This window comes from Salarias fasciatus, unplaced genomic scaffold, assembly GCF_902148845.1.
Source record: "Salarias fasciatus unplaced genomic scaffold, fSalaFa1.1, whole genome shotgun sequence".
Lineage (NCBI taxonomy): Eukaryota > Metazoa > Chordata > Actinopteri > Blenniiformes > Blenniidae > Salarias > Salarias fasciatus.
Genome location: NW_021941388.1, coordinates 116282 through 230629, shown reverse-complemented (window position 1 = coordinate 230629; position 114348 = coordinate 116282). Strand labels below are relative to the sequence as shown.

The following is a 114348-nucleotide window of genomic DNA, read 5'->3' as shown; positions in this document are numbered from 1 at the left end:
TTGATTATTCAGTTATACAGTAATGAAAACAAATGATATCAAAATATAAAGCATACAAAATGAGCCAATTTCTTTCAATAAACAACAAAGTTTCTTTTCTTTCAAATGTGTGACAATGTTGTGAAGCTTTCTGATTCTAATGACAGTCCAAAATTAAAACAACAGAGTGGACCTTCACTTAAAACAATATGCAAACAAATAATGTGATCGGCCAAAATCAGAGAAGCAAATATTTATTATTAATCTTGCTTTAATCAATCAATAAAAGGTAATGTCACCAGAGTAATCAAAATTAATGTTGAAACAGAATAGAAACAAGAAGCAACCACCAAATTAAAAAGGAGAAGTGAGACATCACAGAGAACAAAGCTCGAAGAAGCGTTAAATGACACGCAGATCCTGTGGTTTTTCGTAACATTGGGTGAGATAAAAACACAGCTGAAATGAGGATGACTGTTGTTCTCAAGTTGTATAGAAAAGCGATGATATCCCAAATTACATCAAATTTCATGTTAAAAAAAAAACTCGATCTATTAGTTCAAAATAAGTGTGAATTAGAGCATTTCTCAGCTGTGAAACTGATTAAATCATATTCAGGCTCCATTTCATCCACATGAACTCTATGCGGACTAAACAGTGGCCTTTCAATCATCGACAAAATACCTTGCCAGTGAAAGGTTTGACTTCTTTAAACTGTGGTGTCCCACCTGAAACCGAACAGACACCACTGAGCGTCACGGCGCTTGCTGGAAATTTCCTGCGGTGATGAAATATGGGGTGTGGTAATCAAATATGTGATATGACCTTTATCGCACCACTTCAAAAAATGAGGTGGTGTGTACACCGCAGACTGCATCCTCGCATCTCAATGATGCTCGTATCTGAAATGAATTAACGCTGACTGACAGGGGAGCATGCACGGCGGGCTCGAGTACACAGACGGGCCAACAAGAACAAACTGATGGATTCAACACACACACACACACACACACACACACACACACACTGGGAGGCAGGGCTGATGAGACACTCCAGAAAACAATCAAGGGCAATCCAGGGAGCAGAGGGAGAGGAGGACACCAGTGAGGAAACGAGAAAAAAGGGCAACACACAAAACTAAAAACACACATTCACTCCAGATTAGTGGTGTTTAACAAACAGACTCGATACACCCTGATAGGAGCAGGGCTCCTCTGTTACCATCAGACTCAACAAGGTGCTGAAAATCTTCCTCAGATATTTTAGTCCAAATTGACTTGTCAACTGAGTATGACGTGAATGTCATCTTCCACCGTGTTCCCAGGGTGCTCTTTTGACGACTATGGAGGCATTTTGAGTGAAATACTCTGACTCACCCTTCTTACACCAACAGTTATTGTATGCTGTGTTCAAAGTCACCCAGATCACCGTTCTCTCCCACTCTCATGCCTGCCTTGAGCTTCAGCAGGTTGAATTGACCATGTCCTCAAACCTAAAGAGAGCTGCTGCCATGTGACGGTCTAATCTGTGTATTTGAAAAGGGATTTATTTTTTTTCCTAACCTAAGTAATGTGTCATTTCTAATCTCCCATTGTGATCAGTAGTAGTAGAGACAGTGAGGTCATTCAGTACTCATGTGGTTAGTTGCAGTTGATGAGGCAGCTTTTATCTTTCTTCATGTGAAGATATTGCTGCATGTGGACGTATTATCATCCACACCACCGTTCCTCATGCTCATTATTTGTTGTAAGTTTGGTTTACACACTTCTGCCCATTACAGTCCCACCTGTACTGACTTGTTGAAATGACCCCAACACCTGCTGAATCTATGTCATGACGGAACTTTTAAATTGGTGTGTGTGGGGGGGGGGGTGTTACAAAGTTCATCATGACTTCATATCACCAACAGGCTCACAACATAAATCATTTATTTTACCTTAAATAAGACAAATTACCTGTGTGTCTTTCAATACTTAAAGATGAACAAACATGTTCTCTAATAAAATACCTGCAGTTCACCAGCTCCTGCTGTGTGTCACTGGAATCACCTCTGCACCGTATGTATGAGTTTCAGAGCTCTTAGAGCCAGTCAGAGCCACTGTGGCTGTGAACTTCCGCCTGTCCTCCTATCGTCTTTATCTGCAATAAGCACAATGTGTGAGTGTGTGTCTGTGTGTGTGTGTTTCCTCAATTCAGTCTCTCCATGGGGTCTGAAACCTGCGAGCCGCCTGCACTTGTGTAAATTCTAACTTGCTTGTTATGATGAATAAAGTCAGGATGAGGATAAGTGCAAATGTCAACTGTGTGTGTGTGTGTGTGTGTGCATGTGTGTGTCTGTGTGCATGTGTGTGGTTGGAATTTACAGTGTGTGGGCAGCAAGTAAGTCAGAGTGTATGTGTTCTCACCATATGGAGTCTGTCACGGAGATCTGTCCGTTCCCTCCTACACCGACGACTGTGAAACACAGAAACACACACACACACACACACACACACACACACACACACACACACACACACACACACACACACACACACACACACAAAAGGCAGGGTTCAAATTATTTAGGATCACAAAAAAGCAACAAAAAAAAGAATAATGACTTTAGTAAAGTCCCTATTTGTTCAGCCAGAATGAAACACAGTGTTGACTCACTATTTTTAAAAATGAATGAAACACGTGACACACACACACACACACACACACACACACACACACACACACACACACAAAGACAAACTGTCTTCACATGTCTTTATGTATTTGTTGCCTTCTGCTCAACGTAGACCAAATATGATAAAGTAGATTTCGCTTGAAAGTTACAATCACATGAGCTAAAATTACTCGTATCAAATACATGAATGGCAAAATGAAGAAGACAAGGAAACTGTGAATGAAGCAGCTCTGATATGGTGGTCAAAACATTAAAAAAGACAGATGATGCATCATCATTTGTGTCTCCAGCGTATTTTTTTCTGCTCATAAAACCAACATGGGTTCCTCAAAGTAAAAAGAAAAGGAAGAATAAAACCACCTGAGATTGATGATAACACATTAGTGGTCAATGAGAGAACTTTGCCGATGTCGAATTAGCATAATGTTGCAGAGATGACTTGCAACAGCTTGACCCAGAGTTCAGCTTCCACCTTCACTCCCCGGAGGATTTAAATATTGCACTGTGTTGTTTGAAAGGGACTGAAATTGTGCCAGATGCATTGCTCAGACAGGCAAAGAGATTGTGCAAGTTTCTCAGAAGCAGAGCAGGAGCCAAACTGCTACTGAGTCTGACATAACAACCCAGAAGTGCTCAGCTCCCCCATGAAAAAAAAAAAAAAAAGAAAAGTTGAAGTCAGAGAAAAGGAGAAAAGGAAGTGTCAGCTGCTCAACGATAACTACAGTCAGTAGTTGTAGGGAGTGTCCCACACTCACTCATGCACTCATGCTTTCTCTCTCTCTCTCTCTCTCTCTCTCTCTCTCTCTCTCTCTTTCCCCTCTCTCTCTCTCTCTGTCTCTATCATTTAGCCTCTTCCCCATGTCATCTTCGTTTCCTCCTTTCATGAGCTCGCTTGAAAGGCAATATTGGTGATAGCTGACAGCAGGCATGCGAGCGCAAGAGGTGAGGCAAGACTGAAATCTGTACAGACAAGATTTTCTGTCTCAGAAGAAGTGACAGACTGCAAGGACAAATAACCTCCAGTGGTACAGTCCAGAGAGAAAACTTTCTGTTTTTAATTTTTATTGTATTTTTTTTTTTACAGAACATATTTGCTGACTTATATTTTAAATGAGCTCCAGAGGACTGAGAGAACACTAGTCTGCTGCTGACAAGGATTTCAATTCAAGGTAATTTTCTTTTCGTGATTTATGAAGACAGTGGAGATGAAACAATAAGTAAGACCGAGTATCTTTTTGACTTATCAGATGTGCCACATCTGTGTCTTGTTGTGTGGTTTTGAAGGAGTCTTGGTATGGTGAAATGGTTTTCTTTCCCAGAAGCTGCTTGCACCCTCTGCACACAGCACTGAAGGCAGCCGAGGCCGGTGTCAGTCCCGCTTTCTCATGTTTCGTCACTGTTGTTCTCTGCAACTTTCATCTCTCGGTTTTCTCTCCCCGGTTTCTGTCTGAAACACAGACCATCTCTCTTTCAGTGAGAACACCGTCCTCATGTCGGCCCCTGCGACCTTTAACCTTTCCACCCTCGGCGAGGTGAAGCCCGGCGGGGCGCCGGAGGCCGGCGCGGCCGCCTGTCCTCAGGTGTTCATGGTGGACAGCCAGGCCAGCTACATCAGCATGCCCAAGCAGAGGAAGCCCAGGACGACCACGGCTCACAGGCTGCTGCTCCTGCTGGTGGGCCTGGCCTTGCTGGGACTGCTCTTAGAAGGATATTTTATCTACAAACTTTATCAAAGGATAGAGGTGAGGCTGACGTGTGATTGTGTGAATTTTTTATGCCGGGGTAGGGGGGAGAAAGGAAAATGCTTCTTGCTTGTTTGGTCCAAATGGAGAAATGGAAAGTCTTCTTTTTTTTTTGAGAATTCCCCTATTTCCCTTTACGTCATGCGAGTCGGGGTTGTAAGCTTTACACTGATCCATGTGGGTCATTTGCTCTTTAAGTGAAAAGGTCAACGATGAGAAATGTGTTAGATGGGCTCTCTTGGTTCTGCTTCTTTTTCCTTCTCATTTCCAGTCCAAACACGCAACATTTACGTCACTTTTTACAGTTTCCCAAAATCGCCTATTCCACACCTGCGTGTTTTCTTTTTTAATGTCGCGCACTCTGGTAATTGCATTATACACTTTGCAGCATTTTGAACACCGTTGCCTTAAATTCCCATAGAACCGTTCACATAATCTTCCTGTCACTTCTAGAGAGTGACGACGCCTCATAAATTATACATGCGCGACTTTTATTACTTCTCTTGGATGCATTAATACTACGCTTTAATGTTACCTGCCTTACAATTAGAGCTTTTCTTTAAAGTCAATTTTAAAACGGATGATGGGCTTTAATGTGTCTATAAACTGGCTGAATTCTTAGTGCTTGTTTAGTCCAATCTGTGTCTCAAAGGTTAGCATCTTTCACAGAAAACAATGTAACTGGATAAGACGATTTCACCAGCTGCTGGATTTAGTAAACACAAGTGATTTTGACTCAACTGAATGAGAAATATTTAAAGTTCTCTTCAATGGTGCCATAGGGATTGAATATGTTTCATGGACTTGGGGATTGGCTCCAGCACTAAACTGGATAAAACAGTTTGAAAGCTGGATGGATGGAAGGATGGACTGACTGAAATAAAGCGTACTGAGTTTTTCAGATTTGCATCATTTTTCACATTTTCACACCTCGATGTGAACATTTCTGTGCTTCTGTAAAAGGCCTGCACTGTTTTTTTTTTTTATGGATGCACTTGAACTTTTGGCATCTTGCTTTGCAAACACAACACATTTCGTTGTTTCCCAATTGCATGTTCGTTCTGAATTTCTCAATCCCTCTGCTCTTTTTCTCCGTACAGCCGTTTTCTCCTTCTATATGCCACCCCGCCTGTCAGAACCAGTCTAATCACGCCACATCTGGCCAGCAGGTACGTGTGGGTGAACAGTATGAACATCTGTATTCATGGAATTGCCAAATCCTGCATATTGTTGGATGTTTGCCATATAAATCTTTGATTTTTCTCTCATTGTTTTTTACAGACTGGCAGCACGATGAGTCAAGTGGGGCTCAAAGGTACTGTGTAATACTGCTAATATAAATTATGTGTCTCTACACTGATTGGACATTAAGCAAATTACTTTTTCTTAGAAGTGCTGAAAGGATGAACAACAATTCATCCTTTTTTAATCATAACCGTTTTTAGATGGATCAGTTGATTACAATTTGTGTGTTTGTTTTTTCTTTATCAGATCTAAATCAGATTAACATGCAAAAGAGGGCCTTTGCTCACCTGATTGGTTAGTACTGTCCCACCACTCTAACCCATATGGATTTAACGGAATGAACTTCCAACTCATGTGATTAAACAATTCTTGTGTTATCTTCTTTATATCAGGCGCCAAGAATCATACATTGGAGAACAACGTGGTGCAGTGGGTGAAAGAAGGCGAAGCCTTCATTCATAACATGAACTACGGCAAAGACGGGCTGGTCGTGCAGAAGGAGGGTTACTATTACATCTACTCCAAAGTACAAGTCAATGCTGCAGAGGACTGCTTGCTCATCCAGCACAAGGTCATCAGGGTTACCAAAGCCTATGACCTTCCCATCGAGCTCATGAAATCAAAAAGGTGAGTCACTGAACACATCTTCACCCTCTTCTTCTTACTGCCAGTTGCAAAAAATGTAATTACTTATGTGCCACCTGTTCGTAGTGCCTTTGTATGTTTAGAGGAGTGTGTCGTTCATTTAACAGAATATGCCCAAACTGATCATTTGAGCTGCATTTCAGCTGAAAAATTTCTGAGGAAAAAAAAAGAGCAATCTGAAATTCTATCCAACCCTGTGTTTCTCAGGTTAATGTGGGTAAAAAGCTGCTACATGTTTTCACACGTTCATCCCACAGCATAGCTTTTCTGCAGAGGCTGTTTCACTGGTAGCTAGCTGTGGCGTTGATCTCTCAGCTGCAAACATTGCCCTCTGCTGTCCAGTTCTTTGCGTCCTCCACTACTGAAACACTGTGACACCCAGTACACACGGTCAAAACAGTCCTTTTTTGTTTTTGTATAAGAGAAAATTCCTTCAGTCGTTCATTTGTGATTTTTAAAATTTGCCATGCCATCCCATGTCATTTATCAGTTTAGTGTTTCACACTCCAGGTTTAAACTATCGCTACATCGGTACCTCCTGCAAAATGGTGAATGTGTTTTGAGAAATTCCTGATTTATTTCTTCCAGTTTCCGCTGCAGGACTCCAAAACCTTCAAATGCAAAACCTTCAACTAGTGACGATCTGTGGAACAATTATTTGGGGGGGATTTTTCATGTGCATGGAGGAGACAGAATTATTGTGGAATTGGAGAGTAAACAGAGTGTGCAGCTGCATTCAGGACTCAGTGAAAACTTCATGGGGGCCTTCATGATTTCTCCTTGGAAGAATAATTGAAACGTATTGTGTCCTGCTTTTTCCATGTGTTGGTTTACAAACACATGCTGTGATAATTTAATGCAAATACATATAATATATGCATCAATCAATATTCGAATATTTAACGTTCTTGATGAATGTGATTTAATCCTTTGTGAAAAAAATGACAACATAAAGTTTGTGGTATCATTGAAACAGATCTGAAATTCAGGTTTTTTAAACCTTCTGAATATTTTTGTTGTTCCATAGTTTTGTTTTCTTAATAAAATGTTTTGACATAATTAAAGCTTGTGTCTTGTGAGTTGTGTCGAGACAGACGACGACATCAACGACAAACAAGATTTTCGTTTTTATATTCTGTGAAAGAATAAGAGGCAGATTATTTTTAAGATGAATAACTGAAGTGAACAGTGTAAAAAAAACATACAGTGTGCCGTGATATATGATAGAAATCATCCTGCTACAACCACGCATCATAAAACTGTATGTGTGTGTGTTTGTGTGTGTGTGTGTGTGTGTGTGTGTAGAGCAGGATGTGGTTTGTAAGGATGCAGTAAATGAGGTGGAGCAATGAGACTGATTGTGGTGTGTATGTGTGTGTGTGTGTGTGTGGGGGGGGTGTTACTTAAACTGACTCAGCTTATCTTTCACTTTGCACTGGAAAGTTTCGATGAACCTGCTGCTCCTTCAATAGGGGGAAAGTCTCTGAGCACATAGAGAGGAAGGTGTTCTGGATGGAATTAGATTACATAAAATAACCATCCATCCATTCATTCATCCGCTCCTCTTCTGCACCGCTTTATGTGTTCCATGTCACAAGGTAAATCAAGAAACCTCAAAATTGAAAAAAAAAAAAAAAAAAACTAAACCGTGCAGGAAATAATCGAGACAGACAGCAAAATCACAACTGATACCGTGTAAATGAGTGGAAACACTGACCTCAGAAGCTTTGGAGCTATTCAGGTCATTTCCTGCTGTGGCACAGATAAACACAAGTGCATCTACATGCACATGTACAAACAGGATATTCTTGCAGACTCGAGCACCAAAGCAGTGTGCAATAAAATGCATTATGTTGTTGATTTGAGTCAGCGCAGTTTGAGGCCCTTTTCTTTGTTGTGAGTTGGCATTTCTACTGCATCTCAGAAGAATTCACAAACAGTGTTATTCAGTTACTTTCAAATGACAAGTGCACTCACTGCTTGCCTCATAACATGGGAGCCTTTTGGACTGACAGCCACAGATTACCAGAGAAGCCCAAGACTGCAGAATTTACATCAGACTTGATGGATAAATTGAGAAAACGTTCACAGGAATAACATGCAAACTCCACGGAGAAAGTAATGCTATATCCAAAAAGCAAAACAAAAGCACTAATAACACTAATCATATATCTTATCATATCACAATATGCTCCTCAGTACATTTACTTACCAGCTAACACTCATTGGATACTGATCAATAGTATTAAATCAATTTGTAAAATGTATCAAGAATCGAGAATCTTTATTGTCGTTATGCAGAGCACAACAAAATTTTGATCAGCAGCTCTTGCAAAACATAACATACAGTAAAAGACGTCTAGAAAAAAGTCTGAATAACTACGTATTAAAGCAGAATAAAAAGTGACTATAGTGCACAGTGAAATTAAATCTTCAAGGTGATCGGCTTAAGTACGACCAGCCCTCCTTCGAACTCGGTTCTCATGTACTGAGTCGAGATGTGGCAGAGGACTCCCCACAATCCCCTGTGCTGTTTTCACCACCCTGGGTGACACCTTCCTGTCCTGTGCTGTTTCCATACCACACTGTTGCACTCAGACAGAGGATGCTCTCGATTGTGGCTCTGTAGAAGTTTGTCAGAAGCTGAGGGGAGAGTCCAGTCCTTTTCAGCTTGCGGAGGAAGAAGAGCCTTTGGTGGGCCTTCTTCATCAGGTGGGATGTGTGTGTGGACCAAGTGGGGTCAGCTGTAATGTGGATGCCCAAGAACTTGATGTTGTCCACCTGCTCCACCTCCTCCCCATGAATGTAGACAGGGGAGTTCCATCCTCCTGGATCTCCTGAAGTCCAGAATGACCTCCTTGGTCTTGCTGGTGTTCAGAATGAGGTTGTTGTGTGCGCACCATCCCGTCAGGTGCTGGATCTCCTCTCTGTCATGAGTCTCATCATTGTCCGATAGGAAACCCACTACAGTGGTGTCGTCAGCAAACTTCACAACCATGTTTGTGGGCTGAACAGCGGAACAGTCATGTGTGGACAGTGTGAAAAGGGCCGGGCTGAGCACACACCCCTGCGGTGTGCCTGTGCTCAGGATCAGTTTGGACGATGTCTGGTCCCCAATTCTCACCACTTGAGGCCTGTGGGTGAGAAAGTGTTTGATCCAGAGGCACAAAGAGGCTGACAGACCAAGGTTGTGGAGCTTCAGTGTCAGGATTCAGTGTCCGGGATTACAGTATTAAAAGCCAAACTGAAGTCCACAAATAGCCTCCTATAACACAGGCCTTGGGACGCTCCAGATGAGTCAGGGCCGTAGGCAGTGCTAATGAGACCGCATCCTCTGCCGACCGGTTCTTCCTGTAGGCAAATTGTCTGTCCAGAGTAGCAGCGATGATGTCCTTGATGTAACCTAAGACAAAGCACTTCATAATTCCCGGGGTCAGAGCAACAGGATGGCAATCATTGATGCAGGTGACAACAGATTTTTTAGGCACAGGCACAATGATGGAGGACTTGAGGCATACAGGAACTGAAGCGAGCTGCAGGGACAGGTTAAAAATGTCCACAAAAACACCAGCCAGCTAATGTGCACACCGCTTCAGGACCCAACCTGACACCTTATCTGGTCCTGAGCCCTTGTTGGTGTTGATCCTCCTCAGAGTGGAGCTCACCTGGTGCTGCTGCAGGACGATGGGCTGGGGCTGCTCCTCAGGCTGAGGAAGGTGAACAGTTTCGGTGCTGCCAGGTGTGTCAAAGCGTGCAAGAAAACTGTTCAAGGTGTCAGGCAGAGTGGGGTCGTGGCTGATCTGCTGGTTGCTGTTCTTGTAGTCCGTAATGGTTCTATCATGCCTCTCCACATTTCCCGCGGGTTGTTGTCAGTAAAGTGCCCCTCAATGTCTGTACCTTTGTTTGGCCTGCTGGATGCCCTCCTTCAGCTCTTCCTGGGGCCCTGCTGTAGGCCAGTCTGTCACCTGACCTGTAGGCTGCGTTCTGTGCTCTGAGCAGAGACCGCACTGTGCCGTCACACCATGGTTTCTGGTTTGGAAACACCTTGAGGAGCTTTGTGGGTAGAACAGCATTAGTACAGAACGGCACGTAGCTCAGGATGGATGATGTGCATGCCTCCAAGTCTGAGTCATCTTTGAACACCTCCCAGTCCGTGAGTTCAAAACAGTCCTGTTGTGGTGAAACAGCCTCCTCAGTCCATACCTGATCTTTTTTGGTGGTTGGTTTGGTCCTGCAGATCACAGGTTTATACGCTGGAATCAGTTCCACTGACCTTCCCAGGTGAGGAGCAGCTGCAGCCTTGCATGCCCCTGGGATGTTGCAATAAACTTGATCCATGTTATTTTCTCTGGTGGGAAAGTGAACAAACTTGTGGAATTTTGGAAGCACTGCCTTTAGTTTCACATGACTGAAGTCTCCAGCCACAATCACAGCTGCCCCTGGGTTGGAGTTCATCTCCCTGCTGATCAGACAGTAGGGCCCCTCTAGCACTAGCTTAGTGTTAGCCCGCGGTGGGATGTAAACGGCGATGAGCAGGATGAAGCAGAACTCTCTCACCGTTTTGAACGGTCTGCATTTCACAGCCAGGTATTCCAGATCGGGTGTGAAGTGCGTTCCGATGATGTATGTGGCTGAACACAAGGACTTGTGGATGTAGACGGCGAGCCCTCCACCTCTGCATTTGGCAGAGGCTGCAGTCTCGCTAGCTCCACCACGGCGCTGGGTGTGTTATTTGTTATACAGCCAGGTTTCAGTGATGATCGCCACACAATCGTCTCGCCCTCAGCTGCATCTCGTCCATTTTGTTGGTGAGTGATCCATGATTCTTCACATTTCACCACGAGGACAAAAGCATTCCTGTGTTGTACCTTTTGGTGACATGTTGTTTGTGTTCTGTTTCCAATATGAAATTGAAATGGAAAATTGAATATTGAAAAAAAAGTCCCGACAAAGATGTCATTCAAGAAGAGTGCCAATAAATCTCCATGAATATACACAGTGACTTTGAAAATGCCCTTCTCAAAGTGCATTGATGGGTTTTAGTGACCCCTGATTGATGCACAGCCGGCACACAGCCTGTCTTGTGTTTAGACCGGCGTCTGCTGAAATTGGTTTCAGCTTCACTGAATTAGTAGATGAGCTAGAAATGAAATTTTCATGTGTAACAAATGAACATTTCGCTTATCTTCAGGGTCAGTGAATAAATACTTCTATACACCTTCAGACCGTATCTCAGGAATATAAATGCACACACACGTGGATGAGTTTCTGAAGGCGTATGATAACCCAGCGATTAACCGTTGAATGCTTTTGAAACGCGCTCTGAATAGCAGGATGCTGCATGTCCAAGGAGAGACGTGAGAAATGCTGCTTTCGCTCTGAACCACCAGAAGGGTTTGATGGCGCTGATCTGTGATTGACAGCAGATGTCAACCTGCCGCGGCGTGGGTGGGATGACATACGGAAAGAGAAACTGAGAAAGTTGCACTGCAGCGTCTTCGTAAATATTCTCACCAACATCAAAGTGCATGACAAGACAAGTGTGTTTATGATTGTAAGACGCATCAGAACAAGTGTGACACAGGAAAGTGGTTCCAGTTCCACCGCTCGTCATGCAGACAGATGGTGCTCAAACATTATCGCCTTCCATGTAGATGCGCCTGGAAGTTAGTGGAACTAAAAGAGCATGAGATGCAAATTAAATTGGTTGAATGCTTGACTCCTTAATGGATTTCAAGTAAGATTAATGTATATAAAAGCGGACTTGAATCGTAAATAAATTTAGGGTAATTAAGAAAATGTAATCTTCTTGGAAAAAGTGCGGATTAATGGAACAGAATTAGTTTTACCTTGATTTGTGCTTATTGTTTAACTGTGTTTCACAGTTTTACGCACACAGAATTTAGTCCAACTGATGATATTTAATTCAATCTTTGGCGGTCTGTGACCTAAATGCCGCTCCACGTCTCCAGGTGTCTATCGTGTGGTTTTCTATGGGGTGACTGGATGAAGTAGGAAACGGCTAGCTAGCGGAAGATCTGGACATATTTTTCCGCTGGCTTGGAACATTCAAATTTCCACTTTCTTAGCATTACAGTGAAAATTGCTGGCAATTGTGGGGAAGATATACAGTCACTACCAGTCAGAGGACTGACTGTCTGCAGGGTCCTGTCCTGTTTCACTTTGAGAGCTACGTCACTTCCCTGCTTCATCAGACAAAATACAATCAGGAAAATGGTCTTGAGGTCTGAGACACTTCTCAGACGTGGTGAGAAAAACTCATGCCCTCCTGCGTGTATTGATTGCTCAACTGACACATTTTTTTGAATGAAACACTGCATGCAGTAGGAGGTGTAATGTTGTGACAGTCGTAGAGTAACAGTTATCAAAGGTAACAACCATTAGTGTAATAATTTTGTAAATTTGAAATATAACAAAGACAATGATGTAAAAACTACTCAATGATATGATGCTACTTAAGAAATTTTTGTGCACTACGACAACCTAATTTTTCTTTCTGTGCTTATTTTTCTGGCTTTTCTGGGTTTCTCAGTACCTGACGGGCTGTCTCAACAGTGGTGAAGCGGACCCGGTACGGTGAGACAGTGGTTAGCATTGCAGCTGCGTTTGAGGTCAGTCGGTGACTCTGAATGCGAGTACGTGACACTGGCTCAGTATTTCAAATTCAAGCTACATCTCCAGATTGGTGGTATGCTACACAAACGTCTGCATGTTGTTTGTTTGTCACAATTCTAGTTTTTTTTTTTTTCTAAACCACACCGGAGACTAAGTGAGCAGGATGTGATGTGCGTCCAGTTCCTGGCAGAAGCTGCGTAACGGCAGGGAACTTTCCCTAACCTGCTAACCGCTCGCTGATTCCACTTGCCCAGATCACTTTCATTCTGCAGTTTCCAACTGTCGCACCAAAACAAACTTTCCGTTTAACAAATCCATGTTTAATATGGACGATAACAACGTACATTCAACAGTGATTAGTTTGTCCATAGGACTTACATATTTCTTCAGAACAATGTTTTCTCACAAAGTGTCCTGACATTGTTTCTGACAAATGAAACAAAGAGGCGCATTACAGGCATATACAGTCATCCTGATCATGTGCTCATTCCACTCAGATAGTTTTTAATCACTTTGTTTCCTTGAAAGCTGTTTTCAAACAGCGTTACTCATTGTTTTTACTTATCATTTGCTTAAAAAAAGAAAGACAAAATCGTCTAAATGACCAAATACAGATGCACTGAGAGCAATTTCTTTCAAGATTTTGTGTATTTCAGGGCAGAATTATATTTACAAACTTTGTAAACAATAGATAGATGACTCTGACATTTCATGTAAGAAACCTGTCTCTGAAACTGCCAGTGAATACTGAGTGAAACAACAGTTTATTGCACATTAGCATCAATGTAGTGGCATCGCAGCAAAGTTCAAGAGGATAATAGTTATAAATACATAAATACTTATGTGCTCCAGAATAAATATATTACACATACACACACATACACACTCACATACACACACACACACACACACTGTCTCTGTAGTCTGTGTCCCATTTTCATTATAAGTGCAACTTCCCAGGCTCCGACTTAACATTTCCCCATCAGTCACCTTCAGTTTGTATAAAACATCATAGCTTTGCAAGCTGCCGACAGAACCTGCCTGTAAGCGTCCGCTCACACCTTTAAAAATAACAAACTGGAGTGTATCTGTCCAGAATACACGAGTCCCAGCAGCGGCATCACTGCACACACGTCAGTCCACGAGGAACATCCCAAGTCCCGAGCCTTGGCTCTCCAGTTTCCAGTTCTGCAGCCCTCTTGGTGTTATGTGGGCGCTGAGTTTCTCCACACCTAACCGGGTTACAGTCCAGCACCTCTGCGTCACAGATCTCTCTTTCGATGGAAGCTGATCTGTCGATGGAAGATCCACATCGCAGGTGAGCTTCTCGTTCACTTTCACGCTGAGTCGGCCTCTAGTGCAGTTGGCGGTGCAGGTGACATTGAGAGTCACGTACATGAAGTAGTATCCTTCCCGTCTTGGGGTCAGCGAATGCACTTTTGAGTTAAACTCAAAGTTGCGTCCGACAGATGTTCCGTCACCAGAGTGGATTGCAGCCAGTAGCATGTTGGAGGAATAATCCAGCTGGCCTGAAGGAGCAGACAGACACATTCAGTTTAGACGCTGTTCATAAAGTCTGAACAACACAAGTGAATTAAAAGCCTCTCTGAACCATCTACGCTCACCCCAACCGTCAGCCTGCTCTAACAAAACCCTCAGTGATCTTTATGCTGACCAGAATGTTAACACGAGTCATTTATCGCTGTCGTTATTACGTAAAGCTTTTGGTTGAGTTGTGATCTGGTACAGATCATGATCTAAGTTTAAATATACTTGTGTTTCAACAGTAAAATTTATGGAAAAAGGCAAGAACAAGTGTTTTGAACTTCTATAGTTTGTGAATGCTGCAGTCAGGACATCTGATACTTATATATCATTACCCTCTCAAACCAATGGTCAACAGATGCCTTTCTTTTCTTAAAAAGCACAAATATATAATATTTAATATTTAAAATTAACATTATTGATAAATACTAAACAAAACTGCACCATATGTGCAACTAAAGATGTATTCCATTTTACAAGAGATGGTCAGTTTGATCAAACAGTAGAAAAACAATCATTTCTGAGCAGTATATATTTTATACATTCAACAAATAAAATACTTACCGGAAATTGATTCCAAATAGACAAAGTTCTCCGTCTGTTGGCAGAAGCAAACAATAACAAAGCTGATTACTAAGTGTGAAAAAGGATCGGAATACAGATTAAAAAAAAGTTTTCAGGATAGTAAAGAAATTAGATTACTGAACGATGATAAAAAGATGTGCAGATTGTTACCTGGTATGTTTGAGGTCGTGTCTCCCGCAGAAGGTCATACTTCTGACTGCTGGGCTCCGACTTCATCACAAACATCACCCCGCAGCCCGTCACCGCCGCCATCGCCACGTACAGGAAGACGATGGACACGGTGAAGAAGACGTCCAGACAGCGTCTCCGCCGGCGGCGCTCGTGCAGAGACTCGGGGTCCACTTGCTTCCCCTGAGGTTCCATCCGTCGGCAGGAGGCGGTCTGCGCGTGGAGAAACGGTGCGACTCTCTCGAGACTGACGAACAAACTGGCGCAAAGCGCAAACTTGAAGAGTTGCACAGCTCCTGTGGTCCGGGGCGGCTTTACATCCACGGTTGTTGTTATTTTTGATATTATAGTCCTGGCAGGCGTCATGCAGTCCGGTCCGACCCTGGCAGTGAATGCTGCGACCCGAGGCACCATGACGCCCTTTTATCCGCCTGCCCTGCTGACGCGCGCCGCGCTCGGTTTCATACCGAGGAAAAAGTGGAAGTCATGGGTTTCCCAGTGCTGAGACAGAGGCGCGCGCGCACACAAACACACACTCACACTAACACTCTCACACACACATACACACTCACACACAGACACAAACGCGCCCACTTTTAGAGTTGCAGCGTGTTGAGACTCGAGAAAATGCCGTTGCGCAACTGAGCGACAGTGGTGGAAAACGAAAGGAAGAGAAAATCTAGACATTCAACTTTTCTGCATATACTGATAGAATCAAGACGAAGTTAGCTATTTCTATATTTTTTTTATTTCGTTGTATTTTTTCATACTTTCCAGTACACCAGGTTTGGTTTGCCTGTTGGTGCTTCTGATTATAATCTGAGTCTTCTTAATCGTCTAATTATAGCTGCATCTTTTGTCACCTATTTGACCAAAATAGTTCTTTTTCTTCTTGATGGGGCAAGTTCCCCTGGCTTAGTTCAGTTTATTCCGTGCAGTGAACTGTCAGTTACCACTGTCACCTTATTATTTAATCATTTGATTTATTTTCCATGAATACCTCCAAAGGGAAATCAGTGTGGCATATTTGCTTTAGGCTCGCTCTCCCTGTTAATATAAGGTTTAAATGTCCTTTTTATAGCCATTACATAGAACCAGTCTCTGATATTTCTCCCATGCTTCCACTCTTTTATTTTTATTTTCTAAATCTTATTTTCAAACCGGCATTCACTGTAAAGTTTGAGGGAGATGTGTCAGTAAATTGAGGTTTAAGGATTTTCGTGATCTAAAACACACGTCAGTTGCGCACGTTCTCTGCCTTCCACTGCAGGCGCTGAATGTTGACCTTGCAGGAACAGACCTCTGCCAATCCAAAAAATGAAAAGACTTGAACTTTAAATCAATCTGGACAGACTCATAATAATGCAGGCATCCCTTTTTGCTAAATGCATATAAGATTAATTAAAAAGTCACTTTGAATTGGGTTTACAACTAAACGGTGACAAAATGTTTCCATTCTACTTCCGCTATTCAATAAATGGAGCATCAAGTGCAATGGCACAATGGGCGGTGTTATTTAAATTTTTACAGTTAAACAAAGTTTTGTGTGTCAGTAGAAAGTTTAGAAGTGTTGATTGGGGGGGCATTATTCGTTGGAAAAGTTGTGGACCTTTTTCAGGGCTGAGGTTTCAGGCTCAGGAGAGGATGTGCAGTCTGGCAGTTTTGGTGAAAAATGTTTCGATTTCATCACCAACTTTGCATCATGATTCACAAGCACATATGACAAAAGTAAAATGGTTGAAAGACTTGTGGAAATCCCCGTGTGTGTGTGTGTGTGTGTGTGTGTGTGTGTGTGTGTGTGTGTGTGTGTGTGTGTGTGTGTGTGTGTGTGTGTGTGTGTGATGCAGAAACAGACAAATGTGTATCAACTTGCTCAAGGATCTAAAAATTGATTGTATCAGAAGACACTCCTTTTCTCCGCCTACTTTTTGCATTCCTTGTAAACGGTCATGTTACAAAAATAGTTTCAGTGATGCAAAATGCGGGAATGGAAATTTTTCCATGGCATTGATTTTGGGAAAAACACAAAAAGGTTTAAAGTTTATTGTGAAAGCATAGGGTCGAGAGGTCATGATCATCAGGATGATGCTCCAAATCATATTCTGTAGTTCCTTCCTGTCGTTCCTTTAAATCACATTTTTAGTTTTTGTGGACTGAACAGTTTGAGTTTACATTGCAAACAGCAGTCATGCGACTGAAGTTGTGATACTAGAACACACACTCACAACACAAGCATGCACGAGGACAATTATCTGACATTAGATGTCCGCCGCCACACCAACTCTCACGATTTTATTGCATCAAAAGTCGTCTTCTGGCAGCTGCTCAAAGATACGTTGAAAAATACCTTCGTGAAGAAACAGAAAGCTGCCATGTCTTTTATGTTTCTATCCACAAGTATTTAATTTAGAGCCAATCATTCGTGAATAACTGGGAATCAGCTGAAGTTCAGACAGTCATGGGGATGCTGTGCAAAGAGCGTTATCTCAATCTGGTGCTGATTTATCCAGATTCGCCCAACTCTGAATTGATGGATTACTGATGTGCTTGTTCCCCAACTTTCACTGCATGCAGGTAAAAATGTTTTGACTATTATTTTGCAAAATATTAAAATAATAGTCACTTTTACTTCATAGATTGGTGAACTTATTCTGAAGTTTCAGATGTTTTGATGTAATTACTCAACCTGCTGAAAACACATTCCTCCAGTGTCAGTTAGCGAATCATGTAGGACAGAGGTTTTCTTCAGAGATGCTCAAACAGACTCATTGACTGGGATCATATGGCTTCGTCTGTATGGAGTGGAAAATGAAGCAAATAACTGCACAGAAATATATCAGAAGTACTCGCTGTTGCCAAAAGGTCAGAAAACTGTGACAGATACTGTAAATGTTGTCACAGCTTAAAGCAGCAGTGAATAACACTTGATAAAACTAAATATATTTCTATTTGCTACACTATTTCATATTGCTTTTAGATAGACTCACCTATATGAGAAGAAAGCAAGAGGATTATTACAAGAATCAAAATGGGAATCATTCTGCAGCAGTTTTCCAGTAATGAGCATGGATTTGAGTTCCTGCCTTGTTTTTTTTGCATGATAGCGCTTCACTGATTTGAGCCTCATCGAATCAGGAAACAATTCATATGAACTGGAGGTCACATAAATGTTCAACTTCATTTTGTCTTATTTATGTGGGCTTGAGATTTCACAAACTCCTCTTCCAGTAAATATTGAACTCTGCTAGCAAAAGCCTAAATACCAAGTCATGAAGTAAGGATCGCAAATCTTAAAAACACAGCAGTCTTCCTGCCAGATGCTCTCAAACCAGAATCGATAAAGTACAACATAAATATTTCACAGCTTTGGCATGTCTTTAGTTTCTGCTAAATGAATAAAGTACGTCGATGACACGCTTCAGTTGCAGACTGGCACCTAATCTGACATCAGTATCATTTACGCAACATATTTCGTTCACTGCGTCGTACTCGCTTTTTCAGACTCCTTCCAGATGCTGTTGGAGAGATTTCACAATACATGTCCATATTTGCCAGTTTTTTTCTTTGTTTTTTTAATCATCAGTCCTCTGTTGTAGAGTTTGGAGTAGATGTGCCGGCTGGTCTGTAAAGCCTGTGGATCGGAACTTTGTTTTGTTTGTTTTTTCACAGTTCAAGTAAGTTTGGCCTTTTCGGTAACATCCTGGTCTTCCCAAAATGGTTCTAAAGTCATAGCATGTGATAACGAGGAATGAGTCGCTTCACCGACTGAAATACCATCAGGAGTGAAACCACGAAAGTGTAGTGGTGTGATGGGAAAAGAGTGGGGGCTGTTTCTGCGTGGGAGTGGTAAAGACGGAGAAAAGGAAGTAGCACGAAGCAACAGAATAATTACAGGCACGCTCCCTATGGCGGGTTATGAGAAAAAAAAACACATTTCTCCTGTTCCTTAATGAAACCAAACTCACTTTGAGGGCCATGACACATGTTTCCATTGTTTCCACCTTTTTTAATGAAAGAGAAGTAACCTGGATTCAATTTGATAACACCCACAGCACATGATTAATACTGAGTGTGTGTTTTGGGGGGGGGGGGGGGGGGGGGGGGGGTTTCAGAGAAATGTGACATGCCCTTCCCCAGCATTGCTTTTTCCTTTCGTGATACTAGAACTTTCAAACTTTCAAAAATACATCATGAAAATAAAATACCTGTTTGGGCAAAACTATCGGCTATTATAATGAACACGCAAATGTTTAGACTTGAAATTATCGTGTGTTTATTGGTGACAAAATATGGTTTTGAATTGAACTTAACTTCATGACAGCGAGTGCAGCAGTTATGACGGTTAACAGAGGACGTATACAGACTGGTCAAATCTACAATTCCATCTAATGGTGTGAAATCATTACAAGATTTTTAAAAGGCACGTACATGGAATAAAAATCCATTTAAAAAGCACGTGGGGTGTGAGAGTTGGTGAGGGCACAGTGTGGCTCAAAGCTCTGTGAGGTGAGCTCAGACACACACACTTTGGAAACCCTGCTTTAGATTGAATATGCATAGAAAGTAATGTTTAATAAGAATCCACTGTTGTTTGTAGTCTGGCCTCCCATGTGCACTGTCTGCATGTTTTTAAGGGTGGTGTGGTGTTGAGGTTTACAGTCTGCTTCATGTTAGTAATCGTCCGAGGTGTGATGATTGAGGTTCACGTGAGAAGAAAATGTGTCTATCGAGAAAATACGTTTCTCCACAAGGAGGGTTGTACAAAGGTCAGTGAAGGTGATCACTTTCCCCATAGCCAGAGGACGTAGCAAAGACTAGCACTCAGCCGCCAACTGCGCAGTCATCACGTATGATTCCACAGCTGTCGTCACCGAAAGTGATGAAAATGCCAGAGAATTGAGGAACTATGTCAAATTTTATTGGCATGCTAAAGTTGCTCTGTCGGTACAGCTATCAGCAAACAGGAATATTAATAAGCTCAGCAGCTCAGACCCACCCACTGCTGGATTTTCTGCGGTGGGATTTACAAGCTGACTTTTCTGACAGGAGAAAAATACCAATGTGATGCGCTGGGCTTTTTTGTTTTTTTAAAAGAGGGAAGTCGCTGTGTCTTTATTTTCACTTCATTTTTCCAAAGTTTAAGTCATCTCTGGCTCTCTCTTTCTCTCTCTCTTTCTCTCTCTCTTTCTTTCTCATACTTGTACTGATGATGTTTCTCTTTTTTTCCTGTAAACATATAAAAAACTTGCTGACTTGACAAAGGAGACAAAAGGGACTCCCGCTGTAGTGCTTGTGCTGCCCTCTACAGCAAAACCCCACTGGAGCTCTTGTTTTAACATAAGGAGCTACATCGTCTTACCTCACATAAATAAAAAGTCATTTTACACACAGAAGTTGAAAAGACAATTTACAGTTCTGTGCTTGGATTTGTCTTTATAAATAGTCTGCTTGTTAGTTATGTTATAATTTTAGCTCATTACATCATTTCAAAACCTCCACTCCTGCTGATTTCCTCAGATTTAACCTGCTAAGAGCCAAAAAGTCAGCTGAGCATTGAGTCAGAGTAACTGTTTATTTTTGTAGTGGAGGGCTGTATAGTGGATTAGTGAAATCCTTCACTGGGAGAAAATCCCCGGTTTGAGTTTACTTTGTGTTTTACTCTCGAACAGAAACAAGAATCACTGACCATCAGCTGAGTACACAAATAAAGCCTCAACAGCTGTGCTTCTATTTCCCCCTATAGTCAATACCCCTTATGCCCTAAACGCCTGACTTAGTTTTACTCATCGGATCAGTCCAGAACACACTAACTTTCTTTTCAAATCCAGAATGATTTATTATGACACTTGCAGGTATAGCTCAGGAAAACAAACCTATATATGATATAGGCTCATGACACATAGAGTGAAATGTTTCAAGCCTTTTGATGATGCTGGCTTGCAGATCGTGAAAACCCAAAATTCAGTGTTTCAGAAAATTACAACATTAAATTAAATCAATCAAAAACGGTATTTTGAGAAGATATTTCACAACACATATTAACAAGACATTTCTATGCACCCAATACTTGGTTGGGCCTCCTTTTGCATCAATTACTGCATCCGTGTGCCGTGGCAGGGAGGCCATCCACCTGTGGCTCTGCTCAGGCGTAACGGAGGCCCAGGTTGCTTTGATAGCAGCCTTCAGGTCGTCTGCACTGTTGGGTCTGGTGTCACTCACCTTCCTCTTGACAGTACCCCACAGATTCTCTCTGGGGTTCAGGTCAGGCCAGTTTGCTGGTCATTGAACCAGCTCTTAGCACCTGTGTTAGTGGCTGTGTGCTTCAGAACACACGGAGGAGCGACGCCAGCAGATGACACGGACCACCAGCAACGTGGATTCTGAGGAACAGCCCCGTTCTTTTTCTCCACAGTAAGACTCTATTTGTTATTATTTGTGTCTTGACACGAGGAACGCCACATTTGTATCCCACATCTAAGATTCGTCTGTCTGTAGTGTCTCTTGATGCGCTGACTCCAGCCTCAGTCCACTACTTGTGAAAATCCCTCAAATTCATGAATAGATTTTGCTTGACAATCCTCTCAAGGCTGCGGCTCCTTTTTGCTGGTTCACCTTCTCCGATCAAAACTTTTCCTTCCACTCAACCTTCTATGAATGTGCTTGGAAGCCGCACCCTGTGAACAACCAGCTTCTTTAGCGATGACCTTTTGTGGCTTGCCCTCCATGTGGAGGATGTCAGTGACGGTCCTCTGGACATCTGTCAAGTCAGCAGTCTGTGTCGCCTCCTGACCCAGACTGAGAGATCAATTAAAACTCCCAATTTCATTTGTTTTTAATAAGTTTATTCATCTGAGAAAATTCATCTCTTTGAACTAGTCCTAGATGTTAAAAACAAGAAGGAAAGAAAAATTATTTGATTATTTTATTTGTTATTATTTGACTGAATTGCAGGTCAAAGTAAAATTCCTAAAAGTTGTGAAAGAAAACAAACAAACAAAAAAAAAACACCAAAATACAAATGAACCACCCGTCACAACAAGGTGGCAGCACCCACTTCCTCAATCCTCTCTGGTCCCATGGTGCAAGATCCCAGTGAGACTTTAAATAACTGATGTCTTTCCCCAAGTTCAGCTCCTCTCTTCGTCTTACTGTAGCTGGAATAATGCAATATTATTAAGTTCTATATACTGTGTGTGTGTTTTATGTCTGTTTAGGAGATTTACATGTACTTTGAGGGTCATATAGTGGTGCTATGGTTGGCACTGTCACCCCACACCTAGAAAGTCATGCGTTCAAGTGCCGGCTGGGCATTTCCGTGTTGAGTTTACATGATGTTCTCCCGGTGTGTGGGTTTCCTCCTGGCACTCCGGTTTCCTCCCGCAGTCCAAAACACAGGCATGTCAGGTTAATTTGTGGCCCTAAATTATCCCTAGGTGTGAATGTCAGTGTGTGTGAGTGTGTTTGTCTGCCTCTGTGTCCAGGGTGCATCCTGCCCCAAAGTTCACTGGTGTCAGCCCCAGCGCCATGCCACCCTGAACAGGGTTCAGTATTTGAACCAGTGACCTTTTTGATATGAGACTTAAGCAGAACCAGTGCTCCAGCATGTGGCCTAATGAGGATAATGTGTGGTAAAGTCTCATTGTCTCATTATTGCTGGTTACATCCTTGACATTTAAACTACCAAAACTTAAATGGGACCATTTAAAGATCGTCAGACATCAACAAGAACTCAGTTTATTTTTCTTCAGAGTTTGACCTTTTTTTTTTTTTTTGTTTGCCCCTCCTGATGTAAAGACGGTTTTTTTTTTGTATATGAACCGGGCCAAAAAGCCTTTGCTGTTGCATGGTTGTGAACTCAGATGTTACCACGTGATAGAATGTGGTTTTTGCTTGTTTTGCCATTTTAGTGGTTTCATGTCACAAAATGGGATCTTACAACGTCAAAAACTAGAAAAACAAAACTGTTGAGGAAACATGGGGGCAGTTTGTGTGTGGGTGTTTGATAGAGAGTGACGAGGAAGTTACCAGAAGACCGAGAGACGAAGAAAGCATGATGAGTAAAACCAAAAGTTTGGACTTGGTCACATGATCATGTTGGACAGTTCCTTGCAAGCTTCAGTTCTATTTACAGTGTTTTTACTGCCACCTAGGGAAAAAAAAATCCAAGTTGTTGTTTATTTATATCAGGATTTTGTACAAGTTTCACAAAAACACTATCAAATTACACCGAGTGACTTTTATTGGCATTTGAGGCCCAAATGCTGGAGAGGTGGACAAGGAATTGGATGCACGCAGGTTTGAATCCCACAGTGGACAGATCACTATGTGAGTCCCTGCACATGACCCTTGAACCCCCATCAGCCTAATGCTGCTGACCACCACTTCACATCAACACAGTCAAAATCCAGAAAAAAAAAAACAACTGCACAAATTCTGCTATTGATCTGACTGAAAAAAAAAGAGAATCAGATTCATTATAAAAAAGTCTTAATACTAACTTTGAAATAAGGTGTTATTCTGGGATTAAAGTCTGAATTCTGACTTTTTCCTTTTTTTCAGTCACAATTCTAACATTACATTCCGACTTAGAGAAATGTTAAATTTGGACAAATTTACTTTGAAGTCAGTAATAAAAATAAAATCAGACTACAGTTAGATGGCTTCTTAATCTGACTGAGGAGAAAGTCGGGATTTGATAAAAGTCAGAATTAAAAAAGCCGATTAATTCTCAGAATTCTGACATTTTTTCTCTGCCTGAATAAAGTCAGAACAGTCAGAAAGTCTAACAAGAAACAACTCAATCCTAAACTCTGATTTTAAAGTTTTCTTCAACAGCTGAAAACAAGAGTTTCCCCCACCATCTGCTTGGCTCTCAGCCTACTCAGTGAAAGGTTTTTGAAATGGATGAATATTTTTCAGCAGCATCAGAATGACGCATGAAGTATTTACTACTCTTTCAGCAAACTTTTAATAGCAAGGGAAAATCACCGGAGTCTCCCTCTCTGTGTGTGTGTGTGTGTGTGTGTGTGTGTGTGTGTGTGTGTGTGTGTGTGTGTATGTGTGTGTGTGTGTGGTCCGGATTTTCCTATGGTTGTGGGGACAAAATGTCCCCACAACCATAGGAAAACCAGGCACAATGTCATTTGTGGGGACATTTTTTGGGTCCCCATGAGGGGAAACAGTGTTTTCTTGACCGTGTTGTTGTTACTGAAAAAAGTCAAAGTGCAAAAACATTTCTTTAGGGTTAGGCTTTGTTTTGGTCTGGGTTAGGAGTTAGACATGAATGGGAGTCAATGGAAGGTCCCCACAAGAATGGGAAACCCAACCTGTGTGTGTGTGTGCGTGTGCGCGCGTGTGTGTGTGTCACTTTCTCAATCCTTTCTGTTCCCATAGGGGCGAATTGTTTTCTTCTTGCTGGGGGGGGGCGTAACAGAAAAACTTTGAGAACCACTGCCATGGTGCAAGATCTCAGTGAGACTTTAAACAACTGAGATGTCTTTCCCCAAGTTCAGCTCCTCTCTTCATCTTACTGGAGCTGGAATAATGCTATATTATTAAGTACTACATACTGTGTGTGTGTGTGTGTGTGTGTTTTTATGTCTGTTTAGGAGATTTACATGTACTTTGAGGGTCATATAGTGGTGCTATGGTTGGCACTGTCACCCCACACCTAGAAAGCCATGCGTTCAAGTGCCGGCTGGGCATTTCCGTGTTGAGTTTACATGATGTTCTCCCGGTGTGTGGGTTTCCTCCTGGCACTCCGGTTTCCTCCCGCAGTCCAAAACACAGGCATGTCAGGTTAATTTGTGGCCCTAAATTATCCTTAGGTGTGAATGTCAGTGTGTGTGAGTGTGTTTGTCTGCCTGAGCGTTTTCTCTGTGATGAACTTGTGGCCTGTCCAGGGTGCATCCTGCCCCAAACTTCACTGGTGTCAGCCCCAGCGCCATGCCACAGTGAATAGGGTTCAGTATTTGAACCAGTGACCTTCTTGATATGAGACTCAAGCAGAACCAGTGCTCCAGCATGTGGCCTAATGAGGATAATGTATGGTAAAGTCTCATTGTCTCATTATTCCTGGTTACATCCTTGACATTTAAACTGCCAAAACTTAAATGGGACCATTTAAAGATCGTCAGACATCAACAAGAACTCAGTTTATTTTTACTTCAGTGTTTGATCTTTTTTTTTTTTGCCCCTCCTGATGTAAAGAGGGTTTTTTTTTTGTTTTTTTTTGTAGGAACGCACACCGGTTTGAATCCTACAGTGGACAGATCACTGTGTGAGTCCCTGCACATGACCCTTGAACCCCCATCAGCCTAATGCTGCTGACCACCACTTCTCATCAACACAGTCAAAATCCAGAAAAAAAAAACAACTGCACAAATTCTGCTATTGATCTGACTGAAAAAAAGAGAATCAGATTCATTATAAAAAAGTCTTAATACTAACTTTGAAATAAGGTGTTATTCTGGGATTAAAGTCTGAATTCTGACTTTTTCCTTTTTTTCAGTCACAATTCTAACATTACATTCCGACTTAGAGAAATGTTAAATTTGGACAAATTTACTTTGAAGTCAGTAATAAAAATAAAATCAGACTACAGTTAGATGGCTTCTTAATCTGACTGAGGAGAAAGTCGGGATTTGATAAAAGTCAGAATTAAAAAAGCCGATTAATTCTCAGAATTCTGACATTTTTTCTCTGCCTGAATAAAGTCAGAACAGTCAGAAAGTCGAACAAGAAACAACTCAATCCTAAACTCTGATTTTAAAGTTTTCTTCAACAGCTGAAAACAAGAGTTTCCCCCACCATCTGTTTGGCTCTCAGCCTACTCAGTGAAAGGTTTTTGAAATGGATGAATATTTTTCAGCAGCATCAGAATGACGCATGAGCAAAGTATTTACTACTCTTTCAGCAAATTTTATAGCGAAGGAAAATCACCGGAGTCTCCCTCCCTCTGTGCTTGTGTGTGTGTGTGTGTGTGTGTGCGTGTGTGTTTCATAACCCCCCGCATGTCTGGCAGGTGTCTGCCGCCCCGCTGCGAGCCTGGACGCGTCCCGCAGACTCTCTGATGACATTAAATATGAATGAATGAATGAAACACCTTCTTGACTTTGACAGCGGGGCGACGCGTCAGCACGTGCTGCTGCTGCTGCGCGGGGGGGGGGGGGGGGGGGGGGGGGGGGGGGGGGGGGGACATTAACCACCCCGGCCGACTGGTGGATTCACCTCCAGTCCGCCTCCAGCTCCGCACATGAGAAGTTCACGGGCGCTCCCGCGTTCCCGGGGCCGGTAAAGCAGTCGGCTCCGCGGCGGGGAGGATGGAGGGCGGCGGAGCGAAGAAGCTCATCCAGATCAGTGGACCGGCTCTGTCCAAGAGGAAACTTTTGGTGGGATTAGATCTGCTCTGCCTCCTTCTCGGTAAGTTCGAGCAAGTAACTTTTGAAAGAGTTTTTACGCCGTATTTAATGTACAGAGTAACGCTTTGGAACTTCATGAAGAACTCACTTTGTTGGGATCATGTGTTCTTTCTGCTATTACTTTTATTTTGTATATCCACGGTAATGTGCATTTTGATAGCCAAAGATTGAAAAACATTCTCATTTTCTGTATAATTCTTCTTATAAACTAATTAGTTAATCATGAAACTAATTAGTTGTGGATTATTCCCTATAAGAAGACTTATGTAATTGCTTTTCACAGTTAACTTTTCTGATGATTTCAAACAATCACTTCACTTGTTGCTAAGTCAAACAAAGAAATACCACCTGTGGGGATGTTTTTCACATTTCAAAAGTTTTTAGAGTTTTGATGTTTGTTGAAAGACCTTATGAGAAGCTCTCAGCATCTCATTACTGAACACACACCACAACACACAGCAGTCAAACTGTAACATTACACATACAGTATTAACTTCCTCACCCCCTCCCACTCAACCACAGCAAAGCCCCCAAATCCACATCAAGGTCCTGAGCAAACCTCAACTGTCAAGCAGTATCAATAACACTTCAATCATGGAAACAGTGTTTCAAGGTAAAGAGATCAAAAGGGATTCTGAAGCAATGGAAAGATATGAGAGATTATTCAGATGCATTTTAAAGGTTCTGTGCAGTTTCTTCTAAAAATTGCACATTGTAATTTATACTAAATTCTAATTTTATAAATAATTGGCAGAGGTATACTTGAAGAATAACAAAACATGTATTTTACGAATGCAATATAAATCCTAATAGATGTTATTGTTGATTTGAGGCATAAAACTTTTCACGTATTATCAAGCCGCTGGTTCCTCTGCAGTGTGCAGCCTGTGTGTACTTGTTATTCCTTCCTATATAGAGCAAAGAGTTAACTTCACCCATGTTAAGTTGGGCTCCGCTTTGTTTCCACCCCCCCCTTTCCAAGCCTTCAGATATTGAGCAGCAAATTACCGCCGCGTTTGTTGTACAGAAGAAAAGATCAGTCTGAAAAAAAGAGGAGGAAAAGAAAAGTTCTCCCTCTCTCCATCTGCATGTATCTCCTTTTTTCCTCCCAGCACATGCGCACTCTGGAGCTTGCGTGCCAGCTGGTTCATGCATTGCCCAGGGAATTGTGCAGTTTCCATGACAACCTGCAGTTCTCAGGGTAGAGTCGGGCCAGGGGGAATTCAATTTGGTATAAATAAATAAATGTACAATCCGTGAGTATTGCGTGCGTGAGCATGTGAGTGTATCTGCTCGTGACTTTGATCGTGGACCCTCCTCCTCCTCCTCTTCCTCCTCCTCCTCTTCCTCCTTGACCCCTATATGTTGCAGGAGGGTGGTTACGTAAGGACAGCTAATTGAAAAAAATCTGGATGCAGAAAGTCGTCTGTATTGACAGCAGATTGGACATGTGCAGAAGGGAGGGCGCTCGGCGAGAAGTCTCTGTTTCTCCCTCTCTCTTTGTCTGCCTGGCTCTCTCCTCCCCGCCCCTCCCTCCTCCTTCCTCTCTGTGTGTGCAGGCATGCAAGGCAGGGACAGAGCAGGAGAGCGAGGCTGGGACATCCACAGACAAACAGAGCCAGTGTGAGGCTGGTTCTGGCGCTGCTCTGCTCTGCTGCGGCATTTACTCTTTTGTTTTGTTGGGTAGAGTTGAACTGGAGTCACAAACAACCCCCCCCACCCCCCCACCCTTTTCTCTCCTCATCAACAGTAATGCACCCGCACGCATGCGCTGTTCCAACTGGGTCTTTGTCGAACCCAGCCTCACTACGCTCCTCCAGCCTCTGAGGGCTCAGGCTGTATTCAGCCAGGAAGCGGAGCCTTCTGCTGGCGCTTTGGGTTTCTCTTGTCCCGCTGTCATTCCCAGGAGTGTTTTGACCTCTGCATTCCACATAATGGTGACTCTCTTGAGAAAAAGTCTGCGTTCCCACCCTTATCTTTCTGTAAAACTATTCCTTGTTCGACCTTTTCTTCTCTCCTCAATCCCCTGTGTCATATTCCCTGTTTTATTTTAGCAATACAACTTTCTGTTCTGACCTTATTACTTGTCATGGCGTAAAAGAGATGGAAGATTCCGAGTCAACATGCCTGCACAAGCAAATCAAACACCCATACTGGTTTCGATCTTCAGTTTAAATGAATTTATGCCAGCAATAAATTCATTTAAATTGTGATTTTCCTATTTTCAGGCAGAAAACATCTTTCACAACTGTTGGTGCTCAATTATAACATTACATTTTAGTATTATCTGTTTTTTTTTAAAAAAAAGTCTCACGGTGTTACAATCTGGAGAAACGCTTGAAATCTTTTACCATTGTGAGACATATCATTGCTGATATCATCTAGATGCACAAATTTAGCTGACATGCATGAACTTGGAACTGTGGGACAAAGCTGTAGTGCCTGAAAAACCACACAAATGCATAGGAAGAACATGCAAACCCCACACAGAATTAGCCTAATGCTCCAAATCCAATTTTCAGGTTTTTTTGTGAGGCAAGAATAACAACCACCATGTCAGCATGTGGTCGATTATCTTTTAAAGTGTACCGATTTTAAAAGATAATTGGTATCTTGTCATGTCTTGTCCGTGCATAATGAGCCTCAACTCGACTGCAGGTGATCTGGCGTAGAAACTCACCAAGGTAACAGTCCACACAGGTTTAAGCAGTAGATTGCGTTTTAAGTTTGGATTCTTTTTTTTTTTTTTTTTTTTTTTTTGTCTATTTACTGAGATTAACACAATGAGTGAAATAAGATTCCAACAGGTTCAAGCTTTTGCAAGCTCTGAAACCTGTTTACATGAGAATGATCAGCTTGGGATGGGAACGCTTCAGTGTTGTTTTGCTTGTGATCGGCTCGAGCCCCACCCAGAACCAACATGTGGAGGAGGCTATCGCGCTTAGTCTGAATTCACAAAAAATAACAAGAAACATATAATATATGGAAGATGATCAGTCAAGGTGTCAATATTTGAAGTACAACACAGAAAATATCTGAGGAAACATCTCAATGAAAGCAGAACCTCTACTGAAGTCAGTTTGGGTCTACTTTTCAAATGTGATCAGGGAATTAAGAAGCACAATGTGGAAACGCCACATATTCCATATTCATGAAGGTAAACAAACTCTTCAGCTCATCCTGTAGACCAACTTCCATGTGTGTGTTGATTTGTGCAACCCTTACATGTACCAGGCCCTGTGTGTGTGTGTGTTATGAAAACATGCTCCATTTTCAGGAACCTTGACCGAGTTTCTCACTCTGATTAAATCCATTTTCTTCTTCTTCCTCCTTCGTGCAGCTTCCATCCCCTTTTTCGCGTGCGAGCTGAAGGCGGTGAGCCCGTACAGGAGAGGCTTCGTGTGTGGCGATCCGAGCATCACCTACCCCTACCTGCACAGAGAAATCATACCGGACGAGCTGCTCATCGCTGGCGGCATCATCATCACCGGCCTGACGGTGAGCGCTCCTCATCTGCAGGGTTACTGTCAGTGAATTCATCACATTCCTCTTCAGCGTCGGACATGACTCAGCCTGTGAGGAGGATGTGGAGAAAGTAACTCTGACTATGTGTACGACTCCAGATTGCCCTCGGGGAGTGTTACCGGGTGCGTTTTCGAAGCGTGAGCTCCAAGGCCTTCGTCAGGAACCTGTACGTGTCCTGTCTGTACAAGGAGCTGGGCAGCTTCCTGTTTGGCTGCTGCATCGGCCAGTCGTTGACCAACATGGCCAAGCTCAGCGTCGGACGGCTGCGGCCGCACTTCCTGTCCGTGTGCGGCGTCACCTACGCGTCGCTCAACTGCACGCCCGGGACCTACGTTGCGACGGTGACGTGTCGTCAGCCTGACCACCGGCTAGAGGAGGAGGCCAGGTTGGTGTGCACGTGTCCGTGCTCGTGAACCGGCGTTATGCAATCTACCTCTTTGTGTGTCATTCTAAATACTTCTCCAATTTTTCAGGAAGTCCTTCTTCTCTGGCCACGCTTCTTTTGCAATGTACACAATGCTCTATTTAGCAGTGAGTATCTTTCTATTTTCCTCGATCTCACACACACACATACACACACACTACACACACACACTCACACTAACACACTCATCTGGCAGGCGAAATTGACAGTCTTTCCAATTTCCAATTACCATCACTATATAAAACGCAGAGAGAGAATGAATGAAGCGGGGTCTCATCATCGGTCCCGTTCGCTTCAGAAAGCGAGGGCCTGAAAGAGGAGAGGGGCTGGAGGGAGATAGGGGCCAAACAGAGACGGCTTTGTTTTGCTGGGGGAGGAGAGTGACCTCGTATCACCGTCTCACTGCTCTGCTCCATTGTGTGTCAGGGTGTGCATATCTGCATTTTTCGTGAGTGTATTCAGAGTGTATGCATTTATAGGTGTGAATGTAGGCCTCTGCTTGGTGCAGGAGCATGTGAGTACGTGCTCTCATCTATATGTACAGTTCATCGTGGCACCCACAGAAATTTCTGTGACTTCAGGGGCTTCGTACTCAACAGTATTTTTTTATACAGATGAATATAATTTTTGCAGACTTCAACTTTGTGTGCAGCAAAATACCTCTGTACTTTATGCAGAGAGACTCCTCCGCTGCCTGCTGTATCAGTAAGATACTCACAGAACAACATCTTGTGAACACAAATGATTCACTGTTGTTGCTGTTTTATAACTGAAGCTCATGCAAACAACGGCTATAAAATACTTGGTGCCTCAGAGCACTGTGCACTCAGTCTTCACAGTAAAGTCCTTTTAACAGCCGTCACATACGACACCAGCATCTTTTTATATGGATTTGTTGCATTGTGACGGTCATAAGAACTTAAACCTGAAAGGTTTGTCATTTATAGAACATGGTAACTGTGGAACTGGAGTTGTTAACTTTTGCAATTTTGGCATTTTTTTTTTTCCAATTTGTACCAAAGACACAACAATAAGTGACAAAATACTTCACTAGATTTAAACAGGGACTGCTGTTTTGGATATCTGGAGTTGAGAAAAATGAAGACTCTTACTGTTAATATTTCATACTTTTCTTTTTGCTCTGGAAAATCTTAACCCTTAATCAGATAAGTATCCAAGTATAGACTCATCCAACTTCTTTAAAACTGAACGCTGGAATTTGAAGCAATCACAGAATACATCATTATTCTGATAATAATTTCATTTCGTGCTTTGTGATGACTGAAGTGAGTCAGCAGGAGAGTGAATACTTTATTTTTTAAACTTATCCAGTGAGAATTTATCTTACATTATCAGATTGTTTTAACTATAAATTATGAAACATAATGTTATATTGATCAAATTTATACTTTATAACAGGCCATCTTTTCCGTAAGTTTAATTGTGTTGATCAGTTTTTTCATCCAAGTAGTACAATCATTGGTGTCTGCAGTAGTTTTGTTTCCTGAATCTGGTGTGAGAAGGCCAAGAACGACAAAGAAAGGAAAAAAAAATTGAGAATTTAAAGCATCTTACTGAATTTACCAGCTGAAACGGTGCACCTGAGTGCCTCTGTCAGTGCCGCCTGTGAGCATTGCCTACCTGTGTTGACCTGATCTCATCTCCAGTGCAGTGAATTCCTCTGTCGGCTTCTGTCGTGCAGTTTTACCTGCAGGCTCGGTTTACGTGGCGTGGAGCTCGACTGCTGAGGCCGGCGCTGCAGTTTTTTCTGGTTCTGCTGGCATTCTACACAGGCCTGACCCGCATCTCGGACTACAGGCACCACCCATCCGACGTGCTAACAGGCTACATACAGGGAGCCCTCACTGCCTACTGGGTGGTCAGTATACCTCGCCTGCTTGTTTTTGTGCATCGGTGTGCATCCACGTGCCAAAGTCTGGTTTACCCTCAAGCTGGGCTTGTGTTTGTGCTTTTTTTTTTTTTTCTTTTTTTTTCTCCAGGCTTTCCACATTTCATCTATGTTCAAAAGCTCCAGTTCAGATTTATCTCCGACCGAGACACCAGACAGCCCCCTGTCACCCCACCATACTGTCTGCTAAAACACCCACTGACCCCTTCGTGTACCACCGTCCACCTGCTGCCCGAGGTCTGCTTTGGATTGGCAAGAGATGTAAAGAATGTGAGACCATTTCCTGTGAAATCAAACCACATACCTCAGTATTTGAACAGAATGTAAGAGAGAAAAGAAGAGCTGACCTTGTGAAATACTGTCTGTGGCTCAGGAGAGAGAGAGAGAGAGCGAGAGAGAGAGAAAAAACATCCTGCATGTCTGAAAAGAACGGAAAGGAGAAGGTGCTGAAAAACGTACCAATCCGCAGCTGGTGTTACGTGCTCTGAAGGCAGACAACACACTCATCCTTTTGTCCTTGCGACTGATCTTCACATGTGACGACTACCTGTGCGGCGAACACACAGCAGCCACTACCAGTCCACAAAACATCAACTGCAAACACAGAGAGATTTTCTTTTGAAGCTCCAATGGACACGTCAAAGCACTTTCGTTGTCTCAATATTAATGACCACTTTCTAAGAATTTCATAGGACGGAGTGGATTTTATACAAACAGTTCATGTGTAGAGTTTTTATACAGAACGGAATGTTGATGAAGAAAAGCACAAATAGCAGTAAAGTAGCCGATTTTCTTTTGTTTTTGTCCTAGTAAATGTGATAGGGTGTCTCCGTCCGTCTGAGCGCAGATTGTCAAGTAGTTCAGAAAATAACTACAAAGGTATTCAAAGAAATCTTGTCATTAATAGAAGTGTGTGGATGCTACTAGTTTTCAGATTTTATTTTTTTTAAATATAACACTATGTATGCTTGACTGTCAATTCCTTACCAGTGAAATAGCACAAAAGCCTTAAAGAAATAAATGATAAAAAAAAAAACCAAACCTGTCTCGTCAACACACACACAAACACAGACACACACACAACTGAAAAGATGCAGTGCTTTAAAAGATTCCTACATATTTTTCCCTGCTTGATCGAAGCGTAGTGACCATTCAAGCCTCGATTTTTTTGCGTGCCAAGCCATTTCAAGGTGGCGCACACTGCTGTGTGTAGCTCTGGTGTATTCACACAGGTTTGGTTTGATAAAAACAAACCCTGGCACGAGTCCTCTCTTCGTGTGGCTCATCTGTGGAATGTGTGAACGATTGGTGGTCCGCACCAAGACGGCAAACCAGAAACCTGCTGAACAGCCGGTTCTCATCTGCCTCCAAACGAGCCCTGGTGCAGTAAAAGTATGAACAGAACACATGAAAACTTCTAGATCCACCAAACACTGGCAGTCTGTTCGTCACAAGGCAACACAGAGAGGAAGAGTCACACACTCCTATTCACACTGACTGGAATTAAACCAGTGATTTTCTCAATGTGAGATGAGAGGGCTAACCACTTCACCACAATGTGGGTTAGATTTACAAACATACGCATCTTTCTCTAGATACTTAAGGTCAATTATATCATAAGATTAAAACTATAAACATGGTCAGTCTGTTTTTTTTTTTCAGTGTTTATATACCAAAACGAAGCTTGTCAATACTGACTAATCCAGCTTGTTTTTGCATCTGTGTTCAGCCTAATCAGGAAGCGATGACATGTTTAAGAGCAGCGCTCCTTAAGCGTTTCCACAGCTTCTTCTTCTCAAAACACATGGTGTCACCATGTGTGGACATTCGTGACAAAAAGCTCTTGACAGTGGGAAGCAGTCCAGCCTGCTGTTTACACGATGGGATGATACGGAGAGCCACACCAAATCCTCTGATTGGACTGTAATTTCAGTTGGACAGTCGATAGAAATGGTCACATGACTTTAATCAGAGTTATGCTTATGATCTGCAGCTCGCGCTTGATTCAGTCAAGATCGTCCACTGGACAATGGAACGCTGTGATTTACTCAATCTGTTAGAAAAGAAAAAAACCGAGTTCCAAGGAACATTTTCTCAGAGTTCCAGATGTACACCAGATTTGTTGTAATCTTGTTTATCATCCTGGTTACTGTCTTCGTCAGTTCTCATCAGATTTTTTTTTTTTTCTCTGTAAATGCACACAGACTTACAGAAACATTTATTTCACATGTTTACTTGAACTTCAATAGCAATACAAGACAATCAGAACACTTGAGGTTGGTATGTACAAGGATCTCAGGGGTTGCAGAAAAGTTCTGAGGTTTCATATGATCTCTGGCTCTGCAGTCAAAAGTTTTGCTTGCTATGACAAAGTCCATGGCAACAAGTTCCATCGCCAGTGGCAGGTCGCGGGGCAAAGGTTTTGGTCTTGATGTGAAATAGGATTGGTCGAGAGTTCAAAATCAGTTGGACTGGATGTGTGTAAGAGGCCCTCCAGTCGGTATTGATAAAATGCTTTGCCGTGATACATTAATTATACAAGAATGAAGTATATACACGCACGCACGCAGAAATCCTGACTCTCTCGCATGTGCACACCCTTTCGCTCACACATGCTCATCGAGTTCCGCACGCACACACACACACGCATTTACAGTCATACAAACTTTAGCACTTCCTCCTACAGTATGTAGCCTTAAGCCACTATAAAGTCATGCACAAGTTCTTTGAAAGGATTTTTTGGCAACACACAAGTGCTTCTTTGACACACTGTTTGCTTGCTACAGGGAGGGGCGACACCCAGCCGATGAAGCAATAGAAACTGAGACGACAGGCCAATAAGAATAAGCACCGATGAGACGGGAAGACACAGCAGGGCTTCAGGGAAGAGGGTGCCAGGAAGAGGAAGAGGAGGGGGAGGAAGAGGAGGGGGAAGAGTCCCAAATGAATCACAGTCATACAAAAGTAACAAAACATGAAAAGGGGGATGTCTCGTGGTGATCAGGAAATAGAAGCAGGGAGGAGCCGTTCCCTATCATGGTAATCTTTATTACCGTAATCTTCCCTCGTCATTAGCCTCACGATCGTTTTCATCATCACTGTTCTCCTTGATTGGCAATGTTTGTTGCTGTAGTTTTTGTTGTTGTCGTTATTACTGGCGTCTTCCGTGTCCTCCCTGGTATCTATGCCCCAATCACCACCGCCCTAGTCACAGGCTCGTCACCCGCTGCATCTGTCCGTCGTCTCCTTCAGAGGTGGGCTCTGCCGTGTACCCCGCCTCTCCGTTTGACGCCAGCGGCGGCGGCTGGTAGAAGGTCTGCAGGTGGTTGGGCCGCGGGCCGAGCGGGGGTCGCCCCAGGCTGTAGGGCAGCTCCAGGGCGGGTCGCTGGGGCTGGCCAGTGGGGCTCACTTCCTCCGGGCCGTCGGGGCTGCTGTCGGGGTACGAGAGGGTCGGCGGGGAGGTGCGGGTGTAGAAGCGAGGGGGGGAGCTGCTGCGACTGTACACCTGCGGGGAGTGGCGGGAGTAGAGGTTGTTGGGCGGGGAATTAGTCTCTCGCGGAGCGAAGATATTTGTCGGGGGAGAGCTTCGGGGGAAGATGCTGATCGGCGGTGAGCGCCGGTCTCCGGGGTAGAGCGGCGACGGGTTTGAATCTCGTGCGTAAATCGGTGATGTGTCAGGGTCAAGATCGAGGTCGGGGGTCAGAGGCAGAGTGAAGCCGTCAGAGTCTTCTCGTTCGCCGTGGTATCGGAGAGAGCCTCTTTCCTTCGCTCTTTTCCTCCCATCCAGACCTCCGTCTTTGCTCTCAAACAGGAAGGACTCCTCCCGATCGATGTCCATCCCCCCTCGCCACACGTCCAGCGCTCGATCCTTCTGCTTCTCGCTCTCTCGTTCAATCCCTGCTCTCCAGCCATCTCTGTCCTTTAAAAACAAAGACTCATCTTTCTCTCTCTCCATCCCACCCCTCCATCCATCAAGCCCGAAATCTTTCTTCTGGGTTATAAACGTCTCCTCCTGCTCCGTCTCTCCTCCTCGCCACACCTCCATCCTTCCATCTCTCTTTTCCAACATATGAGACTCCTCCCTCCCTCGGTCAATGCCGCCTCTCCACTCATCCATCTCACTATCTCTCTTCTGAGAGGTAAAGGATTCGTCTCGACCCCTCTCGGCTCCTCCTCTCCAGTCGTCCATTATCCCGTCCCTCTTTAGTAGAAATGTCTCATCTTTCTCTCTGTCTTGGGCGCCTCTCCATGCTTCCACGCTGGCCTCCCTCTGTTTCATCAGCAGCGGCTCCTCCAGAGCCTTGTACAGCGGCTCGGACTCCTGCGGCGGCGGCGGGGGCGGAGGTGGGAGGGGCCTGTCCCGATAGCGATCCCTGTCTCGCTCTTTGTCTCCGGCCGTCCCGCCGCTCGACTCCGCCGTGCTGCGGTGGCGGGACAAAGTGCCGGGGGTGCGGCTCAGGGTGGAGTAGGGCCGTGCCTGAACGTCGGGCGCCGGCGGACGTGCCTGCTGCCTGTCCTGGAGGCCGCGGCGACCCAGAGTGCCTTGCAGCTGCAGCCGCTCGCCGTCTTTAAGCAGCTCGCGGGACTCGGGATCTCCGGGAACACGTGCGTGCGACCAGCCGTCTTGCAAGCGCTGTGTCGCGGCGTGATCTGGTCCACGTGTTGCGGGATGTGTCTCAGTGTCTTGCGTGAGCTGCCTCGTGTGCGCCCAGCCGTCTTGTGCGTTGTGGCGGGCGTTCGGCTGCATGGTGGCGGCCCAGCCCTCTTGAGGTGGCTGTGCGTGTCGGGTTAAGGTGGCAGTGTGAGTCAGCGCCGGCCGGTCGTGGTGGTGCGGCCTCGCCAGGCTCCCGTAGCGCTCGGGAGGAACGGGCATGGGAACGGAGGGCCTCAAGTTGCTCTGCACCAGCTCGGAGATGATCATCTTCTCCAGAGCAGCGGCGTCTGACAGATTGCGACGTATCCCGCCTCCGCCGCTCAGATCTGAGGCTCCGTGCGGCGTCAGGAGGGCCGGAGAGATGTCGTCCCCTCCCATTCCGACGCCTCCTTCCCTCAGAAGGTCGGTGCTGCCCACCACTCCGGCTCGGGACCCTGGTGTTGTTCCCAGGCCGTGCAGGGTGAAGGTGTTGGGGGTGTAGCCTCCGTTGAGACACACACTGTCCAGCCCACAAGACTCCTGGCTCTGCGACACGCCGCCCTCTGTGAGGAGAGACCAGAGGACACCGCTTACAAACGATGGACAACCAAAGGAAAAAAAAAATAAAAAAAACATCAATGAGGACTGGGCAAGTTAATGCTGTATGATCACATTAATGCTTTAGTTGATTAATGGCAGCAAATACTTCCTCACATGCTGCAGAGTAGCTCTGAAAAGACCAGTAGACACAAACCATGGGACACAGCGGGAAGGCGCTGAGCAGCAATAATAATAATAATAATAATAATAATAATAATAATAATAATAATAAACCAAAATTTTATTTTCTCAGGAAAAAAACATCTTCAAGTTGATCATAAAAGATAAATATCATCGTGGTTCTTGACTCTACTGAGAAACTTGTTTTGCTATAACAAAGCACATAAAAATGAATGCCCTGGCAATGAAAAACAGTTGGATTGATACATTTGTGAAAACCACTTTAAGTGTAACTGTGTAAAATAATAGCTACTGTTTAAAAGCATCTTATTAGTGGTTATTGTTGCTGGCAAACAGAACGTTATTAAGTAAGTCTTTTTATTACAATAAAAATGTACAAAAAATACTTTGTATTTATTGGTGAAATTAGGTGGTCAATAGTAAATAATTAATGACAATCATTCACAGATCATGAAAAAATTGTTGCCCAGCTCTAACATAAATGAATGAACAAATGAATGAATGAGCAGAGTTTGGCCGTGTGCCTGCTTAGAGTGGAGCTTCACCAAAGATCTGGGTATTAACAATACTCTGATGAAATGTTTGATTATGTTGCCAAATGGAGAGGTGTGATTTATGCTTTCATGGTTTGTGCAAGGTCACTGAGTGCGATCTATGGATCGAACCGCAGTGCACAAAGGGAGTGGCGCTCTATGGTTAAAATGAGCACAAGAGGGAGGAGCTCGTACTCTGCTTGTTTCTGAAGGTTCCTACTGGTCCACGATAAGACAGGAAGACAGAGAAGGAAAAGCGTCAAAACACATGTAAAAGACAAACAATTACTGAAAGTAAAAACAGAACTACAGCAAATTCACAGCACAAAAAAGAAAAAAAACAAAAAAAAAAACAAGAGACAACAAGCTGTGCAATGCAAACGTCTTCTGGATAAAAACAAATCTCCAGCGTCTTAATAATTAGAAATAATTAGTGTTTTGATCAGTGGAAAATACTCTGCATTTGTATGCACAGATGAAAAGAAATACGGGTAAAGATACAACATGTAGGAAAAAAATAATCACAAGTACAAAGAGCTGTGATGTACCTGTGGAGGTGAAGGGTTGGTTATATCCCTGGGCCAGCATGGTGTCGTAGGGAGACGCTCCGGCATGAGTCTGCAACACTTGGTTGGTGAGAAAATGGTTCCCCAAAGCAGCTATTGATGAAGAGAGGAGAAAAATTAATATTGCATTCAGATTCCGCCGCGGAGGAGGTCAAACCTGAGATCAAAAGAGATAATTACACCGACAAGCTTCACCTCGGTTGAGAGTGGGAGTGTTGTTCACGTCTGCGGCGATGAAAGACGACTCGGTCTGCCTGCGAACGGTGTCGTTCCACATCCGCCTGATGCGGCTCTGCAGCGGGAAGGAGACGCAGGTTACAGACTGGGAGGAAACAGAGAGCTGTGGCGCGCTGTGCCGTACTTGTCTGTTTGCAGTGGCTCGGCGGCTCTGGCTGCTGGTGTAGCGGCTGTTGGAGCGCAGCGCGGCGCCCTTCACCGAGTCCGGGGAGCTGGACGTGGACGTGGCGCAGCACTGCGAGAGGCGCAGGCAGCGGCCGTAATCCTTCTGACCCTAATCATGCAGAGGACGGGGGTTATCCACATGCAATCATATTACAGACGGAAATGTTACATCGGGACCAAAAAAAAACAAAAAAAAAAAACACTAAAGACGGACCTTTCTGGCGAGGGTGCAGTGCAGTATGGTGATAAGGAGGCCCTGGGCCGTGTTGAGAGAGGAGAAAAGGTAAGCGAGGAGGAGGGATGGAGACGAGAGGAACATCAGGCCGGAAGACCAGGTGACGCTCTGCAGGAAGAGCAGCGTCAGGGAGCCCACCGCCCACGCCCTGCAAGCGCAGAGGAATCATTAAAAAAACATGAGCTATTAGCTCACATGGGTCACGATCAACACAACGTTTGCATGGATAAAAAAATTTAGAAGGCATTGTTTTTTTTATTGCATTTGAAAAAAGGATGTGAATCAATCAGCCTTCAGCAGATGTGCGACTGTTATAGTAGCGGGGGGCATTTCCTCAGGCACCTCATGGGTTTTATTGTAAAAGATTTCCAATTATTTCTCTCCCAGCTATGACTGTGTGATACGTCATCTACTGTATTGTCCAATCAACATGGAAATGATATCATTCTCATGTAAACAGCCCCTAACGCAGACCGGATCCTCATGTGAATGCTCCTCAACAGGATTTACGTTTAGGCTAAACAAACACACAGTTGAGGTGTGTGTGTGTGTGTCAAAGCTTGCTCACTCACTTCTGCCTGAAGGACCCGTGAACACGAGCCGTCAAGTGTTAAAAACACAGACTGAAAAAGTGGAATTAAAGTGCGCTGAGGCTCAGAGCAGGTGGACAAATTTAAACTCGTTGGACATTAATAACGCAGACTCTGGGTGACTTTTTGTTCTTTGTTGGGTACAAGCCTTTTTCACTCACATTTTTCATTTATACTGCAATGCTAAGCCTTGACCTTTAGTTACTCAAACAGATGCAGAAACTACATAAGTCACGCTGCTGTCAAGAGTGCTGCAGTGCCTTTTATTCTGGTTTAGAAAGCAAGCCGTGATGGCTCGGCTTGAGCGTGTTGAAAAATGCTGCTGGTACGAACCTCCAAACAGATAAGGTTCTCAAGGCTTCAGCGAAATGTATTACATTTCTAATTAATTTTTTTTTTGGTTGACTTTCCTTTTCTATTTCGAGTTTAATTAGGTTTTGCTCTGATGTGCAGCCTTAAAGAAACTTTAAAGAATATGACAAATGCTGATGCATGTAAGAGGTGTTTTCTTCACGAGATCATTATGTCTCTAATCAATCTGGACATCTTTTTTTTCCCCCTCTAGTGATTTTTTTTTTTTACACACTGACGCCTGCAAGACAACAGCATGAGACACAATTACTCACCTTAGGTTGTCATGGCGACTGGAGTCTGGTTTCAGAGCAGCCGTGCTGTGCATCTTATGTAAGGTCATCACCAGAACAACCAGGTTCAACTGCGGCCAAAAGGCGGTAAACACGGTCAATTGCACATTCATTAGCGCCGACGGAAGGATCTGTTATTAGGCGATAAAAACCGGAGAGGATGTTCTGTGTACAGGAGCTCGAGGTCTCACCGTAATGATGACTGCCACAGGTCCAAGGAAACTCCAGATGAAGTAATTGTCTGTGCGAAGCCAACATCTACACAGGGAAATAGTAGTGATTAGGAGAAACACTGGCTGCTTACGCAGGAAAATAAATGCAAGAGAGCGAGGTTTCACTTCTACTCACGATGTTTTTGACCCGTAGCCCCTGAAGTCAATGGCTGCAGACACGGCCACCACCAGGCCGGGAAGGGAGTAGCCGCACAGGTAGAAATACTTCCTCCTGGAGTTGCGTCCTTCGAACACCTCCCGCTGCAGCAGGTACAGCTCCACGCCCTCCAGGCACAGCCAGCAAAACACCGAGAGCAGCGAGAAGTGCAGATGGCCGGCAGTGATGGAGCACAGGACCTGCAAATATGTGTTCAAAGAAAACAGATGAGAAGCCATGGATTTGCACAAATCGTTGAGATTAGAGACTATCAGCCGTGCAGGGTCTCTGCGTGCTTTAAACGTCTCCCTGCTTCAACACACCTGCTGCAAACACAAGGACTTTCATCACTGTGCTAAACCTTGTGGCTGAGCAATTTAAATGAGGTGTGTTGAAGCACAGAGACATTTCAACCCCAAACCATATTATACTTTATAATTCACAAGTCAGAAGAGGTTATTAACTGCATTTAATGACTTCAGTATTTAAGCTCAATGTCGAAATACTAACAGGGTTCTCCGTCTTGTTGGCACCGATGAGGAAGAGAAGCTCAGTGACCAGCAGATTGGCCCACAAGTTGCAGTGGATGGTGCTGTGGTCAGTGTGCCACGGTGCCCCCTGGCAGCACAGGGTGGTAAGGCAGGCGGCCAAACACACCAGCGCCACGGAGATGCCCACCCAGGAAACAACGTAAACCAGCAGTTCCTCCACGCCGACCCCAAACTGACAAAGGAACACAGACAGGAAGGAGAGCGTCAGCTTTGTGTTTGTGTGATCATAAAGAGCGCACGTGCGAATGCAGGGGGCATATGGTAATGCGGTTCTGTGGGCATGTGTGGATGGATTGTGTGAACGCGCCGTGTACGTCCCTGCCTGTTACATAACATCTATTTAAGTGGACTGAATCTCACCCAACAAACAGAGCGTCTTCCAGAGAACACTTAATTTAATTTCACGGCTGGACAAAATATCCTGCCACATTTATCACACTCGCTCTTACAGCTACGGCCCACAATTATCACCCATTCTGTGCTTGATGAAACAACATCTCGGAGCTGACAGCGGGGGTGAGGTCCGGCTGTGCCGTAGCTGAGGGTGAGGTCACAGAGACCTTGGTGGTTGAGGATGGAAATGGAACAGCAGTTTTAACGTTTGACCATGTAAAACCCGCAGCAAGTGACGCTCACGATGTTAAATCAAGCTCTTGATCTGATCGCACATAGAAGCAAATCTAAAATCTGCAGGGAAAATATCAACATGGCCGCTTTCGGCGCCGAGTCAATAACGGCTCAGAGCAGCGTTTGTCAACTTGCACACACTGACAGCTCAGAGTTACATCCGGTGACTGAAGATGAATCAAATGCATTTGTGTGCTGATATGCGGTGTGTTTACTTACAGCAGGTTGCTGGTATGTCATGAGGACTGCGTAGCTAGACAGATGGTTGCAGGCGCAAGTCGTGTGCGTGTTGTTTGTGTGCAATAAGCGGCAACCCTGCGTGGACCACCTGCCACTCCCAGAAACCCCCGATGCGTTCCAGAAAGAGCAATTGGGACCAAAATGATTCTCCAGCTGTGAAGAAAAAAAGCAAAACCCGGCAAAACACATGTGAGTGCCTTTAAAGTACGCTCCAGACTGGAGATGCGCTCAATGTGGGGGATGTTCTCATTCCAAATATTAATGTGCCAGATGGAAAAACAGACCTGCAGGTGCCTGAGAGTGAAGATGACCGGCTCGGTGAGGTACACCCTGTTGGATCCTCGGTGCACAGAGGCGGAGATCACGTGGGAGTTGACCACCAGGCTCCTGCGTCTGACCTCCGAGCCCTGGCCCAGGCCGAGCCCCAGGCGCAGGGTGGAGTTCTGCGTGGTCAGGAAGGAGCCCAGGTTTTTATAGAGAGAGAGCACCAGCTTCACCTGGCCTGCAGTGAGAGAGAGGAAAAAAAGACACTGAAGCAGATGCATTTATGCATTTGCAGAGGTTTATATCGCGCTGTATTTTACTTGTCGTGAATTTTGATATGTAAAGAAATCCTATCCTATCCAAGGTTTACAGGGAATATATTATGCAGGGATTTATTCATTCAAAAAGCTGTTTATATCATGCACCGCGTACCATTGTTGCTGTACTGCTGCAAAGCCAGCGCTGATATCTGCAAGATGCTGTCGCTGTCGTACGAGTGAGGGAACGTCAAGTCCTGTATGTCTGCCTCTGTGTTTAGCACATACACCTCCAGATCTGCACGCCGGCCGGATCAGAGGGACAGTTACACGTCTGGGTAAGTTCTCCGTTTCCACAACATGTGCAGCCGAAAAGTGAGAAGCGGAAGAAGCCCACGTACCGACATTTGGCGACCTGTCGCTGAAGCGTCCTTCGTAGAGATTGTTAGCCAATAAAAACGCTCCTTTTTCGACTGCGTCTAGGAGTAACGACGCAGAGCGCGATTGATCGATGCTGCTCATGTCGGCCCAAGACACCAGAGCTTCAGGACCCAGCAGGTTATCAACTGTCTGAACAACCGCCTGAAACAGAGAAGAAGAGGAGAACGTTTCATATGTCTATCTATCTATCTATCTATCTATCTATCTATCTATCTATCTATCTATCTATCTATCTATCTATCTATCCATCTATCCATCTATCTATCTTACCTGAACATAAGCCTTGCATGTGCGTTCCCTCTTCTGCAGCTGAAAAAAAAAAAAAAAAAAAAAAACAGAACGGCAAACATGCACAGTTAAATTCATCATCGCTGACATTTCCGATTTTATTTCCAGGAAAGGTCAAGTACTCACGCCCACCTTGACAACAAGAACAATTTACCTTGTTGTAATTGCGCGCCGCCGACTCTTTATTGGCCGGCCTCAAGGCCTGGAGCTGCGAGTCCAGTATGTCCAGCAGCTGTTCGATCAGCCTGACGGACATGCTGACGTCGCCGGCGTAGATCCGCCCCCGGGTGAGGTTCACCAGCTCCCCGGCGATGTTGGCCGCGTTCTCCCCACTCTTAATCTGAGGTGAGGGCGGGGTGTTTTTAATGTCAAATATTTTGACATTTAAGAGAGAGCAGCTTGCCGACTGCCCTCGGGGCACTCTCACAGTGTGTGTATGTTTTTTTTTTTTTTGTTTTTGTTTTTGTGTGTGTGTTTGTGTCGGACTAACCTTCTGTGCGATCTGGCTGACCCAGGGAGAGGTGCAGTTGGAAAGGTCAGGCCCTCTGGAGTTCCAGCCCACTGGAGATGACATGCATTGATAGGAGGCTATACCTGCAGAGACAGAAAGGGTGACATAAAAAGTCGGAGAGAGAAAGGGCAGCCGGTGTTTTATTGGACCTGAGATGCTTCATCGCTGCTGTTGCTCCTTGTTTATATTTCCTCCTGTGGCTTTCACACAAAAGCTCCAAAACACTTAAGAATCAATTCTAATTGCATATTTGATTTACACGGTTTATGGCGTTTGTTTGAAGCGCTGCTCGCTCATCTGCATTGAGGGATCAGCCGAATTCACCAGCCCGTCATTAATACTGACTTTGTGCGTTGTCGTGCGAGGCAGGTGAGTGACGGTGGTTTGCATCATGCTTTCCTCTAAAAAACCGGGCGTGAGAATGAAGAATCAAACCCTGTTGTCTGTCTGCGTGACGCTGGGACTGATCTACGCACATTGAAAAACATACAAAGCTCAACTTAATGAAAAACAAGACTGGAGCATCTGTTTCACACCTGCTCAGTTAGAAATATGAGACAACAGCCTCAATTTAAAATGCTGATGCTAATAACCCTCCTACTTACATGGAAGATTTTCATCCTGATCAGGTTTTCATTTAGATTCTTTGTGCCTAAGCACCAGCTACTGAAACATACATTATTCACGATTTCTGAAGCAACATAAATCGAAATATACACATAGGTGCACAGATCGTATCCAGCATGTTATCCAGCTACAATGCTGAGACACTTTGTCATTTTTACAGATGAATATACAAAGTTTATTCTCATGCATGCAGTTGACCCTGTTCTGTAGCATCTTTTAAGATACTTAACAACCTGGATGCAAATCCATCTTTGAATGATTCGTAAAATTCTGATAAGTAGCCGTTTTCTGAAGAAAAAGGTCTAAATATCTTTTTTCTCCTCTGGTAGAGTGATCTCTTTTTGTGTCTGCATCATATGCCACTGTGAATGGTATTCTAGCCTGTGTCGGTGGTTTCATTCAGTGTTGGTGCAGGACGGTGGGTGTGGAATCTATGAGAGCACATGTGCCATCAGTCATCAATACATGAGTAACAGGAAAAAATGCAGTATGCACACAGATGCATGCATGGTATAAATAACATTATGGATTTAAATCCCTGTCCATAGTCCTCTGCTCAATAACTCTGTTTTGTTGCTGTTATTAATAAATAGGATTGAGGCTGGATTGTGACATTTGCCTGAACTTCAGTCACATGTCAAAAACAGGATCTTCTTCCGTGTCCAGCAGGGTGATTAACAGTGGGGCAGGATGGCGGCTACAGAGACGTCTGTATAATCTGCACAACAGCTTTATTTTCTGGAGGGGCCGGGTTGAGGAAGGCAGCTGCACAGCGAGAGGAAGAACTGCTGAACCCTGCTTCTCTGCACACTGTAACCCCTCTTTCTCTCCCTGTCTCATCTGAAGGCAAGTTCAAAGAGAGGACATCTGACTACATTTCAAAGGGAAACGAGATACACACACACACACACACACACACACACACACACACACACACACACACACACACACACACACACACACACACACACACACACTCAAAACCCCTCCACACAACAGTACTCACACACACCGACGGTCACATCACATACCCAGAGATCCTTTGGGGCACGGCCTCTCCACAGTCTCCCCCTTCAGGGTGGGCGGCCACTGCACCCCTCGTGCCACGCGCCCCTCACATCCGCCCACCTGGCCCGGCCCCCCAGGGGCCAGGGGCACACGCAGGGGAGGGCGCGGGGTCAGGGGCACCATGGCCGTGATGGGCCGCTGGTCAAAAGGCCCCCTGTTGATGACGCCGATCGGGTGCGAGGCCGACGGCCTGACGGGGGTCAGCGCGACTGTCGCCGTGTACGAGCGGACGGTGGTCATCAGAGAGGAGAGGGGACCTGCGGGGGGGGGGGGGGGGGGGGGGGGGCAACATGGTTATTTCTCCGTATTCACGCCCCGAGACCAATTTCCCAGGTGAAACGAACCTTTAGTAGGAGGCGGCGGCGTGAACTGCAGAGGGTACCGCAGCACGTAGTAGTTGTTCCACACGTACAGCTGGTTGTCTCTGGGGTTGTAGTCGATGGAGGAGATGTACTGGTACGGGTTGGGGAAGGGGATCTGGACGGGCAGCTCCTGCCCGCGGCTCGTGTCGTAGGCGTAAACCACCATGTTGCTGCCGGCGCGCCCGTCCGCCTGCCCCTCGTCGTCCTGGAAGACTGAGCGCACGGCGTAGAGCACGCCGCAGGCCATGAAGGCGTTGCTCGCCCCCCGTTTATCGAAGCCGGTGGCCCATGTGCCCTCGAAGCGCAGAGTGTACGGGTTCACCTGCAGGGAGATATGAGAGCTTAAAAAAACGTGCAGCAACCCCCCCTCTCTGTGGTTTCTTCTCCAAACTTTAATCATGAATGTGCTTTGAGCCTGCTACCTGGCTGACCACGATCCTTCCATTATTGGCTTCAGTAGAGTAAATCACCCAGAGGCCGTTCTCGTCCACCGCCAGATCGATGTCTGACTTCCCTCCCCAGCGGTACGGCGAGGTGTCGTGGTAGTTGGCATTGACCACCACCGCCTCGCCGCTCTTGATGCGTGTCCGCAGGTCATACTTCACCAAGTTGCGCGTTCGCTCCTTGTTATAAAACACGGCGCCGTCGTACACCACGAAGCCCGTGCCATCGACGCGGCTGGGCAGCCTGCAACAGAGACGGAGAGAAAATACAGAGTTTATGTGTAAATTTCCACTTTTGGTACAGCAGCTCTCAGTCTGGTCCAACTAACAATCAAGTCACCCCCACGAGGAATATCTACGGTATGGCTTCTGTGTGTTGTTTGTTGTGATGGTTGGGAAAAAACATTCCAATATTATGTTTTTTTTTTTTAGTCCATGTTAATTGTTCCAGATTTGCAGTTCATAATTTCTTTCATGAGAGAATAATTTGCAGCCGTAACTGCTGCCAAGAACTGAAACTAATATGACGGAAGCTTCAAAGATTGTAACTTTAGCTACCACGCTTTTTTGATCACAGATTAGAGATACAGAACATTTAAAACCAAGTTTTCAAGGCCTTTTGTGTCCATTGAGAAATTAAGTGTTGCTCTGTTTCCATATTAAATTGATTCTGCTGAATGTGAAATTACCCCCTGAAGTCTGCACAGAGCAATTATGTTTTTTCTACAGGCTACAACACAGATTTTTTTTTTTTTTTTGGGGTGAACTGATTAGTCAACCACAATAATCAGCAGATTTTCACAACAAAAAAAAAAAAAAAAAGAAAAGAAGACACACAGATTTCCAGAAAACACAACCAAAAGCTTTCAAGAAGAGATTAAAGCCTCCCACTGCCACAATAACTCATTAACCTCGTCTGCCCAGCTCCTGTGGTTTGTCCTGAGCCAAGAAGTACATTTGGATTGAACGTTGGACTCGAGTGCTGGAAAAATGATCACAAACTGGATAATGAGGTGCAAGCCGAGGATCGTGTCTGACAGACGGTGAAAGTAATACAGAGAGGCGTTCATGTTATCTGATTGATTTGCAGCGCAAAATGTGATTTATTATGTCTGAAAATGTTTTTAGCAGTGGCATTTTTATCTGAGGCTCACCACGGCTTTTATTGGCAGACATTATTATCTGGTATTCTCTTTTTTTTTCCATCACTGTTTCTTTTGTTTTTTTCAATTCTTTATTTTGGCAAAGCGGTTTCAAAATCCAATGTTTCTTTGAAGGGTGTCTGGAGATCTGGTCTGCAGCACATTTGGTCTTCAGTTAATTCTTCCATTGATTTTTATATGTTCTTTTTTTGTTCACACTCAACAATGTTGAGTGTTGAAAAATGCAGGATTTTCACTGGGAAATGAAAAAGCAAAACAAAACAAAGCAAAAAAAAAAAAAAAAAAAAACATTTATTTTAAAAAAAAAAAAAGGAATACTTTTATTTGTTAGATGTTTGATTTAGTCAGTCAATATTTAAACATCTTGCATTCAAATGAAGAAAAAAATGGGTTTTTTGATTGGACATGCTCGGTCCATTTTGTCCAAATTTTGCAAAATCTTTTCTTCTGGACTTTTGAGAGAAAAACATACATTTCATAAAAGATGTTAATTCAGTCGTCAACAGTAGATGGAGAATGTTTAAGCCTCTTCCTTTTTGTTGCAGTCTGTAGAATTTACATCAGCTTTTAAATCTTGTTACTCCATCCATTAAAAAGAAAATCATCATGTGATTTTGCACAAAAGTGCTTGCATGCTTTGATCCCCCAGTTTTTACACTTGACAAATCATCTCCCATCTTGCTTTCTTTCTTTTTTGTACAGATTTACATTTATTAATGCACCAACATGTTTGGTAACTTCTTCCGCGCACCAACGTGTCTCCTTGATTTAATTTAATGTTCTCTAGAGGTTTCAGTGTTCCAGATAAAGAACGTCAACGTGAGCTCAAGTAAACAAAGACTGAAACAATGACATTTCCTTCCAATTGTTCTTATGTAAACAGGATCTAATGCATGCAAAAGCCTGGCCTGGTGCACAATCTGTTTTTGTGAGGGTGTAATTTAGCATGTTTCATACAGGGTCGTAGTAAATTGGGCCCTTTGAGCTGCTGGGATTCACAGGCAGTGAAATTATAACTGTTCTTGTGTGAGTTAATTTTAATTATTAAAAAGTTTAAATTAAATTTGAAGCTTATTTCAGTGTTTTAACAAATCTCCATGAAATTTAAGATAAACACAGTTCTAAAAAAAAACATTTGTTTCAATTAAACATTAATCTTTATGAGCACCGCTCCTTTTTTTAATCATTATTTCTTTTGAAAGCTGTTTAGTGTGTGTGTGTGTGTGTGTTTTTTTTCCTGCCAGTGCCCTTTGATGTGAACCTCTGTTAACTGGATGGTTACACTGATATCAGCAACGCAAGCAGAGCACGAAGCACACTCACTTATAGGTAGTGGTGACCCTGTTTTGCCTGTAGTCATCCCAAGAGGCATATTCATACAGAACCTCTGTTCTGTACGGCGTCCACGGCATGACGTACAGCCTGTCGCCGGCCTGCAGGGGGTCCTTACACCAGGCCCCCGACTGATGCTCCGCCTCCAGGAGCGAGGAGGCCGGCTGGATGCTTAGCAGAGAGCCGGGACACACGAAAACTGGAGGATGGGAGTTTTGGGAGGGGCACAGAGCAAGGATGTGAGAGAGAGAGAGAGAGAAAGAGAAGAGAGAAGAGGATGAAGCGAGAGAGCAGGAAGGGAGGTGAGAAAAGAGTGAGAGAGAGAACAGTGAAGGCAGGTGTGAGGAAAAAAATGGATCAATGCATGAAAGATGAATTGGATTAGATGCAATTGATGCAGCGAGATTAAGAAGAAAGAATGAAGAGAAAAAGAGAAAGGGATTTAAAACACCTGTGCTGATCTTGAGAGGCAAGCAACAGAGGAGACGTAAAAGTGTTGAAAATCACACACGGTTAGTGTGTGTGTGGTGAGTAATACAACAGGGACACTGCAATGAAAGGTGTGTGAGTGTATTTATTGGCTTTGTTTGTGTATGTGTGTGTGTGTGTGTGTGTGTGTGTGTGTGTGTAAGTGTGTATGTGCACGTTTGTGTGTGTCGGTTAGTGCAAAAAGAGTGAAAAAGGAGTGTGAGGTAGAGTCAGGGACGCAGAGGGCGGAGCTAAATTTTGCCTTGAAGTGAATGAGAGGGCAGGTTAGTTTACGCCGAGCACAACGATTGGTCCACCCACATGTCAATAACTGTATGGACACATATGTATACTGTACAGTCTCACACTGGCATGCAAATAGGCATGCACACACACCCACACACATAAGCAGTGCTTGGTAAGCACACATCCAGACGGATATACAATCACACAAATTTCGTCTTATTTTTCCTATGAAGATAAATAAGGGGCTCTTCCTATAAGGGAAGAAAAGGGAAAATAAGCATGAAGAGGATGATTGGACGAGGAGGAAGGAAGACAGAGTCGAAGTGGGAAGGAAAGCACAAAAGAAAGAAAGAACGAAAGGCAGAAAGAAAGAAAGAAAGTGCTTGTGTGTTAAAAGGAAATAAAGGCGTTAGGGGGAGACTGTGTTTCTGCATGTTTTGGTGAACAGTTGTGTTTATGTTTGCGTGCACAGAGAGACCGAGGGAGAGAAGGAACAGAGACAGAGAGATCGACCAGGAGCGAGAGGGGAAGAAAGAGAGGAGCAGAGAGAACGAGAGCGAAAGAAAAAGGAGAAGAGAGACTAGGTGCAGAACCTGGATAAAACTGGATAAAAGGACGGCTTTCTATACAACAAGAGATGGATAAAATGGGGAAAAAAAGAACCGAGTAGGAAATGAAAAAAAAGGAAGGGGGGCAACATCCAGCATGACTACGAAACAACGTCCTAGGGTAGGAGGAAGAGAGAAATGGTAGGAGAGAGGAGGAGAAGAAGAGAAGAAGAGAGGGGGGTCGGGGGTAAGGAGAGATCAAGATGCTACAATGTATTGTCTTTACCTTTTTGGTCCACTTCTACTTAAGCATAGGAAAAAAAAGAGGGAGAGAAAGAAAGAAAAGTCAGAGGGTGAAAGAAGGGAAGTAAAGAGAAGCAAGAATGCAAGCAAGAGCGGAAGAAAGAGAGAAAGTGGGTGAGGAATAAAGGAAGAAAGCAAGAGGGAAAGAAAGCGAGAACAAAAGGGGGAAAGAGAAAAAGGAAGAAAGAAAGAGTTTGCACAGATAAAGACTTTGGAGCTCATTCTCACCACAAACATTATTGTTCACGTAAAAGGAAGAAGAATCACAAGAGAGACCCGACAAAGTCCTCCTCCTTCCTCTCCTCCCCTCCCACTCCATCCTCTCCCCCCTCTCCTCCCCCCGCCTCCCTCCCTGATGTCTCCTTCCCTCAATCAGGCTCCTGTGGAGAAAAGAGAGCAACTCCCGTGGCGTGAATCTGGAAAAGAAAACACACACGCATGCACGCGCAGGTGCACACTCGCATCCTCCCGAACGCACGCGCGCACACAGACGACACACGGTTTGCAAAACCTCCTACAGCTCTCCCCCTCTGCACTTCCTCCATCCAACTTTCTTTTTAGTCATTTACACGAGCAGACGCACACTCAAGCTCCCTGAGAAAAAAAAAAAGTCTGTTCTATCCGTCAAGCTCTCAGGGAAACAGTCAACATCAGAGGTCATAAGAACAGTAAAACACACCTCAAACCTAGAGTGCATATTGACAAGAAAAAGGTTAAATTTGAGTGTAATAATAGAGGGTGTGTGCATGTGTGTGTGTTTTTGAACAGAATGTGTGTGTGTGTGTTGATGTGTAAGTCTGATTACATGCATACTCACTGTAAGGGACGCATTCGTACTGGATCTCCAGGTACTTGTACGTTCCGGGACAGGGGTCCGGGAAGACGTCGACCCCTGCGACCACCACACACTGAGTCCTGTTGTTACACCTGGGGGCCGCAGACCGACGGACGGGCGGGCGGATGGATGGATGGATGGATGGATTGAAGGATAAATCAGTCAAGGGGATGATGGAGTGAGAAAACAAAGAAAGGAAGGAGAGTGATTAACAGACAGGAAAGGGGAAGCAAAGGACACTCCATTTGTCTACTCCCTCTTGCTGAATATTGATCAGTTCTTCTAGGAAAACACTGCTGAGTACACAGCTAATGGTGCAGCGAGGCACTCAGCCTCAGCCGGAGAGACTGCTGCTCTCGCACGCACACACGGGCGCACAACACAGCCATCGGCTTTGTCTAACGTTTCCTCCCAATCAACATGTATGTTGTGCAGCTGTGCGCAGTATGTGCAAAACAATAGATGCTCCCATTGATTGGCTTAACCGCCTACAAAAGACTCGCACACATCCAGACAGCTCCGGATTGACGTTGCAATCAGCGGCAAAGGCCATATAATTTAATCACAAAAAAAAACAGTTTCATCGTCCGCAGGACGAGACATCCAGCCCATACACACCTCTGGGACATGATCTTTAGTGCGTCGGGGAGGTAACACTGCGTGTTCTCCATCTGGAAAGGGTCCGCATCGCAGATCTTGTCGTCGGTGCGTCCGTAATTGGCGGTCTCCACCATGACCACATCGCTTCCCGGGCAGCGCAGCTCTATGGGGTAGCCTTCGCACGCCAGCTCCCGGCGCAGCAGCCCGAATGGCATGACGGCCCGGGACATCGCTGCACCGGTGGAAGGGGAAGGAACGGGAGGAGTTGGGGAAAGAATGAGGAGAAAAACTGCATCTAAAATTTAATTTGTTTTCAGGATGTTCAGAAAAATTGTCACTTGATTTGATCGCCATATAATTAACTACAACAAACGAAATGAGCACGGATTAACCGTATAACTGTCATTGGTTCCCGGTGATGTTAATTACTGTTGCCACCCATTGTTATAGTGAAGAGGAAGAGACTGGAAGTCTGCTTGATTTGATTTTGTGAACGTTTCTGTGAATCCAGTGTAATCGTGACGCTGTGACACTACAGCGTTACAGTGTTGCAACATTTCCTGGTTATGTTTCAATGGTTCAGTGTTACGTTGTTACAATGTTTCAGTGTGAAATGCTGCCGTGTGCCAAACGTGTCGATGCGTCATGAACACCATCCTGTTGGACAAAGAATCTTTCAGACTAAAAACTGTATAAATATCAGCTTTTTTCAGGCTCCCCACTCAGGATCTCTGGATCAGGTCAAACAACAACAACTACTACACAATTACTTTTAGACACCGATGGAACATTGCAAATAGTTCCTTTAGACTTGAAGATGAGTGTGAAAATGCACAATAGCATTATTTTAAACATTTAAAGGAAAATATGAAGATAAATTTAATTAGCTGTGTCTAACTTATCACGATCAATCGAGTTATTATTTTAATCATTTGACAGCCCTTTTTAAATGTCACATTAGCAAATTAAACATTCCTGCAAATGCAGTGCTACCAGGCAGATAATAATTTTACCAGTTATTTTTAGCATTTTTCAAATCATCACATCAATTATTTCAGCAGGAAGAAACAAAAACACACATCTTCTTATATGCTTGACAAAAATTGAAGTGCTGGTTCAATTTATTTACTTGAGCAAAGTAGAAGCACTGAAATGTATTTGAATACAAAGAGAATATAAAAGTGTTTATTTGAACTGATCTCATACGTGGAAAATATGTTGCAACTCCAACTCCGCTCTTCTGTCAGTGTTATTCAATTCACTTTAATCCATGTTTGCTGCCACTTCTTCATCTCAAGGACCTCTTGTTTGTTTCAGCCTGTCACATATTTCATCATTCTTGTCTTTTCGCATCTGCCTCACAAGAAGCATATTTCTTCTGTTTCTGACGCATCCAGCGCACAGTGGTAATGATGATGATTTTTCAAATGGAACAAAGTGTTTTAAAATTCTTATTGTTTAATGCGAGAAGTATTAATAATTTGGTGGAAGTTTAGTTAGTAAAAAAAAACTACACTAAATATAAGAAAATTTCTCTTATTCTATTCAGTTATATCAGATAGCACCACATCGGCCGTCATTGTTGTGTATTCCATGTAAAGCCGGTATAAATCAGACTCATCATAACGTATATGCACAAACTTCAGCAGAACTCTATCCTCTGGCGTCCTCTAACATTTTTATTAAGGCTATCAATAAAATGCTCATGATGGTATAAATTCAAAATTTAAGAGATGACCTTGGAGGGCATAATGATAATCATAAGTTCTAGGAAAATGTTATGTCAGTCCTTCACTGACTTGAGCTTAACAAAAGACGCACTCACACTGAGATTAAATTCAATGCTCCAAACACTGAGTCTATGCAAAGTGTCTCCCAACACAGATCACACTCCTCTGACAGTCTCAGTCAATTCATGCAAAGGCTCTTATTTGATCTGACACCGCACACATGGAATGAGCGCCGGAACCGTGAACATGTCACGTTAATGATTAAAACGTACTCATGTGAAATCTCACACTGGAACGACTCCCACATGTGTAGAGATGCCGCTCTCATCATATCGCATCTCCGCTGTGACACCCACACATAAAGCGCCGAGATGCACGGGCGCGTCACGAAACCTGGTGTTTTAAGTCAACGGGGAGGCTGTTGTTCATATTTCCCACTGTCAAGCGCTCCGCAAACACCATCTTTGCTTTCATTCGTCTAAGAGCCGCATCTGCATGTTATGTACACGCTCTGTGCAAACACCCACCTGACTGCCACACAAATCTCTGTAAACCAGGGTTATTGGAGAAAATCCCATTACCATTACCTTAATCCGGTTGTTCACATCAGCTTGAGTATCGTGTACACATGACAAGGTGTTTGCCGCATCAGGATTAAACCTGCTCTTAAACCCAACACGTCTGTGTGATTAGTATGCAGCAGGCGTGCTGGAACTGTCCAAGGTGCTGAAAGCCTGCGAAAGGCAGCGGCTCCAATAATGCATTTGTCAAGTTGCAAAGTTCAGTCCTGTTCGAAAGCATTTTTTTTTTGGTGTCTTTGACTTAAAGTTCCCCTTCACAGCAGTGCTAAAGAATGATTACATACATATCTGAATGACACAAGCTTTCGCTGCTATCAGCATCGATATCTGAACCCTCTTATGAGTCGATTAACTGGATTCATTCGGATTTTATGGCTGCAGAATTGTTACAAATTGTGCAATAAGCCTGAGCTCCAGCTCTTCTTTCCAAGACAACCTAGCTTTTAATATCTGGCAGTTTTTCATTAATACTGTGTCTTCTTGATAGTATTGAGAAGCTCATGCTACAAATGTGTGACTCATTGGTGGAACTCGTCTGTGATTGGACGGCACCACCGCAGAAGTGGTGGGAGTACGAGAAGTGGAATTTTCCACATTTCCTAAAGAATCTGGGAGTCTTTGTGGTGAGAAATTCTCATGCAAAATACTGTCATTGGCAGCTTGATAAGAATGAAATGGTATAAAAGCTGTGAATCATTTATAGGTCACACACTGAAATATTTGGAAACTGAGAATTTCAGCATTTCGGTGTTGAAGGAATATTTCAAGACCTACTTTTTTTATATGCGTGACTTTTCAGAATCTCATAAACCACAAGTAAATATTATTCGTATGAAATAGAAATCCGTAAAACTGACCAAAATGACATCATATTTCAGGTGTAGTTTCAAAAGTTCTCTCTGCATGTCTTCAAAAAGCTTTGATATTTTGTCTCATCTTAATCACAACATAGTACTACTGTCCTGAAAAACGTGTGGGTTTATCTGCACGGCGATGTGCTCTGTTATTAACTTTAACGGTTAATTTTAAAGAAAGTGGAAAAGCCTTAAAGTGACCATAGATGGTTCGCTAACCCATAAAGGGTTAAATGAAAAATACTGTCAGCACAAACTCCCTCATGGCAGTGTGTTATTCTAGAATTTGGACAATTTGAGCTCATCTTCAGAAGAAAAGAAGCATTTTTTTTTTATATTGCTCCAGGCACACCCGCACTGATTTCCCATTGCTACCGGCAAGAGTAGGAAGACAAATGCTGACTCCTAAATGATGCCTTTTATCTTAAAACATTTCCCGGTGGCTGAGTTGACGACTCAGAAGTTTGAAATTTAAGTAAAGTGGACTTTAAATATCACCAAAGTCATTCGGCTTCCAATTACAACCTCGAGGCAATGCATTCAGCAGCATCTAACAGACCTGCGGAGATCAGCGAAGCCAACAGCAGTGCTCGCTAAATGGGTGGTAACTAAGAGAAGGTGAGAAAACAAAAGCAGCCTCTATTTCCTGCAGCTCATGCTGTTCTTTACAGGGTGTTTTTTTTTTTTTTTTTTTAGTTGATCTTGAAGTACAGCAGGTAACTATGTTTTAGTACTAAAACACACATTGGGAATAATCACTCCACGTATTTAAAAATAAATGCAGAAAAAAAGGCGTGAAAAAGAAAATGAGATTAATTATGAGCAAATTAGAAAAACTGTGCAATTTCTGATGTCTCATGGAACTGCCAATAAGCAAATGTTTTGGCCATTTTGAACGTAATAAAGCCAAAAAAACATAATGACTTGCCAATATTGTAATAAAATAGTGAAATATTCTTCACGACCGTGACTGAGTGTTGCAGTTTAGCGAACGAAGATGATGGCTATCACATCCACTGTACCTACTTTTTGCTAGTAAATGCCGCAAAACCTGTAAAAAGGCATTCATATCAAAGAAATGATCCATGTTTTATTACATTATTGACTGCAGCTATTACATTTTGAAAGGATTATTTAATCCCACTTCAGTTATGTAATAAATGATTGCATTATTAGCGAAATGTTGATCGAATATCTTATAATGCTATGTTTAAGTTATTACATAATGGGCTTAATTACATTTAAAAAAGCCCAGAACTATCACATTATTGGAAGGTATTATGTTACTGGATATTGTTACATTATAGGTTGTTGCCTCTCATCCTGCACTCGAGGGCTTTGAACGATTGTACATCTAGTATAAATGCATATGCAGCTTTGTGAGTGTCTCCTCCGCTCCAACGATGGAAGCGGATGATCAGATGTGGATCTGCCTTTACATGAGCCACATGAACGCACAGAAGTAGAATTCCGCGGGGACGTCGTTTCACGGGGTCTTACACATGATGCCGCCGCCGTCACGTGACATTTACCTTGGCTGGAGGGGGCGACGTGAGACAGAGTGAGCGCACACACTCCCACGAGCCACAGTGACACAGCCATGTCGGGAAGGAAGCTTTGGGACGTCGCACCAGCAGCCGCGTAAGGAGAGCCTGGAGAGGAAGAAGGGAACGGCGTAAGACTCCGAGTGAAAAACTACACCCGATCCTGTTGGTATAGATCTATGTGTGTGTGTGTGTGTATCTGAATGTGAATGTGTGTTTGATGGTCAATAACTCACACTGACAATGAAAGAGTGCACATGATAAAACGCAGCAGGGCGGCAGGAGTGTAGAATAATAGAGGGAGACAGACAGACGGACAGACGGAGCAAAAGAGAGATAACAATTGAACGATCATTGTAGCGAGGGGAAAAAAAAAAAAAGTCCCTCAATCTGCTGTTACCATGGTGATAGCACAGTGCAGTCTCAGGGAGCGAGCCAGAGACAGAGAGTGATTAGATATACGCTGGGTGTGCACATCCGCGGGTGTTTGTGGGTGAAAGCGCACGCGTGAGAGTTCGTGTTTTAAGTCCTTAATTAGCCAGAAGCAATACTGGCCGCTGACCCATAAAAGAGTCTTAATCTCCCAATCCTCACACACACACACACATACATACACAGACGCACACACACACACACACACACACACACACACACACACACACACACACACACACACACACACACACACACACACACACACACACACACACACACAGGCAGAGTGTTGGACTCAGCTTAGGCCACTTTCCAGTAATCCTAAATAAATGATGTTGAAGAGACGATCTCATCTCCAGCAGGGTGAGGAGGTAAACAGCCGAGTGATCCGAGGGTGACGGCGCACCGCCGAGCTTCATGAGGGAACATACGGGACGCAGACAGATGAGCTACAAGGCAACAAGAGTAATATGACTCCTTAATATAGACTGAACTCTTGGCCTTGGACAGAAGGCAGGATGGAGGCTCAAAAACAACACGCGCGGCAAAGCGTTTCTCTTTCCTGCTTAGTATTCCAATCTGCTGCGCCGATGTGGACTCGCTATCTAGCACTATGGTCTCGGGAGGAGCATGTGAGTGTGTGTGTGTGTGTGTGAGTGTGTGTGTGTGTGCGTGCGTGCAAACATATGTGTGCTTGTGTGTTTGTTTGTGACTTGCTTTTCCCTCCATCTTCTTGTTAGGTAATGATGGCAGACAGATTTAGGTCACTCCTCAACAAATGTCCAACATGCATTCAAATACACACACACACGCGCGCATACACACACATGCACACACACATTAGGAGAGACAGTGGCGAGAGGGAGACAGAAAGGATGAGCCAAGGAGGAGTAAAGGAACCTCGTCATTTTGCGAATCCACTGAAGCAACAACACTGTATTAAAAGCCCGAGGACCACCGTGATACACACACACACACACACACACACACACACACACACACACACACACACACACACACACACACACACACACACATAAATGCACATTGTGTCCGATCTCATCAAAAACCCTTATGGCAGCAAGTTCTCTCTCTTCCAACCCCATCTCCCCATCTCTCTCTCTCTCTCTCTCCCCCTCTCTCGTGCACGCACATACACACCCCCTTAAGTGTTGATGCAGAGTAAGTGGAGCAAGGACACTGATGGCCCTTGACAAAGCCACACACCCAGTCCCCCTGTTAGCACCACCATGCGCCCTGCCTGCAACCACGGTCCCGCCCGGGGCCACCGGCCGGCCTACTTGGAGGAGCGGCGAGCTCTAAGTGAGAGAGTGCGAGTGGAGGGGCCTCGGGTCAAATTTATTACACACACACACAGGCATTAATGTACATATTGTGCATACCGCAGAACATTTTAAGTGCACAGAAGAGGCTGCATTTACAGTTTGCTCACCGGTGAAAGACATGCGCTGGATATCTCTGCCGCCGTTGACAATTTTTCAAGTGTTTTATCGCATTTCCCAAATGTGAGCTTGATATACTTGATTTCTTCGAAAAGTTTTAAATCTCCACTGTAGTGTGAAATAAATTTATGCGGATTTGAGTTGCATCTCCCTTCACAGCGTGAAGCTGTAATAACAAATGCCAGCGAGCTCTAGGAGGTTAAAAATGAGAGTGTGGAAAACAAATCCAGCGTGATTCACCTCTCCTGAAATTTAAGCAGTAAATTAAAGAAAATGGATTGGCTCACTGTTACTGGAAGCCTTTTTTTTTGGTGGTGGGGGGGGAGTGGGAGCGATGTGAAATCACACCTTTACAGAGATTCGCACAGCGAGAGGTGGAGGCCATAAAATCAACAGAGAGCCGGGGAGAACAAGAGTAGCCCCCCCCCCCCCCCTTCTGGTCGGAGAGCAATCAGTGCCTGAGGGCAGATCACTAAAGCACAAAGCGACACAACAGCCCTGTAGTGTTATGTTCCTAATGGACAAATGAATGAATGTGGTTGTGTGTGTGTGTGTGTGTGTGTGTGTGTGTGAGTCTGGGTGCATCAATGTGTGTGATGGGGAAAAGATGAGAGCAATCAGAGACGAGGGAGAGGCAGACGTCTGACTCCCAGCTGCACAATAAAAGAAAAAGCTTTACCGGCTGTAATTTCTGGCATCGCCGAGGATGATATTTAAAGATTAAAACATGTTGCTCCGGCCTCTGCCACCGCGGAGCAGCTTCAGGCCGATGACCTCTGCAGCTCCCGCAGGACCGAGGCCTACGCGCCGCAGTCAGGGCCACTTACGGGGTTTTATAGTCTGCGTGTTTGTCTAGTCGATGCATGACTCTGGGGAGTGAAGGTGTCACACTGTGTCAATCACTTGCTTGTCGCAGACCGGAAACACGGCGATGATCAGGGCCGAGCTCAGAGCGTGGAGACCTGCACTGCAAGTCACGGTGGTGCAACGGATGGAGGGACGAAATAATAAGAAGCTTGTTTAAAATAATGGGAAATAAAGCAGAGCCCGCCTGCAGGGAGACTGAAGAATAAACAGTCGGTCCAACCACAACATTTGTTCTAACAATCCCTATAAGGCTCCTCTGCTTATTCCAGACGTCTCAACATATGCTAACAATATCAGAGCCGCGCGTCATTACTGCACAGTTCACCTGGTTGCACAGCTCTCTTGGCTTTGGTCACACCGTGCACCGCCGGATAACCCCGCCATCGCTTAATCCGACACACAGAATGACTGACACACTGCAGGTCATTATACATTATTATATTCACTTCTGTTCAATTAGTTTTAATTGATGCAGAGGAGATTACAACGCAGACGACACACGGCTCTTAAATAAGGTGCAGATTTTACAGTAAAAGATAAGAAGATTATAAAGACGTATTCGATTAGGAGGGTAATAAAACCTGCAGTCGACATTAAGGCAACGTGTGATGTCTTCCATACATTTTCCCTTTTTTCTATTGGCTCTTTATTAGGCACTGAAATACATGGAAATGTAATATGTACATTCCATGAGTTCAACACCAGTGCACCCTGGTCAAAAACCTAAGACCAATGGTAGCGTCTCTTGATGTTTGAACCAAAGCAAGAAGGCAAAACATTACAGCAGCGCAGAGCTCAATGTTAAATTATGCATTCTATAATCTCCATTAATCTATGGTTATTACATCTGAAGAAACAGGAAGTTACTGAATAGGGCCATTAGCCATATGAGGGGTCAAAGGTCTCAGAGCTTAATTAGTTGCTCATTTCATCAGCGTGGTTTAGACATCAGTAGGTTTCGGTGGCACTAATCCTGGAGTCCTGCTCATTGTAGTCTTTTTTTTTCTTCTGTATTTGAGCTTGTAGCCTTGCCTCGAAGCATTCCAAGTGTTCAGAGCTGCACTCTCTGACAGCATCAAGCTTAATGTGCACAACACAATGAGGCTTAATTGGTTGCAGATGTACCTGGCCTCTGTTTTCATTTTGAAAAAAAAAAAGAACTGTATCCATTTATACCCACATATACACTTATAGTCCCTCTGCTCCAAGGTAAGCTTTAATAATCATCTGCAATGCCAGCATATAATAAGGTAAATAATCTCATTAATATCCATTACGAGGTTCAAGACGCTAAAAGCTTTTCTGTGTCACACGTGTGCACCAATGCCCAGACAGAGACGGGTCTGTGAGAAGGATTTTCCGCGAGAAGTCATTTGATTTTCTTTCACCTGGAATTGAGTCTCCTCCACAGACTGCAGGAAGGCTGATTAAACATTGATAAGTTTCCTCACATATTTATCAAGACCGTAATCCTGCCCTCAGCACACGCTCCCGGAGTTAAAAGCACACCCGGCCTTTGTGCACTACAAGCACTTTCTCGGTGTCGGAGAAGCTCGGGGATTTTAAGTGTGTTTGCGCTCATTTATCACCTGTTCCTTCCCACATGATCACCACAAACTACAGCGCACGATTGTTCAGGACTGTCAATATCGGATGTAAGCCTGACACCTGGACTGGAAACACGCCACAGATTCTCAAGAGCTGCACGTACAATATCTCAAAGTCTGCCGTGCAACAATACCGGCACACCGATATGCACATTGAAGGCATTATTTGTCATAAAACTGTGCTTCCTTTCAAAAGCGGTCTTCAAAAGAGTCTTTCTTTCAGCGTAATCGATGAAGGGAAAAAAATTCACAGTCTCAGCAATCTGTGTTGAAAATCATTTCTCCTGCCCAGTCAGAGGTGGGCGAGAACAAACTTAAATCCAACAGGGAATATATTCAGCTAGCTCTGCTGCATCCATCTCATGTGGGGCGCAGTGACAATACAAAAATGCAAACCTTAAGGAGTTGTGGGTGTTCGAATCATCACTCCCATGATTGCAGAGCTCCGTGTGCGAAGATAAGAAGAGCACATATTCATGAAATAATACATTCACAAGCAAGGACTGTAGCAATAACAGCTTCACTGTGTTCATTTGTTTCACAGGATAACAAACAGTGTTAGAATTTGAACGATTCAACATTACAATTGATTATATTTGTCGTGCATGAAAACAGAGCTGCAGAGCTGCTGTCTCTTTCTGTGTACTTACTATTTCACTACACTCCTGTTTACTGAGGGAGGAAGCGACTCAATCCTTCTGCCACTATTGTGAAAAATGTCCAACTTTAAGTAGTTAACATTGTGCCTATGATGTGTGAGCATAAATGTTAGCTAACCTATGTAATGTTTTGTTCTCTAGTGTTTTGTTTTTGGTTTTTCCTCCTGTAATTCATTCTTAATTTATTTTCAGGAACCAAAAACATCCAATTTAGAGCATCTTCCTCTCACTGATTCATGTCACTTGATTCATGCAACAAATACACAGGACAGACCAAGCTGCAAAAGATGATCAAAATTAATATAAAGGTCACTTTCCTCAGTAACAAGTTACTGTTTATCTTCTATAAGTAACGACATAGATCTCCAAATTGTTGATAGAATATGCAACAATATTTTATTAATAATTTCAAGAATGCAGTGTGCTAACAAATACCTCTGAGAATGTTATTTCCACATAAACGGTGTTCTGTAAAAACTCAGTGTTTTAGTTTGTTGATGTTGAGTTCTGCAATCAGAAATTTGGAATATAATCAAAGACAAGATGCTTCATTGTTCTCAGAGTAAAATTCTTATTGATCAAGCGCATAAGTGCACTTAGTACAGGACAATAAATCAACTCATCAGGAACTCATTAAGACACTTCGCTGATAATCAGATCAATGTGAAAATTTAGCTGATTTGACTGCACCACTATAATTATTAAAACTCCTTCTATTTCTAAATGGCAAATCTGACAGAGCCTCAGATAATGTGATTTTCTTCCAAAAGCAATGACTTGAATGCTATTAATAATGCAGTCTGCCAAAACAAACCAAACATTGATTTTTTTCCCATGCTTTACTTTTCTTTTTCTTTTTTTTTTTGCTTTACATGAAAAAAAATAATGTATATAGATTTTAATTTACTTTTATATTGGGGTCATCACATCATTTCTAGCTCCACATTGACATCTATGCCTTCAGAATTTCACTGTACCAGATTACTGTTTGCTACAATCTTTGCATACATGGTTAAAAAACACTTGAATAAACTGTTTGTCTTCATGTCAAAACACTTTAGCAAACGTCACATTGTTACCACGGTTACCATTTGTTACCAATTACCTTGACTAAAAGCCTCAAGATGCTTTCACTGTATTTACATGAGAGCACCAAAACTGAATCTTTACAATATAAAAGAGGCTGTGTGTCACCATAACCTGTTATTTACCTGTATAAACACGTCAAAACAAACCAACACCTGAGTACACACCACGACCGTGATCCCGGAGTGTGACAAAACATCAAGGGAAGCAGAAATCAGCAGTTTCAACAGGTTAGTTTTCAAAATATTCCTCTATAAATGAACATATAACTATGTACTGTATGAATTCAATTTATCCTGAGAAGAATGTTTGTACAAATAGGATGCCGGTACATCTTGATGCCACCCACACATGCTAAACAACAGCTGCGTAGTCAAATACCACAATATACTACCACGGATATGTGTAAATGTTTGGAAAACACACAATTATAAATTCAATGAGCATCAGCTCCACAACACCTAATTTATTATAGGTTTGCCATCTCTGTTTTTATATTAGTTCAACATAAATCAGTTGCTGTTTTGCCTGAACTTAATTTACAAATAAATGTCAGAAACTTAAATGTAAGAACCATCGATCAAACAAAAAACCAAATACCTCCTTCAGTTACCAGAGTCGCTGATCCTGCTCTCTTTTTTTTTTTGTTTCCACTGACAAACCTGTTACTGTTTCATCAATCAGACATAACACCTCTTTAGCTCACTGATCATGAAAATAATCATTATATACATTCCTATCTGAGCACTTTACATCAAATCCCTGCTGATGTCTGGTCTCACAGCTCAATATTGCAATTACAGTGACATATCCGCCCACATCTCTGCACAGACCTGCATAAAATGCTCACCACACAGAGAGGGAGACTGACTCAGTGTGTCTGACTGATTCAAAGCGACATGATAGGAACCTGGTCTGAGGTGGTCTGACTAGAACGAGACAAACATGCTGCGTTTTACAAGTCAAATGACTTAAAATCCATCCAAATTGCTTGAGCAGGCAGGCTCAAGTGTGTGTCTGAGATGGGAGGTTTAAGCAAATCACTTCAGGGCTTTTTTTCTCTTCACTGGTTGATGTAAATGATCCCTACATGGAAACAAACCTCATTACCTTTGTTTCCTTTCTATTTCCCCTTCTGACATGGACAGTTTGGCCACACACGCACACGCAGACACACGCACACATGCACACAGCTACTCAAGGTGAGTCAACCTGTGTTCATTTCCAAAATTCATCCTTTTCATTTTCTTTTTTCTGCCATTAATTGGATCCGAATGGAAATAGAAATGACCCAAACACGACCACATGTACAGAGGAAGCAAACGTATCAGAAATGAAGTCTGACAGGAGAGCAGGAGTCCTGTCAGCCGCTGAGCTCTCCCTCCATCCCTCTCCCATCTCCTCCTTCCTCCGTCTCTCCTCCTCGCGGTCACTCCTGCCTCCCTGCCTGGCCTCCTCCACTGACCCAGTCCGCTCGTTCCCTCTCTGAAATATTGATAATGGACTCACTCAGTCTGCTCCCTTTTACCCCTCTCTCTCCCTTTCTGTTTCTCCTCACGTTCCCATCTGTGGTGAATCAGCAAACCGAGCCTGGCTTTTAAGCTGCGGCGCGCGCGCGACACCGCAATCAAGGTGTGTAATAATGAAGAGAATTCAGCTCGTGCCAAGACAGACCCCCCCCCCCCCCCCCCCCCCCCTCTCTCTCTGGTGAGCCAGCGTGGGACACCCCAAGTCATTACGCCACTTATTTATTTATTTTTTTTTTACCCCTTTCTGCAAATCCTCTGAGGCCCAGAAGAGGCTAATCACGTGCGCATGAATATTTCACGGCGCTCGTGCCTCTCACACTTTCATACTACTGACCCAGCGGTAATGGCAGCCGGCGGCGGGAGCCCCGGAGCAGATCCCCGTCCCTCCCTGACCGAACGGCCCCTGGCAGCGGCAGAGGAGCGGCCAGCACCTCCACGCGCTTGTCACGCATCGATCATGTATGTGCGTGTGCGCATGTGAGCGATGAGAGAGAGAGAGAGAGAGAGAGAGAGAGAGAGAGAGAGAGAGAGAGAGAGAGAGAGAGAGAGAGAGAGAGAGAGAGAGAGAGGAGGGGTGGGGTGCATCCTCACAGCCTATATCCATATCTTACCGTCAATCCTCCGGTTTCCCTCGTCCTCCGCCTCCTCGCTCACTGCGTCTCCCGCATCCCGTCGCTCCGCGCCCTCACCCGCTCTTCTCTCCTCCCTGTCTCCCGCTCCGCTGCTCCCGATTCATGAAAAAATAATATAGATCTGTGTCCAATGAGGGCAGGGTGGGCGATACCTGCTGGCTACACGGCAGTCATTAGCGCGATATGTCCGACAACAACAGGGCGTCCTCCCGGCCGTGCGATCGGTGTGCAGCGGAGTGCTCTGCTCCTGCTCCGCTCCGCTGGACCTCACGCCCTCCCTCCGTCCTGTCAGGGCTCGATGTCTTCCCCGCTGTGCTGTGTGACTGTGCGTCACGTTGGTATCATAATTCCCACGGGTTTCATGCCCAGAGATGTTGCGGGGCTGTGCAGGCCTTATAGCTCCGACGGATGAAGGCGAAGGGGGGGAAATACGAGGGAGGAGGGGGGGAAAAAATTAAAATAATAATAATTAGGCGCAAATTAACGCACAAACCTCGGCCGCTCCGCGTCCCTCCGTCGATTTCTGCAGCTCACCAAGCCCAGCCGCGGTTTGTCATCGCTGATCATTTGTTTCCCATATTGTCCGTCACGTACATCCCCCGGATTTAATGGAAAATAACGTCGACGTGATAACAGCGGCTTTGCATATCCTTGAAGAATCGTGAGGAGGCGCAGCGGCACATCAGGACGGAGACATACCGAGCATCAAGAATGAAAAAAGGAAGAAAAAAAGAAAGAAAAAAAATCGAGATATAAAATGGTGAGAGGTTAAAAAAAAACGAAAAGACAACAGCTGGACAGGCAGGAGAGATGAGGTTTCCCGCTCCTGGCCTCGCCTTGCATCCGTCCTCTCTTCTCCTCCTCCTCTCTCTCTCTCTCTCTCTCTTCCTCTCTCGCGCGCGCTCTCTCTCCCTCTCTCTCCATCCGCTGGTCCGCTTGTTGCGCGTTCTGCACTCGAGAGCGCGCAACGCGCCCGTGCTTTTGTGTGCGCACGTGTGAGTGTTTATACGTGCGCGTGTGTACGTGTGTGGAGACGGAGAGAGAGAGAGAGAGAGAGAGAGAGAGAGAGAGAGATGAGAGAGGAGCGAATGAGAGAAGGAGAGAGAGAGAGAGAGAGAGGCATGGGTGGGGGGGCTTCGACTATATTGTCAAGGTTTGTCTGAGTGAGCAACAATAAGCTGCTGCGTAGGCACAACCAGGGGAATATGGAATAAACAATGGCTCATGTTTATTTAGGGCTTCTCGCTGTTCTCACAGGTTTGACCATCGGCCGTTTAGGTGGAGAATCTGCAGTTTGCACGGACACGTCGCGGAGATAACGGGAGCTATTGTGCTCCTCAGTCTGCTGCCGCACGTCGGACGGCCAGCCTGCACATGCATTTCCAACATCGCCATGACAATTACGAGGAGCTTTTGTTTCATGCAGCGATTTGAGGAAAATATGACCCAGTTGTCATTCCGCCTATATAATCTCTGAAATGAATTTCTTCGCCGGTGCCTCTCTGAAAGCACATCAATCCAGCACCAATCAAACAGTCATAGCGGTGACACCTGATGATACTGTTGTTTCATCATGTGTCTCTCAGAGGCATTCCAGTCCCACTCCTCCCGCTGTCATTACAGTTATTACTGTCTCAGCTTCTTCTCTTTGCATTTTATCTCCGATGGCAGCATGTAGTTGCACACAGGTCACTGAAAGGATGGAGAGAGGGAATGAAAAGCTCCTTATTCCTTTAGTCTTTATACAGGGAGGCCGCGCAGGAGCTTCTGCAAATGAAGCGCCTGACTTATCACACAAAAACATCATTAATGCAGTATGCATGTGTGAGGAAGTGCACCAAGGCTAAACACAGTCTTTAGTGTGAAAGAGGATAAGTTACAGTCAAAGGAAATCACTGATTAGGCGGCAAAGCCAGTTTCTCCATCATTTCACTTGACTCCCTTTGAATAGGCCTGATTGCTGCTTGTGTAGTCCGTAAAGTGCAGCCAGACTTCACAAACACTAAAAGCAAAACAGTCACTAACAAAATTATTTTAATGGTGTTGAATAATTCATTGATTTCAGATTATGCATGGAGTGTTTTGATTGGTCTGTGCAAATCACCATGTGAAAAAAAAAACGTGCATTACAGTGCAGTGTTGTTGAAAATGGAGAAATGGTTCGACTAATCTTTTGGGTGTAATAAAACAAGCCGTAATGGCGAGACTTGGCTCAGACTGGGCCTTGTCTTGACTGTGTACTTGGCAGCTTTCAAAGACATTGAATGACATTAAAGAAAGCAGGTTCAAAGCCAAGGTATTCACTGAGTTTTCTCTTGGTAGGTTTTGTTTGCTCGTTGGCACATCGGGGCCTGAGTACTGAGCGGCGCTGTAAAAACACAGCCTTACCGCTCATTCTGAATTTTCAAAAGCAGTCATAATAACATCAGCTTATCATTTCTACCTTTCTTAAATCTGTTTTAACTGCATTCAGTTTGGCCAGATGCAGCAGTGACTCTTCCTCCAAAGCCCTGTAAGCTCTTCATTATTATGACCCTCATTTTGGGGGAAGTTACCATCATTTTGGGGAAAATTCAGCCTATTTCTCCTGCTCTCGTTCTCCGTCACCATGGTGACCCTCCTCCATCCCTGTCATCCCTTGCATCACCTGCCTCCCCACCCTCATCTCCACCCCCACCCCACCCTCTTCCTCTCTTCTTCTTCTTCTTGTTCTTCTTCTTCTCGTCCTCCACCTTGTACTTCATTCTCCTCACGGGGTCGCTGAAGCTGCGCATGGACTTCTCCTCAAAGTCCTCGGTGATCATGAAGTTCCTGTCGATGAGCTCCGCCGCCTCCTGCCAGTTGCGGTAGCAGCCAGGGCCGAGGCGGACGATCTCCTCCACTGCATTAGGGACGAGGACGGAGCTGTCCGGACGCAGCACCACCACCGTGGGCAGCTCCTCCACATTAAACATGGCCTCCAGCTCCCTGTGGACACACACCACACACACACACCAGCACGCACTAATGGATCCGTACAGCTAGGTATATTTACATGGCCATCACCCACCAGCAGGTTGCACACCCAGCTGGCCGGACAGTCCCACCCACCTCCTGTAGGGGTCCTCATAGGCCAGGAACAGGCTCTTCTTTGGTAGTTCTTTCAGGAAGTCCTCTTGCTGTTCCTCTGATTGGTCCATGCTAAAGATTAATGAATAATAATAAGATCAATACATAGTGAACTAAAACATGCAAATACTACAAAATCTAGGACTAGAATTGTATTATTTCTTAGGGGTTACATCCTATCCCCTCCAATAGGAATAACAGCTATATTACATTGTTAAAAATCAATGTTATGCAGGTTTCATGCTCACAGAAAAGCAGCACAGTCAAAGATTTAATTTTAGATTGTGGCTTGGATGGAGTTAAGATCTTAACACTCTGGGAATACACCTTGGTAGATATTTGCACATATATATATATAGTAATAGCGCTTTAATGTGTGTCTCTATGTTGTACCTGATGTAGAGGAGAACCAGCTGCGCAGAGCGGTCCACGTAGAATTCATCTGTCAACCGTTTGAAGAAGTCAGAGAGCGTGGGAGCAAACTGCTGGCAGGTCTCACATGCAGCAGATGCAAAGAAGAGCATGAGGATCCGGTTCTGCAGACGCATGAGGATCTCACGCTCCGTGTCCAGCTCATCCTGGTCTTTGTTGTTCTTCACCAGCACCCGGTCGATGAATAGGTCCACCATAATGAGAGCTTAGAACGCTGCATTGTGGAGGGAAAACAACTGTTCTGTGTACTTTAAAGTGAGGAAAGCCTTTCTAGGCAAAACGTAATAACTAAGAGTCAAACAAGAAGAGACATATAGAAGCCATGACAAATTTAAAACACTTCTTCCAAAAGTGTTGACATTTACAACTTCATCTGATTGATTTGATGGCTTTACCTTACATCTTCCCCCTCGGTCATACTCACACAAACCTATGCAAGCAATCACATATGTATAAGCTTCTGTGCTGTTAAATCGGATAATCTTCACAGCTGCTTACCTCTAACAAATATTATCTCCCCTCGAGGCAGCAAATCCAGAACGAGAACAGCCTTCAAAATCTAGTTTGGGATTTTTCTCTTTCAACTCTTCCTTGATCACACGTGAATCAGTTCCCAGTCTGTCAGTTTGTGTCACATTCATTCATTGTGTCTTTCACCTTGGTGGCAGCGGCGGCTCACTCCCTTCCCTTTTGTGTCTCCACACTCCACCTCCCCTCCTCCGTCTGGGAGGGGAGGGATTGAAAGACAAGGTGACAGAGGGACAAGGAACATGAAGTGCTCACACTGATTGTGTGTATGTGAAAGCAGTGACTGAATAATCATGTCTGTCAGAATAAAGAGCGTGGAAATTACTGAATGAGAGACGTGCTTAAAAGAATAAAAAAGACCTTAATGAAGTGAGCCACTGTGAGACCTTTATTATTCTGTAACTAATGGAAGAGCAGAACCACAGGGAACGTCTGGATAGTGATAGTTTGATTTGCCCGACTGGGAACAGCATATGCCCATGAAACTGCGGCAATGACAGACTCAGTTTGTGTTAGAAGAATAGAGTTTTTATTCTTTTTTCCCCGAGATCAGCACAACCCACGTCCGCCTATTAGGTAACAAAATAAAAATCGGATACGACACAACACAGTTAACAAAAATGAGCAAAAGAATGCTCAGGAATGAATGACACAAACACGGTGTTTGACAACTGGAATGTTAATTTGAAGTACCAGGCGCCAGCGCCAAATACAACTGAAAGGTGACATAATGAATAGCATTTTAATCACTCTGGAAGCAATCCGGGGTCTAAAATCTCCACAAACATCTCAAGTGGAGGCCAACAGTCGTTCCTTTTCACACTGCAGACGTTAGCCTCCATTAGGAGTTTGGTTTCTCATTAATTTGAGTTCATTCTCTCTCAGTGCACCTTTGATTTTCATCTTAACCAACCATGAATTAAAAAATAATAATATCTGAGCCATTACCTGCAGAGAGCTGGAGTTTCTTCACCAGCTATAACCTTGTTTGTTTGCCGTTCGGGCCAGGAACATGCAGTCTGTTGATTATTGACTGCACTTTGGACTGCGCAGTACGTTTCTGAAAACAGCTGCCAGATGCTGTAGAAATGAAGTTTATGAAAGTTGAATTGTGTTTCCAGGGAATAAAATATCTGAACTATTAGAACATGAAAAAAGTCATAGAGAAAAAAAAAACACGGCAGAGCTGCATGTGTTGATGCATGTGACTCCTTTATACAACAGTTTATTTCACAGTTTATATAAGGATGTTGATTAGAACCTTAGACTTGATTCTGAGTTTTAGGACTAATAAAGAGTCTGAAACTGGCATAGCGCTGGAGTTATGTCTTGTATTTCGTCTTGTCCAGTGTCCAACGACATATATCCATATCCTGTTAATTTATTCTGATGTTATGATGAAGCCAGTGTCACGTATCGGTCTCGCTGTCTGGGCTCGTCGTTCATGGTCCGGTGTTCATGTCATGCTCACTTTCTCAGCGTGACGTCTGGCTTCTTGCTGCATGTCTGCGGTGTGTTGGACGTCTGCCCTGTCCACGTCCTCCGCCCGCCTCTCGACAGGTGTACTTGTTGCTTGATGACTCCTTGGATGCAGTTATAGAGACAACAATACACTGCACAGTGAAAACGATTACCACCAACTGTGACAATAGTCACCAAACGGATGAACATTAGTAATACTTGCCATAGCTTTCATAAACGTGTTTTTTTCTATTGTGCTTCCTCCTCATCTTCTCCTCCATGTAACTTTACCCTCCTCTTTTCTCTTTGAATCCCAGGCTTCATCCTTGCCTCCCTCCTCTTCATTCTCACCCTTCCCCTTCCCCCACATGTTCCACCACCTCTTCTTCCTCTTGTCGTCCTCTGTTTTGTACTTGAGCCTCCTCACGGGGTCGGTGGCAGTACGCATATTAAGGTTGTCAAACTCCTCGTTGAGCATGAAGCTCCTCTCAATGAGCTCCGCTGATTCTTGCCAGTTTCGGAAACAGTCACAGCCGAAGCGGAAGATGTCCTGCACGGCGTTTGAGGAGAGCACTGAGCCGTCAGGGCGCAGGACCACGACCGTTGGTACTTCCTTCACCTTAAACATGGTCTGCAGTTCTCTTAAAATTAGAAAAAGACACGTATTAGCATGAAAACCCCACTCCGTTTGGGTGAAATGTCAAAGTCTATTTGCTTCTATCACCTACTTTCTGTATGGATCCTCAAAAGGCAGAAACAAGACTCGTTTGTGCAGTTCTTTGAGGAGTTTCTCCTGCTGCTCCTCTGATTGGTCCAAGCTGAAGACAGAATAAGGAAGTCACGTAACTGACAAAGTGGCAGATCAGACGATTCCCGTGAAAACGACACAGACCTGATGTAGATGAGCGCCAGCAGTTTGGGGTATTCAATGTACGCCGGATCTTTCAGTCTTTTAAAGAAGTCGTTCAGCGCAGGAAGGAACTCCTGGCATTTCTGACTCTCCGCACATGCAAAGAACAGCATGAGGATGCGGTTCTCCAGGATCCCGGTGATCTCCCGCTCCGTGTTGAGTTCATCCTGGTCCCAGTTGTTTTCCACCAGAACCCGGTCGAGGAACAGGTCCACCATGACGACAGGCGGGAGTGACGAAGGATAACGGCCCTGTGCAAAGAGCGGATGGTCACGTACAGGATCAAGCGCACGTGTGCTAAAACATCCATGTGTGATCTTTAAGATGGCCATTGCAGTTTATTGCCCGCATTCATCGTGGCATTTCGTACACTGCTGTATTTTCAGCACACCCCCAGGAGTTGACCTTTACAGTAGCTGTATTTTTATATATTTCCCAGTATGTCTTTCAGCAGCACCGAGAGAATGAACCTGAGGTGGCTGCATATAGCGACTATCTCTACATTTGTCAGGGAACAAAAATACCACCAGCAGCTCAGTGGGATCTTTTTTAATGATCCAGATAGTGAAAAGGTGCACCGTGTCTGTTTCACATTGTCTTTATTAGTCCCCAAATCCTTGATTTTATGACTCACAGTTGGTAACAATACATATTTATGTCAAATCAAAGCAAACTAAAATTAATCCTCCTCGAAATCCTGTGTACAGCTTGTGTACTTGTTATGTTTACTTGAGAGACATTGCCAGAAGTCTTGTAATGTCTGTTAATCTTTGGATCGCAGTTACAAAATCCGGATAGCTTTCCCTGCTCGCAACAAATCCAGGGTTCCTATTATTATCTCAAAACTTGACATTTTTTCCATTAATTGGGCTGCATGGTGTTGCCGTGGCCACACTGTCCCGGTTTGAGCCGGCTGAGAGCCTTTCTGCACTGAGTTTTCCTGTTTGCTTCCTGGGACCATTAGAGTTTTTCCATGTTCTCCAGTTTGCTCACAGGTCGATTGCTGACTCTAAATTGTCCTGAGGTGTGAATGTTACTGCATGTGACTGGCTGCTGTGGTGTGTTTGTCCTGTGATGGACAAACAATCTGCACAGGATGTACCATGACGAGGAGGGTCCTTGTGTGTGTGTGTGTGTGTGTGTGTGTGTGTGTGTGTGTGTGTGTGTGTGTGTGTGTGTGTGTGTGTGTGTGTGTCTGTCTCTCTCTCCGTGTTCATCTATTTAGCTAGGGTTCTGACGTACCCTGTGTTTCACATTTTTCATGCTGGTTCAAGCTTGGTCCTTAATAATGAACTGATTTATTTAAAAAAAAGAATAAAGTGACATGCAACACTAGAGTTGTTACAAACATTCAACCAAAACGGTCTCCTGACCAAACCTGAATGTAACAGAAAACTGTTGTATCAGCATGGTTGACATGTGACAGCATGTCTTCAAGGCCTTCGAAGCTTCTTACACACAAACACCAGATGAGTTGAAATGCCACTGATTTGCTGTTTAACACTTTTAGACCCAATATAGTGAAAGGAGCTCAAATATTCTTGTTTATCTTGGACAAAATAGTTTATTTACATGAGGGAGAAAAACTGAATTTACCATTAAACCGACTAAGCTGCCGAGTCATTGTTGCAAATAAACAACAGATAGAGATTCCTATCTATTCATACCCACAATATCAACAGATCAGCCATGACAGATCAACACCGATCAAGTCTTCATTGTAGCAACTTGGTGGGATATGCAATATGAAGATAAACTTATCGATACAGATGGGACAGAGCATCTTCAAAACTGCAGCTCCTGTGCGGTGTTCCCACTCTGCAGTGGTTGGTATTAATCAAAAGTGGCTCATGGAAGCAAAAGTGATGAACCAGGGACAGGTTCAAGGACAGCCAAGGCTCACTGATGCATGTGGGGAGAGAGGTCCAATCCAACAGCCCAGCTACTGGAGCCTGGACTGCAGCACAAGTTACTGGATCTGATAGAAAGGGGGGGAAATGGGGAAACTATACAATATTTTGGCTGATTATTGTATGGTGGATGCATGATTCCCACACACTGAAGTAAATTGAATTTTCAGTTCAATGTATATCAGACCTGTTCGTCAACAACAGCCTGTCAGAGATGTCAGTCCTTACCACCAAACTGTTCCAAATTGTCTGTAGTAAATGTCTGGTTTTGCACCACAAAAAAGCAAAAGGTTAAAATGTAAAGGTTACTATGGCACTATTCTACTGGTTCAGCCCGCTCAGTGTGAAACTGGGCTGTATAGGTGGCCCCCTGTAGCAGAGCCAGAGTGGGGGCAAGGGGGCGGTCGCCCCAGGGCCCACAAGGTCATAGGGCCCCGTTTCATGTGATGTGTTCACATTTACTCGTAAATAAATTATTATAATAAAATGTGCAGTGTGTGCAAGAAGGTGTACGCATATGATTGTGGGCTCCAATTTGCCAAATCTTACATTACGACTGTCCATGAATGCATCAGAGCTGTAAGCCAGCGCTGATTGGCTGTGTGGCATGAACGAGTTTTTTCTTTTGCACTTGATCTGAACTCTTTGGAGGGAAGTTAAACAGTATGCTAAACACTATGCTAGCTGCTAGCGGTACTACCCAAAACCTAACATCGGAGCCACTGGTGAGTCAGTGAAACCTTCAAAAATATTATCTTTATCAGAATGCTGTGGTCTTAAACACCTGGGTATTTGAATGTGCCTTGTGTTGCTCTCAACTACAAGAGACCGCCGAGTCTATTTTTTTTCTAATATACGTGAATTCCAGAAGATAGAGATAGCTGTGTCTATATATATCTGAATAGATTGTGTAATTTTAGACCAACTGTGTTCATTTTGTATTTGAGCTGGATCAAAGATGGTCCAGATGTAGCCCGTGACTTTTTATCTGAGTTTTCAGCACCATGGACAGCAGACGCTCTGAGATTGACAGCTGTCAGGCTGCATTTGTGTGTGTGTGTGTTTGTGACTTTATTCTGCTTTCTGAGACATATAGGTTTGCTTGGCTCAATAAAAGTGAGCATTAGCGTGTTGTTTGATGGTAGGATGAGGTATTGTTTGAATGGTAAAATTACTGTCATAAGGGCCCGCCTCTGGTGGTTCCTAAACTAAAATGTGTTCGATGTCCCTGATTTATACAGCACCACTTCCATGATGACCGTCTCATGGCACTTTTTAAAGAGAGACTCAACATGAGCGAGCAGAGGCGCTGGTGGAAAGGAAGAGAAGAATCCTACAGAAGCAGATTCAGAGGTGGAGGGTTTCTGCTCTTCTGGTTGGGATTAGATAATAAGACAGAAACTGAGAGCAACTACCTAACTGATTGGCAACTTTTTTTTAATGGAGCAACTACAGAAATTCAGCTTCACCTGCAGAAGCATGTCTGAGTGAAATGGTGAAGTTGTAGTCGGGGTTTAGGACCGTGTTGCAGATTATTATTTGACCTTGCATTCATGAACTGGTTTCCCTTGTGGTTCCTTCTTCCCTGTCTGGTTCTAGCTTTAGTTTGCATCTTGTCATGTTGTCCCGTCCTTCAATGCTCAGTGAGTTTCCAGTCCTGATTCATGTGTCCTTCCTCTCCTGTTGTTTCTGGTGTCTGGTCGCTCCGTCCTCCCAGCGTCTCTCCTTGATTACACTCCTTGATTGTTGTCAGCTCTGTCTTGTTTACTCTCTCCATGTGTCTGGATATATCAGCCTCACTTTGTGCTTGGGTCCTTTGTTCATTTGTCTGTTTATTCTTGTTTTTTTTTTTTTTGTTTTTTTTTTTAGTCCTGATCTGTTTCTGTTTTCCTACCGTTGTCTTCCTGCTTAACTTCAGTTTTTTTTTCTTTCTTGTGATTTTGATAGATTATTTTTTTTTGTATGGTTCCTTATTCTGGTGTATTTATCGCCGTTTTTTTGCAGATGTCTGTGGTCATAATGCTCTGGTGAATCACAGTAATTCAATTTGTATGCTTTCTGTATTGAGGGGTCATGCTGCTGGAGCCGGTCCCAGCTGACTCTGAGTGAAGGCGGTACACACTCTGGACAGGCTGTCAGCCCCTCAGACGGAGAGCCCGACCAACACACACTATTCACACTTGACTGACTGATGTGGTTTTGTTTATAATCCCTCTGTTGAGTCTCGTGTTCACAGCAGTGGACAAAAGGAATCATATCAAAATACAACACAAGGGCTCAGCTCAGAGCTGTTTTACGAGGGCGCGTTTTTTTTTTTTTTTTTTTTTTCTAAGGACCAGACTTATGGTTCAAAACAAAACCAGCACATAAGTGATAAATTACAGATACAGAAATAAAGTTCAGGCTTAAAAGCTGAGAAATGTGCTTTATCTGTCACGGCCAGCCTGTATTTCTGCCACAGCAGTCGCTGCAGGCTGTGAATTGACAGCGATAACCTCACAAATTAGATTTGGCTCTCTGGCTCTGAGCAGTGCCAGATCTATTTGAGACTACAATTCTGGACTGAAAGTTGGAAGGCTGATCTAGGAGAAACACCTTTGAAATTGACCAGTGATGGACCCTTACCTGGAAAAAAAAGGGGATTTACTGTGCGGACTTAGACATGTCAGCGCTTAAATCCCACATTTGGAAAAGTTATGTAGCATCCATATGCTTCACTTTTCGAATGTGATCGATCGGCCCTGATGTACACTGGCAACACTGCCATGTTTTGTTAGCGGCTAATTTAATAGGCCATCAATCTCAATTCACAAGCAATTCACCTCACCTTGAAACTCGACTCCCACAAGAAAAGAAGTATATCCAAAGTTTCTGTCCTCTTTCAAGCCATTCTTTTCTTGATTTGATTTGTTTTCTTTCTTCTTTTAAATCCTGTGAAGTTTGTTATTTTAGTGACACCTCGCACAGCCTCCTCACCCCCCTCTCTCTCTCTCTGTAATTTGTTCTCCCTGCTCTCTGTGGTCTTCAGAGGGAGATTACAGATAGCTGGAGGTGTGGCAGCGCTGTAATTGAGGGGCAGAGGTTGTCCCTATATGTGTGTGTGTGTGTGTGTGTGTATGTGTGTGCATGGCAGGACCTAAAACTGCAGCTCAACAGTAGAAATCTTATTACTTAAAGAGACGGAGGGAGGGAGGGAGGAAAGGAAGGATGAAGAAACAGGGCAAATTGGATTGGGGAGAGAGGACAGGCTTGTACAGCAGGTCAAGTGGTGGAGGAAAAGACAGAGAGAGAGAGAGAGAGAGAGAGAGAGAGAGAGAGAGAGAGAGAGAGAGAGAGAGAGAGAGATGGAGACACAAAGAAGAGACAGACAGGTGTTACACAAACAGCAAATGGAGCCGTTTAACCTGCTTCAACCTTCGCTTCACAGCCAGCAGCGCGAGCCGGAGCCTCAAATCCCTCAATGACCCCTCAAATCTTGATTCTTTTGCATCGAGCTGCCGCAGCAGCCAAGAGGCACGGCTTCAAGGAATTTAACCAGAGTTAATAGTTTTAGCCTGGTTCTGGTGAACTCTGAGGTCCGTGCAGGAAAGTGCCCGCTAGCATGGAGAAGCACTTGCAGAAAATCGTGGGATTAATCTCAGAGAGAGGGGTGAGGTAAATATAGAGGTGGGAGCGAGGGAGAGAGATCTAATAGGATTAGTCTGAGTCACACAGACATGCGTCACTGCACGCCATTGCACGGACACACACTGCAGACACACGCATGAGAATACACATAAACATACTTCGGACATGTGAGGAAACATGCGGCACATGCCAAAGCTTCCCTGCCAGCCGAGCAGCACGGAGGGGGGGGGGGGGGGGGGGGGGGGGGGGGCAACGTGAGTCGGGCTGCGGATCCGGCGACAGATTGCCATTAAATTAGTAAAAATTGTGTTTATCTCTGGATGGATTTTGATGATTCTGGCAACCAATCAGCTTTTCATCTTGAACTAATGAGTGGTTAAAATGAGCAAATTTTTTCACATTTGAAAGCCTGCAAACAGAGAAGCACGGATGCTACTGTCTGAGGAATCATGCAGCACCATTAAAAATAAATAAATCTCTGTCATTGAAATGAAGCGGCCTCTTTTTAAAGGACCGATGCACAGGATTTATACGACGGTGGGCAGCGGGATGCAATAAATCATCAGGGATGGGAGAGGATCAGAACTGGATTTATGATATCTGTACTCCGCTCAACTGTTTCCTTTCACTCATAACATTTTTTCCTAAAATTCCAGCATTTTTACTTCAAAGCGTCTTCATTATTTCACTTTTGTTTTTCGCTCATGAAGATAGGGTCGTGCTTTTTGCATGATATCCCAAGATTAGGGCTGATACGAATCTAAATGGAGGAGAGGGAAAAACCTGAACAGTGGTATTTTTTTATGCATTCATCAGAGGATTTCATGCACAGCAGAGGTGGAGCAGATGGAAAAATGCCATAAAGATGTAACGAGATGGAGCAGATCCTTATCTGGGAGACTTGACCAGAAAGAAAAGCCATTTATTGAATGTGAGGCCTGTGACAAGGAGGACTGGTAGCTGCACGGCTGAAAGGGAGCCAGCAACAATGGGAGCACATTCAGAGCTGAAAGAAATTCTTCATCCATGGCCTTATTTGAGAGAAATGTCTGAAATTGTCACCTTGACCAGCAGGGAAAAAAAAGGACCAAAAAAAAAAAACAAAAAAAAAAAAACAGGTGCTGGAAATGTCCTTCAACGGACTTCTTTTGACTTTTATACTTTTAAAAACATAGTGGTTATATTTCCGTGTTTTCTACAGGATATTATTTTGTCTTATTTTTTTATTTTTTACTTTTGCAGTGTTTGTACTTCTACTTGTGTGAAGAATGTGTGCAATTGTGCGACCTCTGACCCTCACTTTCCTCTCACAAGACTTCTCTGCTTGTTCTGAGTTATTCGAAGGAAGTCTTTCAACATCGTAGACCGCGTGGAAAAGAACATTTTTCCTCATGGCAAATATAAAGAAACATTATTTTCAGAGCAAAGCAGCCAAACAAAAACAAATTTACAAACTTGTGTTTCATTTGGTGTTTATTCCTCTAAACTGATCAAAGTAATTATTGGTAGACAGACTTGTCACCCTTATTATGCTAAAACTGTCATCCAATAATTAAATATAATTGCTATGAAGACAGAACACGTTTTTCATTTTTAATAAATGTTTTTATTTGTTTCCGTCAGGTAGGGCACTCACAGTTTATTTCAATTTGTGAAATGAAATGTTGATTCTTTCCAGGTGAGCTCGGGTGGACACATCAGCGTTTCTTCACTTAGCAGTGATTAAAAGAGAAAAAAAAAATATCAAGAGGTTGTTTCATTGAGAAGGCAAGCGATTAAACCGTTCTTCAGATATCACCAGCAGAACAGTAATGAAATAGGTTATTTGCCGGAGGGCGTGCAAAAAGATGAAGCATGAGGCTGCATGACTGATGGAGGATGTGTGATGATCTAAGTGTGCTGAAGGGTCATAAAAAGGCAGGAAATGTCCACTTTCAGCTGTCGTCTCCTGCATATTCTCAAAGTAATTAAAGCAGGCCAAATGGACTTTGATGGGGTCAGGTCCTCACAACCTGACTCAACTGCTATGAGATTTTCAACCACAGAGTTCAACGTTTCGGGTAATCTCTTGAAAAAGACTTCAAACTGTTTTGACCCTGGAATCCTCCATACCTGGGCTGTCAAAAGCATTTCAGTTCAGGGGCCACAGCGCAGCCTCATGTTGAGTGGGTTGGACTGGTTAAATAGTGCCGTAATAACTTTTAAATTGAAACTTAAAGTTAACTTTAATGAAACCTTCTGGTGCAAAATACAGTGAAATGTCAAAAATCTACTAAAACATGCTGAATCATGCATTTTTTTGACAAACTCACCCTGACAGCATGGCGCTGAGGCTAATGCTAGTTTGCTAACAAGGCAGTAAGTGACTTTAATGGTCCACTGCTCTAAGGAAATTAGCCCCCCCCCCAAAAAAAAAAAAAAAAAAGTGTTTGTTTTGACATTTTCCCCATGTGCTCGGTGGATTAGCCCGATTAGTTTTGGCCCACGGGCCTTCTGGTTGAAGACCCTATTTGAACTGTGCTGATCTTTGGATCCTCTTACCAACGCCACCAACACAGCACAAAGTTCTGCATGAGCCACACCCTTTCCTGCTCCCTACATCTCTAGAAAACTTGTGAAGACTGAAAACTTTTTAGGAATTTTTGCAATCATTTATTCATTTGACCCTTTTCAGCCAGAAGGTTCCATTAGGATTGAAAAACTCTTTTACAGGGAAGACCTTGTGAAACGGGTGTAGTGTCCTGATATTTTCTCCACTATCAGCTCGCAAATGAAGCAACACGGCAGCAGGACATTTTTCCGCTGCAAGTTGATTGGAAAGAAGCCACCTTGTCGTCAGTCTAAAGTGGTTTTAATGTCACTGCATGGAATGAAAACATCTTTATTCAGTCAAAATAGAAAAGAAACATTTCATGCATTAAAATGTGTTTTTAGTGAGAGAAGGTAATTACTGCATGTCAAGGCCAGCAGGCCTGCGTAGCCAGAATCACTTTTAATCTTTTGAGGCAATAATTATGAAACCGCGAAGCATCCGACACAACATCTGTGTGCTTTACAGGTCAATACTGAATGGGGGATAACATATAAACACACCGAACGAGGGGAAAGTAATGACGGTCTGCAGGAGCCCAAACTGACCACTATGCACTTAAAGAGTCGGAACATATCAGCAGGCGCTAATTAAAATAAATCTCCACTGGATTGTGGGACATTCATGACTGTGCTGAAATGAAGCTGCTGTGTGTCAAAGAACAGCACGGCTGTGCAGATTTTATTTTTTTTTTTTTTAAATTGCAGCCAGTGTAGCTGCTGTTGAAGCCACTGTTACAGTATCTGAACTTTAACACACTGGTAGTGGCGGTGTGTTTTCTGGCTTTGATTGGAGCCAACTCTCTGTGTGTTTTTATACAGCTGATTTACAGTGGTGCAGTGGTTAGCATTGCTACCTCACAGCAATATGTCCCTGGTTTGAGTCAGGGTCGGGATGAAGAGCCCCTGCATGTCTCTCAGTGCATCTGTAGGTTTCTTCTGGGAGTTCAAGTTTTCTCCCACAGCTGAAAAACACATCGGGTCATCTATCAGCTGTGTACCTGGACTGGCTCCAGCTCCCCTGACCCTATTGATCGGACAATTGATTCAAATGAGAGTGTGGTGATCAAGCTACAAACACTGATGAGTACACGGACATTCAAATGGCCAGATGATGAACTTGGGTTGCTATTAAAGTGACTTCACTGTCAACTATTAAACTTCTGTAGCGGCGGCTTGAGGTGAGCGGATGAAAGGCATTGTGGGACATTCCTGGGTTGTGGTGTGTTTGTGTTGACTGTGTGTTTACTTTGCAAGAGTGAAAGCAGCTGGAATGGTTTTAACAAGTGAAACCACTACAAAGGCTAAAACAGTTAAATCAGTCTAAATATGAATTCCACCCACTAAAAATGTTCAAAAAGAGGTGAAATGCCTGAAAACACTACAAACAACTAAAGAGATGAGAAAAAAGTTAAAGTTCCACTGTTCTAAAGTGTAGTGATGAAAAATTGTAGATGCTAATCTCACTTGAAATATATTTTTCAGCTCTAGACTAATTTTATTTGGTGGCCTTTTGGAAAATTGAGTCTTCTCTTGATAACAGTTGCAGACTCCCACTGCCGGGAAGAGATGAAGACTGACTGCCTTCCTTAAATAAAACTATTCGGGAACAACTTCAACCAAAGCAGTCATTTTAGAATAAAGATTTTATTTATTCTTTGGTAAAAATCAAAATAAAATAATAAAAAACACACTTCTCCAACACAGAAAAGTAATAAAACATTAAAAGTTACTAAAAAAAATCTCTGTTCAGCTGAACGTAACATAAGCTGCACGTCTGGGTTAAAGCCGCAATTATTTGGTGAGCAAAAAACCCTGAAACAGAATCAGCTCTGCTGCACGTGTTGGTAACAGGAACAGAAGATCAGATTTTACATTAAAAAAATAGAGAATAATTGCTAAACATTCAGAGATTAAAAGACAAAAATAAGAAAAAAACTCAACTAAATAGAAATGTGGGAAAAACAGCTGTGCAGTGATTTAATTTAATCCATGACTTGGATTTTAAACCAGTCATAAAATAAATCAGACGTCTCATAGGGTGAATTAATTTCAGGGCTGAGCAACAGTAACGTATTTCATCAACAGAACATTCTCTTTCTCATTTTAGAGGCACTTATTTAAAACCACTGTTTGGCTTTTGGTGGCATGGCAGCTGAAAAGTCAGCAGAAGTTACTGTCAAATCTTCCAGTACTGAGGCTGGAAAATAATTTAAAGATTGTTAAGACAGGCTGCGGCTGTGGACAGGGGGACGAGAACAGGATGCAATAAGTTAAACTCAAAAGCTGCTTCTCCAGACGTCACGTTCAGCCTCGTCTTTCCAGAGGAAGAAACGCTGAAGGAGAAATTTTGGTTCCCGACCAGCCGAGCGTCCAGCAGCTCTGCCTCCTCCTCTGCCGGCTCCCTGCCATCCCCGCATCCCCTCCCCCATCACAGCCACGCTCTCCCTGCGGTTGTTTCACGTCTGGGTTTTGCTCTTCACAGCTCGTCCCGAGCGCTCCAGTTCTCCAGCTCCGACTGCAGGACGTCAGAGTTCTGCGCCTGGAAGCTGAGCTCGCCCTGCTCCTGGGTCTTCCTCGACTTGGCTCGGTCCCAGTCGGTTTTCACCGTCTCGTTGTCCCAGACCACCGACGTCTCCGTGTCGCTGATGTAGCCGTCGTCTCCCGTGTAGTGGGTCGGGTAGACCAGCAGCGGCTCGGCCGAGAAGGCGCGCAGGTCCCGGCGCTGGAAGTGGTCCATGTACTCCGAGCTGAGGGGAGAGAGAGAGGAGTCCGGACGGGAATCAAGCCGAGCGAAGACGCCGGGGCGGCGTGAAAGGGGACGGACGATACTCACACTGGGTGTTTGTCGTACATGACGGGGAGGAACTCGTCCACAGGGAGCATCTTGGTCAGAGGCTTGGCTCGCAGCAGCTTCCTGGCTCCTCGCAGAGACAGCATGTATCCCAGCGTCCAGTAGGAGTAGTCGGCCTCCACCAGGTTGTGGATGTTGGGTAGGGACCTCTCCGGGTGGTCCACCTGCATCCTCTTACGCCCGATGTAGCTGTTTATTCACGACGTGGAGAGACAAGTCAGAAGCGCTGCCAACAGACTCCAACAAAACACACTCTGCACAGATGCTGCTCCGAGCAGAACCTCCACAGCGCCGCTGCTCGCTCCGCTCGGCGCGGCAGCACGCCTGTTAGATTACAGCGAAGAGACTTAACCAGCTCATCCAAGACCCGTAAACCGGAAGAGTCAGAACAGAGGCGGCAATTTATGAGCTTCAGTCAAGTCCAACTGTGAGAAGGTGGCGTCTCTGAAGTGTCTGGTCCTTTAACAGCTCTTCTGGTTCTGCTGCATTCAAACTTCCTGTGTTTGAAGAGGAGCCGAGGACATTTGGTCCAGTTTCAACAGCTTGTCTGATTTTATCTTCCTGGAGGCTCAAGCTGCTTTTATACCTAAAGGTTTATCATCCATTCCACATGCGAGGATTCATGTTTCAGCTTCACGTTTAGATTCGTTGTTTATATAATCTCGATCAGGGATTTCAAACACATTTCAGTTCAAAGGTCACATACAGCCAGATTTAATCTTGAGTGGGTCAATAGTGTCAAAATAACCATTAAATTCAAACTTTAACGCTTTTCTTCATTGTGGCACAGTCATAAATATGTCTATATTTTCATTAAACAAAACAATTACTGGAGAAATTACTTCAATTTCTGATGATATATATAAAATGTTAAAGAAATTCTCCCATAGCTGCTGAATTATGCATATCTTTACAAACTCATCATATCAACGTGTCTCTGTGGAGACTTTGATAATATCTTTTTTCAATTTTTTTATTATAAGCTTGGTAAAATTTGTGGTATTTACCAAACTCAAAATCAAAATTAATCAAAATCATACAAGTGAAAAACGAACTAGAACCAAAATCAACATACGTTCGGTTTCTATACAGCCTGATAAGGCCGCCACCAGCCGTGAGATCAGCTAAATGTTGTCCTCTGACTCACCCAAATTGTCCTGTGTACATATTTCTCTGTGAACATACTGGAGATCAGATCGCGGTTGCGCGACGCCAAGACGCTTTATTCCTACGAGTGATTTTGGCATTTGATCTGCGGCGGGCGGCTAAGATATCATGTGTGACAGATGGATGGCTGTCGCTGCGGGGGGACGATAATCCGCCCTGTTTACTGCGCGGCGTTCGCTCCAGCGTCACTCACATCAGATCCCAGTCCAGTTTGTGCGTCGTCACCTCGAGCAGCAGCGCCTGCAGACGACGTCTGAAGAACACCTCGAAGCGGAGGTCGTCCTCGATGACGAGGGACGTCTGCAGGCCGCGGTCTGCGATCTAAACACACACATAAACACACATAAACACACACACGGAGCTTCACAGCGCTGTACAGTCCGCTAATCTGCTCAATCGCAGCAATCAGAGTAATGACTGTAAATCCTTTCATGGTATCAATAACAATTTGTCATTTGTAATAATTTTATGCAATGAAACCAGTTTTCTGAGATGAAGACGGGGTGTTTACACGTCTGTTTAGAAGAAAAAAGCTCTCTGAATAAAAGAGGGCTACATGTTATTCCCCAGCTCGACTTCACACTTTTGATATCCTTCTAAGGAAGGAGCGCCAAAAATAACCTTGAGAAAATATGACGGCACATTTTTTTTTTTTTTTTGCATTAAGTAGCAAAGAGAGAAAAGTTCTCTCACTTTCCACTCGCAGCTTCTTTAACAAGGAGCAAGTTAGAATTCACCTGATTTATCATGCTCAGTGTAGTTTCCTTTCAGCGAGTCAGAAAGTTGCTCTCTGCAAGTCTTAGAAGAAAAACCCTCATTTGCGGTGAGAAAGTTTTTTTTACCTGGCTTGTTTTTTGTGATGGCGCTGACGGGTTTGTAGTTGAAATACAAACTTCAACTTAACATTTAGGGGGAAAAAGGAAAGCTGAGACACGAAGAACACAAAACAGTTTGCTAATTATATGAAAATATAAAATCGAACAGAGGATTAGAATATTTAAACAATTTAAGTAGGGTCCAAAGACAACTCCAACTCCAACTCCGACTATATGAACTAAAAAAAAAATGAATACCAAATACTAAAATTCATGTGGCCACATTGTTGACATTTACTTCTTATTCATGCCATACTTTTGCGTATACATTTTCAATGAGAAGTATAAGAAATACTTGCTCTTTAGCACCTCTGCAGTGGCTCCTTGAAGCTTTTACAAAATTACATGTAAATAAACTGCTTATCTTATTTTTGTTTTCTTTGCACACCTCAATCATTTTCAAAAGGACTTTGATTGCTCGTCTTAATGGAATTTATTAAAAGGTACAACAGCTAAAATGGGGCAGCTGGTTTAAAACCACAAAAAATAAGAAAAAAAGAGCAAAAATAACTTTAAAAAAAGCACTAAAATTAATAGAATTTCTAAAATAATGGCTTTAAAAAAATGTACAGCTTAAGAAAGAACCAAATGGTTAAAAACTGTGGGGAAAAAAACGCTGAAAAGGAAGGATGAAACTGCTGAAATCAAAACCACCTGAAAATGTATGAAAATGTCTACCAGCCTGAAACGTAATCTAAACTTCATAAATGTAACATGAGATACGGTTTCTGTACGTCCCTCACAGTTATATAAGACACTTTCCAAGCTGTGTCAGCCTCGCTTTAAAGGTTAAAACGTGTTTTGTGGCTCCACTTAAAACTGATTTGGAGGAAAGTCACAAAACGGCTCGTCTGGTGGCGAAGGCTGCAGACCTCTGGGTGAAACAGTTTCTCATGTGTCTGCAGACAAAGTTCAGTCTCGCTGTTGGTGCAACAAGAGTCTGGGTTGGTGGTAAAAACAAACTTTGTTCGGCAGGAGAATTCGTGTCCTTCTCTTCAGCACTGTATTATTTATGTTTCAACTGGGTGAGACAAACAAGTTCCAGTGTTCTTACACCCATTCGACTGTTGAAGCCCGTGCACATCAGCACAACTTGTTAAGTTCAGTGATAAAATATGCAGGACGTTTCAAGGTGAGATGAAAGCGATGATTCAACAATAAAAAGTTCCTTATCAGTATTACACAGTGAAACCTCACATTGTTTGTAGTTTTGTATGTAAGGCTCATTGTATATTTCTGGTATTGATTACTCTACTGCAACATATCAGTTTCCTACACTGGTTCATGGTTTTCTTCCTCATGCTGAGCTGTTTGTTCTCATTCATTCTTTCTTTTACACTGCATGTTTATGCTGTGTGTTTCCTTGTAACTCGGCCCCTGTGCTCCTGTCTGCGCTTCTTCTCTAATTAACCCTTCAGTGTGTCTCATGAAGCTCCTCCTCCTGTTTTTGTTTAACTTTTTGTTTAGACTAGTTTACTTTTTATTTAAAAATGGCCGCCAGTTCAACTCTGGTCGTGGGTCCACGCTCCCTGACACCATTTAATGTCGTTTTTCAACGCCAGTGGTTTTTTTTGTCGTTGTTTGTGAAAATGTTAGAATTTTGCCTGAAGTGATATTTTAAGTTATCTGTACCGAATGAACCCTCCGTATCTAATGTGAAAGCGCCAGCGAAACACACGTCTCACATATCGACAGAAATGTCAAAAAATAGCAAGACGTTACTTGATCTTCCAGGCATTCTCACGCTGAGCTCACATTAGATAAGATACATGCCCGTGGACATGAAATAGAGCGAGCTGCACCGAAAAAGCATAAAGAGAGTTGCTTCATCCCAGCAGGATGTTGTGACTGAGCTGAATTACTGTGTGTTTTAGCAGTAAATGTTATCTGCGGCGTGCAGGTGCGGCGGGCGGTCTGAGGCCCGTCCGGCCGTCTCACCTCCTTCCAGATGTTGTAGTGAGAGAGGAAGCAGCCCAGCTCGCCCTTGGTGAGAGGTCGGCCGTGATAAGGGTCTTTGTATCCCGGCAACATCTTAATCCCCATTGCCTCTATTTCAGACTTGTTCAGAGCTCTGAAAGAAACCGGAGCGAGGAACAAAGACATTTAATGAAAACAATAAACTACCCGGGTCTGACATGTGTGAGAAAATCAGATAAACATGGGCGAGCGAACGTGCGCGATACAAAAATAGCAAAAATCACACAGGTGCTATGAGACCAGCTCTTTATTTCAAACTGAAGAAACAGAAACTATATCACATGTAGAAAACAAGACAGACCGTTCACACAGATTAAAAGTGGAATTTGTCTCACGAATGAGGGAAAAGTTACGCGGCTCAGGCAATCTCTAAATAACCGAGTGCAACCAGCGACTTTCTACCTGGTTGTTTGTCTCGGCCCGGGCTCCCGACATCAATCTACGCGGCGTGTTGCAGAGGCACAAATCAAAGAGACACAGGCAGTGAGGGAGGAAGGAGATGAGAAACGTACTTGCCATCCACAGCAGGAACCACCTTACAGCTGAGCTCCTGCTCGTGCAGCGTTCTTAGCATTCGCTCACGACGGTCAGCTCTGCGCGCCAGATTTATCATAAACACCTGGGTGCACACAAATGCAAAACACCTCACACGCGTGCCTCGGCTATCGTGCGTTCGTGCGTGTGCGCGCGTGTGTGTGTGTGTGCGTGTACCTCATCAAAGCCCATCTTGTTAGGCTGCTTGGGAGGAAGAGACAGGAAGCTGGAGGGCTCCAGTGGAGGATTTTTCACTGTCAGAGAAGAGAGGAGCAAACGTTTACAAAGAGAATGAGTAATGTGTTCAAACAGGAGCTCCCAAAAAAAAGTGGTCCAGGTAACAGCAGGGGGTCCCACGACAAATTTGCTGGGCATCCCCCTGGGAGCGCCCCCCTCAAAAAAAAAAAAATGTATCAGAGTATATTTTTGGCTTTGATTTAACTCGGCTGAACTTAGCAAGATAAGTAATACGTGTAAAGATGGATATTTTATTAACAGCGGCTCTCATCGTGTTGGTTTGACAGAAACAGTGTTTTAACTGAATGTACAACACGTTCTTTCCTGAAGACGGCAAAAAACAAGGAGGCGCTCAGAGTTCGTACTTCCTCCTGGCTTCCCTCAATCAGCTGTTTCATTCCCAACATAGACCTACACACCTAGAGCACATCCTGGATCATATTTTGGATCTGGATACTTTGGATCGAGATATTTTTGAGTTATTCTGTTAAGACCAACGGCAATAAAAACATATACCATATGGCAGAAGTATAAAAATCACTGGGAAGTCATCCGGCAGAGCTATGAATGAATGAATGAATGAGTGAAATGAGCTTTCCTGTCATTCATATATACATAACAGAGTACAAGTGCCAGAAAATTTCCAAGATAAATGAAAAAAATTAAAAACAGAAAATACAAAGTGCAAAAGAAAGTATAATTCAGTAGGTTTTTCAGCTTTAGCTGATAAAGCATCTAAAATATCTATTTACATCAACTAGAAGTTAATCAGTCTGTCCTGTAAAGCCACCTTGCAGCACAAGATGGTGAAGTGAGTCAAATATCTAGTGTGCCTTTCAACCCGACAGTTATCTGAATATATTGTATTTGCAGCTGTTATGTTGAACTGTAATTTCATGTAACCATTTTCCATGTAACTGTGATCACTTCTGGTCGTTCTGAGAATCGCTGGATGTGTTTGGAAGCCGCGGTCTGAGCCTCCTGCCCCGATCGGTCTGCAGCCAGTGGATTAATATGTTTGCTTGTTTCTCTCAGTCTGATCCTTTCCTCTCCGCTGTCCCCTAACACCAACCGGAAGAGCAGAAGGTCTTGACCTCTGTTGTGCAGGTTAAAGGGGGAAGTTTTTCATCTCCACGCTGTGGAATTGTTGGGTTTTTCTCTTTAAAAGTGCCTTGAAATGACTGTTCTTTTTGGTACTATAGAAATGAAATAAAATTGAGTTTAATTGAGTTTTTGCCGTCATTTTATTTTTCAATTATAGACATTTTCTGTGTGACAGACAGAGTGGAGAGCACCAGTGACTCACCATCAACCAAAGTGGCCTGAAATCTTAACAAACTGCATCTTTAAATGACAAATCCCATAAAAAATAAATGTAATCAGAGCAACCTCGCCTTGAATATTTAGTGAGTCCTTCAACCATAAGGCTGCAGCACCATTTAATCATTGCGTTCCTGTTTCATTTTAATGTCACAAGTTTTTCATGCATGCTCTGTTTGCTCTCTGGAAGATCTGCATGAATCATCTGAACAAGTTTCCAAGTATCATCTGTCACCATCCTGAAGTGCAAAAACTGGCTGCGGCAAACTTTTCTAGCAGGATTAATGTTGTCTTGAAGCATCTGTAGACACAGTCGGAAGCTTTTAGGGAGAGACGCAATATTTAGGGTCAAAGTTTGACTTTGGATATTGTCTTTCTCAGTAGTGACAACAATATAAAAAACTCTGATTTCCTCCTAAAGATTTGGATTTTAAAACAAAAAAGACAAAAAAACACAACCGACTGAATGGAGGCAAACAAACTTCCTGAAGCGGATTGTTTGAAGGTGAATCGAATTATCTGCGGTTACCAACCATCCAATATTATTTCTCCCTCAGGCGTCACCGTCAACAGCACCTACACACTGTTTACCGAGAGAGAGTTGTGAATTTAAAGCTGCTAACTCGGATTGACAATTTATTTGTTTCTGACATTTAACTTGCTGCTTTTTTCACTGAGTTTCCACTGTAACAACTTCAGCAGCGCACACCCCCACAATCTGAGAGCACACAACCTGCAGAGACCATCAGGATTTCAAGTGCTAATTCCATATACTTTATCCGTGCTGCTAACACATTTTTCTGCGACGTGCCAAATCCGGAACGCAGATTTATTGCCGCTATAGGGAGACATTAAATCAGGACATCGAGTGTGAGGAAAAGCAATGTGGCAACGTGTAGGCTGTCATAAATGGAGTAGGTGTAAAAAACTGCTATCAAGCAGGAAAACAGCTAAAGCCCGAAAGCTTTCTAATGGGAGAACATAAGAGAAAAGGTAATACAGAGGGGAATTATGTGGGGCTCCAGGCCCAGGTTCTTCTTCTTTCTTTTTTAATAAGCCACCCAAAATATCCTGAACACAAACATGAAGGTAAAAGTCCAGATCCCTGCTCAATAAAACCCAGTCCGGGCATTTACAAAGTGTTCTTGTTCTGCTTAGGGTTGAGTACTACATTTTTCCAGAGGGGGTCACATGAAAAAGTAGAACAACAATGGAGGGATGAGCCATGAGTCGACTTCAGTTCAGGTCCATATTAACATATTTCTCAATAAAAATAAGTTTTTCTGGAAGTTGAGTTTGCTTTTGTCTGGTTAAATTATTAATCCTTCAACACAGCGATCTGTTCCCCACAAACTAAGGACACAGAGTTAAATAGGTACAAAAATATCTACATATATAGGCATGTAATCTCATCACGGGCCCGCGATGTAACAACAATTATATCTCTGAGCACAAGCACAAATCAAATTTTACATACGAAAAATATCAAACAGCATCTTTGACCAACAAGGACTCTACAATACTCTACAGTCAGAAACAACCAAAGGCGTGCTTGATGCCCAGGTCTGCTTCAGGCTTCATCACAAGAAGGCTTAGAGTCACAATCTAAAGCCATTAGCCAGAGATTTGTTGATTCAGTGTTTTGAACTGACCCATGATTTCAAGGTGAGTATGCAAAAAGCTTTCAGCCTCATCCTGCAGGGTTGCATGGGAGCGCATCGGCACTGGGAAATACCCGTACGTTTCCTTGTTGCAAATGTACATCTGGACTTCTGCAAGAAAAAAAAAAAAAAAAAAAAGAGAGAGGAAAATACATGCATCAGCACCAGTCTGGTTTAAGGAGCCATTCGTAGTTGACGTCAGTATCCGGAGCAGGCGCCTCACCGGCCATGCGAGCTGAGAAAGCAAACACAATCACATCGTCCAGGGCCCAGCTGTACTCTGGGTGCGGCGGGTAAAACGCCAGCTGACGGGAGGCCTCTTTCCGCAGGTCCAGCAGGTAGGTGGAGTGGACCATGGGGACGGAGAAGCAGCCGCGACGCTCCTGCTTCCGGATGGGCATGTAGGCCGGCGTGCGCTTGTAGTAACCCTGCAGGACGAGAACGCTCCTCAGTTACATACGATCTCCGTCAACGTCCCCCGACTACTGACGCATGAGCATATTAAGCTGGTCAGGACCCGAATTCAGGCGGGGGACATTGACTTGAGGCGCCCGACAGTGATTTGATTGAAAAGATTGGCTGCAATAGCCAAGAGTCTCTTAAAAAGCACAAGCCATTTCGAGTGTCAGGTAAAAAATGGGAGATATTTAAGAGTAATGGATTAAAAGGCGGAAATATCTGCATATTTTACAACTAATAGACAGAAAAGCTATTTATACTGTGCAAATCACAAAGGTGATTGATTCGGTTTGGCACAGAGAAAAGACCCTGACAGTCATTGCGTGTCGCCTTCTGGCTGCAGGCCGATGAATTATACTAAAATAAAGGGGTTTTTTTTAGGAGTCGGAGAGACAGATTGTTGGATGAAGTTAGTTTATTCTGCGCTAGCGGAAAGACAATGTCCGTACGTCTATTCTGATCTGAAGGGAAACAAAGATGAACACCTAAAGGCATACCGCGAAGACGGAAATAGATCACAGACACTTGATGTATCAGATATGCGAGTTCCAAGTCATATCAACAGCGTCTGTACAAAATCTACCAAGGCAAGTTTTACATTCACACAATCTAATCATTATGCAAAAGCATTTCTTTATTGTTTCATTCTAATGAGCACACGCAGCGGTGGTATCTGGTGAAGCTCGCGCTAACAGACTGAAAAAGTAAAGCAAATTAAACATAATGAGTGTGTGGGCCGTCTCTGCAGCAGCCGCACAATCTACGGGAATTATAAACCTGCGTCGACGCTAAATATTATATCACACCGCCAACATTTGAGTCCACCTGTGAGACAAAACAAACAATTTACTTCAATTCACAAATTAATTTAGCAGTGCAGACAGCACCTGCACACAATCAGCGGATGATGAGAGGAACAAAGCCGCTCTCCCTCGCCCTCACACCCACTCGCTCAGAGTGTTTCCAAACGCACCTCCTCGTGCATGAAGAGGAATAATCAACTGGAAATGTCCCTCCGGATTACGCTTTGGTGTCGCAAGGAATTTAACCTGGTCAGTCAGGCGGGCGGCGCAGAAACGGACTCGCGATTAGCAGCCGGTGGGTTTATTTGTGCGTAATTCATCCGGGACATAAAAGAGTCGACAATTTATGAGCCGGTTTTTATGAGCAGCTCGTTGAAATTCAAGACGTTGTGTTTACAGCCGATGACACTGTAACATATAGAGTTCAGCCCTAAAAGTTGAAAAGTGACACTGCAAGGACACTTTTCATAAAATATGTATATTTTATTTCCTCTTTTTCTTCCTGCTTTCACATCAAGTACATCAAGTCGTCAAATTGATTTTTCCCTGAAAGACGGACTAGAGTGTGTCACCGTAACGACACTCCAAACACGCGAAGAAAAGCTCTGCACAAAAGATGCAAAGTGCAAGAAAATGAGACATAAACTCTCCTGTAGCATCTGTAAGTATTTATAGATCACGGAAAGCTGCGTTTAAAGCAGAGAAAGTCATTCTTCACCACGATGAAGCCCTTATTTAGTTTGTCGGGGACTGTGGGGCTCTGCAGGCTCTGTGGTCTGAAAGGGGTTTATTATCGAGGTGCATCTTAAAAAGAAAATTCAAATCCTGGTTGTAGCTTGAGGAAAATCTCATTTGCTGGTTTTCAAAGTGTGGGCTGGGCCTCCCTTGGGGGCGCCAGAGAGCTTCAGGGGGGCGCACAGCAGGGAGGATGGTGCCTTGGCCAAGGAGGAGGATTTTTTTTTTCCTTTTAATTTTGACAAGAAAGAAGTGGAGAACAAAACTAATGATCATCAAGGACAGTTTCCTGAACTTGATTTATTGTAAGAGAGATACAGATTAATTAAAATGATTAAAAATAAACATCAGTGCACATCTATGACCGTGAAACAAGACAAAGAAAAAACATCCAATTTGCAGGAGAAGAGCTCTGGTTTTTGATGACCAACAAAAGCAAAATTAGGCTGAGATGAAGCATGTGGAGAGTTGGCTGTCTGGAGGAGTAAGAAAGTGAATATATCTGACCTCATGACATATTATGTTTCATAAGATACTGCCTGATTATTTTGACTGATACACCATAATTGTGAAGACTAAAACAAAAATACCAAAAAATATTTCAGCTTCTGTAGAATCTTTTAGAAACGTAATGAAAAATTAACTTTTCAACCATATTGTACTTTACTGAGATGCATCTATATACATAGCAAAACAGCTCATCAAACATTAATACCAAGTAATCTCAAAACAAGGCAAAATAAATTCAAATCAAACCTATTCAGTAAAATAATGTGGAAATTTCCACCTCACAGATGTTATATCAGGCACTCCACTCCTACTGACATGTGCTGAAATGTGAGGAATCAAGATTCTAAGATGCAGATTAGATGCTAAGCAGCTGAAAGGAAAATGGCCAGTACCTGTGAAGTCATGCCGCACCAGAAATTGGAGTATGCCGCTCTGGACTCCAGCATGGGAGCGACGATCGTCTTGTTCTCCCTCATCAGCTTCCACAACACATCCCGACTGGTGAGCAGGTTGTCACAGTCAGCCACCTGCAGACGCGAGAGAAGGGCACAGTGTTGTCAATCACACATAAACGTGCACATGCAAGCACACACGAAATGTCACCCGCTGCCACCGAGGGATTGATTGAGCCACAGCGGCCGGGTTTGATCATCGGAGGCTGCCGGCATAAGCAGATCCTTCACATGGCGCCTCATCCTGCAGCCTGTCATTTTAAACAAGTTCTACAGAGTGTTCTTGCATTTGGAGCAGGCTGTTCTTTAGTCTGCGGTGTTGCGAATGGAGGCTTTATGATGTCCGGAGAAGAGCTTTTCTTTTTTGATGCCAGAATCTCATTTCTATGTTTACCTCAAAGCTTTTTCTCCGAGCTGAAGAGCTGCACTCCAGTGAAAGAGAAGTGCCCTCAGACAACCTGCAACTTAATATGTGAGCCTTTGATGTTAACTTATTGCAGACACATCGGTATTAGTCTGCATGTCTGCCCATAAGTAACAAGAACTTGTGCTCAGAGGAGTGTTAGGAAAGAAAAAGCATTTCGAGGTGCCTGCATTGCACAGACTCAAAATATTACTTTTTACATCATAAAATCTCACTAAATACATATTTTTCCCTACATAAATATTTGCGATGGCTGTGCGGCGGCGTCTCACTTAAAATATGTGTAAATTGAAAATTTCCACCCTGAGGTGCTGCTAAAGGATGTTTCTATACTCCAAGACAGTTGAAAGCTTATAAGTCGAATTCACGATCATATAATCTGCAAAGTGTCGTAAAATAGGCTTTAGACTTAAAGGTTTCCAATACATGATTGAGCACTACTTTCCAAAAAGAGATCCACTGACTGGGAACATGGCTTGATCTGCTCAACCAAAACACTTTGGTGTTAATTCTCATGATAGTTGTTGAAATAACAAGTGTCTCTATTTGTTTCCATAGATTCTTCTGTTTCCTTCTATTTGCTTTTGATAGTTTCGTAGAAAACATAAAGAGTGAACACAAAAAAGGGCTTGGGACAAAGATATACCTGAGAGCATCAAGCAGATGCTGCTTGGCTGAGATCTGGTGACCACAGTCGACTCACTGTCATGTTGAAGGCCCTAATTTAAAGTGATCTGAGCCCGGCGACATGGTGTGTATGCACACTGTGGCCATGAAGGAATGACTGTGGTCGGGAACAATAGTGGGAAAAGTGCTCAGATGACTCCCACTTGGTACAAAAAGGCACAAAATGTACTGAGAAAATTCACACCATTACTCCAGCAGCAGCCTGAGTCACCGAAAACACGGCAGAACGGACCCTTTCCACCAAAATCTGACGCAGCCATTCAAATGTTGCAGCAGAAATTGAGTCTCATCAGACCAGGCGACAATTTTCCAATCGTCTGGTTTTGGTGATTGGTTTCTCTCGTCTTGGAAATGACACCGAGTGTGGTCCTCTGCTGCTGTAAACCATCTGCTTCAAGGGTGCAGGCGCTGGCTTTCAGAGATCATCTTTTGCACGAGTGCAATATAACAAGTGGTTATTTGAAGGACAGCAGCGTTCCTGTTTGTCCCTTCTTGGCATTAATGATATAAATCAACAGAGAGAACAACCATTCTAGAAGCAGTAGACAATTACCTTGGTAGATGATGGTTATAGAAGGAAACAAATCTCTTTACAAATCTAAAGAAACAGTTTCTGAAATATTCAGACCAGGCCAGTGTTACAGTCACTGAACCAAGTGTTCTCACTGAAGTGTTGCGGTGCCCAGCTGAAGCCCACAGGTACTCAAAATATGGAATCGGTTTAGAAACTGTTGCATTTTTACTGATTTGACACCTTTAGATGCTATAAGATAAACAGCATTATATCAGCCACATGCCTTCTGTCGGTGGTTTGCACCTTCCCCGGGGTGTCTCAGACCCATCCGATGTCAAAAGGGAATGGGCGATGTCAAATAAAACCAAAATATGACTTTCAGGAAGAGCGGCAGACCTGAGAAATTGCCTTCATTTTGAAGGCTCCTGCTTTTATATGTTTGCAAGGGTGTCTCCAACAGTGTTTGACTTCAGTGTCATTTTTTTTCCTGTAAAGCCAGAGATTGGAGCAGGACCTCAGCTTTTCTTCAAGGAAATCTCAGAGAGAAAAAAAAAATGTTTGGGATCCACAGAAAAAGATCACGATATTAATAACAGAGAAAATCAACTGTTGCTCTGCCTCGTGACTTGGATCTGCTCCAAAATGTAATAAGTTCCTCCGTGGCCCAGGGTACACGCTTCTACTAAGTCTAATAAGGCAGTTTTCCATAATTACTGCCAATTATAGTGTCAGCTGACAAGTTAATACTGGAGCCGTCAGTGTAATCGCACATTATTACAAATCTGCTGTAATATCCTTTCATCAATCTTCCATACCGCTTTATCCAATTTAGGGTCACAGAGGGCTGGAAGCAATCGCAGCCGACTACTGTATGTGCAAAGGAAGGTGCATCCTGGGAAGGTCGCCAATCCAAAGCGGACGCCTACAGTCCCGTTGGAGGCTCCAAGTCAGTTACGGTACTTTGAACGGCGAGGAAAAAAAATGGAAGAACATGCAATTTCAAGAGAGAAAAGACAGAGAAACACAACTTTCTACAAAATATCTAGACGTCACTCATTGTGGAGGGTGTGGCATCCGTCAGCTGGATAGGGGACATCGCCACACTTCAGCAAATACAAAAACACTTCTGTTCGTAAAACAATCGGTCTCCTTCATCTCGTGCTTCACTGATATCTTGTAATATCTGGGAGTGCAGGACAAGAGGAGAGTTATGAGGCTGGTGAGAGGGAGATAACATACCAGGAGGTAGTCGGCCCAGATCTCCCGGGCAGTGTCCAGCGCCGCCTGACGGAGCTTCATCACATGCTCATAACGCAGGTTATTCCAGTGCTTCGGCCCCAACTCATCCTCAAAGGCACTGAGACACGAGGAGAGCCATTCAGTCAAGTGCTCATCTCTCACACACACACACACACACACACACACACACGCGCGCGCACACATACCTGGAGTCCTCGTCAGGTCTCCACTCCACATAGTGATAGTAATTCTGCACCTTGATGAGCCAGTCCCGGAGGATGGCCGTGGTGTTATCCGCGTTGCGATCTGTTGCTACCCTGTGGGAAACAGGAAACACAAGAGAGTGAGGAGCCTTGCAGCGCCGCCAACTACGAACGATATTAATCTCTATGTGGCTTTCGGCAAAAAGGGTGCACGGATAAAATCTTCCACTGCGGTGTGTGAAATTTGATCTCACAGCAGCAATATGTGAGGAATTCACCAATTTGACATGTGGGAATGGTATTGATCTTAATATCTGCGCTGTTGGGATGAAGCGACTCCGTTTCTTTTTTTCTTTTTTGGTTCCTCTCATAATAAAATCCTGCTTAACTAGGCCACTGACTGAACTGCACAGAAACACCGCAGCTCCCGTGGATAATTTTACTTTACTTTTGAGTGTTTTCCAGCATACATTATTGTGGCGCTCAAACTGTGTTCTCGCAGCAGGAGCTTGTTGTTTTCTCCTCTGTTTGTTCAGTTTACTGCAGCGAGCTAATCTCTGCACAAACAGTTGCTGAAAGTTTTCACTTATAAATAGAAGAGTGATGTAGGAGAATAACGCCTGATCAGTTCACGCTGGAAAGCGTGCAGGTTCAATAAATCACTGTGTCACACTGTATTAAGCTCCAAAAGGATCAATTCCACATTTTCTACTTTCTAAACAATGTTTAGGAAGTTCCAGATATATAATCAAGGGAGTGATATAAAACTGAGAGCTGGTTTCTAAGCTAAATAACATTAAATGATACATTGCTTACAGCTGTGGATGGAATGCAAGGCTCAAACTGTGATACATGAACATGACTGTAGACAAGTAAAATAAGGCAGTTTGGATAAGCAGTTAATACTTCAGACAAATTAATAAGCAAATATGCAAAGCTCTTTTATGTGTCCGGCTCTGGAATGGGAAAATCAGCCATTATAGGCTTTACCTTGGGTTTGTGTGTTGCTGTTTGTTTTGTCCTTTTTAATATTCGGTGGACTTAAAATAAGCAAAACAAATGCTTATTGTTTGATTTCATAAATAACAATATGCTGAAAATAGAGCAATCACTGTAACGCAGTCAAGCAGATGCACTTAACCTCGTTCTGCACACTCCAGGCAGCACAAAGGGACGACGTACCATTGTTCAGGTGAAAATACTGCTTCAACCTCAGTTTTGTTATTCGTTTTTAGATTAGTATCAAAAAAACTGTATATTTTGTCCTCAAGATATGCAGCTCTCGTGCTCTATTCATTCCCTGGATGGCCACACGCTGTTTATCTGATGCAGTTTGTGGCATCTGAAAACAGGAGTGATAAGAACAGAGCGCTGAATGAAATCAAAACCTGTTCACAGCAGCTGAAACGGCCCTGGGAGGTTTTTTGCCGGAATCCTTTGAGCTGAACCGTCGCACGTCAATCATTATTATTTGCTTCATAAACAAAAATGACTAGAGCAGTTTTAAAGAAAAAGGTCAGCTGTAATTCATTTTGCAGGGATCATATTTCTTTAATTGACCAGTGTTTAAAACAGGTCAACATTTAAATTAAATACAACAACATTGCTGTTATTTTAAACTAACTTTTATCTATTCAGCTGTGACACTGGTTTTGTTGAGAGATGCTGAAGTATCTGAGGTTTTTAATTTATATTCAGTTTGTTTATGTAAAATCTGAGCTGGACTGCTGATCCGTTGAGGGTTGGGATCAGCTGCAGCCCGCGCAACACATAATCTGTAATCAACATATAATCTGGAATATCTGTATGTTGCCCCACTTTAGTTTCAGTTTATCAAATTTAGGAAAAAGGCCAATGACACCACATGTAAATGACCCCGTTGGAGCTGCATTTGGTGCATTTACAGTGATGGATGAGCACTGTCTCAGTGAAAGCAGGGTTGCGTGAGAATCCTCTGAGATGAGATGTTGCACGTTGCACATTATTGTGCGCTTCATAACACTGACAAAAATTATTGCTGCAGCATTAAGTGAGAGGTCTAACCTTTTTTTCAGGTCAAACGCATTTGTGGAGCTATAATCTACTTATTTTACAGACATCGTGCTTGAAAAATCAATGTTTTTTTTTTTTACCTTTTATAAATTTGACCTTTATGCAGGTAATTGTATTGAGATATAAGTTCTCATTTTCAAGACAAACCTGTTAACATTACACACACAAAGTACAAGGACAGATATCAAAAACTGTATGAATATGAAGTTTGCTTTTCTTTTTTTTTTAATGACTGAAAATAAAAGCAAGAGACTTCAGACATTCTCTAGAGAGCTTTAAATCTCACACTGAAATTATTCAGAAAATCAGATGGGACAGTTTCAGGTCCCCAGGTTCATGGTGCAGAATAAGAGGAAGATATTTTTACGGGTCATGTACAAACTCAGGGAACAAAGAGAGATGCATTGGTTATGAACCGGTATGTTTAACCGACATGTAGGAGGATAAATGTGGAGGTGACTTGCTAAGAATGGATTTATAAAGTTATACCGATGTGAGAGTCTGTATAATGCATGAATAGGATACAGAATTCATTCATTAAATGCCAAGTAGGTGGCTGCAACAAGTCATTTCTTGAGATAAAAGAAATTTACAGCTTATTTGTGAGGAAGAATCATAATCAGAGTCTCAGCATCTCCAAAATACGATCAACATGAGCTTTAAATTTCATTTTCTCATCAGTCGTAATTCTCAGCTATTTGGAGTCGCACAAGCGCTCGATGGAGGTCTCTTCTGAGGTCATGAGACAAGCTTTTTTTTTGTTGGAGAACATCCATCCGTCCATTTATCCATTTTCTACCGCTCATCCGGGACCGGGTCGCAGGGGCAGCAGTCTAAGCAGAGATGCCCAGACTTCCCCGTCCCTAGACACTTCCTCCGGCTCCTCCGGGAGGATCCCGAGGCGTTACCAGGCCAGCCAAGAGACATAACCTTTCTGCCATGTCCTGGGTCTTCCCCGGGGTCTCCTCCCGGTGGGACATGCCCAGAACACCTCGACAGGGAGGCGTCCAGAAGGCATCCTAAACAGATGCCCGAGCCAGGCAACTCATTTTGGTTGCTGATCTGAGATCTTGTCACTTCTGGCATGACCATAGATGAGGGTGGGAACGTAGACTGACCAGTAAATCGAGAGCTTCGCCTTTCGGCTCCTTCTTCACCACGATGGACCAATACAATGATTGCATCACTGCAGACGCTGCACCAATCTGCCTGTCAATCTGACATCCTTCCTCCACTCAAGAACAAGACCCCAAGATACTTAAACTCCTCCATTTGGGCCACAGTCTCTCCTCCGACCTGAAGAGGGCAGAACGCCTTCTTCCGGTCGAGGACCATGGCCTCGGATTCGGAGGTGCTGATCCTCATCCCTGTTGCTTCACATTCGGCGGCAAACCGCCCCATTGCATGCTGTAGGTCCAGGTTTGATGAAGCCAACAGGACAACATCATCTGCAAAAAGCAGAGAACCAGACCCCTTCTGGCTCCTGGCTCACCTAGAAGTTCTGTCCATAAAAATTACGAACAGAACCGGTGACAGAGGGCAGCTCTGCCGGAGTCCAACATGTGCCGGGAACAGGTCCGACTTACCGCCGGCAATACGGACCACACTCCAAATTCCATTACACAGAGACCAGACGATCAAAGATTCCTTGGACTCCATACTCCTGAAGCACCCCCACAATATACTACGAGGGACGTGGTCGAACACCTTCTCCAGATCCAATGTCGGAGAACAACATAGCCTGTCTCTGGTCGGCATTCAAAACAAGTCTGACCTCTTCTAGCTGTGACTGGATGAATGTAACTGCTCAAAAACCAGAGCACAACACGACACAACACAACAGTGTCATTGGCATTGGTAATGAAATACAAGATTTTCACAGGTGCAGCTTTAAGAGCCTGATAAACACATTATTCACTGACACAAATGTTAGATTCATAAACCCAGCTCGACTTGTTGGGGTCTTGCTGGCTCCAGGCCGAGCTGCAGATTGCTACCATCAGGTGCGGGCAGAAAAGAACAAAGACAGACAAGAGGGGCTGCGGAGGGGAGGGACGGCATTCATCTGCTGTCTGCGTTATCATAACAAATCTCTGTGTGCTGGGGAGGGGCAGCGGTGCAGACCGAGCCAGAGAGAGCGAAGGAATGTATAACTATGACAGAAATGGATTCACTTCCAGCCCTGTCATGTAGTGAGTGACAGTCAGCGTGCCGCTGGTGTTAGTTTCCCATCTGTGCGAGGCGTTTCAACACGGCAGCGCCGTCCCTGCACCTACATGCGATCGGCTCGCCTATCCGTCTTCTTCCTCCTCCTCCTCACTCTCCCTTTCAGCATCTGTCTACCTGCTCCTTCCCTGTTAGAAATATCTGACTGCTCTGAAGTTTAGAATTGCCACAGGTACTGAATTAAAAAGGGTTTATGGAGAGTAAATATTTCAGATAGCAGAGCTGAATATGAGAGAGCCGACAAAGAGGCAGGGGGAGAAAAATGATTTATGGTTTGATAACACTGATTCTGCATGCCCCAGCAGAGAACACACACACACACACTCATCATTAGGCTTCCACGTGCGTGTGTGTGTGTTGCCGCTTGCCAAGTATTTCATCTTAACCTGTCAGGCTGATAACTGCAGGCATCGACAGGTGGCCGGCGAGCAGTTCAGTTTGTCTTTCACGCCGCATTTCAAAACTTTCTATATCAGTTTTCTCACTGCGGGATGAGATGTGTTGGGTGTCAAAGAGAGGATGCAGACAACTGGCTGCCGCATGGGCATGATTACAGCGCAGCTCACATTCCTGGCTGGGATGCAAGAAAAAGAGAAGTCCAACATCCAAGCTGCTTTTTACACAAAAAAGACCAAAATTCTCAGTTGCAAAGAGTTCAATTTGATGCTTTGATTAGAAGGATCCCAAAACAAACAGCCTCCATTGAGGAAAACCAGAGTTATAGGAACGTCAATGGAAAGAAAAATCTGATAATTAGGACATTTTTTCAGATCAAGAAAAACTTTATGCAGTTTAGATTTCTGGTTGTTTTAAATGTTGTAGAAAAAAATCTTAATACGAGTATTCTTCAAATGAAGAAATCTGTGAGAAATGAGAAACCAATGTTGGCTTTTCGTGATTTATTTGAGATTCTCTCTGTCTCTCTCTCTCTTTCCAGAGCAGGAGTACAGTCAGTCAGTGTCTCGAAGGACTGATCTCTGAGTCTCCCCGAGGGATTCACAGACTAGAGACTTACACAGACAGCTGATAACCCAGACTTCTGCCTGAGCTTTGAGCAAACAAAAACAATTATACCACAGACATCTGTGAAAGCACCATGTGAAGCATCGTTCTTCTCAGATTACAATGTAAGGCGAAAAACAGGACTAGGAAAACAATATTTTTTTTCCTTCACAAAAAGGACTGCTTTTTCAGACTAAATAAAAAAGAATCTATGCTAAATAGTGGTTTCAAAGCTTTTCCCTGTTATTCGTTTCTGCTCATTCCCTGATTGAGTGCGCTGCCACTGAAAGATGCTTGACCTCCACTGGAAGCAGTTTGGAGTCCAGTGTTTTGCTCGAGGACATTTCAACACACGGAGATGGCAAGATGGGAGATCGAACTGCCAATCTCGGGACCGACGGCCCACTTTTCCAACTGAGAGCTACAAAATTCAAGGCCGAAAAAGGGAAATGAACATGACAAAATGTGTCTCAGCACAAAGTAGAACAGCTGAGACGGTCGCAGACAACACATAAAGGAGTGGCACACAAAAGCTATTATCAGTGATATAATGTGGAAAAACATCACAAAGCCCAGCATTCAACCAAAAATAATAAGCAAGGAAAAAGAAATGTGACATGAGAGTGGGGGCTCGTCTTCCTACACCTTGAGTACCTCTGCCACTACAAACGACTAATTCATAAGAATGAATGAATAATTGTTCACATTGAAATTAATGCTGTCACATGTTTGATTTTTTTATGTAATCACTTTCCTTTAAAGGACCACTGGGTTGCCAAAAAAAATCATAATCCAGCCTGTCAGGTGTGAATACTGATGAAAAGATTAGCCCAATCTTCAAAAACAGATCTCCTGGCAGAGGAACAAAATAAAGAGAGGAAGTGAGTGGCGCTGGAGACACGCGGGCTGGGGGCTGGGTGACAAGAAAACAGCCCGAGGTAAAGAAAGGTAAGTCCTGCGGAGGTGTTCAGTAGACAGCTTCACAGGCTGCCTTTTGTGCCTGGATTGAACACGATTTTGACACTCGGGTGCCGATTTTAAAATATATTTCCACGTCAGTTTTCTTTCCCCTGCGGAGCTTTGGAGAAAAAAAAACAAAAAAAAAACGGGGATGTGGAAGGAGGAGAGGGAGGGGGAAGAAGATGGGAGGGGTGGGGCAGGGGGAGAACGCGGAGGGGCAACGAGGCAGAGGATCTGTGAGTGAATGGAACTTTTCATGAGTCCGGATGGAGGAGGCTGCTCTGTCCGCCCTCGGTGCGCACCGCGCGCCACGAAGCGCGCTCCGTGACGGCGGCGCCGCGCGCGCGGAGCCACGCTGCTCCAACTTCTACTCATTCGATTTGTTAACAGCGCGGATAAAAGCACTCATGCGTCCCCCCCCACACACACACATCTTGATAACACAGCGGCCCCGCCTGGCCAGCACTCACAAGCAAACAGCTCCCCTCTACCCGCTTCTCGACGTGTCTCCGCTGCGCCTCCAGGAGCTGACAGAGGATGGCTGCTTCTCTCTTTTTCACTCTCAGCTAATTCATAAGTATTTACAAAACTTTTGACGACAGTGTGAGATTCTGTGGTATTTCGGGTATATTGTGTTTCTTTCCCTGGTTATCATTTCCAGCGGTGACACTCACCAGAGCGCAATGCGGTCCTTCGGGTAGTTGAGGCGCTCGATGGCTCCGAGGAACAGCGGCAGGGAGTGCGCCGAGTTGCGGCAGACCAGCGAGATGACGACCCGGGGAGCGAGGAGCGGAGACTCGGGGCTCCAGCGCTCCTCGGGGAAATACCCCCGGCTCTGGCCCAGCAGGAGAACGGACAGCAGGGCGGGCAGCAGCGAGGTGACCCGGGGCATGGCAGGGGGGAGAGAAACTCGGAGGTGACGCGGCGGAGGAGAGACGGTGAGACGGAGGATGTGAGGAGCCGAGGGTCCCGCTGTTGTGTTACGCCGACCGGGTGTACATGGCGGAGGAGCTTTCCGGAATTAAAGGGCAGGTTCTGCAGCGCTTTCGGGGGAACTCGGTGTTCTCGGCACGCCGCGGTTCGCCGGCCTCCGCGCGCCTCGGTAACATGGACGGAACGAGCAGCACTCAGCGCAGCGAGAGTTCAGCCTGTCAATACCCCAGCTCGGTCCAGATCTGCCCCTGTGGCCTGTCCCCGGCGGCCTGCTGGGCTCCGGTCTGCGGTGCGCAGACCTCCCCTTTAAGAGCAGATCCAGCTGTAGTGTATAGGAAGCAGATGGAAAGCTTTGGGCGTGTCGGTGTGCTGGAGCCGCTGCAGGCCTGTCACACATCTGGAGCGCATCCATGCTGCATTTACAAACCCAACTAAACTCATCATACTTTATTCATCCCCCTGGGGAAATTCCTTTATGTCTCCCACCGACCAGTCCTATCTCCTGGACACGGAGGTGCATTATTGCCTCTAAGGTCAAAAACACTAAACCAACGAGTTCTCCCAAGATTTTACCACAACTGCTTCAGTTCAGTCAGAACTGAGACACAATCAGTGCATTTATTATCATCCATATATATTCATAGCCGCAGTATTTGAAGAAAATCATTTTAAATAGAGCTGAAAACTTAAATAGACGTTATCAAAACACAAATTCTAGTACTGTAAGTGATGTAGATGTATAAGACAAATTGCACTTTTTAAATTACAATAATTCTAAAAAGAAGCCATGGGCATAACAGGTACAACATCTGCTGGGCTTCATCTAATGACTTTCCTGACTTTTGTTCTGTAAAGTCTAAATTAATGTATACATTTTCTGCTTATTTTACCAAAAGTGTGGATATATAGACTACAAGGAAAGTATATCCTCCATTCCCATCAACAAAACATATCCAAATGACCACTCTTCATTGATGGAAATATGAATGAAATAACATGAGAAATGTACACTGGACAGTGAGCTGAACCAACACTTCACTTCCACTGCATGCAAAGAGCTCCATTAGTCTCCATTAGTCTATTGTCCAAATAGCTTTATTTGATAAAACATTTAAAGGGAAGAAAAGAGGAAACTTTGAAATGTTGGAACTAACTTATATTAGTTTTTTATTAGTTATCAGAGATGACGGTGTTGAAACTAAACATTTTAGCAGCTCATAGAGTCTGACCTCTAACTGGTTTGATTGTGATTGGAGTTCTTTCTGTGTGTTTTCTGCAGGTATTTCTGTTTCCTCTCATAGTCTAAAAACAAGTATTTGAGGTTAACTGGTCACTATAAATGGCCTCTCGGTATGAATGTGAGTGTGTAATTGTCCGTCTCTGTGATGGACAGGTGATCTGGCCGGGCTGTATTCTGCCTTCGTCCGTAATTTTTTCCTTTTAAGCTTTCAGTTTTAAGCTCTCTTCGTTTGAATTCTTTGATGTTTTTTTTTTTCTTTAGATGTTATAACTTGTATTGTAGTGACCTTCAAAAGCCCAGAATTCATGGCTGAGTGAAAAGCATGTTTTTTTTTTATCGGTTTTTTGAGACGAGCAAAGGGTCCTCGCGGTCAGACACGATGCTTCATGTGGCCGTTTCACATGCAGGCCCTTCAGAGGGTTGGCTGGACGTCACTCTGGCAGTCACCGGGAGGCTGCAGCCTGTTGTTTTCTGGTTCAGAGGCAGCACAGCTCGAGCTGCTGGGGTTTTATTTTTTTTTTTTCTTTGCAATTGAAAGCAGTAGGCTCAAAGTGCTCTGGCAGCGCTGTGTGCTATGGGAGTATCTCATCACGGCAAAGGAAAATAAAACACTGCAGTGTAGCATGTGAATGAAACAACCAAACTGGACCTGAAGGGCAACAGATTCAAAGGCTTGGCTGAATGCATTGTGCTGAAATTTTATCAGTGGCATATCCTGAAGTTTATTCCAGCCGGTAGCAGGTCAGTGTGCCTGCAAGGGATACACGTTAGAGATGGTGAAAATTTGACCACGGCACTGCACTGTTATAAAATATCCCTTAAAATGAACAGACACGAAAACTTTCCTATATTAAGACCTTAATGCATGGACCTTCTTACACCTAATGGTGACACTGCTGTCCACTGGGTCTTCGTCAGGATTAGATTCGGCTCTCAGGTGCTGCATAAAATGAACATGTGCAGACAGAGGCAGGGATACCCAGAAGGCTTTGCAGTGCATCCAGTGCACCGGCATTTTAACAAACTCTCAGGATAAGAAATGTTGTTTTTTCCACATATCCTTTGTGGCCTGTCCTTTCACCCTACACAAAACCGCTGAGCCTGAGAGCAATAAGTGGAGAAACATGGATGCCTTGAGACTACTTTCCAAAACACCTCTGCACATACAGCAAACACCTGAGAAATAGCGGGAGGATTATAAATAATGATGTGTAATGCTTTATTTTTGTTTTTTTGTTTTTTTAACCTAATGGTTGCACGGGCATGTTTGCTGCGCTGCCTTGTGGAGAGCACTCTGAGAACCGAGTACCAAAGGTCTCCAGGGTGCACGCAGGACTAAAGTGTCCTGGAGCCATGCAAAACCTCCAACCTGAGCCCCACTGAGCAGGCACCACCAGACCCTGGCATCAGCTGTTCTGAAGCCTCTCTAGGAAGGTAAGAAAAATATTTTACGTGCTGCAAACATTCATTCGCTCGTCATTTACGAGCCATAAGCACCTACTTGTATTCCTTTGGCGTAGATGCTCAGATTTCACATATTCTTTCACGGTTTCATTAAAAATTCTGAAAGATATCTAGAAGTTTTCCCACACTTACTTCAAACACATTGAATGAATCTTATATGAACTCCCATCAAAATACTTTACACCTCTTGACATGCAGCACTTCACATTCCAGCCCGTAATTATACAACTGTATAGCTGCCAGTCAAACAATGAAGAAATGGAAACTCTGGAAATCCCATTCCTGTCACCTGAGGGAACTTCTGATCAAAGATTCTCCTTCAGTAGCTGTTTCATGCAAGAGGACCACAATATTCTTCTGAAGGGTTTAAGTCTGCCACATAAATCTTCAACACATATTTAAGCCATTAATATTAAAAGCAGAATGTGTTTTATCAGATAACAATTGATACACGCCCACATTTTCCCCCCCAAATGTCTTTGTGCATTTATTTGATTTGTGTTGTTCTTTTACGTCTCCTCTCACAACGTGAGCGGGAGAGAAAATCCACCAAACTCAGCGCAGAGCACTGGAAAATCAATGAAGAGCCACTTGTGGGGTGAGAAGGAGACACATTTCATGTTAAATGAAACGAAAACACTCATACAGGGCAGATAAATCCCTTCACATCGGCTGTAACAAGGACTACAAGCCTTCATGGTAACCGCTAAAGGACCTCAGAAGTCATGGAGAGGTTGTGAGTCAGGGCAGGAGTTAAAGCTGAACCTGATGAGCTGATTGCTCCAGCGAGGGTCCGGATCCTGGAGGGTCCGCACGAGAAGGACAGCAGCAGTTTTCTTTGTCAGAAAGAAGAACTTCAATTTGATTTAAAGTTTTGTTTTAGGTTTTATCTTCTTATGAAAAGACTCAATGCAGTGAACATAAAGCCTGTAGCTGTTGTAATTTCCTGCACCCACAACTACTGAAAGTCCTCAAATAGTGCGAAAATACTGAAAGAAATCCGATAAGAGACTGACACATGTAAACCAGGACTCTTCCATTGTTGCATTTGCTAAGTGCATCTAAATGCCTCTTATCTGATTTTCGCAGTAATGTGATTACGCCATTTAAGGGGAAGATAACACCGTTTCCATTCGAAATCTCCAGCCTTCAAAGAAGAAGCACCTTTGATTTGTCTGAGCGATGTTTTCTTGAAGCAGAGCGGAGTCCTGCGGAGATCAATTTCTCCACATCAGAACGATAAGGTGACGATTTGTCCCTCAGAAGACGTGCGCGGGCTTTTATCAAACACTTTGCTGTCACGTAGCCTTCAGATGGAAGCTGACGGAGAAATGTAAATAGCAGTGATTAACTGAAAACCATGTAGGATGCATTCGCCCGTCGGTTCCACTAAACAAAGTGTATGTGTTTGTTTTTTACTCACTCCAGTCCAATTTTCTCTCCGCCTGCTGCAGAGTACTGTAATCTTGGGGAACGCTTCTTCCTTGAGGTTTTGATATAAATTCTTTCAACACCGCGCAGACTAAATTCTTTATGGCTAAAAAGAAAGCAACAGGAGGAAAGGAAGAGGATGTATAAAAGGAGTAATAAATCAAAAGCACCAGAAAGTGACATACATTAACACATGCGTACACCTTAAAGACACTCATCATGGAGACTTGCGAACACATTTGGATGTATTTTATGACTTCTTGTTGTGTTTGCGAGCTTTTTTTGTCTTGAGCTTGATGCAACATGGTTTTTACCTCCTTCATTCCTTTTGATCATAAAGGATTTTATTGATTACCTGAATTTGAAACATGAGTTTTGCCTTGCTACACAGTGGATGTAGTGGCTAAAGAATGATAATATAAGTGAGGAACGGATGTTGAGATGATTATATTTTGTGTAATGACAGCTCATCCTCCCTCCGTTGACTCATTTGATGTAGTTCAGGTTATTTATTCTGAGCCTCTTTGTGGAAGACACACTGTCCAAGAAGGCCCTGGATCACTGCGGATCTTTCCAACACGGTGCTGACGGGAAGCAGACAATGCATAATCAAGGGAATAAATAGGAAAAAGAACATTTTGAAAAAGTACTGTGGAAAATGTGCCTGGCGCATGATTGAAAGCAGCGACACGAGCACTGTACCTGCACTCTGACGCTGTGTTGCAGCTCGCAGTGTGTTGGCCCATCTTGTCTGTCTTTGATGAGATGTGGAGGACAGATACACGGGGGGAGCTGCGAGGGCGCGGTACGCTGACAGGAAATGCTGCAGGGCAGTCCCAGCATGCCAGTTTACCACCTGGTTTTCTTGGATGCATGCGTGCACACAGAGCAGAGTCGTGCACATAAAACCCGAGTTCGAATGTAATGGAACAATAGCTTCCATTTACACCTTCCCGCTGCAGACAATAAGGAGCCGCCGTGACCTAAAAACAAGCCTGTGTTATGTCGGCACATGTCAGCCGCTCACTCGCGATGCATTTAGCATGGAGGCGCAGACATTATAGCCAGGCGGTCTTAAACTCACAACCGGCTTCAGCCAACCAGTTGTGTTCACAGTCCGTCTCATTCCCTTTGCACACACTAAATAAACACAGGAATGCCGTATTAGGCTGCTGAAGCAGAAGCAGGTGCAGATGGCGCCGGGATTCTGGCATCACGTCCGTTCACCAAGAGTTTCAAGTGGTCTGTAGGTGGTGAGCTTTAGGGAAGCCTTCCAAATTCAATGACAAAGTCCCTCCAACTCAATCCGGCAGGTGTAGCGCCGTCCTGAGTCAGAAGGTCTGTTAGTCTGAATAAAAATGAACTTCTTTTGGCACCACTCCCACACGTTTACTGCTCATATTCTGAGACTGTGGTTCCAGTGCTGGGGTGTGAAAACCAGCAGGTCCAGTCCAGCTCATGAACTCATCTTGAAAAGTGTAAAAAAGAAAGAAAAAAAACACTGACATTTCTTGCGTACACAATTTTATGCAAACAATTCTCCCAATGAGTGGAGATTGCATTGTTCTGTATGTAGTGATATCAGCACTGGAAGCTAACTGCAGTGTCTAAACTAAGACTCAAAAGAGAATGTGAGGATGGTTTGATCAGTTTTATGCAAATTATTGAGTATTAGCTCTTGGTTATCGTAGCTGATTGCACCCTATAGCAGGCTGAGAATGTCTCTTTGGAATTTGCATGTTCCCCCTGTGGATGTGAGTTTTTTTTTCTCCAAGTACAACAGTTTTCTCTCAAAGTCACAAAACATGAAATCGTCTCCAGGATCCCTTAACCCTGACCGGGGCAGCAGAAGATGGATGAATGCAACATAGAAAGGTAATGTGTGTTACTTTGAATGTCCTCTCTGTGTTAGGATGTCTTGGATTTGTCACAGATTAGCACTGTGGTTCAGTCTGATCATCAAGTTGGTCTGAAGTTATATTATATAGTTGGAAATCTACATAAACATATATGTGCATTTGAGATTTGTTTATGAAAGATGATTCCAAGAAAAAGCTAAGTGCCGAGTGTGAGGATGGAGGACCCAAAGCAGATAAAGTTGAAAGCTCAAATCAAGGGAGCCTTTTAATTAAATATAAACTGCAAAAAATCAAAAACTTCTACACAAAAAGAAACAAACCTAATGTCCAAATGGAGACAAAATCAACACAATGAGACAAAGGTCACGAGGGTCAAGAGCATTCAGAGGAGAGTGTGTACGATACAGGAAAGAAAGGATGCTCAGAGGTTTTAGATTGGAATCTGGCTGTTTTTATTGATTTGGGGTTTCTTAACAAGCAACTGAAACAAAATCTTTAAATATGAAACACTGGAAGATCATCACTCAAGTAAAAACTGCTTCCTACAGCCTGAGACGAGGCCTGTGTGGTGTGAGAATGTCAGTTTAGACCTGGCAGCCCTCAGACAGCTGCCGTCAGGTCTTATTAGAGTACGCTAACATTTATTTAGGACTGCAAATTCATCAGAAGTACTGTGGAGCAAGGCAGTGGCGCTAACGGCGTGTCGGAGATGGCAGCTTCACAGCTGTTTTCATGTCAGACACAAGCGATGATAAATAAGCTCGTGAAAACTTCAACAATGGCTGCAGAGTCATTACACTGATTATAAGTTGGTTGCTTGTCACTGAAGTAGTGAAGTAAGAGAACTTCAATAAATAATATTGTGTTCGTGCCAACACAGTAAGTCAGACTTTTTGCCAATAAGATCAAATACAAAAGCTCTTTGATAAACGATACTATAATCATAAGATGATATAAATGAGAGGTTGGCGGCCTTTATGACATGGAGCGTCACGCCACTCTAATATAATAACCTGCAGTACATCACGAAGCTTAAAGAAAACATGATCATATTTCAAATTTTATTTTACATCTAATCCTACATGGAACTTTTCTCAGTGGATGTAATAAAGCTCCTTCCAGTTCCCGACACGCTGATCGGACCGATGAACCAGACGACAAACAGACACCAACCTTGCTGTCTGCTTCCAGGACGGAGGCCCTCAGACGATTAAAATAATCACCACTTGATGAAATTACAACATGTTTTCACAAAGTTTCATCCGTGACAAATGGCTGCGGTGGAAAGTTCCTGCCAAAATCCACAAATGCAAATGAGATCCTTTAAATCCGTGCACGTGGATCTCATTTGTGCTCGTGGCTTTTGGCAGGGATTCGCCACGATGACGAATGATTTTAAACAATATGCATACTGAGTGGGTCCGTGCCAGCCGGCGTGCCAATAATTATGCTCGTGCGTGCCAACTGTGGCACCTGTGCCTGATGTTGCAGACCGCTGGTGTAAACATCAGTGCCATCCATCGAGAATAATCCCACACAAATAGTTAATTCTGAGTAGCCATCCCGTCAGAAATGTGATCTGTGGTTCATGTTCATTTCTCTTTCATTCTGTTTATGTTTTCCTTTAACTCAGCCGCCTTCACTTGTTTATCTCCGTCCGCTGTCCTTGCCCCGCTCGAGCTCCATGCCCTGATGTTTGTGCTCACCTCTTTCACTTTCTTTCCTTTTCTTGCGCATCTTTTCACTGTGGTCAACTCAATTCAACAGATTTATTGTATTGACGGTGAAAACCTTGGACAACAGAAAAACTGCCTGCCTTTTTCTCCTGTTTACTTACAGCAAAGTTAAGCTCAGAAGAAGAACAGACACCGTATTGAAAAAGCTGAGGCTGTTCATGAATACACACTGGGCAATCCAAATACTGAAGATCTGGAATGTTTGACCTTGAAATTTGTAAACTTTGAAAGTTGCAACAAGTACCTCCAGAAATTAATTTTCTTTTTTTTTGTGTGTGTTGAAAAACAGACCAGACTGAGCGCCGTACTGTCATTAATAAGTGTGTGACTGAATTAATGCTCACATTACATCTTGTATCATATGCACCACATAGATCTTCTGAGTTTTGACTGAAATCGTTGTTGTGGGGATTAAATACAGACGTTCCTAGAGTCTCAGCAGCTTGGAGTCGGTCCACAAAGCCTATTTTCTGAGAACAGTGTGACTAATGTGACGAATCGGCTGTTGTAATTGAGTAACTGATGACAGAGATGTACAGCTGAGATGCAGACGAGTGTGCAGCGTCTACAGTAGCAGAACTGTGAATTTTCACAGTTTTCGAAACTGATTGAGTCTGAAGAGATCGCGGCAACACTCAGCTGTCAGGATCATTAGATCTGATGGCGAGCAGACGCACAAAGAGACGAGCCGAGAACAAAGAAGTTGAGTAAGAGATTCTGTACAGACACCATGTAAAGATGCATGAAAAAAAAAAAAAGAAACAGCTGCAGAGACACTTTCTGTAATAGCGGTGTGTTTCATAGTGTCCCAGAGAGTAATCAGTCCCTGTGGATCAGTCTGCATGAATTACTAAAAGCAATATTGATTTTTTTTTTTCTTCAAAGGAATTGCATTTTCTTGACATTCAAAGTGTTTTTTTTTTAATTGAAACACAAATGACAGTCAAACACAATCCTTTATGAACTTGGATGTTGTAATTAATAAACCATACCATATATAATAACCACCTTGGGATCTTTCACACCTGAACATCTGAACAAAACCTTCCAGATGTTGGTGAAGGGTCTTTTACTTTTACCAAAGCTGCAACTATTTTCTCTCGCTGTCATCTTCCACATTGATGTTCTTCTCTCTGGCTTCAGCAGACCTGTCACATTCAATAATATATTCATGACATGTTTAGAAAGTTTAGAAAACAAAATGCTCATAATCTGTTTGCGCAGCCATTTCTCACCCTCCAAATATGATGTTTGTGAGTCACTCGATAATGAAGAGCCTCCACTGAAAACTCCTGAATATAAATAATGCAGAACGTTTTAATTTGCATTGGTTTGCGGTCATTCAGCTCTCCAAAACTTCAGCAAAATGTCTGTTATCGACCTCCTGGAAGGAAGCCAACAGAAAAGATCTGAATTTGACAAGTTGGAAACGGATTTTTTTTCAGGCTGAAATCACAGCCTGAGAGCAGATAACAATGAAAGAGTTCCCTCAAAGCTTTGCACTGAGCATAATCTATAAATATTAATAAAGTAATATTGCAGTGATCTCACTGTAATGCTGAGTTATTATCGTTATCAGGGTGTGAAGGGCAGGGTACGCAGTCAATAGATGCAGCAATGCATAAACATAATAAACAGACAACCACAGTCAAACCTATGGGCAGTTTCATCAAACACTTGGTTTTGGACCATCATGCACCCATGGGACTAACATGTCAACTCCATGAAAACCCCCTGAGTAGACTCAAACTGGAGATACTCTTATTCTGCTGCACCTCTCTGTAACCTGTTACATCATCCGTAAAGCTTATTTAAGTTGGACACATCAAAGGCTGACAGTAAATCTATTAAAAGTAACAAGCACAGGCCTGTAAATCTGTCAGAAAGGAGCCATGCGACCACACCAATCATCTGATTCCCTTTAGATAATGATTCATGGAAATATGATGAACCTAATGACAGTGATCTGTTCTATATGTGTTCAGGATGTGGAGCAGCTCGCGCCGTGACGAGCACCCGATCCATTCCACATGCATATGGCCTGGCACACACCGCACGGTACACGCAGGGCTGTGTGTCAAACTTTATGACCAACAGCGCTTGATTCTGCCAGAATAAACAATTTAAAACTTGCTCCTACACATGTTAAGTGAAAAACTGAAACACCCTAAAGTGTTACTGCACGTCACAAAAATGCACAGAGCGCCATCAAGGCTTAATTGCTTCAGCCCAGGCTCGCTTCGATGGGGGAAAATAGGCAAGGCCGTAAAAATGACAAGCCAAGGCACAGGAATGAATTTGGCCCTGGGTGAAGAGAGAAAAACATAAATCACAGGGTCATGAAAGTGGAATAGACAGTGATGCATGGCTACATCTGGTGGGGTCGTGTTGGTTAAATTCCAAATCTGAGATGAAGATTGTAAGCAGATCTACTTATATGTAACTTCAGTTGCTGTCAGGCTGTGTGCAGACATAAGCAACCCTCATTTCCCGACGGATGTATGTTGAATGCAACAGTAAACCTGCAATATGTGGACATAGCGTACTTCTCATTAGCCGCGGTCTCCAGTTCCCACTCGCCATCTGTTTCATTCAAATCCGCTGCTCCAGTCTGACCCAGACCGAAGCGGACTTCATATTGTGCAGGCTTCGACCATGAGCTCCCAAACCTGTCTCCGAGAACTCCCTCCTCTGTCCGAGGCAAAAGGCCTCTTTCTGCCTCCGCCGCCGCTTGACCCCTCGGAGCCGTGCGAGGAGCACGGAGAGAGTCTGTCCATGTTCTGTCTGGACGACCTGGAGCCGCTGTGCACACAGTGTGCCGCAGAAAGCCACGCAGGACACAGAGTTTATCTCTTAAC

At 43.8% G+C, this 114348-nt stretch overlaps 7 protein-coding genes across 11 annotated transcripts; 2 read left to right on the top strand and 5 right to left on the bottom strand.

Moving 5' to 3' along the window:
• Positions 1-3490: 3490 nt before the first annotated feature.
• Positions 3491-7343, top strand: LOC115385490 (tumor necrosis factor ligand superfamily member 14-like). 4 transcript variants are annotated; one of them, XM_030087548.1, is made up of 8 exons: positions 3491-3595; positions 3738-3822; positions 4128-4395; positions 5496-5564; positions 5677-5710; positions 5887-5934; positions 6033-6267; positions 6874-7343. In XM_030087548.1, exons 3-8 carry the CDS (start codon positions 4144-4146, stop codon positions 7079-7081), a joined length of 846 nt encoding a protein of 281 aa, XP_029943408.1. In that variant the 5' UTR covers positions 3491-3595; positions 3738-3822; positions 4128-4143; the 3' UTR covers positions 7082-7343. The 4 variants fall into 4 exon arrangements, with proteins under 4 accessions (XP_029943408.1, XP_029943405.1, XP_029943407.1 ...); XM_030087545.1 differs by having other exon boundaries at positions 5496-5570; XM_030087547.1 differs by having other exon boundaries at positions 4112-4395; positions 5496-5570.
• A 5902-nt stretch (positions 7344-13245) lies between these two features.
• Positions 13246-15719, bottom strand: LOC115385492 (uncharacterized). The gene is made up of 3 exons (XM_030087551.1): positions 15202-15719; positions 15031-15064; positions 13246-14450 (listed from the first exon to the last, which is right to left on the bottom strand). The coding sequence occupies exons 1-3, from the start codon at positions 15631-15633 to the stop codon at positions 14056-14058; spliced, it is 861 nt and encodes a 286-aa protein (XP_029943411.1). The 5' UTR covers positions 15634-15719; the 3' UTR covers positions 13246-14055.
• A 10714-nt stretch (positions 15720-26433) lies between these two features.
• Positions 26434-32876, top strand: LOC115385505 (phospholipid phosphatase 3-like). The gene is made up of 6 exons (XM_030087567.1): positions 26434-26640; positions 29980-30137; positions 30263-30549; positions 30638-30695; positions 32291-32467; positions 32589-32876. Exons 1-6 carry the CDS (start codon positions 26541-26543, stop codon positions 32685-32687), a joined length of 879 nt encoding a protein of 292 aa, XP_029943427.1. The 5' UTR covers positions 26434-26540; the 3' UTR covers positions 32688-32876.
• Positions 32877-35654: 2778 nt separating this feature from the next.
• On the bottom strand, positions 35655-65595 carry LOC115385464 (adhesion G protein-coupled receptor L1-like). Of its 2 annotated transcripts, none has more exons than XM_030087478.1 (26): positions 65351-65595; positions 57082-57201; positions 52403-52616; positions 51767-51876; positions 50933-50947; positions 49376-49583; positions 46869-47133; positions 46429-46768; positions 46048-46341; positions 44369-44472; positions 44033-44218; positions 43861-43899; positions 43551-43731; positions 43325-43447; positions 42913-43130; positions 42608-42781; positions 41721-41933; positions 41190-41410; positions 41033-41099; positions 40824-40912; positions 39587-39755; positions 39332-39481; positions 39166-39262; positions 38953-39063; positions 38600-38623; positions 35655-37693 (listed from the first exon to the last, which is right to left on the bottom strand). In XM_030087478.1, the coding sequence occupies exons 2-26, from the start codon at positions 57149-57151 to the stop codon at positions 35706-35708; spliced, it is 5670 nt and encodes a 1889-aa protein (XP_029943338.1). In that variant the 5' UTR covers positions 57152-57201; positions 65351-65595; the 3' UTR covers positions 35655-35705. The 2 variants fall into 2 exon arrangements, with proteins under 2 accessions (XP_029943338.1, XP_029943339.1); XM_030087479.1 differs by having other exon boundaries at positions 38600-38620.
• Positions 65596-67974: 2379 nt separating this feature from the next.
• Positions 67975-69108, bottom strand: LOC115385503 (nucleoredoxin-like protein 1). The gene is made up of 3 exons (XM_030087566.1): positions 68873-69108; positions 68462-68551; positions 67975-68338 (listed from the first exon to the last, which is right to left on the bottom strand). The coding sequence occupies exons 1-3, from the start codon at positions 69106-69108 to the stop codon at positions 67975-67977; spliced, it is 690 nt and encodes a 229-aa protein (XP_029943426.1).
• Positions 69109-71165: 2057 nt separating this feature from the next.
• LOC115385502 (nucleoredoxin-like protein 1) lies at positions 71166-76703 on the bottom strand. The gene is made up of 4 exons (XM_030087565.1): positions 76548-76703; positions 71793-72061; positions 71629-71718; positions 71166-71541 (listed from the first exon to the last, which is right to left on the bottom strand). Exons 2-4 carry the CDS (start codon positions 72026-72028, stop codon positions 71166-71168), a joined length of 702 nt encoding a protein of 233 aa, XP_029943425.1. The 5' UTR covers positions 72029-72061; positions 76548-76703.
• Positions 76704-81599: 4896 nt separating this feature from the next.
• LOC115385501 (procollagen galactosyltransferase 1-like) lies at positions 81600-103904 on the bottom strand. The gene is made up of 12 exons (XM_030087564.1): positions 103502-103904; positions 96591-96701; positions 96385-96502; positions 93461-93595; positions 90785-90989; positions 90553-90672; positions 87521-87597; positions 87322-87428; positions 86771-86903; positions 84151-84278; positions 82773-82979; positions 81600-82686 (listed from the first exon to the last, which is right to left on the bottom strand). Exons 1-12 carry the CDS (start codon positions 103717-103719, stop codon positions 82416-82418), a joined length of 1830 nt encoding a protein of 609 aa, XP_029943424.1. The 5' UTR covers positions 103720-103904; the 3' UTR covers positions 81600-82415.
• Positions 103905-114348: the final 10444 nt, after the last annotated feature.

Coding starts and splice junctions, on each gene's coding strand:
- LOC115385490 (XM_030087545.1), top strand. CDS start 4,144: ATGTCGGCCCCTGCGACCTTTAACCTTTCCACCCTCGGCGAGGTGAAG. Junction 5,571..5,676: donor CATCTGGCCAGCAGGTACGT/GTGGGTGAACAG, acceptor TGTTTTTTACAG/ACTGGCAGCACGATGAGTCA. Junction 5,711..5,886: donor GAGTCAAGTGGGGCTCAAAG/GTACTGTGTAAT, acceptor TTTCTTTATCAG/ATCTAAATCAGATTAACATG.
- LOC115385492 (XM_030087551.1), bottom strand. CDS start 15,633: ATGGTGCCTCGGGTCGCAGCATTCACTGCCAGGGTCGGACCGGACTGC. Junction 15,065..15,201: donor CACGACCTCAAACATACCAG/GTAACAATCTGC, acceptor TTCTGCCAACAG/ACGGAGAACTTTGTCTATTT. Junction 14,451..15,030: donor CTATTTGGAATCAATTTCCG/GTAAGTATTTTA, acceptor CTGCTCCTTCAG/GCCAGCTGGATTATTCCTCC.
- LOC115385505 (XM_030087567.1), top strand. CDS start 26,541: ATGGAGGGCGGCGGAGCGAAGAAGCTCATCCAGATCAGTGGACCGGCT. Junction 30,138..30,262: donor TCATCATCACCGGCCTGACG/GTGAGCGCTCCT, acceptor GTACGACTCCAG/ATTGCCCTCGGGGAGTGTTA. Junction 30,696..32,290: donor ACACAATGCTCTATTTAGCA/GTGAGTATCTTT, acceptor TCTGTCGTGCAG/TTTTACCTGCAGGCTCGGTT.
- LOC115385464 (XM_030087478.1), bottom strand. CDS start 57,151: ATGGCTGTGTCACTGTGGCTCGTGGGAGTGTGTGCGCTCACTCTGTCT. Junction 46,342..46,428: donor GCCGCCGCCTCCTACTAAAG/GTTCGTTTCACC, acceptor CCCCCCCCGCAG/GTCCCCTCTCCTCTCTGATG. Junction 43,448..43,550: donor CGACAGGTCGCCAAATGTCG/GTACGTGGGCTT, acceptor GCCGGCGTGCAG/ATCTGGAGGTGTATGTGCTA.
- LOC115385503 (XM_030087566.1), bottom strand. CDS start 69,108: ATGGTGGACCTATTCATCGACCGGGTGCTGGTGAAGAACAACAAAGAC. Junction 68,552..68,872: donor CTGGTTCTCCTCTACATCAG/GTACAACATAGA, acceptor ATTAATCTTTAG/CATGGACCAATCAGAGGAAC. Junction 68,339..68,461: donor TATGAGGACCCCTACAGGAG/GTGGGTGGGACT, acceptor GTGTGTCCACAG/GGAGCTGGAGGCCATGTTTA.
- LOC115385502 (XM_030087565.1), bottom strand. CDS start 72,028: ATGGTGGACCTGTTCCTCGACCGGGTTCTGGTGGAAAACAACTGGGAC. Junction 71,719..71,792: donor CTGGCGCTCATCTACATCAG/GTCTGTGTCGTT, acceptor TTCTGTCTTCAG/CTTGGACCAATCAGAGGAGC. Junction 71,542..71,628: donor TTTGAGGATCCATACAGAAA/GTAGGTGATAGA, acceptor TCTAATTTTAAG/AGAACTGCAGACCATGTTTA.
- LOC115385501 (XM_030087564.1), bottom strand. CDS start 103,719: ATGCCCCGGGTCACCTCGCTGCTGCCCGCCCTGCTGTCCGTTCTCCTG. Junction 86,904..87,321: donor GTTCCTGCTGTGGATGGCAA/GTACGTTTCTCA, acceptor GGTTTCTTTCAG/AGCTCTGAACAAGTCTGAAA. Junction 84,279..86,770: donor ACTACAACATCTGGAAGGAG/GTGAGACGGCCG, acceptor GTGTGTGTTTAG/ATCGCAGACCGCGGCCTGCA.